Here is a 144179-nt window from a genome sequence, read left to right as displayed (position 1 = left end):
AAGATGGTCACAGTCAGACCCCGTATAGCCCTGCTATCTTTAAAGAACATGCGGCCTGTCTGGCAATCATGGTTCTGGCAATCAGCGGTTTTAATCAGCTGTAGCCCTGATCAGACCTGGACTAGCTTTGGACAACCCACTAGATCTGACTTCAGGGGAAGACGTGTCTCTGTTTCAGAAGGGGCTGGGCCTCGACAAAGGGGTATGTTCTCCAAAAGTCCCTGCCAATGGCTCTGTCTCTTCCTACATGTTCCAGACCCCAGGGACCTATTCCGGGAAGCCTGGATACCAGGTGCTCAGACAGGTACATACACAGTTATCTCCAGTGCACCTGCCCTCAGGCATCCAGGCCAAATAGGCCTACGTGGACATGGGCTGTGTCCACCAGGCAGGCCATCTTCCTGGGGCTCTATGTCCCCCACACTATACTCCTGATACAGAGTCTGGAAAGATGCTTACAGCCGGAACCCATACAGACCTCCTGTCCAATCAGGTCTCAAGAATTCTCTAGTAGTCATGCCACCAGATGTATATTTAAAAAAAAACAGTTAATATTTCTGATCTCAGTGAATGAAGTGATGGTCCATCTGGTGGCCAAGTAACCTGAGCATTAATCTTTATTATCCTTCTTCACTGTGACATGCAATCAATCTGTCATATATTGTTGATATTTTTATCATAATGCATCTGGAATGTATTGTCTACTCTTTATCTAAATTGTATATTTAGTGATATTTAGTTGTAAACAACAGTAATTAATTTTTGTATATCTGGGAAGGAAACTTACTTGAAGAATACTGCATATGTCTCAACTTGGCCAAGGAATCCTAAATCAACCTTGGAAATAGGAGGGAATTAAGGCACCTCTGGGGAGTTGAAAAATAGAAACTTCTCAACAGTCTCCTGGTATATGGCCTCTAGAATGAATAAATTCCTCCATTGTGTATTGGTTCTAATGTAGATAACTTGTGTCTAGACACCTGGCTGACTTCCCTGAGATATGATATTGGGAGCTGAAATGTAATTGTAATACTGGCAAATTACACAGCAGCCTTGATAAGGGGAAAATCCATTTTGTTGATACTATCATAATTTCCATTCCTGCCTCTGTGGACATTGTTTATGATCCCATCCAGCAAACTCTACTGTGGCTAAGGAAAGTGTTCAACTGGCATGCCAGTAAGTGCATTACCCTGACCTCCAGACTATGAAGACATTGTCTCTAAAATTTATACTAGGAAGAACTCTCTCTTATTCTAGGTCTGTCATAGAACATTCAAGCCACTATAATAGAATAGCATGGACTGTGTAGTTTGTAAACAACAGAAATTTACTTATTTATTTTTAATTTTTTTATGTTTTTATTTTATTTTTGAAAGTGAATCAGAGTGTGGGTGGGGGAGGGGCAGAGAGAGAGGGAGACACAGAATCCAAAGCAGGCTCCAGGCTCTGAGCTGTCAGCACAGGGCCCGATGAGGGGCTGGAACCCACAGACTGTGAGATCATGACCTGAGGCGAAAAGTCGGATGCTTAACAGACTGAGCCAGCCATGCTCCCCAATGACAGAAATTTATTCATACTTTTAAAGGCTAGAAAGCCCAAGATCAAGACACCAATAGATTCGGTCTGGTGAGAGCCCACTTCCTGGTTCACAGAAAGCCACCTTCTGGTTGTGTCCTTGCATGGCAGAAGGGGCAAAGGAGTCTCTGATGCCTCTTTATAAAGGCTTTGTTCTCTTGCACTAATCACCTTCCAAAACCTCCCACATCCAAAAGCCCCATATCCAAAGATATGTTTATCTTTATGTTAAAATATAAGAGATTATATTTTAACATATGAATTTTAGGCAAACTCAATCATTCAGTCTATAGCAGGTCCCTTCTTTTCATGTCATTTTACTTACTACTTCTTAAAAACTCCTTGTCACCCCTATACAAAACATACTTCCTTTCATTCCTTGTCTAGTGCCTAAATGTCTGAATAGTTACTAAGCTTGAATAAACTGGCCCCTTTCAAATGTACCCACTGAGAACCTTTCACTTTTCCACTGCCCTTTAGGGCTACATTTATTTAAGACTATGAAGCAAACGGTAGTATCTGACTTTCCTAAAAGGGAAAATTCTTTATTAGTGTTATTATTATTATTATTATTATTATTTATTTTTGAGAGAGACAGAGAGTGTGTGTGTGCAAGCGGGGGAGGGGCATAGAGAGAGGGGCACAGAGGATCCAAAGCCAAGTCTGTGCTGAGAACAGGGGCTTGAACTCATGAACCTCAAGATCATGACATGCGCTCATGACCTGAGCCAAAGTTGGACACTTAACCGACTGAGCCCCCCAGGCGCTGCCCCTAAAAGGGGAAATTCTTTTATGAAGATGGTGCAGGGAGACAATGGCTGTCCATGAAAGGAATTTGTATAGTATATGTACATACACACCACACATGGAACTTAATTATGCTTTCACAACCAACTTTGACCTTATTTCAAAGACAGCATTTTATTTTAATTATGAGCTGCTGTTTTAAACTTTATATAGCTAGTTTAAAATCCAGTTCACAATAAGAAGCTTTTCTCAGAGAATGTCTTTATGTCCCATAGCAAATCTTTCAGTACTATCAGAGCCTAGCAACAAGTCAGGAATCCTGAAATTAAAATATAAACAAAAAGATAACCCCAAAACAAACAAACAAACGAAAACAGGGAGAAGGAAGAAAAAAGAAGAAATTATTTTCTAAACTAAGGATAATTTGTTTCAGTAACATTTATGAAGCTTATGACTTTCAACACATGAATTGCGTTGGTACAGATATAATACCCTCATTTGTTATAGATCTTTCCTGTGCCTTTGCATCTCTTATATCATAAAGGGGAAGAGCTGTTACCAATGCAGTCAGATGGGGTAGAGTAGCCATCTTCTTTTGGTTCCCATTAAATTGGCATTCAGTCAGACCAGGGAATAGTTCAAATAACTGTGTTACCTTCAAAATTGAAAGTAAGTGACCAAGATCACTTTAGCATTTCCCTCAGCGTAACTAAACTTTAGATAGGCCGTCCCTGACTCTAGACCCTGACCTCACTTTTCTTAGAGAATTTACTTGAGAAAATTTGTAATTGTAAATTATTTATTTTCCCCTTTGAGATTTAAATTGTGTTTTAAATTCTTTTTTTTTAATATTTATTTATTTTTGGGAGACCTCTGAGAAATAGAGTGCAAGCAGGGGAGGAGCAGAGAGAAAGGGAGACACAGAATCTGAAGCAGGCTCTGGGCTCTGAGCTGTCAGCACAGAGCCTGATGTGGGGCTCGAACTCACTAACCACAAGATCATGACCTGAGCCGAAGTCGGCTGCCCAACTGACTGAGCCACCCAGGTGCCCCAAGATTTAAATACTTTTAAAAGATTTCACCAGTTTTACAACCCAGGAATGTATTTCTCAAGAACTTGAGAGCTATCCCTTTGAAATGTAATCATCTACAAGCTTCTGTGGTAGGAAAGGAGAATACCTTCAGTAGAGGTCAGTTCAAAACACAGATGGCCTAATCACAGAGAATAGCATTTGCAAACTCTGGAATAAGTCAATGTGCTCAACACATTCCATTGACCATCCTCCCTGCAGTGACCTCCATACTTTTCTGCTAGGTCATCTTGTCTCTTAAAAGTCCTCCTGACTTTTGTTTCAGCAGAGCTGAGATCAGATTGAATTTGACCTCTCATTGCAATCACCCTGAGCAATGTCTTTCTTAACCTTGTCCAATGCTATTGTTACTTTGGCATAAGCCTCTAATAATGGGACTTCTTTCTACATTTTTAGTGTTCTATCAACATATATCCAAGTGGATCATCAGAAATTTAAATAAGATGCATATTGATCCTGGGTGCCTGGGTGGCTCAGTTGGTATAAAGCATCCAACTTTTGATTTTGGCTCAATCATGATCTCATGGTTTGGGGAATGGAGCCCCATATCAGGCTGCAGGCTGACAGCATGAAGACTGCTTGGGATTCTCTCTTTCTTCCTCATTCTGTGCCCTCCCCCACTCGCACACATCCTCTTTCATTCTGTCTCAAAATAAATAAATAAACTAAAACAATATGCATACTGATCCTAGTAATCCCCCATTCTTCATTAAGTTTCTTTCTATGCAAGGCATCCAAGGTAACTGCAGATTTTATAAAAAGGATTTCCTCAATAAAGTGAATCTGTGTGATGTCCTGTGAGATTGGGAACTTCCCAAAGTTGGTGTTATTAAATTGGAGTGCTGAACAAGAGGATTAGTGTTGATATGATATTAATGTTATTTGCATATCAGGGCAATATTATGTTTTCTAGGCAAAAGCACCATTTAAAAATATTTTCTCTGCAAGCAATGGAGCAAAAGCTTCCCCTGATGCGACCACCATACTGATTTATTCCAACAAGAACCACATCTGCAACAACAGCTGCAGTTTGAAGTATGACTTGATTAAAGTCTTTAAAATTCACTACCAACCTTCAAATTTCATCTCTTTCCTGATGGAGATAATTTTTTAAAATAAATGAGGATATGATAAGTATCACAAAAAATGCATATATCAAGTATTTGATGGTGGCACCAACCTGCACACTGAACCCCAAGGATATATGATGCTGAAGAATTTGATATTTCTTATTAGCATTCTCTAAGGGGAAGTAAGGTAACACAGGTGCCAGGAAATACTGTTGAGAGTGCGAACTCCAGGAACAAAGAGCAGAGTATACAAAACTATACCCCTAGAGCTGAACATCTATAGAAAGACAATAGGCACAGAGGAAATGAAAGAAAACTGGTGGCTGTTAATCAGAGAAGGGAAGGGTATGTAGTATTGCCTGTGATTTGGCAGGAGATACAGGTAGGTGGCAGAACTTGAAGTACCTCATAGTGCATGTTATTGTGGTTTGTTTTCATCCTAAGTGCAGCAAGGTAGCAAGGTAAGGTGTTAAGTATGGGAAGGTTTTTTGTTGTTTTTTTTTTTTAATTTATTTATGAGACAGAGAGAGAGAGAGAGAGGGAGAGAGAGCATGAGTTCAAGAGAGAGCATGGGAGGGGCAGAAAGAGGGAAAGAGAGAGAGAATCCCAAGCAGGCTCCACACTGTCAGCATAGAGGTTGATGGGGCAGGGGTGGGGGTGGGGGAGAGATGGAGGCGGCTTGAACTCAGGTACCCTGAGATCATGACCTCAGCTGAAATCAAGAGTGGGACCTTTAACGAAGGGAGCCATCCAGGTCCCTCAAGTATGGAAACATTTTAAAACTAATATGATCCATTTTAATTTTAAATAATTATATGAACAAAGTCATATGAACATATTATTAATATCTTAGTTTAGATGCTGCCTTCTTCTGAAAACCTCCTAAAGCCCATGTTAATGCAAATACTCAAAACATGGTTATATGTGTCTATTCTTTACATTAAAAGCATACTGTAATTAGCGTTTCATAGTATTTGCAAATAAGTGATATACTTTTTTTTTAGTTTTGGTCTCTTCTAGACATAGTTTCCTCGAAAATATAGACTATGTCTTTCACATACGTGTTCCATAGTAAGAACCCAATACATTCTTATCAAATACGTGTTTAAACCCTAAGTACAATATTCATTATAGTCATAGATTCCGTGTCATTACTCCAAATTCATATCAGTTATTGTCTTCTGGTAGTGACACCCTGTATCACAAGATAGGCTCTGATATCTCATCTCTGATATTTCTCTAGTAATCTAATGGTCGCAAACTTCTGCAATTTTACCACATTCCAACCATGTCATTTGGAGGTAAAAATGAAACAAGAAAAATTAGCTCAAATATAATATCCAATTCTCTGTGTCATGATACAGGAAAAAAGAATCAATCAAACACAGATACTCATATGATACTCTCTGTAACACAACTTAATTATAATCTAGTCACTATACGTAATTATTTCCAAGTTTATAAGTGTGTTGTGTAAAGTTCTTATTTTGTTTTCTCACCAAAGTTAATAGAAAAAATAAGCCATTAAAAAGTGAGGTCAAGGATTTCATTATACAAGAAAAAATTATTAGAGCTAAGGAGATAAGTGTCATGCTGTGTCTTTGCTTTGTTTTCACTAATTTGTTTTCCAAAATGGGTCATATGTTCCCTTTAGCTATTTGTAAAATAATCACAATTATACTTTCCCTTTGTTCTAAAACTACCATCAAATTAGGCAAATTAAAAGATAGTCTTCATCATTGCTTACTTTGAGTGATTTATCAATCCCTCTTTCATTTTAACTAGTGAGTTCCATTTATAAAATAATCAATATTAGATAATTTAAGATAATAGGCATATCAATTTTAATTTGTTTTACTTTTATGTTTACTGTTGCTCAATGTCACCCCAAAACCAAATCTACATATGACTTATCTATAGTTGAATAACATATCCTTTATACTCTTTATTGGATAACAAGAACTTGAGGATTATATAATTTAAAAATAAGATGCAGCATAGAAAGTCTACTATAAACCAACAGTAAAATCAATAAGCAAACAATTGACTCTACCTGAGCTCCTGGTCAGAGTCAGATAGTTTACGTTATCTTAATCTGAATTATATGTACTAGTTTGCCTAATGTGTAGCTTTTCTTCCTGACTGCCAGCTACTCTGACCTATGGAAATATTGGTCTCATATTAGTTGCAGATGAAACTTACATGGATTTTTTCCAACAGCTCCTAAAATTGCTAAAGTTCTAATCCTTACAATAAATCACTCAAGTCATGTCAATATCTACATCAATAAATCACTTTTTCTATCATTCATTTTTTTTTCACTTCTTTGATCAAACACTAAGTGATAAAGTATGTGACGTGATTCTTCAATCAATATGCTTTTATTTCTTTTTATGTAAGATACAAATACACGGGAACAACATTACAAAAGTGCTCCTTAGAATTTTAACAATCATCTTACCTAGGTCTTGCCAATGGAAGAGTATTGAATATAGATGCAATTTATAAAATGCTATCATAACCATATTTTGTGTATTAGTTTGTCAATTAAAGTTCAGATGAGGGGCGCCTGGGTGGCGCAGTCGGTTAAGTGTCCGACTTCAGCCAGGTCACGATCTCGCGGTCCGTGAGTTCGAGCCCCGCGTCAGGCTCTGGGCTGATGGCTCGGAGCCTGGAGCCTGTTTCCGATTCTGTGTCTCCCTCTCTCTCTGCCCCTCCCCCGTTCATGCTCTGTCTCTCTCTGTCCCAAAAATAAATAAAAAAACATTGAAAAAAAAAATTTAAAGTTCAGATGAAAAGTGTTCCTCCAAGTTAAGCCATAAGAAGAGCCAATATAATTTAATTGTAATTAAATTTACAGTAGTAAAAATGGCTATAATTGAGTAATGAACACTAAATATATGGTCTTATCTTGTAAAAACATTGTAATTGCAGAGTGATTCATGGATAGCAAATGGTGAACTCTTGGGGTGCCTGTGTGGCTGTCGGTTAAGCATCCAATTTTAGCTCAGGTCATGATCTCGCAGTTTGTTGAGTTCAAGCCTAACATCACGCTCTGTACTGATAATTCAGAGCCTGGAGCCTGCTTTGGATTCTGTGTCTCCCTCTCTCTCTGCCCCTCCCCAATTCACACTGTGTTTCTCTATCTCAAAAATGAATAATCATTAAAAAATTTTTTAATAAAAATGGTGAAAGTCTCAGAGATTCTGATGGTTTACCTTATTAATCCAGAACCCCCCATACGCATGCAAGAAATAACTTCACTTTGTTTATATGATATAGAAAATTTTAATATTGTAAGAGGAAGATATAGAACTGCATGTTCATTACCTGTGGGCAAAGGTCTTAGTAAAAAATTTAAAAGAACAATAAAATGAAAAGTTAAATGGTGATTTATTTGAAAATATTAAAATTAATAAAAATAAGGATGCAAAAAAATGCCACCATAAACAAAGTTACAATATTACTGCCAACAAAATAGAGAAGTCAAAATTTAGAACAAAAAGTTTCAAAGGAGCATTAAGAAATTTCAAAGAAGGAAAAGATTATCTCTTTGAAAATAATAGTTATACTAAAAAGACAAAGAAATGATGGTGAATTATCTAATTAACTTACTTTCAAAGACCAGTGTAACCTTAATACAAAAACTTGTCAAAGTTAGCAAAATTAAAATAAATTAAGTAAAATTACATTAAATTAATTAAATTAAAATTTGAAAATAAATAAAAATTCCTGATATTTGCTAGATATCCTAATTTCCTTGGGAATTTAGAGATATTCAGGTCATTGTGATAATTTTTGGATCAAGCCCTCACCTTGACTATTACTTTTGCTAAGGCAACAATAATTGGCTACGTCCTCCATCTGTCTCCTAATCTAAGATATACATTTTAGCCTTCATTAAATCCAATCCCATGTAATATTTATTTTTTTTTCAGGTCAAGTGTTTTCTGTCAGTATTTTGAATCATGTAGGAAATTCTTGATTTTGCCCTTTCCACATGGGATTCAAGGGCTACTTGGAATAGCTCAACATGTCTGACAATTTGCCATTTGAGATGTAACTCTCCAGGTTATGGTGGCAGCAGTCTATATGGTCATTTTCTCCCAGGGGCCTCAGAAAACACAAAGGTAAACCACGGGCCATAGCATTTCCATTAATTTTTCTAACATACTCCCTTTTCTCCAGAATATTGAGGTGTTAGGGATGACACATTTTGTTCCCACTACTCATATCTCTTTCTTCTTCTTCTTTTTTTTTTTTAATGTGTATTTATTTTTGAGAAAGAGAGACAGGGACAGAGAGAGACAGAGAGACAGAGAGACAAGAGTGTGAGTGGCAGAGGGACAGGGAGAGAGACAGGGAGATACAGAATCCGAAGCAGGCTCCAGGCTCTGAGCTGTCAGCACAGAGCCTGACACAGGGCTCGAACCAAAGAACCGAGAGATCATGACCTGAGCTGAAATTGGATGCTTAACCAACTGAGCAACCCAGGTGCCCTCTTTCTTCATTTTTAAATCCTATCCTTTCCATGATTAGCTCTCCACAAATCTTTACCAACAAGGCATAAAACCAAGCATGCCCTAACACTGAACTAGTCAGTCAATAAATAAACTGCCTGTTTAAATATTAATATACAGTTTTAAATTTAAAGAGTCCTTTAAACAGAAACATAGATTACAAATTAGGATTTATAATCTACAGTAAAAATCACTATCAGATAGCATTAGAAAATGTCTTCAAAGTTCTGAGAGAAAAAAAATCTAATAATGTAAAATTTTACAAGCTAATTTGTTCATGCAACAGTCATATAAAGTAACGGTCATATCTCCTCAAGAATTCCAAAAATTAGGTAATATAGGATCATTTATAATCATAAAATGAATAATCATGTAGAGGAAGAACATTAGCCATCAAAAAGTATACACAGCAGAATTCAAAATACCATGACAGAAACTATGATAAACATACAATTATGGAAATAGAGCAGGTAATATAATTTATAATCTCTCCTTAAAGCACTTAAAAATGTAAGATAATATAGCAAATTGTATTCTTTTAAATTAGCAGTTGAGCTTACAATCAAGTAATAGAAATCCCTGGAGTGTAAAAATATTACAATTTATAAAACTATTAAGTTACATGGCTCCAGTTACATGGCTGATGGTGCGACCATAACCTGACATGGAAAAATGAAGAAAGTGAGAATGGAATAAAATTTGAGATAAATGTAGCTGCAAAGACTATCTTATTAACTACTACTCATAATATCTTCTATTCACTGTAATTATCTATTTTCTGTGTGTGTCCATTATCAATTTATTGTCACAGTACAAATCCTCTGTTCATTTCCCGCTCTGCGATAATGAACATTTCTCCATTGCCAGGAGGATTATATCACAGTTTGTTGATTCAAAGTAGGAAGGGGAATCACTTTTGGCTCCTGAGCGCTGCTGTTTTATTTGTTCTCACTCCTGCTAAACAGCTTTCAGTAGCATATGTGTGAAAACATTCCAGTGATGCTCTGTACCACCAGGCAGGATTGTGCAGTCATTTGAAACATGTGAATGATACATCTGCTGGATCAAAGATAGTGAACTCGTTTGTGTTGTCTGCCTTGTCCTGGCCACCTGGTAATGATCTTCCCAAGGCAACAACCACATGTCCTAGACCTTCGCTGCCCTATTGCAGAGTAGCTCCTAAAGCTCCAAGTCCTTCCAAGTACCTGCCCTCTAGACTCAGCCCATCTACAACCTGGAAGGCTGTCTCCTGTGGTAAGCAGGTGCCCAGTGCCCTGGCTCCCTGTGCATTCCTGTTCAATAGCTTTGGCTTGTGTGTACTCCAGACAACTGTGCTTGGCTGACAACAGTGGATCAGCTGCAGCCATGTAGCCTAGAAAAGTTATATGACACCTAAAGGACTTTAACCCCACCTTCTGCAATGAACTGGATCATTGAGAAGGGGGTGCCCTTTTTATCTTCACTCTAACCTTAAGTACTCCTTCTTATCCCTAAGGCATTTTTAAAAGTTTTCTTTCCACATTTATTATCACTCTCCTGTTATGATTAAAAATTCCTCATAGCAAATATCCTCTGTCCAAATTACTCTGTGTCTCTGTCTCCTGACTAAACCCCAGATGATACAAACTTTTTAGTCGGCAAACCCTGCAAGCACAGATACAGGAGGCACATCATTTCATTGTACCTAGCAACTAAAAACGGTGCCCAGCACAAAGCATTTTCTTCATGAACGCTTGATTGAATTAAATCCAAAAATAGGTTTGCATTGCTTTATCTCGGATTTCCTCTAAATGACAGCAAATATTCTCTATACTAGTACCAACAGCCACATAAGGTTCCCATCTGTATTTCAACAAAAATAGTGTAAAACACGAAACTTTCATTAGTTAGTAGGTAAGGCAAGAGATTGTTTCAAGAATATTTTTCAACTCTGACAAATGCTGTGGAGACTTTGAAGAACCGTGTTTTTTGCTAGTACAGAAATGGTTGTTGATTTAGCAGGAATGATTTCAGTAGAGGCAGAGAAGCAGAAACTGGTCAGATCAGTTCGGAAGCAAAACTAGATCAGACTGGTCGGGATCTAAAGAGTAGATGAAGACATGAAAACAAGTGTGAGAAATTAAAAATAAATAAATATAGTCCTGTGAAATGAAAGTAACATTGCATTTCTTCTTTCTTTGTTTTCTCTCTTCTTACTCTCATTCTCTTTATCTGTCATTAAAAAGTGTAAAATATTTGTATTCAGAGAGGAAAATCTAGTAGAAAAGATGAGATTAATGACATGTAACAGAAATATTATAGCACAAGAGAATGCCTTTGAGCAGGTGAGAGGGGTTGGAATTGAAAGCAAATATCTAAGAAATGCCCTGTTATACACAGGAACACAGACACTTGAGACTTTAAAAAAAAAAGTGAAAGAGCAGATATATGCAGGAGGCTATAGAGTTTGCAGTAGAAATATTAGAGATTTCACATGTAATGGCTTCTTGTTTCTTAATAGAAGAGAGAGATCTAAAGAAAAAGAATAGAATATTTATTCCTGGGGAGGGGGATAGTTAAGTGGGAGAATTTCATGTCGATGATAGTGGATATTTATATTTAAGATCTTAAAATTTAAATGAAGCCAGTTTTTTTCTGTTCTTTGATTTTTTGCTGATAATATCCAATTGCTCAAGTGCATAAAAAGTAAGGGTAAATGGTTGAATGTATGCAGGTGAATAGGAGAAACAGTGGATGGAAATTAAAAAGTTGTGACTGATGCTAAAGATTAGGTAAATTATTAAAAAATTATATATAAAATTATAGTATTATGTATATATAATATATATGTATTCTCTGTGCTGAAACCATGTTATCAATTACTGACATAAAAACATAAAAAACACTGCAGGGAAATAATATAATAAAACACAGGCCTCTATTTTACACCTTACATTGCAATCTAAACCTTGTAAAACCAATCATCCTTCCACTTCTTATGTATTCACCATCAAACTTCATCACTTCTTTTAAAATATATGAATGATACGAGTTGGATCAAGTGTAATGAACAACCTTGTGTCTCCTGCCTCAATAAATCTTTACTTTCTGCGATAACCTCTGAGAATTCCTGCAACAATACAAAGTAGGTAGGATGCCACCTTGTTTATTTTTTTTTAAAATGTTTATTTATTTTTGAGACAGAGCGAGACAGAGCATGAACGGGGGAGGGGCAGAGAGAGAGGGAGACACAGAATCTGAAGCAGGCTCCAAGCCGTCAGCACAGAGCCCAACACGGGGCTCGAACTCACAGACCGTGAGATCATGACCTGAGCCGAAGTCGGACACTTAACCGACGGAGCCACCCAGGCGCCCCGGATGCCACCTTGTTTAATGTCTCATAGATGAGGTACCCAGATCCCCCTCTTCCAGGATTGAGGTACTCATTCCCCAGCTGTTTGGAATATTGATGGCTGATAGTTCTCAACTGAGTCCCTTGATGAGGATTTCCTTTGGTTGAAGAGGCCATCTCCCCTAATTTCATGTGCCCTTCTAGAAATGTCCAATGATTTGTTGATGTGGGTGTCATTGGCATGGCCCCTCACCCAAATTAGAAGGGCTATTGCATCTCCAGAGCTCTCCATCATATAAGCTGAGATCTTTTTGCAACTGCATTGTAGTTCACCTTACTCTGCCAGACTCTATTGTTTTACTCCCTTAATGAATTTGACCCCAAATCTCTCTAGTAAATTTACTGAACAGAAATCTACATCTCAAAGTTTTCTTCAAGAGAAACCAGGTCTGTAACTATCAGTACAAGGTCAAAAGAAAGCAGTTAGAAAACAGTTTCTAAAATGTGATTTGTTGGGGCGCCTGGGTGCTCAGTTGGTTAAGTGTCCAACTTCAGCTCAGGTCATGATCTCGAGGTTCATGAGTTCAAGCCCTAGGTCAGGCTCTGGCTGACAGCTCAGAGCCTGGAGGCTGCTTCAATTCTGTGTCTCCCTGTCTCTCTGCCCCTTCCCCACTCACGCTCTCTCTCTCTCACTCAAAAATAAATAAATGTTAAAAAATTAAAATGTGATTTGTAGCTGGTTTACCCAATGTCTAACTGGTAGTAAGGTCTTCATCAGTGATGATAGGTAGAACACAAAATCATGGTGTGTTTGTTAAACTTGTACTACAGGTGACCTGGAAAATATACCAGTGGGAAAGAATTTCCCTGAAGGTAAAACCTATCAGGCATTTGAAAAATAAGTGAGATATGAGAATTATATGGCATCAGATGCTTAGGAAATCAATACTTTGGGGAAAACATCAAAACTGAAGATAATTGATCATCCATTAAAAGTTAAGTTTGAAAGCCAGAACATATCCTGTAAAATATAGAAAGACTCAAACCTCCTGTATCATAAGGCAGAAAAGATGAGAAGAAGGCAGTGGATTAAATTATAAGAGAAGAAAATAAAGGATGCAGGATTGGCAGTATATACTAGTATATTCTCCATTTAATTCACCAGTCTGTTCCTGAAAACACCTGATCCTGAAGGACTTCAGCAAACTACCACAAAAACAATTGTTTCCCATTGCAGTTTCTGTGCAATTGTACTGTCTTTGCTGACCCACATTACCATGGCCTCAGGTACGTAAGATACATTTATTAATCTGTAAAAGACATTATTATCCATTCTCATCAGGAAAGTGAATCATACAGTTTGCAATGGACACATTGGACAATCGAGTATATTTATAGTCTTGCTCCAGTGCTATGTTAACTTGCCACTGGCCTCCGCTGTAGTATATAATTCAAAGGGAATTGGCATCAGAGACAATCTGTGGCATATCACCTTGTATATCACCTTGTTGCATTATATCAATGTTGTCATCTTAATTAGATGATATAATCACAAAGCAACAATACAATGGAGGCCTTGGTGATGCAAATGCCTTTGAAAGAGTAGAAAGGGCCCACCACATCAGTGGTTTTAGGGGGCTGGTGTTCTCAGATTAGAGAGACATTACTAAAATATAAAAGATGAATTACTCCATCTGATATTTTTCAGCACTAAGGACTAATTATAATACCTATTAGGCTTTTTTGGGTTCTGGAGAGAAGATGTTCCACAGTTAAGGTTATATATTTGACCCATATGCTAGATGACACAAAAGGCTGCTGGTGGCTCAAATTTAAGTTGCAAGGTGGCCTAGAACCCTATCTCATTCTCCTGCAATTGTATTGGCACCTGTCTGTCAGCCAGCTCAGACCTATGATAATATAAATGTCCTCATGACCAGCATATAGAGATACAGAGAAGGAAAAACGTGAACTTTTTTAACAGATAGGTTCACTAAGAATGAGCAAAATTAAAAAAAGAAAAAAGAAAAAAAAAAGGATTGCAGCTGCATTACAGCCCCATTTAGAAATGGCCCATTAAGATAACTGTGAAGGAAAACCCCTCTAACAGGGCAGAAAGTTGGATGGTGCACCCTATCACCCACTTGTGGATGGAAAAACAATTCGAAGTCAAGAGTATGTGCAATTCACTTAAAAAAATACAAGAAATGTCAGATTTTTTTTCCAATCTCAAGGCAAGTTCTGGAATTTGTGCCTGTGCAAAATAAAATGTCTGTAGTTTTTATGTGGTGGAAATTAGGTTGAAACCGAGTCAAATACCTGGGGCGTCAGAATTCACGATTTCACAAAGCGAAGCCTTGTCATCTCAGCTTGCATTTCATTCACATCTCTTCAGAAGTCACTCACGTGAATTCCTTATCTTAATTTCAATATACATAAAACAAGTTCCCCCTCCAAATTTCTATCATTGACCAGGTTGTTAATTTTTCCCCAGAAGTGTTAATATTTTCTAGATGACTAAGATGAAACTCTTGTATAAAATAGCTTCGTTGCGATGTCTGTTAGTTTGTAGTATGTATTATATATGCTCTTTTTTTTTTTCTATCAGTGGTCCCTTAATCTCACTGATTATCAGCAACTCACTTTACTGAAACATGTAAGTTTTGTATAGGGCAATAGATATTAGGGGTTTTGTTTGTTCGTTTCTTTGCCTGAAAATGGGCACAGCTTTTCTTTTGCTATGATTTTCATGTAGGGAATTGGATTGGTCAAGTTAGCAGTTGGACTGAATTTGTAACTTGTTGAATCTACATTTATTCTTACTGCCCCTTAGCTTTCACATTCCTATAGAGATTGTCTGTGTCTAGGGTAGAAGGTAATTCACTACAGCATGCTTCCTTGACTAAGTTATTTAAGTTTTTCTTTGTGCTATTCCTCATAGAGTGCATCTTTGCAAGCTCTTGTTCCCACCCACCCCCCTCCCCGTCCCACTCCCAACACTCGCTATTTGAAGCTTATAGCTTGGCTGAGGGGTTTGGTTGGACCAGGGGTGATGCTGGGGTTTGGTCTGCTGGGGTTATGGTTAAGTCTCAGCCTTTGGATAGCACTGATTCCACAGTCTAGACAGTGTAGTCTTCCTTCTTCTCCTGCCCCTTCCCTGCCTTCAGGATGGTTCTCCCTTCTCAGTCTTGTATTTCCTTCCTACTTGAGTTCAGTCTGCCTTTTCCTGCTGTAATGAGCATTCACCAATATCTTAAGGCTAACAGTGTTGCCAGTTCCCCCACAATTAAAGTTTTTGTTGTATAGTAGAGAAAGAGGGACATTCCTTCACTACAAAACTTCCTGCTAAACAGCATGGGTATAGAGATTCTTGTCAATGTTGCTGGCCCACGTCTGCACCAAAATGGACTCTTATTGAGGCTGCTTGTGATCTTTTATTTGTCTACTTGGTGCATTCATGACAAAGGGTGTTCAGACTCCCTGATTCTGCATCTCCAGGGATATCACACTATCTCAGTGCCCCAGCAGGCTTTTCTAGCTTGTCTGCCTTTGTAGCTGAACTCTTCTTATGGAATCCTGTTGTGGTTACTACCCCAGACAGATGTGGGTTCCAATCTCCTTTCTCCCAGAAGATACTGTGTCTACCTAGATTTTAGATCAGTTTTTTGCTCCCTCCAACCTCAATTCTATGATGAGTTCAGGGGGAAAAGCCAGAAATCTGAAATGAACTGTGGATTTCTTGTTGAAAGGAAGAAGAGAAGCTCCTTCCATCTCTCTACATCCCAGAGTGAAAAGTGAACACTGCCTTCACTTTTGAAGGATAATTTTGTTATACATAGAACTCTAGGGATAGCTTTTCTTCTTTTAGCACTTTAAAATGCTACTTCTTTGTTTATTGGCTTTAAATCTTTTATATACTAGGAATACGTGCTTCTACACAATCACAATAAAATTATCACACTCAAGAAATTTAATCATGATAAAATGTTATTGTGTAATAGAGTCTATATTTAAATATCTCCAATTACCTAAGTAATGCATATTTTATAATATCCTTTATAACAAATTTGTTTTTAGTTGAAGATTCAAGCAAGGATCCAATCATTATTAGTTTGTAATTCTGGAATCATTCCTCTTCATTCATATTTTGACTCTCATGACATTAGTGTTTTACAAAAGGCTCTTAGAGAGTGAAAAATAGCATGACTGAAGGTAGCATGTTGAAATTGAGGTTATCAAAGAGGTATAGAAATTGCAAGGTATAAAACTAAGCTATCCAATATGGTAGTTGGTAGTCACATTTGGCTTATTAAATTTAAATGTAAATTAATTAAAATAATATGAAAATTCAATATCTCAATTGCACTGCCCACATCTGAAATGCTCAATAGCTACAGAAGGCCTAGTAAATGCCATATTGGAACACTGATACAGAACATTTCTTTTACTGCAGAAATTTCTGTGGAATAGCTCTGGTATAGAATAGAACATGGATGGCGGAAGTGAAACAAGTACATAGTACGTATATATCTAGTTAGGGTATAGGCTGTAGTCTGTAATGAGATGACTTAAAGAGCACTTAAGATTTTTTTTTTTATTTTGACTTACTGCTCTGGTAAACAATTCTGATAAAACCCCTTTACAATGTTAGAAGCGTAATAATTTTTAATGTTATTTCTCTGTCACAGCACATGGTGGCTTCATCATTCATCTAGATACAAGATGGTTAATGGCTACTCCATTTCTCACCGTAGTATCTGTGCCTAAATCCAGATTTAAAGTTGAAAGAAAGTAAGTTTGTCTCCACGTCCTTTAAGTTGAGAAATAAAGGTAACACACATGACTTCCACTCATACTCCTTTGGCAAACATTTGTCCATATGGTGACAGGTATCTCCTAGATATGCTGAGAAATCTATTCTTTAGTTATGCAGACATGTACCCACTCAAAACTCAAGGGGTTCTAAAACTCAAGAGGCAAGATGTTGGTGGAGGACAGTGTCTGCTAAAGTATTAGATTAAGAATAATAATCAGAAAAATATTAACCAACTTTTTTATATTTCCTCAGTATAGTGTTGAGTTTAGGACACTACTAAATTTATATTATTAAGAAATAATTATATGAATTATTATATTAACATAATAATAGTCTCTTAAAGGATGTCAAAGTAATTGTTTAATACTTTGTTCCTTTTAGACTGTATTCCCACTTAATCTCATGTATTCCTTTGTCAAGAAAAATCAAGGGCTTAGGGGTGCTGAGTGACTCCATTGGTTAAATGTCCAACTTCCGCTCAGCTCATGATCTCATGGTTTGTGAGTTTGAGACCTGCGTTGGGCTCTGTGCTGACAGCTTAGCGCCTGGAGCCTGCTTTGGATGCTATCTCCCTCTCTCCCTGCCCCTCCTCCACTCACATGTGCTCACTCTCTTTTAAAAATACATAAACATTAAATTTCTTTTAAATAAAAAAAGAAAAATCAAGGTCTTAATGTGTTCTGGAAAGAGTTCAAGGTCTTCAGAATATAGCCATGGACAAAATAGCCAGTAAGTATGTCACTATGAGCATATAAACATATAAACCACTAGGTAAGATACTTTTAGATACAGGTGTGTCTTATGTCCATGAAATGCAGCCAGACCAACACTAAACCATCCTACACACCTAGAAAACTGACTGGAGGATTAACACAACAATCTGCACAACCTGAACCAAAGAATTCAGCAGGTACGGGCGCAGAGAAGTGAATTTGGGAAGCGAGAAGCCGCTGAGGGTAGGGAACCGCTTTTGCGGGCGGAGAGAGGATGGAGACTGGGGAGCGAGGGAGAACACAGGAAAAGCACCCCTCCCCAAAAGCAGCTGAAGAGAAAGTGGAAAATCGGAAACACCCGCAGGGACTAAACGAAAAAGGGAGAAAGGAGAAAGGAGAGGGTTTAAATTCCATTAAGACTGTAAACAAGGGGAGCACAAAGGCTGCAACTCTGCAGCTCCATACCTGGCGGTGCTCTGGTGGGAAGGGCGAATCCCCAGGAACAGAGTGGGTCCGGGAGGTCCTCGGGGCACATGGGGAAAAGCAGTTCCACTGCTGCAAGGACATTTGGTAGAGACTGTTGAAGCCACCTGGTCCCAGCAGACCCCGGAAAACCGCCACATTTGCTGGTGCTGGAACGAGGTCATTAAGAGTGAAGCCTGGTGCCAGATATGTGTTGTGATTTTCCATAATCCCCGAAATGCTGCCGCTACACTATCTTGTGAACTTTTTCTGGGGCGGGCCGGCACCTGGCCGCAGTCTCGGGGCACCGGCAGTAGCAGGGTCCAGCAGGCGTTCCTGGGTGCAGCTGACACTCGGCCATTGCTCATTCGGCCATTGCTCTGTAAGACTCTCCTACAGAGGAGCGGAACAGGTCAAAGCCGCAGTCCTTTGGAAGTAAGGGGCCAGGGAAAACAGCCGCATCTGAGACAAAACTTGGGAGAGAGGTACTGCCTGGGCCTGGTCACGGATAGTGAAAAAGCGGGGAGTGGATGAAACCAGAAGACAGAGACTGATGGGCCATTGTTGATCTGGGAGAACAGACTGAGTGTTCCGTTTTCACGGATCCCGCACATGCGCATATGCACCTATGAACACTGCAACAATCCACCCCAGTAGGCTAGCAGCGCCATCTAGTGGAGAGCAGAGCTGTTACAGTGAGCCCGGCCCAACTGGGCCAACTTCATTCTTCAAGAACACATCTCACCACCAGCTTAGTTTATGGACTATAAAGCACTACATAGACTGACTTCTAGGGGAAAACGAAGTAACTTCAGTCCTACTTCAATCTGCTAGCAGGTTCATCTATTCAATTTTCTTTCTTTTTTTTCTTTTTCTCTTTTACACTTCTTTTCTTTTTCTTGAATACAGAAAGGAAAAGTTCATTTTTATTTTCAGTTTTTATTAAAATATTTTTATTTAATTATTGTTATATTTTTACTTTGGTGTAAATTTTTTCAAATTCTATTTTACTTCCACCATTTTATTTTAGTCTACTTCAGTGTATTCACCTTTTCAAATTTTCAAATAATTTCCTTTTTATTTTTTTCTTTCTTTTTATTTTTTCTCTTTTGTTTCTCTTCTTTTTCTTGAATGCAGAAAGAGAAAAACTTCATTTTTACTTTCAATTTCTATTAAAAATATTTTTATTTAATTTTTTACTCTATTTTTTGTTTTTATGTAAATTTTTTCAAACTCTATTTTACTTCCATCATTTCATTTAGTCCACTACAGTGTATTCACTTTTTCAAATTTTCAAACGATTTCCTTTTTTCTTTTTTTAATCTTTTTTATCTTTTTCATTTCTTTTCTTTTTTCTTGAAAACAGAAAAAGAAAAATTCATATTTATTTTTAATTTTTATTAAAAATATTTTTCTTTAAATTTTTTATACTATTTTCTTTATTTGTGTGTATATTTTTTCAAATTCTATTTTACCCCTGTCATCTCATTTTAGTCTACTTCAGTGTATTGATTTTTTCAAATTCTCAAATGATTTCCTTCCCCCCCCTTTTTTTTCTCTAATCTGTCAAACCACTTTCAACACCCAGACCAAAACACACCTAGGATCTAGCATCATCTATTTGATTTCTGTGTGTGTTTTTAATTTTTAATTTTAATAGTTTTTTAATTTTAATTTTCTTTTTAATTTCAATTTTTCTACCTCATTAATTCCTTTTCTACCTCATTAATTCCAAAATCACAAAATGAAGGAATTCACCCCAAAAGAAAGAGCATGAAGAAATGACAGCCAGGGATTTAACCAACACAAATATAAGCAAGATGTCTGAACCAGAATTTAGAATCACGATAATAAGAATACTAGCTGGAGTCGAAAATAGATTAGAATCCCTTTCTGCAGAGATAAAAGAAGTAAAAAATAGCCAGAACAAAATTAAAAATGCTATAACTGAGCTGCAATCACAGATGGATGCAGCAGCGGCAAGGATCAATGAGGCAGAACAGAGAATCAGCGATATAGAGGACAAACTTATAGAGAATAACGAAGCAGAAAACAAGAGGGAGATTAAGGCAAAAGAGCATGATTTAAGAATTAGAGAAGCCAGTGACTCATTAAAAAGGAACAACATCAGAATCATAGGGGTCCCAGAAGAGGAAAAGAGAGAAATAGGGGTAGAAGGGTTATGTGAGCAAATCATAGCAGAAAACTTGCCTAATCCGGGGAAAGACACAGACACCAAAATCCAGGACCCCCATTAGATTCAACAAAAACCAACCATCAACAAAGCATATCATAGTCAAATTCACAAAATACTCATGCAAGGAGAGAATCATGAAAGCAGCAGGGGAAAAATAGTCCCTAACATACAAGGGAAGACAGATCAGGTTTGCAGCAGACTTATCCACAGAAACTTGACAGGCCAGAAACGAGTGGCGGGATATATTCAGTGTGCTGAATCAGAAAAATATGCAGCCAAGAATTCTTTATACAGCAAGGCTGTCATTCAAAATAGAAGGAGAGATAAAAAGTTTCCAGACAAACAAAAATTAAAGGAGTTTGTGACCACTAAACCAGCCCTGCAAGAAATTATAAGGGGGACTCTCTGAGGGGAGAAAAGATGAAAAATATATATATATATGTATAAATACCAAAAACCACAAAGATTAGAAAGAACCAGAGAACACCGCCAGAAACTCCAACTCTACAAGCATCATAATGGCAATAAATCCATATCTTTCCGTACTCACTGTAAACGTCAATGGACTCAATTCTTCAATCAAAAGACATAGGGTAACAAAATGGATAAGAAAACAAGATCCATCTATATGCTGTTTACAATAGACCCACTTTAGACCTAAAGACACCTTCAGATTGAAAATAAGGGAATGGAGAACCATCTATCATGCTAATGGTCACCAAAAGAAAGCCAGAGTAGCCATACTTATATAAGACAATCTAGACTTTAAAATAAAGACTGTATCAAGAGATGCAGAAGGGCATTATATCATAATCAAGGGGTCTATCCACCAAGAAGAACTAACAATTGTAAACATTTATGCGCCAAATGTGAGAGCATCCCAATATATAGATCAATTAATCACAAATATAAAGAAACTCATTGACAGTAATAGCATAATAGTAGATTTCAACACCCCACTCACAGCAATAGACAGATAATCTAATCAAAAAAATCATCAAGGAAACAATGGCTTTGAATGACACACTGGACCAGATGGACTTAACATATATATTCAAAACATTTCATCCTAAAGCAGCAGAATATACATTCTTCTCCAGTGCACATGGAGCGTTCTCCAGAATACACCATATACTGGGACACAAATCAGCCCTAAGTAAGTACAAAAAGATCAAGATCATACCATGCATGTTTTCAGACCACAATGCTATGAAACTCTAAATCAACCACAAGAGAAAATTTGGAAAGATAACAAATACTTGGAGACTGAAGAACATCTTACTAAAGAATGAATGAGTTAACCTAGCAGTTAAAGAGGAAATTAAAAAGCATATGGAAATCAATGAAAATGAGAACACCACAACCCAAAACCTCTGGGATGCAGCAAAGGAGGTCATAAGAGGAAAGTGTATAGCAATCCAGGCCTTCCTAAAGAAGGAAGAAAAATCTCAAATACACAACCTAGCCTTACATTTTAAGGAGCTGAAAAAAGAACAGCAAATAAAACCCAAAACCAGCAGAAGACCAGAAATAATAAAGATTAGAGCAGAAATTAATGCTATCGAAACCAAAAACCAAAACCAAAACAAAACAAAACAAAAAAACCAGTAGAACAGATATGAAACCAGAAGCTGGTTCTTTGAAAGAATTAACAAAATTGATAAATCACTAGCCAGTCTGATGAAAAAGAAAAAGGAAAGGACCCAAATAAATAAAATCAAGAATGAAAGAGGAGAGATCACAACCAACACAACAGAAATAAAAACAATAAGAGAATACAATGAGCAATTATATGCCAATAAAATGGGCAATCTGGAAGAAATTGACAAATTCCTAGAAACATATACACTACCAAAACTGAAACATGAAGAAATAGAAAATTTGAACAGACCCATAACCAGTAAGGAAATCAACTTAGTAATCAAAGATCTGCCAAAAAACAAGAGTCCAGGGCCAGATGGACTTCCAGGGGAAAGAGGGGATTCCAGGCTTTCCAGGGGAATTCTACCAAACATTTAAGGCAGAGTTAACACCAATTCTCTTGAAGCTGTTCCAAAAAATAGAAATGGAAGGAAAATTTCCAAACTCTTTCTGTGAAGCCAGTATTACCTTGATTCCAAAACAGAGACCCCACTAAAAAGGAGAACTATAGACCAATATCCCTGATGAACATGGATACAAAAATCCTCAAAAAGATATTAGCCAACTGGATCCAACAATACATTAAAGAAATTATTCGCCACAACAGAGTGGGATTTATACCTGGGATGCAGGGCTGGTTCAATATCCACAATACAATTAACGTGATTCATCACATCAATAAGAGAAAGGACAAGAACCATATGATCCTCCCAATAGATGCAGATAAAGCATTTGACAAAATACAGCATCCTTTCTTGATAAAAACCCTCAAGAAAGTAGGGATAGAAGGATCATACCTCAAGATTATAAAAGCCATATATGAATGACCCAACACTAATATCATTCTCAATGGGGAAAAACTGAGAGCTTTCCCCCTAAGGTCAGGAACAAGACAGGGATGTCCACTCTCACCACTGTTATTCCACATAGTATTGGAAGTCTTAGCCTCTGCAATCAGACAACACAAAGAAATAAAAGACATCCAAATTGGCCAGGAGGAGGTCAAACTTTCACTCTTCACAGATGACATGATACTCTATATGGAAAACACAGAAGATTCCACCAAAAACTGCTAGAATTGATTCATGGATTCGGCAAAGTTGCAGGATATAAAATCAATGCACAGAAATCAGTTGCATTCCTATACACCAACAATGAAGTGACAGAAAGAGAAATCAAAGAATCAATCCCATTTACGGTTGAACAAAAAACCATAAAATACCTAGGAATAAATCTAACCAAAGAGGTGAAAAATTATACAATGAAAACGATAGAAAGCTGGTGAAAGAAATTGAAGAAGACACAAAAAAATGGAGAAAGATTCCATGCTCCTGGATAGGAAGAACAAATATTGTCAAAATGTCGATACTACCCAAAGCAATCTACAAATTCAATGCAACCCTATCACCAGCATTCTTCACAGAGCTAGAACAAATAATCCTAAAATTTGTATGGAACCAGAAAAGACCCCAAATAGCCAAAGCGATCTTGAAAAAGGAAACCAAAGCAGGAGGTATCACCATCCCAGACTTCAAGCTGTACTAGAAAGCTGTAATCATCAAGACAGTATGGTACTGGCACAAGAACAGACTCTCAGATCAATGGAACAGAATAGAGAACCCAGAAATGGACCCACAAACGTGTGGCCAACTAATCTTTGACTAAGCAGAAAAGAATATCCAATGGAATAAATACAGTGTCTTCAGCAAGTGGTGCTGGGAAAATTGGACAGCGACATGCAGAAGAATGAACCTGGACCACTTTGTTACACCATACACAAAAATAAACTCAAAATGGATGAAAGACCTAAATGTAGGACAGGAAGCCATCAAAATCCTTAAGGAGAAAGCAAAACCTTGGCCACAGTAACTTCTTACTAAACATGTCTCCAGAGGCAAGGGAAACAAAAACAAAAATGAACTACTGGGACCTCATCAAAATAAAAAGCTTCTTCATGTCAAAGGAAACAATCAGCAAAACTAAAAGACAACCGACAGAATGGGGGAAGATATTTGCAAATGACATATCAGATAAGGGTTAGTATCCAAAATCTATAAAGAACTTATCAAACTCAACACCCAAAAAACAAATAATCCAGTGAAGAAATGGGCAAAATACATGAATAGACACTTCTAGAAGGAAGACATCCAGATGGCCAACTGACCCATGAAAAAATGCTCAACATCATTCATCATCGGGGAAATACAAATCAAAACCACATTGAGATATCACTGCACACCGGCTAACATTAACAACTCAGGCAACAACAGATGTTGGTGAGGATGCAGAGAAAGAGGATCCCTTTTGCATTGTTGGTGGGAAAGCAAACTAAAACTAAAAAAACTAAAAATAGAACTTCAAAAAACTAAAAATAGAACTACCCTATGACCCAGGAATTGCACTACTAGGCATTTATCCAAGGGATACAGGTGTGCTGTTTCAAAGGGACACATGCACCCCCATGTTTATAGAAGTACTATCAACAATAGCCGAAGTATGGAAAGAGCCCAAATGTCCATCAACGGATGGATGGATAAAGAAGTGGTATATAATATACAATGGAGTATTACTCGACAATCAAAAAGAATGAAATCTTGCCACTTGCAACTACGTGGATGGAACTGGAGGGTCAGAAAACTTTTTATGGTAAGGTTCAGATAGTATTATTTTTAGCTGTGTGAATAAATACTGTCTCAACTCTTAATTCTGCCATTTTAGTTTTTCTTATAATTTTCTCTTTTTAAAGATTATTTATTTCTGAGAGATACAGAGAGAGGGAGGGAGAGAGAGAGATCAGGAGAGGAGCACAGAGACAGGGAGAGAAAGAACCTCAAGCAGGCCCAGCACTATCAGCATGGAGCCTGATGTGGGGCTTGAACCCACGAATGTGAGATCATGACCTGGGCTGTAATCAAGAATGGGCACTTAATGGACCAAACCACCCAGGTACCCCTCAACCCTGCCATCTTAGTGTGAAAGCAGCCATAGACAAGGTACAAAGAAATGAGTATGGCCAGGTTCTGCACTGAGAAGAAAAAAATAAAAAAGTGTTTGCTGACGTTATCCTAGATAATATGGAAAATTTCCAAAAAAAAAGTCATTTGTCAGGAATAAGTCTTGTAAAGAAAGGAAGTTTAATTAATTTCCATTAAAGGCAGAAAATATTTTATCAACACTTTTAACAATGAAGTAAACCAATATGATTTCACAGATAAAGTTTAACAAAATGTGAAGGCCAGATCATAATGCCGCATGTACTTTGTCTGGAGCATATAAAAATAAGTCTGATCAGGGGCATCTGGGTGGCTCACCACCCAGTCGGTTGAGGTCTGACTTCAGCTCAGGTCATGATTAGACAGCTCGTGAGTTCCAGCCCCAAGTTGGGCTCTGTGCTGACAGCTAGGAGCCTGCGGCCTGCTTCAGAGTCTATGCCTCCCTCTTTCTTTGCCCCAACCCACTCGCATTCTCTGTCTCTCTCAAAAATAAATAAACATTAAAAATTTTTTTTTAAATAAGTATGATCGAAATACCATTTCAATGGAGCAAGTTGGACACTGAATTGTTGATTCAAATATTAATGTATTAACAAAAAGAATCTAAAAAGCCATTAAAATGGTGTATATTATAATAAAGTGGAGTTTAATTCCAAAATGCCAGAATTATTTAATATAAGGACAGTCAGTAACATGATTCATAATTGAATATAAAGAGAAAAATCATGCGGCAATCTTCAGTATGCTCAACAGGAAGGAATTCCACAAATATTCTTGATTTTGCCACCTCTATCTATATACTTATTATCATCTACTTGTATCTGTTACCTGTTATCCAGCATATTATCCAGCTATTTAGTAAACCATTTTCTTACTCGATGAAGTAACATTGTCATCTCTGCTAAAATCGAACATAAGGCAAAAGTACTGTCCCGATTCAATGCCATTTAAAAATATATATGAAGAGTCTCTGCGTGTCTAAGTCTGTTAAGCATCCGACCTCAGCTCAGGTCATGATCTCGCAGTTCATGATTTCGAGCCCCACATTGGGCTCTGTGCTGACAGCTCAGAGTCTGGAACCTGCTTCGGATTCTGTGTCTCCTTCTTTCTGTCCCTCCCCCACTCGCACTCTCTCTCTCAAAAATAAATGAACATTAAAAAATTATTAAATATATATATATATGTGTGTGTGTATATATATATATATATATATATATATATATATATATATATATATGATATGTCAGTTGGAACAATAGAAAAGCAAAAGATAGAGTCACCAGAAACAAAAGAAGAAATAAAAACATTTTTCTTTTAAAATAATATATTTGAAATATCAAGAAACTTGGTGATATAACTAAAATAAAGAAAAAAGCATTAACGAATCTGGCAAGATATAAAATTGGCACACAAAAATAGTCTTTCATATATACTTGAAATAATCATTTAAAGGGCATAATTGAAGAAAAAAATAGTCACATTAGCAACAATACAGATAAAGTATTTAGAAATAAACTTGGCAAAAGGTATGAAAATCTATGAGAAAAACATTTCAAAATTATAGAAGTTATTAGTATAGATTTGCATAAAATTAAAGACATCTCTTCTAAGATATGGACATTTAATATAGTGGGGATAGTTGAACAAACAAGAATATGATTTTCTTGTTGCAGAAAAAAGGAGTGTAGATTTTACTGGGAAGTGGAACAGCATTAGGCAATGCTGATAAGAGACTGATTTTGTAGGTGGTGACTGAGATGGGCTGAACTTGGTGATGAGAAATGAATTGCTTAGTAAGTGTGATAACAGGGCTAGGGAAGAGTCGTGTGAAGGGACACGAAAGTCACTATGAATGGTATCAGGAATAGGAATGAAGAGAAGTGCGGTGAACCAGGCGTGCAAATCATCAGTGCATGAAGAGGAGTATCACAGAAGATCTCTAGATGAGTGTGACCTTGAGAGGGTGACATTACGCATTATAATTTGTGGTCAGATTAGTTGCTCTTTTTCCAGCGTTTCCATAGTACTTTATTTATTCCCTTAGTAAAGCATACGTTTTAATTACCATTGTTTGCGTTCATTTTCTCCTCGTCGAAGGGAGTATGCTAAAACTTGTAGGGACTGATCTTTTTTATTGGTTGGTATTCCTTAAAGAATGAAATTATATATTCAACCCAGAAAAACAATTTCTATAAGGATAGAAAGGAAGCCTTGTATGTAATTCAAAAATTCAAATAAGAAAATGAAAATTAGATGGTTCATCCCTATCCATTTTATGAAAAGATGAAAAGGGGTATTTTGGCTGCTTTTTAATGAAGGAGCTATTATAATTTTAGGCTGCAGGACTACATGGGCCATCAAATCACAGCAGGATTTGTCTTTGAATTATGTACTTCAAATTTTAAGAGGGACATTGACATCGTAAAGTTTATTTTAAGAAGAGCAATGAAAATCTCATCATGAAAAAAATTAAACAGTTGGAAAAGTTCACTTTAAAAAAGGAGAGTAAGAGGACTCCAGATATTTAGCATGATGCTCTATAAAATAAGATGTCATGATACCAATTCATTCAACATAAATGGAAAAAGATTAAAATGTTTAACCGTGGAGAGTAACTGTTCAAGGGAGAAGTGTCTCATCTTTGGGGATAATCTTCCTTAGAAAAGAATGAGCTGCTCTTGACTGATGTAAGTGAAGACTCAAACTGAATTTCTTAAGGAACAATATAGATGTTCTCTTTAAGAAAACAAATGTATTAGATGGTTTCTAAGAATTCTTATAACCCTAGTATATATTATTTGAAACATTGAAAGTCATGTTAGTAAAGTACTTGAATTAATAAGTAATTTCCATATACCAACACCTACTCAAAGAAGAATTTAATTATGATCCCATTAGTATATTTAAAACCAATAATTTCATTGGTTTTCTTGATGCTAGCAAGAGAAAAAAAAGTATGTACTTTGAGTTTACTATCCAGAAATAATTCCAGCTATTCCTATCTAGCCAAAAATAAATAAATAAATAGTTAAATAAATAAATAAATACACATTATGTCTTAATGTCAAGGTCTAAAAGTAAATTATTCGATGTGTACAAAAAGAATTTCTTTGTCTTCAACTTCTTTGGGAGAAATAAGTTGGTCTTACTTTATAGGTAAACATTTACAACTAGTGAGTTTGAATTTACATGAAGTTAAATGGAACGTTATAAGTAATAACTCTTAAAATAAGATACAGGGAGAGGAAGACATTACTTATACTACATATTTCAAAATCCATAATATTATGTGATATCGTAAAAGAAGGAAAATAATTATGTGATCATCAGCCATCAAATTCAAGGTCACAATCTCCAAGGAGGGATGGATATTTATTAATATTTACACTTCTTTATAATTTTAAAATGAACTATGCATTATAATAAGCTCACTTATAATAAATAGTTTAAGAAAAAATATAGAATGTCAAATCTGTTTTGAATGAATTAGGAGATCATTTACACATAGACATAGATGATGTATTTTTTAAATAAACCACTACCAATATTACTTTGAGGCATTACATACTTAAGAATAATTTCCAAATGAAGTATCAATTTACATTTTCTGAAAAGGAAGGATATGCAATAAATTACTTTACAAATGGATTTTAAAACAAAGAACAAAACTACTTACATTGATGTTTTTCAAATGTTTTGTATATCTATATTGCTTTCCAAAAGTAATTCACATTTATTTATGCATTAATTTAGAATGAGGAAAACTAAGGTCATTCTCAGGAAAGACAGCTGAAACTTGAAATGGAATATCTTCACTCTTTGAAAATTAAAAAAAAAAAGTATATGGAACAACTATTTATAGTGAGAGCAGTCTTATGATGAAAATATCATGAATGCAAGTTGTAGTTTGATAATTTCTTGGCAATTTGTGGACTGAGTGTAGGTTTGTAAGTTGCAAATTAGTACTGTTACTTTTTTTTCTTTAATAAAGTAATTAAATTCTCTGGTTAGATTTGAAAAAGTTTTGTTGTTTTTGGTTTCTCTCACTTTAGATAATCTCTGAGATTGGATGTTGTATTTGATACAACAAGATCTTTTTTTAATTTTGTGTGTTTTAGATAGTTTTTGTTCACCTTATGTAAAGACTTATACAGTGGTTGTGTTAATAGTCACACATTTTGAAAGTAATTCTTTTCACTAGCAAAGAAGCACAAAAAGAGCGATGTGGGAATTAATTTCAAAATTAAGTGAAAGTTACTCTAGTTTATAGCATATTCAGAATATATGTTGTATAAAAATTTTACTTCGTTAATTTAATTCAAAACTTAAATTAAATTCTATATGCTTTGAAAAAGTATCCACATAGAGATGTGCAAAAATTTTCTTTGATCAAAAGGGAAGAAAAAATCAGCTAATATCAATTATTAATTCAAATTAAATTGTGTCAAACTTAAATGTTGAATTTTGGTAAACTAAAATCTTTAGCAAAGATTAATATCATTCATGTTCTGAATATTATCAGTAAGTGATTATTTCTATTTATTTTCTAAATGTCATTTCTGTTATATATGTAATGGAAGTGATATGAATTTCTAAATCTATTCTCAGTATCTCATATAGCTAAAATATATATAAATATCTTACAGTAATATGTATGTAAATGTATATATATTTATATAAGATATTGAGATTATATATAGAATTTTATATAATAGCCAGTAGAGGTGAATGGGAATCAAATTCATTTTTTTAAATCTTACTGTATTAACTGACTTAAAATGTATAAATTATAAACAAATCATCATCAACCAAATAACCAAATGAACAAACCAAATATCTATGAAGAATCTATCTTAAAATTCAAAGATATATCCATACTTTCTTTTAGAGTTTTATATTTTAAGGTGTTATTCTGAGATAATATTTTGTGACCTCACTGTAATGCAAAACCTTTTTATTTTCATTTAAAATCATTTTCATACATATATAGGAAATATTTTAGCTAAGAGTACTCATTGAACTTGGCCTCAAGGTACATTTTGTCTGAGCATTTTTAATGCATTGCCTAAAACAGGTATAAAGTGGATAAGAGATTATACACACTTTAAATTTCAAATTGGAAAACACAGTTATCATATTAATAAAAGAAAGACTGTGTTGGCAAGTGACATTAGCAAAACGGTGGTGGAGGAATTACTACGTGTTAGTCTCCCCACAGAAACAACAGTCTAAACAACTATTTATGCACAATGATACTTTCATAAGAGCCAAATATTCCAGGCCCCTTTTCACCCAGGGGCTTGCTGACTCTAGTGGCCTTGGGCAACCTCCGTGTCATCAGGGTCTCAAAGGGCTCTCAGGAACCCAAGCCCCCATTACCCCTTTCCAAGTCTGTACAACCCCGCCCTTAGACATGATCACGTTGGGAGGACAGTACAGTGAGCCCCCAACTTTACTGTAGACCCCAGAGCTTCCCTGCCTCAGCACCAAGTTAAGTTGCACAGCTCTAGGTGGATCCCATTAACCCAGGCCCTCCCCAATATGTTCACCCCAGCACCAGCAACTGAAGTGGCCCTAGGTGACTCCAGTGGCTTCAAGTGACATTCTTGGTTCCATGTTCCTTGTGGGTTCTTGTGAATCCAGACCCTGGTTAATCCCTGTGCCCACCTGTTAGAGTGACCCTGGGTGACTTTCATGGCAAAACTCCCTGAGGGCTTCTGGGTATTCAGGACCCACCTCAGCCTGGAATCTGCCTACTCCAGTGACCCAAGCAATTCCCACAGGCCTGGGCAGCTTCCTTAGCAGAGCTCCCTGCAGCTCTAGGATCCAGGCCCCCTGTTTCATGCCAGCACCTGCCTACACTAGCAGCTCCAAGCATCCCCCACAGCTCCAGGCAGCTTGCACAGCAGAAACCCAGGACTCACCCTGATGCCTGCCAGGCTCAGACACATCCTGTGACACTAGGCTCTCAGCAGGTCCCAGTAACGCAGGCCCTAGTTGCACTCAGGTGCCTGCCAGCTCCAGCAACCTCAGACAGCTTCCATAGCTAGGGATGGCTTTATCAGCTTCAGGCTCCCAGAAGGCCCCTGCAAACCCAGGTTTCTGACCCATCTGGGGGGTCAGTCAGCTCCATAACCCCAGGTAGCCCCAATAGTTCCAGACAGCTTCTTCAGCTCCAGTCTCCCTGGGGATTCCCATTGACTTAGGCCCCCAATCCATTCCAGTGTCTGCCAGCACTGGCCACTACCACAGCCCCAGGCATCTCTGATGACTCCATGCTTTTGTCTTCTCAACCTAGCATTGGCCATCTACCCTGGAACCTGTTTCTTTGCGGGTTCCCATGAACCCATGTTCCAGACTCACTCAAAACTTTCCAACTCCCATTGGCCTACTTGGCTCCCAGACAGCTCTAGCAAATCCAGGCTCCAGGCACATCCCAGCATCAACTGGTCTTTGCAGTCCTGTGTGACTCTTGTGGCTTCAGGCTCTCAATGAGTGGCCATAAACCATGGCTCCAAAGGAGCATCTCTAAATCCAGGTCTCAGTGGAGCTTAATTTCAGGTTGAGTACCACTGTCCCAGGCTTTTGATCCACTTCAGTACTAGGCCACCGAAGGATTCCAACACATCCACAGACACACCCAGACTGCCCATCCACCAATATCTGAACAGCTGACTGGTGAGGGGTTGGCCTGCTAAAGTCAGTCTGTAAAGATTGGAAGAAGTACCAACATCTTTAAATGTGCAGACACCAACATAAGGCAACAAGAATTATATTTAATCAAGGAAATATGGCACCACCAAAGGAAACTAAAATTATGACTGACACTAAAGAAATGGAGATCTATGAATTGTCTGACAAAGAATTCAGAATGATCCTCTAAAAGAAATTCAGTGAACTACAAGAACAACAAGGTTGGCAAACTGGAGAAAAAGGAATACTTGTGCTATGGGATATGTCAATTCATAAAGCCATGGTGGAAAATATTAAAAATTGAAATTCTATATGACCTAGCAATCTCATTTCTAGGTACATATCTGAAGGAGATGAAAATACTGTCTTGAAGAAATATCTGCACCCCCATGTTCATTATGTGCCTGTGAATAGATGAATGGATAAAAAAGATATGGTACACACACAATTGAATATTATTCAGCTATAAAAAAGAAGGAAATCCTGCCCTTTGCAACAACATGGATGGACTTTGAAGGCCTTATGCTGAGATAAATATGACAGACAGAGAAAGAGAAATACTGTATGTTCTCTCTTATATGTGGTATCTAAAAAAGCCAAACTCATAGAGAGTAGAAAGGTGGTTGCCAGGGACTGGTGGGGATGTGGGTACAGGGCAGAAAAGAGAAGTTGTTTGTCAAAAAGTACAAACTCCAAGGTATCAAGTAAGTAAGATCTGGGCTATAATGTACTGCATGGTGATTATTATTAACAATATTATATACTTGAAAGTTTTAGATCTCAAATTTAAATATTAAATATCACCACCACTAGAGAAAGAGAGAGAATCCCAAGCAGGCTCTGTGCCATCCGCAAAGAGCCAGGTGTGGGGCTCAACCCATGAACCATGAGATCATGACCTGAGATGGAATAGAGAGTCAAACACTCAACCAAATGAGCCACCCAGGCACCCCAGAACCACATTAAATTAAAAAAAAAACTTAGTCTAATGTATAATAATATTGTTTTATGACATATTGTTAGCGTATATTATGTATATGTATCAATAATATTAATAGACTTTAAATGTCTGCATTTCTTTCACTTTAGTATGAAATCATAATAATTAAGACTATGAAAAGCTAAATTTTATTATATGATTATAGTTAGTAATGTTATAAGGCTTTGCATATATATTAGTTCATTTATTTGTACAACATTCCTATGAGTTAGACAGTATTATTACTCATATTTTACAAATGAGGAAACTGAGGCACAGAAAGGATTCATAACTTCCCTGTCATATAAGTAGTTAGTGACAGAGCCCATGCTTAAAACTAGGCATTCTGTCTCCAAATCATACACTTATAACCCCTGGGGTATAGTGTTTCTTTGCTCATAGAAGCTATGCTACTATTTATAGGGATACAATAGTATGTTTTACGTGTTAATTTAACATTTTAATTTAATTAAAAAGTTTTTCTTTACTTGTCTTCCAAAAATGGGAGTAGCATATACAATAAATAGTGCTTAAGTTTTAGCGCATTACTTTAAAGAATAAAATTACTTCAGATATTCTATTTTATAGCTGGTATCACCAGGAGCAAAGAAATTTAATTTCATAGTCATCATATTTTGCAAAGTTCCTTTTTATTTTAAGAAAAAGTGAAAGTCAAATTGAATTCAAAGTCATATGATATTACTCATATTAAACTTTAAATATGTGTCAAGATGTATTAAAAGTATACAATGAAATCAAGTATATATAGAGAGAATTTCCATATTAATATTGCAGTGGATGACTTAAAGGAGATAAGAATTACTGACAATTAAGAATTAAACACATAATATAAAGGGTAAAGCATAAATAGGTGGTGAGTTAATAACGGGAAATGTATCAAATGTTCTGAGAAAGATGGAGGAGGAAGAAAGTAGCAAATGTAGGATATCATTTATAGAATTAATCAGGTGTCTGATAATCAAATAATTAAAAGCCTTTTCAGTTGTATAGGTTGTTAGAGGCAATTCAGAGCATGTATATTTTGAATTATATATTTCTTCCAAATCCATAGCATCCAAAATATTCATAACAAGTGGTGATTCCAAAAAAGCTTTTACCAGCTGTGTTTATGGGACATTCAGTGTATTTGAAGGCAGCCTATTTCATCTTTGTTATTTCTAACTGCTAGATATTCTTCCTTAAATTGATGTCTAAATAACTCTTTTTAGTGATCGTATGTTTGCCCCAGGGATAAAAGTATTCGATACTAATGCTTCTTTTAAAGGACACTCTTAAACTGTCATAATAGATGTAGCCAAGAACAACATTGGGTACATTATAAAACATGTCTCCAAATATCCTTGCCAGCTAACATCAAGGAGCAAACAGGGAAAACTAATTTCAACATGAAGCTGTGCACTTAAAGACAGATCATGCCAAATTGAAAAATGGCAGTGAATAAAAAGTGAATATTACCAAATTGCTGTGTGTGGTATCTTTGGCTTCCACACCACCTCAGCCCAACTGCAAGGTTTCTAGAAGAGCAAATACAGGCAGAAAATCTATAAGACAGAAGAGAGAGACTAGAGAAAGGCCATGAGAATGATTTGGAAAAACCACCAAGAAGATTATATCCAGCGTAAGCCAAAAACACTGGGAAAGTGTCTAGACAGATTTAGTTCTATGGGGAAAGGATTCAAAAGATCAGAGACTCGAACAGGCACAATTTAAACCTGTAGGTGATATTTAAAAGTCTCTTTTTTTGGATGTTTATTTTTGAGAGAGAGGGAGCATGAGCAGGGGAGGGGCAGAGAGAGAGAGGGAGACAAGAATCTGAAGCAGGCTCCAGGCTCTGAGCTGTCAGCACAGAGCCGGATGTGGGGTTTGAAGTCACAAACCATTAACTGACCTTCAGCTCATGACCTGAGCTGAAGTTGGACACTCAACAAAATGAGCCACCCAGGCTCTCCTAAAGCTATAGGTGTTATTTAAAGAGGCCAGTCAAATTTTAAAGGATTGCATGATTTAAAGGCAGTTATTGAAACACAGGTTCAGTGAGAGAAAAATAAGAAGCATAAGAAAGAGAAAAGCATCCTCTAGCAACTTGGGGGGAAGGAAAGGGGAAATTTTAAGGTACTAAAGACAAAAGTAAACCATCAATTTGAAGTTCTCACAACTTCTCACATTCCTGTAACAAACTGAAAAGAAAAAAAAATGCTAAAATAACTGGACTTTGCTATCCTGACAGAAGAGGGCACCATTCAACTAATAATCTTATGGCACACTTCATTATTAGGAAAATCAGTTAAGAGGAAAGTAAAGCTCTTAAAGAGCTATTGTAGAAAATCTAGAAACAAAAGTCTAAATATATCCAATAAAGTGCAGTACCTACTGAAAAACAGCAGTGAACCAGAAGATAATGTAATTCAATACTCCAAATGGAATTAAATATATTCAAACAAGCATTGAGTATATAGAAGTATGTTGAATCAAAAATTCAAAAGCTGAAAACAAAAAAAATCACAAAAAGGAGTAACTAATGAAGAAAATAGATTGAAATCAGAAAGAAATGTAAGAAAAACACAAAATCTCAGAAATGAAAAAAATAAATTTTAAAAGTCTCCAAGAGGATTAGAGTCATATGAATATTTAATAAAGCAAGTTGAAGAAAATAAGAAAAACAACCAAGGGAAGGAATATGACAGAATGAAAAGAAGTAAAGAAAAAAAAAGTAGTAGAAATGAAAATATTTAGGAAAAAAATGTTTACATCAGAGTTCCTGAAGATAAAAATTAAACATCGGAGAAATAAATCAAATAACAAATGAAACTACAATTCAAGAGTCTTTTCAGAAATAGAAATAAAAACAACACAAAACAAAACATGAATCTAGCATGCATGAAAATAGCATTTAAAAGTGGCTATTAGATATCTGGAAAATTAACAAAGAACTATCAACTCTGAGTCATATCCTAGTAAAAGTATTAGATTTCAAAAACAAACAAAAACTTATGAAGACCTCCAGGAAAAAGGTATCAAATAACTTACAAAGCAACAGTTTCAGCCTCTCATCAGACTTTTCAAAGCACTCATAAAAAAAGGAAGTAATAATATGAACAGTAATAATAATAATCATAATCATGAATGAAAGAAAATGGGACCCTCCAATGTTATATCCAGCTTATTTTCCATTTATATATCAAAACTTTAGAAACAACAAAAAAAATAGTTTTCAGCAAACAGGAACATAAGGAATTCTTCATCTTCAGACCATCCTAAAGAATTTGCTACAGAATGCATATCATTCAACCAAGTATGACTGGGAAAACTGATGAGTATTTTATGACATATACAAGTGATGAGAATGGAAAAAAATGGAAAAACTTATTTTTATATAGGAAAAGGTAGGTATTAAGGGATATTCCAATAAACCAATGAACTAAGCAGTTAAAGGTCTGAAGACATTAAAAATCACATAAATAAAAAGGTAAAAGCTAGAAAAAATATAAACTTTCTTAAATAAAGCAAATAAATAAGCAAATTGATAAATAGAGGAGACAAGAGTATACATCTTATAGAGAAATAAATGTAGCAAATAAAAATATACAAAATAATAAATTATTACAGAGTTAGAAAAATCTTGTGAGTCATAACAGTATGAGACAATGGACTTATCTGTTTAAAATAAAACATTTTTCTAATTCTTAATATACCTAAAAGATAACAATTTAATCAATCATTTTAACTATGCATCGGGTGATTATAACATATGGATAAATGAAGTCAATGATAGTGATAACAAAAGGAATTGGATACTCTCATAGGGCACCTGTACTACAAGTGAAATGGTGTAGTGTTACTTGAAAGCATACTTAGAGTAGATGAATGTATATTGAAAACTCTAAGTAATCGCTAGACATTTTTAAAAGGAAATATAATCAGTATGCTAAGAATATAGATAAAATTTAATCATGCAAAATGCTCAATTATAACAAGGCAGATAATGGAGGGACAAAAAATAAGTGCTATGAACAGAAAACACCTACAAACATGATACGTATTAATGCAACAATCGCTTGCAAATAATGTCATTTGTAATAATGTCACTTGTAATAATGTCAATGATCACTTGAAAATCCCACTCAGTTGGAGTATACAATTCTTGCAATACATTATTAAATTCTATTTGCCAAGATTTTGTTAAGGATTCTTGCAGGAATATTCCCCAGAGATATGGTTCTATAGTTTTTCTTCCTTATAATATTTTTATCAGGTTTTATTATTAGGTGAATCCTAGCCTCATAGAATGAGTTCAGATGTGTTCCTTCTGCTTCTATTTTCTGGGCTTGGCTGTGGAGAATTGGTATCATTTTTCCCTTAAATGTTTGGTAGAATTCACCAGTAAAGCCAACTAAGCCTGGTATTTTCTGATTTGGAGGGTATTTATTTATTTGTTTGTTTATTTATTTATTTATTTAATAGATATGGGCTATTCAGATTATCTATTTCTTCTTTGTGAATTTTTTAGTATGACTCTTTCAGTTAATTGGTTTACTACATTTAAGTTATCAAATTTCTGGACATAGAGTTGTTCATAGTATTCCTCTGTTAACTTTTTAATGTCCATGGCAATAGTAGTCATAATACCTTTTTGATTTCTAATTTGATAATTTCTGTATTCCTTTTTTGTTTGTTTGTTTAGTCTGGCTATGGGTTTATCAATTTTATTGACTTTTTCAAAGAATAAACTTTGGTTTTGTTGTTTATCTGTTTTCCTGTTTTTAATTTCTTTGATTTATGCTCTCATTTTTTTTCTAATTACTTTAGGCTTAAATTGTAAATTGTTCTTTTTGTACTTGCTTCCAACAATGTTAAGACTGTAATGTAGATTTTAGATTTTTATTTTCCATAGAAATATTTTACTCTATAAATCTCTCTCTCCACACTATTATGTATATGCATCTCACAAATTTTGATAAGTTGTATTTCCTATTTTCATTTAGTTCAAAACATTTTAAAATTAGTTCAAAACAGATCATGGACTTAAATGAAAAATACAAGCTATCAAACTTCTAGAAGAAAATATAGGAGGAAATCTAGGTGACCCTGGACTTGGTGATGACATTTTAGAGACAACACCAAAAGCAAAACTCATGGGGGGAAAAATGATAACCTAAAAATTTATTACAATTAAAAATTTCTCAACCAAGGACATTAATTATGAAGAGAATGAAAATAGAAGCCACAGACCAGGAAAAATTTTGCAAAATGTATACCTGATAAAATATTTGTATCCAAAATATATAAAGAACTCTTAAAACTTAGCAATAAGAAAACAAACCTAATTAAATGTGACAATATCTGAACAGGCGCTTCACCAAAGAAGATAAGAAGATGAGAACTAAGCATATGAAAAGAGGATCAACTTTATTTATCATTAAGGAATTTCAACTTAAAAAAACAATGAGATATTACTATAAAATATAAATCAATCATTAATGGTGGGAGTGAAAAATAGTGCAGACACTTTGGAAGACAGTTAAATGTATTTTCTTTTCACATAATCTAACAATTGGATATCCATATATCTGACCAATTTGACTTGAAGATTAATGTCTGCACAAAAATCTACATGTGAATGTTTGTAGCCCCTTCATTAACATTCATCAAAAGCTGAAAGTAAAAAAAATGTTGTTCAGTAAATATTAAAGTTAGTATGTGAAAGTTTGAAATATGGTATATGCATAGGTTCAAAGTTTTGTCCCCAAGATATTAATTATTATAAAGATAAGAAAAAAAAGTAACATGACAGTGGAGAAATCCAATAGACACAACTAAGTGGTTGAGGCTAACTTTATCTGTAATAAATAATAAGATATTTAACATCATGATATCACGCACTGAGAAGGACATAGCACTTCAAAGGTAGGCAGGTAAAAATTATGTAGCTTTATTCTAAACATGAGAAAATATCAGACCATCCCAAATTGAGGGACCTTCTAAAAACACTGACCAGTGATCATCAAAAGTATCAAGGTTATGAAAGATAAGGAAAGAATGCATAAATATTGTGAGTATAACGTGAAATCTCTGAATCGTGATACAGGAATTAAAAGGTCATTATTGGGAAAATACTAATGAAGGTCAAGGGTGTAGTACAGTATTGTGCCAATGTTAATTTAGGTTTTTGATAATCGCATTGTGGTTATGTACAATGATGACAATAGAGGAGTCTAGGTTAAGGTGTATGGAAACTCTGCAATATTTTTGTAGCTTTTTGTAAGCCTAACATTAGTTGAAAATTAAAAGTTGAAAAAATACGATAGTTCTGTCTCTTGGTTTTTCACTTCCACTAGGCTAAATAAATATCATCCATCTACACAAACATTTCCCATATTATATGGGTTTATATTTCTTTCCTCTCCTGCTCAATATCATATTAAAGTGACCCATTTGTTCCTATTTCTTCCAAACTGTGTTAAGAGAAACATTTAAAAAGACCAACTAACAGCAAAGGAATATTGTGTCAAAAACATCTCCCAATTCCCTTTCCTATAGAAATAAAAAGGTCATATAAATGAGCTTATAAAAACAACATCTGTATACTAATCAATAAAAGCTAGATAACAAGGTATTCTCATAAGCAACAAACTAGAAGTAGTCATCAAGAGGAACAATATCTATAGAATTAAAACCCGCTTAGAAAGAAGCAAGGGTATAATAAAGAAATATTAAATGATTTTGAGAACCACAGAAACCAGAAATTTCTAACAAATCATTACATAAGTGAGTCTTAATATAGAATGGAAATTTGCTAACGCTATCTGAGAAAAATAGTAAAAAGTTAAAAGAGTTTTGAGTTCTGATTTGTGCTAAGTAAAACATGTTGAGTTGTAGCAAGTAGGAAAATATCTGGGTATTGATGTATATCAGGCCCTAAAAAAACCTCAACCAGCTGGCCAAATATCCTGCCAGAACAAAACTTACTTAGTAAGTAGACATTACTAAGAATATCAATGAATTTGAGTAGAACACGTTCAGTAGGTGGTAAAAACAAGGGAATTTTCAGTTTTCAGACAGTAGTGGGAGAGGGGAACAGAGTAAAAACAAAAAAGCAACAACAACAACAACAACACCACACTGAGGGCTTGCTCTAAAACAAGCCCACAATCAGATGAGATGTGTAACCCATATAGCAAAACAACTAAAAAATTGAAAATAATAGTAAACAACAAAAGAACAAAATAAATCAGGATTAGCTTAAATGAGAAAAAAATGATTGAACACAAAAATTAAGAAAGAATGATATCTGAACTCAGGAAAAAGAAAATGAAAAGAAAAGTCACTTCATAAATAAGTCTTAAAATTAAAATTGACACCAATATGCAAATAGATAAATATACTACAGAAAGTGTTGCACAGAAAACAAAATTGATCATAGGGAAGAAGAAAAGAAATTCAATAGAAATGAGGGAGGCATGATGGATTGAGAAGTTTGGCAAAATCACACAGCGAAAGATAACTATAAAATGAGCAAAATTGTGCAAACTAGCCGTTTGGGGAATCTGGAACTTGATCAAAGGGATACAACAAATGTGAAGCTTCTTTTCTTGAAAAATTAAGCTTTGGTTAAGAGGAGTACAAGTCTGTGACACTCCTGCTTGAGGCTTCTTTCATATGCCCTTCTTGGCTTACTTCCAGTAGAAATTCTGTCGGGGTGGAACAGGTCACGAAGATTATCAGCTTCCCTGGCAAAGGAGGCTTATTTCATTTGAAGCAGAAGGCAATAAAAAAAAAAAAATGCCCAACAGCTTCTTAAATTGCCATCGTGGTTGGGAAAGCAACTTGTAGACTAGTTACAGATTTAACATGTATAACACTTGATAAATGTGATTGTGTTTCTCCGCATCAATACAGAAAATATAATGAATAATGTGTGTTACACTTGAAAAGGTAGACTCAGAGGGTTTGTTTTTAAAGTCTATTTATTTATTTATTTATTTATTTATATGTAATTTATTGTCAAATTGGTTTCCATACAACACCCAGTCCTCATCCCAACAGGTGCCTTCCTCAATGCCCATCACCCACCTTCCCCTCTCCCCCACCCCCCATCAACTCTCAGTTTGTTCTCAGTATTTAAGATTCTCTTATGCTTTGCCTCCTTCCCTCTCTGTAACTTTTTTTTTCCCCTTTCCCTCCCCCCCTGGTCTTCTGTTAAGTTTCTCAGGATCCAAATATGAGTCAGACTCAGAGGTCTTAATATCACTCAGTCTCAATACTCCATGGCTGTACCTCAGTCATGTAGCTATCCTGGACTGCTTTGCACTTTGAGATATGTAGGGCAGCAGTATGCTCAGGAATAAAAAGTGCTAGGTAACATCAGCATGCAGCAATTTCTGAGCCATTAAGATTCTAATAATAAGTTGGAATCCCTTTTTGGTGTTGGACTGCATACAACCTTCAAGGCCCACTACTGCCTCCTCCCCTCTGCCCCCCATCTGAGCAAACTAATTAGAGAGCCTAGGTGCTCCCTATTTTTGCATTGGTAGAGACATCAAGCCCTCACCAGAGCAAAACACTCATCCCAGCTCTACCTCTTAATCATCACAAAGTCAAGCAAATGTCCTTTCCCTTTCTTACAAGCCAATCTTGGGCCAGCCTGAGATCTCTCTTGGTCTTCCCCCAAATCCTCATAAAGTGAGCAACAAACTTTTTCACACCCTCTCATTGCACGTATGGCACTATCAGTCTCAACAAACAAATTTTGGGTGTGTGTGGGGTCCATCCCATCTTTGAGGGGTGACCACACAGATGTGTAACCTCCTACTATAGAGAATGTAATGGGAAGTTGAAATTAACTGTGAAAGAGGCAATAAGGGTACATTTGAAGTTTTATAAATAGTCTTATTTTCCATTTAATTACTATTAGGTGTTTGGAACTATTTTATATCTTCAAATGTACTTTTCCTGGAGGGAAACTTATTAATATAAAGTATATCAATTAAAAACAGTTGAATCTCTGTCAGAGTGATCACTTTCACCTAGCAGATAGTGGGTCAATTGTAAGTAATATATGTAAAATATCTTCTTGTGAACCTTTCACACATTATTCTCAAGTATATTCTTAGTATATTTGGGTTTATCATTTGAAAAACAAATTAGCCTCAATTCTCAGCATTTGTATAAAATATGAGTGCAAAATTTTAAGAAGGAAAGCAGGTATCCAATGATGCAAAGTGAAACGCTAATAAATGTTGTAGCTGATGACATTGTTGAAGGAATCAAATTTTCTGTCCTTCAGTTGTTTGAATCTGTTAGCTTAGGTAGAAAAATAGCCAGTGTTGTTGTGCATATTGAAGTGATTACTTCTCTTGAATCAAAAGCTTTTTAAACAATTCTCCTAATCTTCCTTCTTAAGTCACTCCTCAATGTGTTTTGCTTATTTTTACAGCTTCTGAGCACATAATATAATTAATTCAAATGAGCCTCCAAACCAACAAGAATTTTTTTAATATGAAATTAAAGTCTGGAAATGATTGTTGCTGTGTGAATAATTGAGTTCCAGTTATTTTATGAAAGCAGTATGCAGACTTCAAGGTATATTAAAATATCCTTTCCTTTCTTTTTTCTTTTATTCCTCGCTACTTTTTCTATATCTTATTTCTTCTCCAAATATGATTTGGTATTTACCCTGTATTTAAAAATGTGCATAACGTTTTATAATTGGACTTGCTATAGTGTCTTCTAATAATAAAAATGCATGTACTAAGGAAAGTTAAAGACCATTACTTTTAATCATTATGTTTATCTTACCAATGGTAGCTGTCTTTCCCAGTTGACTGAAGACAAAGTTATAAATAACTCTGAATATGGTTTTATGATTAAGAATCATAAAAATAACTATACAAACAAAAATTTATTGAATTAATACTGTATATTAATTATGTGCTAATTACTGAGAGTAGAAGATTTTAGGTTAAAACGTGAAAATTGTCCCAAATCTATATGTATTTGCTTGCATGTCCCAGTATAACGAAAGAAATGAACTGAATTCAAATCCTAGAATGTGTGAAATGCATGAAACATACAAAGACTATAAAGATATAATAAAATATATGTACAGTTCAAGTAGTAATGCAGAGCCAGTAGGTGTCCAGCCCTGTGTTCTTCTCACATAGGATCACGTTCCTCTCTCTCTCTCTCAATTCCTTTGCACCCAGAGGTCACCACTACCTTAAATTAAAAATGTATCATTTCCATGCATGACTTCATATTTTTATTACATATGCACACACAATTACAAACAACGTGGTGATTAATGGCCTAGTTTAAACTAGACACCTTATACGGCATTATTTTACAGAGTTTAAAATAGTTTTCTCTTGCTTAGAGTAGGCTCCTTTTCAAATATTGATTCAAGGGCACAAATTTCTTTCATCATGTAGTTGTGCTATCATCAGTATGCGGCTTTAAAGATAGCTGTGTTAGTATGAGTCAGGTTAAACGGGAAGAGGAGAGATTAAAGGAAAGAGTTCGTACACATTAAGATTTCATTACACCGAAACAATGGAATATAACCAGAGCTGTTAAAACAGGTAAGATAAGGGGCACCTGGGTGGCTCAGTCGGTTAAACATCCAACTCTTGGTTCCGGCTCAGGTCAAACTGAAAACAACAACAGAAACAAGTAAGATGGATCGGTAAGGTGACTTGGATTTTTCAGATACCGTATTATATGAGAAAAGCAAGAACACTGAACATTCAGTATAGTATGTCAACATGTGCAGAAGTGCCGCTTTATACTCAAAACGTGTATGTATACATGCCCAACAGCATATAGAATGCATTGTCTATTTTGAAGTTTATACAAATGGTATCAAAACCATATTTGTTTCATGAAAATTATGTGTGTTACATTTACCAATGTAGGTCTTCGAATGACGCGAAATTTCTGTGTGTGTGCATCTTAAACTGTTTTAGATATATTCAAACTACTGTCCATGGTAGATGTATAAATGTTCACATAAGAAGAGCTCACCTACATCACATTGTTAACATTATATCTCATTGAAATTTTACTTTTTTAAATTTAATTCATTGCTAGTCAGATTGAATAACATTTCATATCTTTATGGTACAACAGGATTTCCTGTTCTGTTGACTGGCTTTAGGAGCTTTAACTCTTAATTACAAGGTTTCGGTAGTTGGTAGAAAGAGAAATACTATTTTCTAATATTATGATACATATAATTTAAAGGCCAAATGGAGGAGACTCATGGTAAAGTCAGCCATTTGTATTTACTCTTCCAAAAAGCTAATGGACATTTTTTAAAATTAATGAGATATCTGGTAGTACTAATGTGTTATTTAAAGAAATGGAATTAGCCATCAGAAATGGAAACTTGTAGGTTAAAAGAATTTGCCTCTTGAGAGTAGGACTGGTGATTGGTAAGGGAAGTTTTTTTCAATGATTACACTACACATACAAAATATATATGTACATACACACACTAACATACACATTCAATATTTTTCAGTGTTTTTGTAAGAATGCACAAAAGATGGGTAATGGCAACCACCACTGGATCTAGAAAGAGGAGAGCTGAGAGAGTGGGTAAGAAAGGTTTATTTTTCACATCATAGCATGTTTTTCCTTTTCATTTTTTTCCTTGTGAATATATTACCTATTAAAAATAAATAAAATATGATTTTAAAAAGCGGGTGTACCAAGCTGTAATCAAATATGTTTTAAGTATTTCTGGAGGATAGTAGCTGTTAAAAGAGATTTAACAAAATCTTTAGAGCTGAGGGAGAAAAAAGGAAGTAATGCATAATATCTATATTTAATGAGTTATGAATTCCTCTGTATTGAGAATGCATGGAAGTGGTAACTTATCTGTCATAAAGAAAACCCGTACTGATAATAGCTTTACAAAGACTCTCACATTTTCTGGAGAATATTCTTTATATTTGTTGCATTGGCAATAACGTCTTAAGGGAAACAGCCCATTTATTAACTTCAAAATCCTATTTTACAGGTTATAAAGTGTGAGGTCAGCGATCTTTCTTAACATAGACTCCCCACTTCCCACATTATAGAACATGGTGACATTGGCAATTGAGGAATTACTACTAGTCTTTTTTATGTGTATTTTACATTTCATATTCATATCAGGAAAATCTAATTGTAGGATTTCATCTCCTTTCTTTCTTCCCTTCTGTCACCCTGTGATTTCCAGCCCTTCCTCAAATTTGCATACATTGACATTTTCAACATTTCAAAAATTAGACAGTTTTATTTTGCTAAGCTGGAATATGAAAGCATCTAGCAATTATGTCTCATTGATATTCAATCCTAGTAAGTGTACTTCTCAAATAAGGGCTAGCATTTGTTATTTTCAGAACTGTCTCCTGGTGTGCTTTGTTGTGATACAGCCTTAATTTCCATATCTATATCTAATATCTATATCTTTTACAAAGTTGTGAAGTATTATGATATTGTGGGAACCATTTTTATGGCTTCCACACAATAGATGTAAAACCTAAATTACCAGATTTTTCTGACTTTCATATTGAATTCATTTAAGAAGGAAGGCAATGATACATATGTTTTAAATGCTGTTTAATAATAAACTAAACATATTTGCATGACTTTTGATATGTGCCTTATTACTTACTGGTTGATGCTTTAAAAACTGTCCAAATGTAGCAGCTTCAAATAACAAATTTCTTAACTCACAGTTTCTGTAGATCAAGTTTCCTATCTCACAGTGCTAAAATCAGATTGCCTGCCAGGTGGTCATCTCATCCAGAAACTTCAGTAGAGACGATTCTGCTTCAAGGCTCACTCAAGATCTTGGAGGAATTAATTTTTTTGAGGTTGTATGAATGAAATCGCCATTTTTATGCTGTCACCTGATGACCTCTCTCAGCCACTAGAAACCATCTATAGGTCCTCACCCCGTGGCCCTCTCCTCTCAAAATATGGCAGATGGCTGGGGTGCCTGGGTGGCTCAGTTGGTTAAGTTTCCAATTCTTGATTTCGACTCAGGTCATGATCTCACTATTGGTGGAGTCGAGCCCTGCATGGGGCTCTATGCTGAGTGTGGAGCCTGTTTGGGATTCTCTCTCTCCCTCTCTCTCTGCCCATCCCCTGCTCACACTTTCTCTGTCTCTCAAATAAATAAATAAACATTTAAAAAACTGTTTAGAAATGTTTAGAAAAAACCATGTAAAGAAATGGCTTTTACAAAGCCATCAAAATATTACATATCATTGGATTAAATATTTTATTTAAACTGAACTGGTTAGTGAAGTGATTTAAAGTGGATTTGTAATGGAATGTTAGACAAGAGCAGGGGTTGCACATATTGAAATATTTTCATCACAGTAAAATGACACGTATGTCGTGGATATGGCAATATTTATATTTTTAAGCATCCCACTGAGGGAAGGAATCACAAGGTTTAAAAGTTAAATCAAACTTAGATCTGAAAAACTCAGAGAAGATTGCGAACCTCCGCGAAAGATGGGTGGATACCAAGTGCTCACAATTGCCCATTTGTAACCCTTTGCTTTGTGTTGACCAAACTTTACACAGGCTTCTCTCCTTCCTATTGGCCCCTGAACTCCATTTGCCTCCAAGTCTGTGCAAGCACTTAAAAGCACTTCAAGTCTGTCCAAGCATTTCTCCACCTGCAAAACCCCGAATCCATTCACTGAAGTGTTTTGTTTTTCCTTCCTTCATGCCTTTGGGCTTCCTTTCCTGGAACCCTCCTCTGATCCTCAGAAGGGGAGGATCCACCCCTGCCCCCGGGAGAGGGGCGGGGCGGGGGGGTGGGGTGGGGGGTGGGGCTGGCTTGTCCTGAGATTAGGCTGATCATAGGAAGACACTTTTCTTACCAGAACCTGATGATTATTTCAACTAATTTACTCAATTTTCCCTTACTTACTACCTATCCCTTGATAAAAATGAAATGCCTCTTTCTGTTTGATTTTGAGGCATTTTGCTGATTTAACTTTGGATCATTTTCCCTATTGCAGTAGTCTTTCTAATTAACATCTCCCTGTCTGATTTCAAATTTGTTTTCATTTGGAAGTGGATATTTTATTAAACATCGTCAGGGTAAAATATATTCTGAAAAAGTAGTGATGATAACTCTGTTAAACAATTTTAGACCAAAAGAAAACAGAGGCCATATACTCAACATTTTCCTTTTGGAATCTAAGAATCTCATTGTAGAGAAACCAAGAGAGTTTAGCTATTTGCTTAAACTGACCAAATTAGATAGGATCAGAACTCAATGAGACTCGTAATAATCTGGTGTACCTATTATCAATAGAAGCAAAACTCAAATTTGCCTAGAATTAACATCACTAATTATTAATTTTCTTAGTTATTTCTAAAATAGGGACATTTGTCATTTTATTTTCTTTTGTCCATATTTTCTATGTATTGTATTAATAATTCAAGGATAACTTAAGTGTGAATGGTAAAAGAAGCAAAAAATCTTATGTATGTGTGTGTATCTTAATATGTATGTATGTGTATGTGTGTGTGTATGTGTATGCCTACCTGACTATCTATCTATATTGAGAGAGAAGTAGAGACAGAATACAGCCTACATTTAGACCCAAATTCTCTCACCTAAAAATCTGACAACAAAAGACTTCTGACAAAATATTTGGAATTTATTACTGATTAGTTAGAAAGTCTTATTTGACTTAATGTATTTATGTCCCACGTATGAATATTCACACACTTCTTGAAGAAACAGTTGATGGAAGGGAGAAATCCTAAATTCTGAAATGCTATCAGACAATGTAAAATACATATAATTATTACTTTAATTCTAAAATCCAAAAACATTCTGAATTACAAATTGCATGTACCCTTAACATTTTAGGATGAGGCTTTGTAGACACACATATATACTGTACAAGCACATATAAAACTGTATTTTTTTAAAGTTTCTTAAATATTTATTTATTTTTAAGAGACAGAGTGTGAGTGGGGGAGGGGCAGAGAGAGAGAGGAAGACACAGAATCCAAAGCAGGCTCCAGGTTCTGAACTGTCAGCACAGAGCCCAACATGTGGCTTGAACCCACATACTGTGAGATCATGACCAGAGCCGAAGTCAGATGCCCAACAGACTGAGCCACCCAGGTGCCCCAAAACAGTATTTATTAAGTTTTTTTTTAAGGAGATAAAATACAGTGAAAATACCTGTTTATTATGACCAGTTATGACATTCCTTCACTAACTAGTAGGAACATTTTGTAGTTTAAAACAATACTTACATTTTTTAAAACTCTTAGAATAAAATACCCTTACAAGAACTGTTTGTGAAAAACTATGGTAGATTTTCATAGTAGTTAAAGTGCTCTCAAAATATGAAGATTAAGTAAAAGAAGCAATTCACCATAAATTTGTTTGAAATTTTCAGTTTTTCCTTTTAATTTATATAAGCATTAAAAATATGTTCATGTTCCACATTTTAGTGTTTTTTTTAAACTGTTGTTACTTGACTTAATTTTTCTTTTTCTTTTTTTTTTTTTTTGACTTAATTGTTCTAAACATTATTCCTTGGTGTTTCCTTTCTCTTGTTTTGAAAAATGGAACATTTCTACAGATACATGTTTCTTAACATTCCTCTTATATTTTCTTTATTTACTAATATAATAATACTGATAAAACAATTTCAAAAATGTTCTTCTAGATCTGTTCTCTTGTGACAACTGTGGTCTCATAAAATCTCTAATGCTTCATTCTTTAGTTATATGTACTTACTCATCTAATCACAGACACAGATAAGTGAATAAACACAGGCCTGTCTCATCAGGAACTTCCTTTCTTCTCCAACTGTATTAGAGAACAGAATTAAACACAAATTTCCCAGAAAAATGATCCCCAAAACAGAACTTCTTCATTTCTATTTTGCACCCAACATGTTCTTTTGCAATGTAAACTTGGCTTGTAAGTAAGTTTATTCCATCAAGAAGTGCCTATCTATGTCTCTTTCTCTTGAATATGGGCATACTTCTGACTATAGTATAGTGAAAGTAACACTTTATGTTTTTCAAGATTAAGAAGCAAAAGACCATGTGGCTTCAACCGGGTTTTCTTTGGACATTCACGCTGGGAAAATCCATGAATCCTGTGACCCTCATCCTGGAAATGCCATGTAGTAGTGCTGTAGTCGATGGCATGAGCTGAATTTCCAGCCGACAGAAAGCCATGTGAGCAACCCATTATGATTATCCAGTCTACTTTAGGTTATTGTAGTCCCAGATGACATCTAACTGAAACAATATCATTCATTCCAAGTAACAGTTGTTCAGCAGTATCCTGTCCAAACTCCCAAACCACAGAGTCCAAGAGCATAAGAGAATGGTCACTGCTTTATACCACTAAATCGGAATAATGCAGTAGTCATAGCAATTTGGAAAAAAAATATTTTAATACGAACAGTATTTATAGTGATACTAGTTGTTAATAAGATTCATTAAGCTCTTCAAGGAAAATCAGAAATATGCATGTTAATGAAAATATATGTGTGCGGTGTGGTGAGTAACTTATTTTTATGTATCAAAGTTTTCAGTGTATTTAATTTTACAAGACTTATATTTTCAATAGTTAACACTTATTGAAGTATCCCAAGTACTTAATTAATCAGTTTTTATTAATTTTCTTATTTGATATTTGCAAGAAACTTGAAATAAGCATTATTTTACTGATGCAGAAATGCATATTTGAGAGGGTAAATATCTTAAAATATAGCACACCTGGCAAAAGACAGATCTAGCAAATCTTCAAAACCTTTAGTTGTCAAACTAGAGTGTATTCAGAAAAGAAAATTATCATAATGGTTTAATGTTGCAGTGGATATACCATACGGTATGTTTTACAAAATCACATCGCTTTCCCTTCTAGTGCATTCTTTCATTCTTTGTCCTATTTCTCAATAGAGTATATATTTTATATTTTCTACAAAAAGCATGCTTTCTTTATGTGCTTGTTTATTTTATACAAATGAATGGCATTTGAATTTGTGCTGAACAGGTGGCATTAGCCAATCAGTTATGGTTTGGGATATTAAAGAGGTCCAGCTGTCAGACAGTGGGAGAAGTATGAAAATGTTGCCTGTGGTAAGATAACTTATTTATCTTTACTGCATATTTTGAAACCAAGGGTTATTTAAATAATTTGTGTTCTGTGAACCTTGACAAATGTGGCAATATATTGTGGCTCACATACTCAAGGGTACATTTAAAGACAGTTGCAAAGTGAAATTTATATCTTATTTTGAATACAATTTTCTTAGTATATATAATTTTGAAAAAAAAATGAAAGATATCATGGTGACATGAACAGAATAAACATCCCAGACTTACACTGTGTTAAATGCGAAAGGATGTTACTTGTTATAAACATCTTAAAGAACACTTTAGTAAGAATATTTCAATTTTAGATCCATCTGTGTAGTTGCAACCATGTTAATATTGTCTTTGCTGACTAGTTTAAAAAAAATGAGCGCCTTAGAAAGTGAGTTGATTGTTTTGAAATGTGCCATAGAATCAGTTTTGTTTTGAGGTAGACTGTGATTTTACAATTTTCATTGTACTTGCCTTCTAGACAAAGCAAAAATCAGCATGCTTTATGCTAAAGATTTTCTAAGAACAGGTTCTCTTCTAGACACAATAGTGAAGTGCAATAGGGAACACTTTAATGCATATTCTAAAAAGATGAAAATTTGCAGTCAACAATTGCCCTATCTCCATTTTGTCTGATGTTGCATAAAATTCTGAGAGGCTGATGCATTGACAAACCAAAAGGTGATTTTTAATTGTATTCCATCCACCTATCATTTCTTTTGGTAATAGCTCCTTGATTCCTCATTGCTGCAAAGATCACTGTTTTTAAGAAGCTTTTTTCCCCTTATTTCCATGGTGCCCTTGTCCGCATGAGAAAGCATTATGCTATTCCAATGCCACACGAGACGGAGTAAAAATCTGTATCCATCTTATGGTTTATATGGATGTGTCATATACTTACACTGGGGGAGGGGAACGGTGATATTATTATCTAGAATTTTATTAGAGGAATAAAGCACACATTTTCATTTGCTTTTTTATTTTTATTTTTTTCTGCTGTCTGTGTCCTCACATGGTGAAAGGGGCAAGCAAGCTCTCTGGAGCCTCTTGTAAAAGGGCACTAATCCATTTCATAGGGGCTCTGTTCTGGAAACCTCATCACCATACGCAGGCCCTGCTTCCTAATACCGACACACCAATATATGAATTTGGGGGGATACATACATTTAGACGATAGCAATGAAGATTGTCTATGCTCTCATTGGAATGTCTCGCTTGATTTTAAATATCATAAAATGGGAATTTGGTAACCCATCAGTAGACCTCTGATGTCCAAGCTCTCAATCTCCTCAAACTCTACTCAACTCATAAGTCTGGATGCTTTTTTTTTTTTTTTTTCTATTATTGGCTAAGTTTGTTGTTGTTTTTTTCTATATATTAGAAATCAGCAATTAGCTACTAGGGTTTTAAATTACACACACAGGGGCACCTGAGTGGCTCGGTAGGAGAGCGTCAGACTTTGGCTCAGGTCATGATCTCATGAGGAAGGAAGGAAGGAAGGAAGGAAGGAAGGAAGGAAGGAGATCAGGTCATGATCTCATGAGGAAGGAAGGAAGGAAGGAAGGAAGGAAGGAAGGAAGGAAGGAAGAAGGAAGGAAAGAAGGAAGGAAGGAAGGAAGGAAGGAAGGAAGGAAGGAAGAAAGGAAGGAAGGAAGAAAGAAAGAAAGAAAGGAAAAGAAAGAGGAAGAGAATTCATGGTTCATAAGTTCAAGCCCCACATCAGGCTTGCTGATATCAGTGCTTTGGATCCTCTGTCTCCCTCTTGCTCTGCCCCTCCCCTGTTCATGTTTTCTCTCTAAAAAATTAATAAACTTAAAAAATCAAACATATAACACTATTTACAGTAGTACTACAAATGAAATTTCTAGGTATAAATCTAACAAAACATATACAGATTCTATGTGTAGAAAAGTATAAAACTCTGACAACAAGAAACACAACAACATCCAAAAATATGAGTAGTTATTCATGATTATGGATTATAAACCTCAATATTGTGAAAATACAAATTCTTCCCAACTTGATCTGTAGATTAAACACAACCTCAGAGAAAATCCCAGGAAGGTATCTTGTGTTTATTGAAAAAGTGATTTCAGTTTTACATTCAAGAGAAAAGATCCAAAGGAATCAATACAACACTAAAGAAGAACACAGAGAATTGACACTACTGAAATTCACCACTTACTAATTAAAAAATCGGCAACATATCTTAACAGATTTCTCACCGAAGAACATAGGCAGGTGGTAAATAAACATGAATGATGCTTATTGTCATTTGTCATCATGGCATTGCAAATTCAAACAACAATGAGGCATCGCTGCACAGTAATTAGAATGGCGAACATGCCAAATGCTGGTGAGAATGTAGAGCAACAGGAACTCTCATTTATTGCTTGTGGAGATGCAAAATGATGTATGCGTTTGGAAGACAGTTTGTCAGTCCCTTGCAAGCTGAACAGTTCTACTATTGGATCCATCAGTTGTAGTCTTAGATATTAATCCAACTGATTGAAAACTTGCAGTCACACAGAAACCTGCATGGTATTATTTATAGTAGCTTTATTTATGATCAGCCAAACTAAAAGCCACCAAGATATTGCTCAAAAAGCAAATGGATAAACAGACTGTAGTACATCTGTACCATGGAATATTATTCAAAAATAAAAATAAATGAGCTATAAAGCAATAAAAAGGCATGAAGGAAACTTAAATGCATATTTATAAGTGAAAGAAGCCAGTGAAGGGGTGTATACTGCACAATCCCAACTTGTAACATTTCAAACCAGACACAATTATTGAGACACTTAAAATGGTTAGTGGTTGGTAGAATTTGTGGTGAGGGTTGAATAAGTGAAATGCAGGAGTTTTTTAGTGCAGCAAATTTATTTTATAGAATACCGTAATAGTGGATAAAAGACAGTATGCACTTGTCAAAAACCCATAGAAATTTAAACAATGTATCTTAATACATGCAACATACAAAATGTCATCCTGGAATCCCTGAGGCAAGATACGAGAGAATCTAGTAGTATTGTAAATGCATGAAAAAAATCTCACTGAGGGTCACAGAGGGAGAGGTAGGGACCAAAGTAACTTTGGAGATGAGTGGAGTCTGTAAGGAACTGCATATAAGCACTACATACTAGTTGATAAAATAGTTAAGAGAGTATGAATTAACAATGCTTACAGTGCTAAATATTTATATGAAAATGAACCAATTAAGTAAAAAGATGGCAGATAGCTGAAGCCTCAGTTGTCACTATGGGATTAAGAATGTAGAGATAAGCAAGTTGAGGAAATTTAGAATGATCCATGTGGTAATGAATGAGAATTGGAGACATCCATAGGAACTCATGTTTAGATAATAAGGATATAGATGTTTCTGTGCAGGAATATTTATGGATATTTGTATATACATGGTTAGTAAAAACACATATATTTTTTTGTTTTCTCAGTAGAGAGGGCCTAAAAGAAATGACACCCCAGAAACAATATACAATAAAGGGAATATGTGTGTGTGTGTGTGTGTGTGTGTGTGTGTGTGTGTGTGTATAATACACATATTATATATACATATATAATACTTTATATTTCCTTTATAGCATTATATATGAAGGCAGTACACTATATATATAAAAACAATATGCTCTATATATAAAGGCAATATACTATAAAGGGAAACAGGGCTCCTTAGAGAAATGGCTGACTGGAGGATTACAGCAGGAAATACAGAAGATGAGCATGGAACACTTTGCAGTATTAAGAAGAAATAAGCTTATAATCTGGGTACCTCAAATTCTAACCAAATTTACTCTGTGAATTCAAAGACAATTGTAACTAAAGTATATTTCTAGAAGTCTTAAGAAAGACAACAACTAATCATACCCACCCATCAGTATCTTTGTACATTCAGATGTTAATGATGATTATTTGTTGCTTTGGCAGGAAAAGAAAGAAAAGAAGAAGGGAAGAACAAAGGCAGGTAGGGAGGAAGGGAGGAAAGAGAAAAGGAAGAAAAAAAGAAAGAAGGAAAGAAAGAAAGAAAGAAAGAAAGAAAGAAAGAAAGAAAAAGAAAGAAAGAAAGGAGCCTGAGTGACTCAGTGGATTAAGCGTCAAGACTCTTGGTTTCCACTCAGGTCATGATCTCACAGTTTCGTGAGTTCAAGCCCCAGGTTGCTGTTAGCTCAGAGCCTGCTTGGGATTCCCTCTCTTTCCCTCTCTCTCACTGCCCCTCCCCTGCCCACTTTCTGTCTCTGTCTCTCTCAAAATAAATAAATCTAAAAAAAAAAAAATAGAAAGAAAGAAAAAAGGAAAGGAAAGAAGGAAGGAGGGAAGGAAGGAAGGAAGGAAGGAAGGAAAGAAGGAAGGAAGGAAAGAAGGAAGGAAGGAAGGAAAGAAGGAAGGAAAGAAGGAAACAGAGAAAGGGAGAGAGAAAAAAAGAGGAAAGAAGAAAGAAAGGAAGAAAGAGAAAAGAAAGAAGGAGGGAAGGAAGGAAGGAAACAGAGAAAGGGAGAGAGAGGAAAAAAAAGAGAGGAAAGAAGAAAGAAAGGAAGAAAAGAGAGAAAGAAAGAAAGAAAGGAAGGAAGGAAGAAAGGAAGAAAGAAAGGAGCCTAAGTGGCTCAGTGGGTTAAGCGTCAACTCTTGGTTTCCACTCAGGTCATGGTCTCACAGTTTCGTGAGTTCAAGCCCCAGGTTGCTGTCAGATCAGCCTGCTTGGGATTTCCTCTCTTTCCCTCTCTCTCACTGCCCCTCCCCTGTTCACTTGCTGTCTCTGTCTCTCTCAAAATAAATAAACCTAAAAAAAAAAAATAGAAAGAAAGAAAAAAGGAAAGGAAAGAAGGAGGGAAGGAAGGAAGGAAGGAAGGAAAGAAGGAAGGAAAGAAGGAAACAGAAAGGGAGAGAGAAAAAAAGAGGAAAGAAGAAAGAAAGAAAGAAAGAAAGAAAGAAGAAAGAGAAAAGAAAGAAGGAGGGAAGGAAGGAAGAAACAGAGAAAGGGAGAGAGAGAAAAAAAAGAGAGGAAAGAAGAAAGAAAGGAAGAAAAGAAAGAAAGAAAGGAAGGAAGGAAGGAAGGAAGAAAGAAAGGAGCCTAAGTGGCTCAGTGGGTTAAGCATCAACTCTTGGTTTCCACTCAGGTCATGGTCTCACAGTTTCGTGAGTTCAAGCCCCAGGTTGCTGTCAGATCAGCCTGCTTGGGATTTCCTCTCTTTCCCTCTCTCTCACTGCCCCTCCCCTGTTCACTTGCTGTCTCTGTCTCTCTCAAAATAAATAAACCTAAAAAAAAAAATAGAAAGAAAGAAAAAAGGAAAGGAAAGAAGGAAGGAAGGAAGGAAGGAAGGAAGGAAAGAAGGAAGGAAAGAAGGAAACAGAAAGGGAGAGAGAAAAAAAGAGGAAAGAAGAAAGAAAGAAAGAGAAAAGAAAGAAGGAGGGAAGGAAGGAAGGAAACAGAGAAAGGGAGAGAGAGAAAAAAAAGAGAGGAAAGAAGAAAGAAAGGAAGAAAAGAAAGAAAGAAAGGAAGGAAGGAAGAAAGGAAGAAAGAAAGGAGCCTAAGTGGCTCAGTGGGTTAAGCGTCAACTCTTGGTTTCCACTCAGGTCATGGTCTCACAGTTTCGTGAGTTCAAGCCCCAGGTTGCTGTCAGATCAGCCTGCTTGGGATTTCCTCTCTTTCCCTCTCTCTCACTGCCCCTCCCCTGTTCACTTGCTGTCTCTGTCTCTCTCAAAATAAATAAACCTAAAAAAAAAAATAGAAAGAAAGAAAAAAGGAAAGGAAAGAAGGAGGGAACGAAGGAAGGAAGGAAGGAAGGAAGGAAGGAAGGAAGGAAAGAAGGAAGGAAAGAAGGAAACAGAAAGGGAGAGAGAAAAAAAGAGGAAAGAAGAAAGAAAGAAAGAAAGAAAGAAAGAAAGAAAGAAAGACAAAAGAAGGAAGGAGGGAAGGAAGGAAGGAAGGAAACAGAAAGGGAGAGAGAGAAAAAAAAGAGAGGAAAGAAGAAAGAAAGAAAGAAAGAAAGAAAGAAAGAAAGAAAGAAAGAAAGAAAGAAAGGAGCCTAAGTGGCTCAGTGGGTTAAGCGTCAACTCTTGGTTTCCACTCAGGTCATGATCTCACAGTTTTGTGAGTTCAAGCCCCAGGTTGCTGTCAGATCAGCCTGCTTGGGATTTCCTCTCTTTCCCTCTCTCTCACTGCCCCTCCCTTGCTCACTTGCTGTCTCTGTCTCTCTCAAAATAAATAAACCTAAAGAAAAGAAAGAAAGAAAAAAGGAAAGGAAAGGAAAGAAGGAAGGAAGAAAGGAAGGAAGGAAGGAAACAGAGAATGGGAGAGAGAGAAAAAAAGAGAGGAGAAAGAAAGAAAGAAAGAAAAAAAGAAAGAAAGAAAGAAAGAAACAGAGAAAGGCAGAGAGAAAGAGAAAAAAAAGACAAGAAAGAAAGAAAGAGAAAGAAAGACAAAAAGAGAAAGAAAGAAGCAGATAAAGGGAGAGAGAAAAAAAGAGGAAGGAAGGAAGGAAGGGAGGAAGGGAGGGAGGGAGAAAGAGGTACCAGATATTTGAGTTAAATATCGTTTGTGGGTATGTCTGTGAGGATATCTCTGGATGAGATTTGCATTTGGATTGGTAGACTGAGGAAAACAGATGGCTTGTCCTAATGTGTGTGGGCATCATTCAACCTTAGAGGACCTGAGAAGAACAAGAAGGTGATGAAAGGGAGAAGTTATCTCTGTCTGACTGTTTGAGCTGGATATTGGTCTTCTCCTGAACTTATACCATCATTCTCCTGGTTCTCAGGCCTTTGGACTCAGTCTAGAATTATACCACCAGGCATCCCAATTCCTTATAATATATCTGCTGGTTCTGTTTTTCTGGAGAACTCTAATACAATGGTTTGTCATCAAAAGTATAACTTCTTGCAGAATGTGATATACTTACATAGCATGTTCAGATCAAAGAGGGAAACAGAAGTGCTGTTTTACAAATCACCTCTTTCGTTCATTTTTTTCTTTTTTGATATTAGACATTTCTAAGGGATTCATGAGGAGTTAAGTAATGTACTGTCAAGCTCCCTCCAGTTAGTTTTATTTATTTGCTCCTTTTTAAATTTTCACTTACTTAGTATCACAGCAATGAGCTAAGAAATATGCAAAGAGGATGTAGTCATTAAGATGTACCAGTTTATTCTTATTTGTTCTTTAAAAATATGAGCATCAATATCCAAGTTTACAAAATAAAATATATGGAATGTAATTTAGAACAGGATTTTGACATTTTTATTCAAAATATGTGATCTTTTTGTATCAATAAAATAATTCACATATTTAAAATTTTTTATGATATTATCCTGTAAAAATCTAAGTGAAATGTGTTATAAAAATAAATAGGAGTTATAATATTGTTCTGTCTGGCAGTGTGGAACTTATACCATTTAATTTAGATCAGGAGATTTACCACTAGCCTGAGAGGTTTTGAAATTGGCTTATTCATCAGCTTTATTCTCTGTCAAATTGCAATCATTACCTTTTTTTTTCCCCTGATGGTAACTCCAAAAGAGTATTGACTGTCCTAGCTATTGAGCATGCAGAAAATTTCCCACTCTTCACTGCCTGAAAGATTTTTAAAGAATATGGATTCCTTGGGAAATATTGTATTACACATAGGACTTTACACAATTTCTTTATACACTCTCAGGCTTTGAGAACTTTTTATTTGTCATTTTATAGGCAGGTGAGTACTTTGCCCATTTTTTCTCACTTATATGGTGGTACTTTGCCCATTTTTTCTCATTTATATTTTTCTCATTTGTATATTATTTGGTGCTGTATACCACATTTGTGGGTAAGATGGTCTTAACTAGAAAGCAGAGGGTATTAATATTTACATTTCTTAAAAGAAGCTCTGATACTTGCATATCAGGACTCTAATTTAATCAAAAATGAATATTTGGTAAATTAAACTTGGGGGTACCCACTAGGCCAGAAGCAAAGAAAAAAAGTTGCAGCCCAAAATTTGATACATAAACAGTCTGGTTAGCATAGGGTAGCTATTGCTGTAGCTACAGAGCATAGTCCCTTTCTGGCACTGAGTCCTAGATCCTTAACTATAGCACTTCCAGGCTCTGTGACTCCAGAATGCTCACATACATCACACTGTGACAGAGTCATTTTGCTAATACTTAATGTTACAATTTACAACTATTTACTTAAAAAAAATCTTGACTGGGAAAAAAAGACAATAGGGATAATCCTTGTTCTGGGTCCTATTCAAAGCTTAGCGGGATTTGGAATTACTTTAAAAATGTATAAAAGCAAAATATCTCATTATTGCATAGAGTGCTTCTGGAATCCAGAGAGGATTGTTAAAACAAGTGTAAAAACTTAATTGGTAAGACTATATAGGACTTCATGTCATATTTATTTGACATCTAACATTTAATTCAACACACTAAGTGTACTATATGATGAAATGAAAAATAGAACCAGTGGACGTGGAAAAGGGATTGTATTAAATTGTTCCATTTCCCTTTATTTTCGATACCTTATTGCCGTATGAGAATCTATCTAAAGGTAACACAGTGTGATGTTTCTGTGGAGAACCCTGATACACAAAGGTAATTTTATCTTTTTTTTGTTTTCCTTGGTTACTTTCTTTTGTAGTAGATAGTTTGAAATTTGTTGATAACAAAAATGAGGAATGTGAAATTCTTCAATTCAGAAATATTATTGACTTTTTAAATAAATTTTCAGATCTTACACATCTGTTATTATAGATATATAATTACAAATGTCTGTGAAATTAAGAATTTCTTCTAACTGATAAAAATATATCCACAATTTTATGGTTGTCTCAATAGAAGCCCCATCTTCCTCGGCCATGATTATTAATTCAAAAACTTCTTCTTGTGGTTCTCTGCTGAAAAAGTTTCATTTTTCTCTAATCTGTTATATCTAGCAACCCCCTTAAGAATGTGCCACTTCCTGAAAGTCAAGGCATATTAGTCTAGGACCCTGCAAGTTACGTTATTTTTACACAAGTAAGGGAAGTATGCTGTGATGTTTATGAGCAATTTTTCCAGAGTTAGAGCAAACTCAGTGCTCAGGTTATTACCTACCCATCTTAGGTTTCTGAGAAATTTAATTAAGCTATAACTAAGCATTGATTACCTCAAATGTAACAGTGATAATAAGAGTGTTTACCACCCAGGCTAAATAGGTGCCCTAAGTGCTGGACAGGGTAAATTTCCTGCCAGCTCATGTTGCTAAACTTTTAGATTCGTTCACACAATACATTAGTTGGAGGTATCTCAAAATAAATGTCCAAATAAATACTTTCAGAAAATCTTCCAATGCCATCATATGACTCATTTATCTCCCAAATGTGAGAACAGATGAGGCCAAGGAATTGGGGGCACTGAGGTACATTTTCAGAACAAGGCTGTTTGCTGGCCATTTCTGAAAAGCTCATCTGTTTGCAGTTTCTCTGAATAGTCTGTAAACTAAGCTTTAACCTCATCGTAAGGGAGATGGGTAACGAGCCTACAAATAAGCCCCGTGTATTTCATGTGCGTATTAGTTTGTTTTCGTTGTATTTACCATTCTTCATAGACCATGTGATCTCAGTTTATGGACATAAATATGATTCCTGTATTTCAGGGCAAAATCAAAGGCCACAGTTTTCAACTGGATAGAAAAAACAACTCTGAAACTGCTTCAATTATAATGTGCATAAAATGAAGTGGTCGTGGCCCACTTTTGCATTTTCTATCTTCTGCCACCAAAATAATTAAAATTTATGAAAATGCAAAGGGACAAAAATAGTTTTATAAGCCGTTTAACTTAGTAAATGCTAATTATGAGAGAAAAAAATCAAATTATTTGAAGTTATGCTTAAAAACAACAGAAAAACTAACATCTATAAATTGGAATGTGAAAAAGAGTCAATCCTGCTTATCTGGGCTAGTTGCTTAGGGAAATGTTGACATTATTCTCTGTCAGAATCTTTTATTTTAGTTTCTTACATGAACATCTTCCCTCAAAAATAACTTTTGGTAACATCTGGTGATCCCATGTAATTTGCTTATCTGCCTTGTATCATAAACAAATTTTCAGTTTTCTAGTCAATTACTAAGACAGAGACTTCTTTTTTTGATGGAAATGCAGGGGATCTAGAATACTCAGAGTTCTCTTAAAATAAGTATCTTTTAAAAAGCACTTACAATACCTACTATAAAGTTACTGTAATTAAGTAGTGTGGCACTAATCCATGGTTCCATAGCTTAATGGAACACTCCAGAATAGAGCCACAATTTTACTCTTTTGACTTTTTTTAAGTGTCCCTTTTTTTATATATATATTGAGAGGGAGAGAGCATGCACATGAACAAGGAAGGGGCAGAGAGAGAGAGGGAAACAGAGGATCTGAAGCAGGCTGCACACGGTCACGACAGAGCCCGAGATGGAGCTTGAACTCAGGAACCATGAGGTCATGACTTGAATCGAAATCAAGAGTCAGACACAACTGACTGAGCCACCCAGGTGACCCACTCATCTACCTTTTTTATTGTGATAACATTTAATAAGATCTACCTTTGTAATGAAATCTTAAGTGTACAATATAGAATTGCTAACCATAGGTATAGTGCTGTATAGCAGATCTCTAGAACTCATTTATCTTACAAAACTGAAACTTTATACCTATTGAATAGAAATTCCCCACTTCCTTCTTTCCCCCAATACTCATTGGATTTTTGATAAAGGTGCTAAAAGTAAACCCAATTTGAAAGAGAAGATATTTTAAACAAATACTTTTGGGGCCACTGGTTATCTATCAACGGTAAAATGATCCTAGGATCTTTCTCACATTATACACAGAAGTTAATTTGAGGTGCAGAGACAGCTCCATCTCTATCTCCTAAAAAGATAGCTAAAAATATGAACCTCTTTAGGAGAATGTACTGGGAGAATATCTTTTTGAATTAGTAGTAGACAAACTTTCTTAGAAATAATGCAGAAATTATAGCTCACTGGCAGTGAAATTTGGGATAGGCAAAGGGTAAGGGAGTTTCCTGCTTCAGGTGGCTTCCAATTTCCCTGGAACTGAAGGGTTTTTTGGTTTTTTGTTTGTTTGTTTTTTGTTTTCCTTCTAGTCCTTCAGTTGCCTATTGGTTTTTCCTAGGACAGGAATTTTCCTTTTTTCTTGTTTGTCTATTAACTTCTTTCTCCATAGGATATAGCTTCTTTCTCTATCATAGCAATGGATCTTTGCCTCGTCATTGGTGGTGGTAGAGTATGCTGCTTTTCCCACAGTGTCTTGAAGTGTTTATTTCTCTTAAAAGAGGTATTTGGGGAGCAGACAGTGCTCTGTGTCCATGTGCCACACTGATCTCTAGACCTACCTGCTATCTTTATCAAGAGTATCCATGGAGGCCTATGGAAGGAAGCTTGTCAGTGACCTCAGATTTTTCCTGTTTGAAGTTCCCATGGAAACTAAACAAATTGACAGTTACTTTCAGCATCTAAAATATCTTAAATTTTTAAGCTGTCCCTACCTGCTTCTATGATTACCGTGTTTTCCTTCAACAATCTGCCAAAAATGAAAGAAACAGTTCAAGTCCTGTCTCACCTCTGCGGGGACTATCATCCTTTGGAATTCAATTGACTAGGTTAATTAACAACTCACAACTGACTCACTCAAGGAAAGCTATGGATTTGTAGATTATGGAGCTTTCTCACATTGCTAGGGTTAGGGCAACAGTCCTTTGTACATTTTTACATCATAATTGGAATTGAAATTCTAATATTATTTAAAAGCATTATTTTACAAAGGTTTTGTTTGATTTTAGTAAGTGACTTTTGAAAATTTCATGGCAGAATATACATTATAAAACTCATATTTTTCTGTTGGAAAGTTCTGTAAGTTTTAATTATTTTTGGTGTTTATTTATTTTTGAGAGAGAGAGAGAGAGAGAGAGAGAGAGAGAGAGAGAATCCAAAGCAGGCTCCAGACTCTGAGCTGTCAACACAGAGCCAAACGTGGGGCTCAAACTTATGCACAGTGAGATCATGACCCAAGCTGAAGTCAGATGCTTAACTGACTGAGCCATCTAGGTGCCCCAGAAAATTCTGTAAGTTTTAAAAATATATAAAGTTGCACAACTAGCTACATGAACAAAATATAGAACAGTTCAATTACCCCCTCAAAATCTCCCTCATGCCCATTTGTGACAAATCCTTCCATTTACTCTCAACCCTTAGCAAGTATTTATCCAACTATTATCTTTAGATTTTTGTTTTTTACAAAATGCTCTATGATGATATCATATAGAATGTGGCCTTTTGAATCCATTTTCACTTAACATAATGCTCTGAAAAGTAATCCATCATATTTCTAGGTGCTAATTAATCATTCATATGAACCTATTGTAAATTGTATCATTTGTCTTCCTACTCATGAAAGGTAAGCATTCTTTATATGATCTGAGATAAGCTCTTTAACAAATGTTGCTGGAAAATATTTAAAAAGTTAAAAATAGAACTAGCCTATGACCCAGCTATTGCACTACTAGGTATTTACCCAAAGGAAACAAAACACTGATTTGAAGGGTTACATGCACCACAATGTTTATAGCAGCACTGTATATACTGGAATATTACTCAACCATAAAAAAGAACAAACACTTGCCATTTGCAATGACATGGATGGAGCTAGACTGTATTATGCCAAGTGAACTAAGTCAGTCAGAGAAAGACAAATACCATATGATTTCACTCATATGTGGAATTTAAGAAATGAAACAGAGGTTTCCTACTATTCTTACTTTCTAATCTTATACTCTAATAAACTTTTGCCTGCTGCTGAAAGAAAGAAAGAAAGAAAGAAAGAAAGAAAGAAAGAAAGAAAGAAAGAAAGAAAACAGGTAAACATTGGAGAAAAAAAAAAAGAAAGAGAGAGAGGGAAGCAAACCATAGAAGACTCTTCACTATAGAAAACAGAAGTTGCTGGAGGGAAGGTGGGTGGGGGATGAGCTTAAGGAATGCCCTTGTGATGAGCCCTGGATGTTATATGTAAGTGACGAATCACTAAATTCTACTCCTGAAACCAACATTACACTATATGTTAACTAATTAGAATTTAAATGAAAACTTGAAACAAAAAGAAAAGAAAAGAAAACTAAAATATTTTTGCCTGGTCTATGGCTTATCTTTTCATTATTTTAATGATACTTTATAAATTTTTATTATCTTATTACCATTGCAAATGAAATAATTTCTTTAATTTCAAGTTCTGATTGGTTGTTGCTAGTGTATAAAAATACAACTATTATTTGTATGACGGACTTGTGTTTTGTGACTTTGCTAAATTTGTTTATTATGGTAATTTGTGTGTATTCCTTGTATTTCTTACATTCACTATATATTCTGTTAGTAAATACAGTTTTACTTTTTTCTTTCCAAACTACATGCCTTTAAATTATTTTGTTGTTCTGGGGCACCTGGGTGGCTCAGTCGGTTGAGCATCTGACTTCAGCTTAGGTCATGATCTCACAGTTTGTGGGTTCGAGCCCCGCCTTGGGCTCTGTGCTGTCAGCTCAGAGCCTGCAGCATGCTTCGGATTCTGTGTCTCCTTCTCTCTCTGCCCCTCCCCTGCTTGTGCTCTGTCTCTCAAAAATGAATAAATGTAAAAAAATTAAAAAAATTATTTTGTTGTTCTTATTCTTATTGCCTTAATGTGCTAGCTAGAATAATATGCAGTACAATGTTGAATAGAGATGAAAAAAGTAAACATCCTTGCCTTGTTCATTACATTTGGAGAAAGGCTTCAGTCTTTCACCATTAAGTATGATGTTAGCAGTAGGATTTGCATAGACACACTTTGGCAAGTGGATAAAAATCCCTTTATTCCTAGCTCATTGAGGGTTTCTACAGCAAATAGATGTATTATTTTTCAAATGATTGTTCACCATCTCTTTATTTGATCATGGGGTTATTGTTCTTTATTCTGTTAATGTAGTATATTCCATTATTTTCAGATGTTAAACCAACTGTTTGAGATGAATCTTAGCTGCTCAGAGTGTATAATACCATTGTCATAAATGTTATTTGCCATAAGTCACATTGTTAGTATAAACTATCTCAAGTAGCTAAGTCTTCAGTTATACAAAGACTTTCTTTTCTTTCTTTTTTATTTGAGTATAGTTGACACACAATATTAGATTAACTTTGTGTGTACAACATAGTGATTTAACAAGTTTATACTTCTTACTGTGCTTACCGTAAGCATAGCTAACACCTTTCACCATACAACACTATTACAATACCATTGACTATATTCTTTATGCTGTAACTTTATTCCAATGGCTTATTTATTCCATAACTAGAAGCCCATGTTACCCTCTCCCCTTCTTCCATTTTGCCCACCCTGATCTCTTTCCTTCCTGGCAGCCATCAATATTTATAGATCTGATTCTGCTTTTTGGTTTTTATTCATTTGGTTTTTTTTATTCTACACTATGTGAAATTGTATGGTATTTGTCTTCCACAAATATATATATATATATATATATATATATATATATATATATATCAGTTACACATATATCACATATATCACATATATATTTATATATCACATTTTCTTTATCCATTTACCTATACATGAATATTTGGGTTGCTTCTATATCTTGGCTATTATAAATAGTATAGCAAAAAACATAGGGGTGCATATATCTCTTTGAATAGTGTTTTCATTTTCTTTAGGTAAATAGCCAGCAGTGTGACTATTAGATCATATTGTATTTCTATTTTTAATTTAATTTTTGAGAAACCTCCATCTACTTTCCACTGTGGCTGTACCATAAAAGATATTCTTATCAACCAAGGCATCCCATGGGTTCAGAGATTATCTCTCAGGAGCTGGTCAAAGCCATTCCTGTGCCCGCCTGGGTGGCTCGTTTGGTTAAGTGCCCAACTCTTGATTTCGGTTCAGGTCATGATATTAGGGTCATGAGATTGAGCCTGGCATCAGGCTCCATCCTGAGAGTAGAGCCTGCTTAAGATTCTCTCTCTCTCTCTCTCTCTCTCTCTCTCTCTCCCTCTGCCCCTTTCTCAACTTGTGCTTTCTCTCTCTAAAAAATAAAAAAATAAATTAATTAAACGAAATTTAAAAAGCCATTCCTACCACTTGGCAATGAGAAAAATGAAATCTTGCCAGTTGCAACAACATAGATGGAACTGGAGGGTATTATGCTAAGTGAAATAAGTCAGAGAAAGACAGATATCATGTTTTCACTCAAGTGTGGAATTTGAGAAACTTAACAGAAGACCATGGGAGAAGTGAAGGGGAAAAAATAGTTTCAGACAGGGAAGAAAACCATAAGAGACTCTTTTTTTTTCAGTCTTCCATACAATTTTATTTTCTCCCTTTAACCATAATAATATGATATCCAAATTTTGTCTTAACTGGAAGGTCTATAAACACAGGCTTATCCAGCCCACTTACAGGCTAGGCAAATGCTGCTTCTTGAAATGGTCCCACCTTGGTACCTCTGGTCATCCAACCCAAGTCACCCCCTTGCCTGGCTTTATCTCTACTATACTGTGCAGCCAGTTCATTGAATCTCATTCCAGACTTCAACTTTTCCATGGATTTTCCATGGAATTGCATGATTTTCCCATGTTGAAAATCCATTGAATTGAAAATTGAATCCATTTTCCATGGATTGCATGATTTTCCCATGTTTTTCACACAGAATGTGTCTGACCTTTATCGCATTGCCACCACCTTTGGGACCCTGAGCCTTCTTGTCAGAACTGTCACTCCCAGAGGCTGCTCCCCCTTCCCCCCCTTTCCTGGAACTGCTTTTTCCCTTGGGCGGCATCTTCAAATCTTGCAGCTGTACTGTCAAAGGCTTCAGTTGCCTCTAAGAGACTCTTAAATACAGAGAACAAACTGAGGGTTGATGGAGGGGATGGGTGGGGAGGGCAGGCTGGGGAGGGGAAAATGGGTGATGGGTATTGAGGAGGGCACTTGTTGGGATGAGCACTGGGTGTCATATGTAACCAATGAATCATGGGAATCTACTCCCAAAGCCAAGAGCACACTGTATATACTGTATGTTGGCTAACTTGACAATAAATTATATTTAAAAAAAGAATTTAAAAAGCCATTCTTGAAGAAGTTTAGAATGTGCAGTGTTTAGGCAAACCAGAACTACTGATCTAACCCTTTGCTGTACAATTTCCAAGTAGTTCAGTGATAAAGTATTTTTAAATAAAAAGAAGTTACAACTCATGAGATTTAACTTAAAGCTCTGAGGGGATATTAAATCAATTTTTATAGAGCCAGTTTCCTACAAAATGTCAACTGTAGTTGCACCGTAATATAATAAAAGACCTAGTCATAAAAATCACATTTAGTGGTAGGAGAGGATACTCTATAAATGATTTGAGTGATTTTGTTAATATTTGACATACCTAAGCATTTGTTTTTGTATTTATATATGGAAGCAGTTCTTATATTCTTCTAAAAAATTCAATTTAGTGCATTATTATCAAGCTTTATCATCATATTATTTTCATTATAAAAAGCAGTAGCAAAAACAAAATTATATTCTTTGAAATTTACATACAATATACTAAATTGACTGGCATATTGTAATTAGGAATGGGATCAAATATACATATAATAAAGTGGTAAAAGAGTAACCATTCTTATGTAAAGTTTTATAATGATATATTTATGATTTATAGTACATCTAGTTCATAATATTCATAGTATATTAAAGATTCATCACTTTTATCATATATTTCTTATGATATACACATTTATATGTCTTCTAATGGTAACCAAAAATTGGCATTTTTGCTTATATTGGATACTTAAAGTGAGGTTCACATTTACGTCCTATAATAATTTTTTTGTAAACTTCTCATTTTTATAGTTTGATGAAATTCGTTTATTGAGAAAAATGTTTTTAATTTTATACATTCAAAATAATAAGCAAGTTGAAATGCCATGAATTAATAGTATAAGATCAAACACTGTGACAAAGTTATTTTCAATATATATTCGTGTGTTTTAGGCTTTGTCCACAATAAAATTATGCATGCTTTCCTTTTAGCTGTTCATGCTACTTTCAATAGCTTTAATGCATAATAATTTATCTGCAATCTAAATGCCATCTACTTCAAAGTAGGATTTAAGCTGACAATATGTAATTATTTAGAGAACTCTATTGAAGTACTAATATGTTTGAAGATTTCTAGGTGCACAGAAAAAATTTGCCTGTTTTATTATGCCAACTTTACTAGCCTTCAATGTTCTAGGATGATAAAAAAGAAAAATAATCCGTTTTTAGGTTACTCTTACCCATGAAAACTATATGGATACTCTCAAACACGTTTCATGGTGGTGATTTTATTAACTACCATCTAGGAACGTGGAATGTGACATGCTGATGGGAAAAGTGGAAGAAAATGAGGCAGGAGAGATAAGTAATATATTTATGGAAGTCCTTTAAACTCTGTGATCCACTATGCTCTTTTTCTCCTGAGGGCATTGGGAACTCATAGAATGTTCCGAGTGGCAGATAATATTACTTAGGTATTGGTGGAAAGGGCTAATGTACTTTAAGTTTGGGGGAAACATATTTGACTTTGATGAAAATGGTGAAAATATAGTATTTGATCTGAAATAAGAGATCTAAAAATAAGAGTGGGTAACCAGAAAATGACTTAATATTTTTTCCAACTATAAAACCATGTAAACCAAACCCATTTGACCCATCACATGCAATGTAAACTCCATGAGAACTGAAATTTCATTTTCTATTGTTAAAGTGATTAAACAAAGAGGCCATTAGACTGAGGTAGATTTAATGCATGCACAGTCTATGCAAGCAAACTGAAACGTAAGCCAGAGTAAACTCCTATAAATGCCTCAAGGCTAAGAAATTAAAACCTAAGAACAACTGGGCACCTGGGTGGCTCAGTAGGTTAAGCATCCCACTTCGGCTCAGGTCATGATCTCACAGCTTGTGAGTTCGAGCCTGGCGTCCGGCTCTATGCTGATGGCTCAGAGCCTGGAGCCTGCTTCCGATTCTGTGTCTCCCTCCCTCTCTGCCCCTCCCCTACTCTCTCTCTGTCTCTCAAAAATAAATAAATGTTAAAAACATTTTAAAAAACGACAAAATCAACTGATCACAGTCAACTAATCTTTCCCAAATTAAGCAACCACTTGAGCTTTACTTCCATGGCAAATCTAGAAGAGTCTTTTTCTTACGTTCTGTTGGCTCCTAACCATTTTCATTTTGGCACTGACAGATTCAAATCCATTTTGTTCAAATATATTCTTCAAACATTTTTAAAAAAAAATTTTAGTGTTTATTTTTGAGAGAGAGACAGAGCATGGGCGGGGGAGGGCCAGAGAGAGGGAGACACAGAATCGCAAGCAGGCTCCAGGCTCCGAGCTGTCAGCACAGAGCCCTACGGTGAGAACATGACCCGAGTGGAAGTCAGACTCCCAACAGACTGAGCCACCAGGCGCCCCTCTTCAAAAATCGCAATGTACAATTTATCTTGTAACACTATCCTCTTTATTATTGATCTCCATGACACCTGGAACATAGGTGCACAATAAAATTTTGAATAAAGTATGAAAATGGTGATTGTTCAAAGCTGCATAATACTATAATATCTAAGGCTTAGTTCTTAAGGAGTAACCAATGAAAGAAAGAGGTTGAAAGGATGGTGGTTGATATTAAAGCACCGATTTGAATGTTAAATACCTTTTGAAGAACACAAAGTAGAATATGCCAGATAAAGGAGAATGGTGTTATGAATATAAATATCATTGTATCTTGAATATAGTGATTCTGGTTTGCGAATGAACACATTACAAGTAATTTAAGAGCATAAAAAATAAGGCCTGGGAAGCCATAGTCAGGTTGGGTAAATGAATTATGCTCAGAACACTCAAAATAGAGAGTTGAATTTGGTTATGAACATTTTTCAGTTTACAGTTTCTTTTTCCTTTAATGTTTATTTATTAAATAATAATAAATTTATTATTTTTATTTTTATTATTTATTTTATTTATTATTTTTCTTTCCTTTTTCTTTTTCTTTAATATTTATTTATTAAATAATAATACATTTATTATTTTTATATTTGAGACAGAGTGCAAATAAGGAAGGGGGGGATACAGAATCTGAAGCAGGCTCCAGGTTCTGAGCTGTCAGCACAGAGTGCGACATGGGGCTCGAACCATGAGATATGAGATCATGACATGAGCCGAAGTTGGATGCCCAACCTACTGAGCCACCCAGGTGCCCCACTAGTTCACAATTTCTGATATACTTCAGTTAGCACAGAAAATCCTCAGGAATCGTTTTATGCATTTGTATCTTCTCTATTTCCATAGTTTATTTTTATTTGTTTTCATTTTCAGTTACTTTTACAGCTAGTGCAGTAAATGTAGCATTTTTAGAAATTTAAAAGTATTAGAAAAAACTGAACATTTTGATTTGACCTAGAAAGAGTCACAATTTTAATCCTTAACATTTCTTTCACACCCTGAAGGAATTATGCTACAGTATATAGAACTTAATTTTTTTCTATAAAAATGTTTAAAATATGACAATTAATAAGATACTAATAGAAATTATATTTAAGGGTATTAACGTTCAAAAAGAGTAAGACAGGCTATGTTTTTGACATAACTGGGCCATTTGGATGGATAGTATATATCAAAATTGGTCATACCTTTACAGTAAATTTTTTTTATTTGTTCTCATTGACAATTTTCCTCCAGATTTAAATCTCATGGTCATGTTTATGTAAACTATTTGTTGATAGTCACATTTTTGTTTGTTTGTTTTCTTTTCAATTATAGGTGGTTTTTTTTAAATTATTTATTTGAGAGAGGGAGAACTCAAGTGTGAGAGAAAGTGAAGGAGGGGCAGAGAGAGGGAGAGAGAGAAGCCCAAGCAGGCTCCATACTATTAGTGTATAGCCCCAAGCAGGGCTTGATCTCGCAAACTATGCAATCATGACCTGAGCCCAAATCAAGAGTCGGATGCTTAACAGACTGAGCCACCCAGGTGCCCCAGTGATAATCACATTTCTATGTCCTGGATATGTTTTTTTCCCCAATAAATTCATTTTTTTAAAAAAATTTACATCCAAGTTAGATAGCATACAGTGCAACAATGATTTCAGGAGTAGATTCCTTAATGCCCCTTACCCATTTAGCCCATGCCCCTTCCCACAACCCTCTATGTCCTGGGTATCTTTAACTAAAGTTACCATGTGCCAGTTGGTCTAGCACAATCTTGGTTTATGCCTCTCATCTAAAATTAATGATTAACAGTGTCCCACTTTCACTTCCAAATCTCCCAATTTCTACAGTAAGTTTATAAAATATGTTGTCACCCAATCTTCAATCTAATACAAAGAAGTTTCTTAAGATGCTCCAATTTTCAGGTGGTGGTGAGAGAGAGGGAGAAGGGAATATGTATATGAGGAAATTAATTTAAAATTGAGTAAATCAGTAATGAAACAGTACTTTACTGCAGTTACTGAGTCAGAAATAATATTGCACCACTAAATTATAAATTAAAATACTGAGAGGATCTTCATTAGTGTAGAATCAAGATAATGCTGCATAGTGATTGAGGTCGATCAACAAATCAGATGTATGATGGTGAATCCAATAGTCTGTACACTGTCTCATGAAGGAATCTAAGTTCCATTGCAATTTAGATAATTGAAGATTTGATATATTTTTATTCTATGTTTTTCTGTATTTATAAATGAGTTCCTGAGCCACATGATTCCCGGTACCCTGATGCACCTTTTAATCAGAAAACACACACATACATACACACACACAAATTGTAGTATATGCAGTTCATTTTCGTTCATTATTGCATAAGCTGTTTCTTTAATTCTTTTCCTCTGCCTTATTTATTGATCTTATTTATTACATTTGGTTTAACAAAGAATAAATAATTACTGTTAATTGCTATTTCATATTCCACTGGATATTTCTTTAGAAATGTATGATATGCCTTGTGTATTATACATGCTTTCATTTCCCCAGCTAGGTTATGACTTTCTGGAATTTGAGGTAATGTGTGTTATTCAGATTTCTATCCTCTGATGCCTATAAAAACATACACTCTTTAATAGGAATGCAAAAAATATCTATTATCTTAGAAGCCATAATCATAGAAATAACAATTATTTGATAAAGTCAACTACGTGGACTTTTTTGTTTAAAAATCCTCTTTGTTCTTTGAGAATTAATTACTTAGGATTTTTATAGCCTTCTTGTCTAATTTGCTTACAGGTGGTTCTAATACCTGTAATCCTTTATTTTTATTTTCCTGTAAAAACAGGGTCAGTTTTTATGAAGGGTTCTATAATTTTGTGTTTAAGGAGAAGGGTGTCTTATTTTGGATATATTAAAATTCAATCACACACAAATATTTTAGCACATCATGTTTTCACATGAGGTGTGAATATTTTAAAACCTGCCACAAAGTAACATGTAACATTTGTAAGTAAGCTGGTATAGATTTAAGCTCTTTCATCTGTCAGATTTTTTATTCTTGTTAATTCTGGCAGAGCTAAAGCAAAATTAATAGGTTTATAATTCAGCCAAATAGAATCTAATGAACCAGATTTTATAATCAATAGCTTTATAAAAGTAATTCAATCAAATTCATATGTAATAAAACAGAAATGGTTTAGAGTTATTCAACTGAGTTCAAATGAATTATTTCTACATTTATATTCTTGTTACCTATTTAGACTTAGTGTTGCTTCTTGATTACTTCTGATCCTAATGTATCATGTTATTAGTTATGCTGAAGGTCATTTATATTTTCCCACTGAGAGGAAGAAGTTGGAAGGAAAGGGAAGAAAAGAAAAATTAAATAGGAGAAAAAAAAAAGGAGTCTTGAAATTGGTAGTTCTAGTCATCAGTGAGCTGGAAAGAGGAAACAACAAAAGCCTTTGTTGTAATGACTGAAGAGGAGTAAAAGTAACTTAATAAAACCAGTGTGCTTCAAATGCCGGAACTGAGGTATAAATATTAAATGTATACTCTGTACCGCTCAAAGTCAGAGGAAAATCAGTCCTTATTTCTCCTCCTCCTCCTCCTCCTCCTCCTCCTCCTCCTCCTCCTCCTCCTCTTCCTCCACCTCCTTTTTGTAGTTCCTGACACTCAGAAACTATTTATTACTGAAGTGATCATTTTCATTTCCTTTAATTCCAAAAATAATCTTATGAATTTTCAGTTGCCATCTCTCTATCAAAAATGAATAAAATGGGGCTTAAAGAGAAAAATAATAAAACAACTAACATGTGTGATGTCCACAAACTGAAGAGATAAAGAGCCAGACTATTTGTCTCTAAACATTGCACTTTTGTTTGGTTTTTCTTTTCAAAGGCTATGCTCCTTTTTTGAGGCAGAAAATTTGGAGTGGTAGAGAATCAAAACCCTCCATAGGTCTTCTAGATTTTCCTGTACATCTGATTTGGCCCATATGAAAGGATGAGAGTTTGTGTAAGAGGATATTTCTCAAGGAACACTCATCAGAAAATGTGGATGTTTCAGGACAGCTCTTATTAAACTAGCCCAAAGAGATGCTAACCATGGAAAGACTGTTCTCTCTAACTATGATATATCTTAGTTACTATTCAAAGATTTTTCTATTTGCCTCATGTATCAGAGTGATTTGAGGTTACCTTTAAAAATTTAGATTATTCTAGAGCTATGCTGGAGAAGCAGTTTTTCCAGGGATATTTCAGCAACACCATACGCCACATCTTCATACTAGATAGTTGCCCAAAACAACCCATGACTTGCCTCCCCCTGAAAAGATCCATGAAGTTATCACAGCCTGTGCACTTATTTTTAAGCCATTGTGTATTTAAAATGTGCTTATGCTTGGATTGGTACAGTCCCTTTGCCATTTAGGCTAGTTTTAAATCAATTACACTGCAATTTGCTTTTAGACTCTATTGCTCTGACAATAATTTGTATTATTTTACCTAACTCTTAAGAGTTTTAGCAGTGTCAGGGCGCCTGGGTGGCTCAGTCGGTTGAACATCCGACTTCGGCTCAGGTCATGATCTCACAGCTCTTGAGTTTGAGCCCCGCGTCAGGCTCTGTGCTGACAGCTAGGAGCCTGTAGCCTGCTTCAGATTCTGTGCCTCCCTCTCTCTCTGCCCCAACTTACTCGCATTCTGTCTCTGCCTCTCTCAAAAATAAATAAACATCAAAAGAAATTTAAAAAAAGTTTTAGCAGTGTCATTCTCTAATTAACCTTCAGTTTTCCCTGACATCACCGGTTTCAAAATATAAATTTCACATTTTTTTTCTGTTTCTCATTAGGGCTTATATAACCAAGCCACAATATATAATGCCCATTTATTACTATTAATATTATTTTTTTAAATGTCAACATTAATATAATAGTCAAGAAGGGTAAAAGGCTATTTCAAAGAGTTGGAAAATATCGGCAGCATATTTAACAAATAATTACTTCAAATATATAAAATATGTGGGGCGCCTGGGTGGCTCAGTCGGTTAAGCGTCCGACTTCAGCTCAGGTCATGATCTCACAGTCCATGAGTTCGAGTCCCGTGTCGGGCTCTGTGCTGACAGCTCAGAGCCTGGAGCCTGCTTCAGATTCTGTGTCTCCCTCTCTCTAACCCTCCTCCGTTCATGTTCTGTCTCTCTCTGTCTCAAAAATTAAAAAAAACATATATCAAAAAAATAAAAAAAAACCAAATATATAAAAAATGTGAAAAACCAAAAAGGAAAGACAAATGAATGGCACTATGTATTGAAATGCAAATATACATATAATTTGATCAAGCAAATTTATTTCTAGATTGATATTCTCTAGAAATAATTGGAAGTAATGCCGGTAAGGGATTAGAGTATTGTTTGTAACAGCTAAATCTTTGAAAATGACCTAAGAGATTTACAAGCAGTAGGGAATTGCATTTGTGTCTTATAGTATATCTATGCCATAGAATAACATGCAATTTCAAAAAGAATGAAGCAGAGAAAAATGTAGTGGTAAGGGAAAATTCCCAAGATATTGCTAATTGAAAAATATATTCATATGTGTGTGGATATATGTATGTGAATGATAGATGACAGATGGATAGTGTGTATGTGAGTGTGTGTGTGTTTATCACGTAATTAGTGATTGCTAACAGTTTTATACATGGTTATTCAGGGTATTAGAATAAATTTTAATATATTTTTTCCTAATTTGAAACTTTTATAATAAAACATAATGTGTAACCTAAGTATTACAATATTTAAATAATAATGAACAGTAATCTTGAAAATTAGGAAATACAGATGCATATAAAGGCAAAATAATAATCATTCATAATCCCATCATCCAGAGATAAGGCCTTGGAACATTTTGGCATAATTCTTTATAGTATTCACTCGATAGATAGATGATAGATACATATTTGCATGTCTGCATATGAATTTTACTATACTGACAGTCCCTGACTTAGGATGGTTCGACCATACAGTGGTGCAAAAAGTGGCAAACATTCAGTAGAAAGCATACTTTGAGTTTTGAATTTTGATCTCTTCCCAGGCTAGCAATATGTAGCAGGATACTCTTGTGATTCTGAACAGCAGTAAGCCAGAACTCCAAGCAGTCATTTGATCACCTAGCCAACTGCCACCATACTTGCAACAACTCTGTAGCCATACTGCCTTTCTGTTTTTCACTTTCAGTACAGTATTCACTAAACAACATGATGTACTCAACACTGTGTTATAAAATAGGTTTTGTATCAGATAATTTTGACCAGCTGTAGGCTAACATAAGTGTTCTGGGCAAGTTTAAGGTAGGCAAAGTTAAACTACGATGTTTGGCATGTTGGATTTTTTTTTCAATATATGAAGTTTATTGTCAAATTTGTTTCCATACAACACCCAGTGCTTATCCCAAAAGGTGCCCTCCTCAATACCCATCACCCACTCTCCCCTCCGTCCCACCCCCCATCAACCCTCAGTTTGTTCTCAGTTTTTAAGAGTCTCTTATGCTTTGGCTCTCTCCCACTCTAACCTCTTTTTTTTTTTGTCCTTCCCCTCCCCCATGGGTTTCTGTTAAGTTTCTCAGGATCCACATAAGAGTGAAACCATATGGTATCTGTCTTTCTCTGTATGGCTTATTTCACTTAGCATAGCCAAAGTAATTTTGAAGAAGACCAAAGCAGGAGGCATCACAATCCCAGACTTTAGCCTCTACTACAAAGCTGTCATCATCAAGACAGCATGGTATTGGCACAAAAACAGACACATAGACCAATGGAATAGAATAGAAACCCCAGAACTAGACCCACAAACGTATGGCCAACTCATCTTTGACAAAGCAGGAAAGAACATCCAATGGAAAAAAGACAGTCTCTTTAACAAATGGTGCTGGGAGAACTGGACAGCAACATGCAGAAGATTGAAACTAGACCACTTTCTTACACCATTCACAAAAATAAACTCAAAATGGATAAAGGACCTGAATGTGAGACAGGAAACCATCAAAACCCTAGAGGAGAAAGCAGGAAAAGACCTCTCTGACCTCAGCCGTAGCAATTTCTTACTTGACACATCCCCAAAGGCAAGGGAATTAAAAGCAAAAATGAACTACTGGGACCTTATGAAGATAAAAAGCTTCTGCACAGCAAAGGAAACGACCAACAATACTAAAAGTCAACCAACGGAATGGGAAAAGATATTTGCAAATGACATATCGGACAAAGGGCTAGTACCCAAAATCTATAAAGAGCTCACCAAACTCCACACCCGAAAAACAAATAACCCAGTGAAGAAATGGGCAGAAAACATGAAGAGACACTTCTCTAAAGAAGACATCCGGATGGCCAACAGGCACATGAAAACATGCTCAACGTCGCTCCTCATCAGGGAAATACAAATGAAAACCACACTCAGATGTTGGATGTTTTAAATGCATTTTTTACATATAATATTTTCAGCTTACAACAGGTTTATCGGATGTAACCTCAGCATAAGTCAAGGAAGATCTGTATTCAGAGTTTGTTTTGTTGTTAGTTTGAATGCTACATTTTTGTATATTTCTGTATTCACATTTTTTTCCTTAGGAGTGATGCCAGGACGATAATCTTTTAATATTTCTTTTGCAAGTTTGAATTCTAAAATTGTGACCTGATTTCAGACCTGATCTACTGCAGAGTATGGGTGCTCAGTTCAAAGCCTATTTACTAACATTATATGCATTTTAATTTGTTTCAATTTGGTAATTTGGTGAAATTTAGCATGTCATTTTAACTCTGAGTCATGTCTCTGAATAATTGCTTTTCAGGACATAATTTCTCCATCATACTTTCCTCCTAATAACTGGCTTCTTTATTATTGAAATTATTTCTACTCTTATTTGGTTAGTTTTCAACTATTTTTCAACTGATATTGTTACTCCATGATTTATTTTTATTCTGACAGAAAAGAGGAGAATCAAACTACTCTTAGGAAACACAGTTGTAACTTATAAAGCAAAACCTTGAGTTTGGGTTTTATAAAGTAATGAAATTCAGAGATAAATAGACATCAGGATTCCTACACTCAAATCTTCAGGATAGAAAGGAGTCCTATGTAAAACTGATGGTTAATGAATAATATTTTTGATAGAAAAAACATTAGGAAATTTTGGTTAAAAATATACTGAAATTGTGCAGAAATACAGGAGATAGAAATGGGAATAAAGAAAGATAAAAATGGTGTCCTTGGTATATTTTAATTCAATGAAAACCTTTTTATTTTTCATTTTACCTTTTTTCTCAGGGAAAACTAGAGAATCAGAAGAAATGTAGATGGAAGAAATTATTTAGAATACTCTTGAAGTTAAGTGAAACATGCCGAGATCTATCTGTTCATGTTTTTGATCTGCTTAAACTTCATCAGTTGGTTAAAATATTGAAACAACTTTTTGTTGTTTCATTGAATGGATTCTTAAAGGGTGCCATGTAAAGAGAAAAAAATGAAAATAAAATGACACCATTATTTTATTAAAGTGTGTTCTTTACCTCACATTACCTTTCTGAAATTATCACCTTCTTTAAAAGAACATCATGCTTTTTTCAGTGATAAAGGGACAATGACTTAATTACTCAAGAATACCAGGTCACTCAGGGTGCTTGGGTGGCTCAGTCAGTTAAGCATCTGACTTCGGCTCAGGTCATGATCTCGCGGTTTGTGAGTTCGAGCCCCACATTGGGCTCTGTGCTGACAGCTTGGAGCCTGAAGCCTGCTTCGGATTCAGATTCTGTGTCTCCTTCTCTCTCTGCCCCTCCCCCACTTGTGTTCTGTTTCTCTGTGTCTATCAAAAATAAATAAACTAAAAAAAAAAAAAAAAAAAAGAATACCAGGTCACTCTCTGTGGCTCCCGTTAAGCACTAAACACCTATTTAACAGGGATTTCATTATGGTCCTTATTAGAATATCAGTGCAATTTTACATAGCAAATTTGTTCCCTTTTAAATTACTTGTTAACTGCTGAAACTTGGTTTCCTCTTTGTAGGCTTTATTTTTTTTTCCACTTAGTACCCCTGAAAGTGAATTTGAAAAATGCCTTTATACCTATAACCCAACATGTCAATATGTAACAAGGCAATAATTAACAGTACCGAATTTCTAAATTACACATACTCTAAGTTGTATCAAGCCACTCATTTTCAAGGAATATGTCAGATTCAACAATGTTTCAAAAATATAGAGTACTTAGCTAAGAAACTTACATCATTAGTCTTAAACAATCTGAAGATTTAAGCCTAAATAAAACAAGAAAATATGTTTCTTCCATTGTCTATTAATATGTGAATTCTAATTTTTGTTGTGTGAGCCATTATCATAAATTATACATATACATTCAATATTATACATATGGGCAACTATGGCAAAAAAGTTGTGTTCTCTTTTAAATAATCCGAATACATATAATGCTTATATTAATGTTATGTTTTCTATAATATAGATTATATTTTCTTTGGATTATTTAAAATAGGACACAACACTTTCTTTCCGTAGTTGCCCAAGTAACTCCTTAAATCTTTATTTGAGAAGCTATAACCTGGCTAGACAAGAGTGACTCACTGTATAGGCGGTGAGAAAACATTAGCTCAGCTGTACCCTGCAATAACATGGGAAATAGAAAGTGCACTTAAAAGATCTTTGGATTTGGTTAAAACAGTTTCAAAACACAATGCTGATTATTGACATTTGTTACTACTAGAAAAAAGAGGAGCTTACAAAAAATACATATACATATACATATACATATACATATGCACACATACATACACATACACACACACAACCAAGAATTTCTAGGTTAGGTAGATTTGGAAAATGAATTTTATTCTCAAAAATCCAGAGATATGGTCATTAAAAACCCACTTTTAGGCTACAGATAAATCAAGGGTTTATTAAGAGTTAAGAAAGAATTGGGTGACTATCATTAATTCCCTTCAGCTAGAGGAAATGCACCTAGAAAAAGAGACCAATGTTGTGGTCGTATGACCACACGATGAGTTCAAAATGGCTGTAATGAAGTCTAGCTATAGGAGCATGGGTCGTAAAGCATTATTTCGTTATAAATTGGAGATAAAAAGGAACTATATCTTGCATACTGAAGATATGTATTATCTGAATAGTAGATGGGCATCAGTATAATTCTTCCTTGTACTTGATTTGTCTTATTTTCTAACGCATGATAGTCATTTCTTTCTTAGATAAACTAAAGGTTCACTAAAAGACTCAGGTGTGTAAATTATGCTATTGGGATATTAACATCCCACTTTTAAATCATGGTCTGCATTTCTCATCTCTTTTTATCTGAGATTTTTTAGTTGAACATATTTAAGCTTTTTTCCCCAAACATTTTTGTTCATCTTTTTCTCTCTAGGTCCTCCTTGATGCTCTATTTACAATGGATTTGGAAAATACTGGATCTTTTTTTTTTTTTTTTCTTCCATTCCTCTTCTTTGTTTATTCTATATTCTTTGAGAATTACTCAACTGGACTTTCCATTTCACTAATATTGCTTCAGCTTTGGGCAGATTATTATTAGAGACTGCTGTAAGCATTTTATTTTAATAATTTCATCACATTTTCCAAGCCTGTATTTTGTAATATAAATGTGTGTAAATATTGCTTCATAACAAATCACATGTGAACAATAAAATTGAGGATTTAAAACCTGGGAAAAATCATTTAACATATTAATACTTTATTTTATTTTGCACATATAAATTCAAGAATCATTGACACATTTAGTTCTAAGCTAATTATTTGATATTAATAATATTTGGTTCTGATAATTTTAATGACTAACACATTTAACTAGATCATTCATCTTATTAGTGCTTCATTCTAAAAAGGGACAATTAAGTTTTCCATTTTTGTCAGCCTTCAGCAATTTAAATATCAGATTCATGTTAACTGTTAAACCTCACTAGATTTTTATATAATTTCTTTCTATGATATTATTATTTATAATAGAATTAAAACAACAATGACAACAATACACAAATACACACAACTTAAGGTATTCAAGAAGTTATTGGTCAAGATTTGGTAGAGCCCTGGTTCTCAGTTTCTATAAAGCTAAAATGGGAAAGTAGGTATCCTAGAATTTCGTTATAGACAGCCTCTGGGAGTATGTTAGAAAAGTGTATTTTTAGGCCTCAACTCATATTTAGTGTATCTGAATCAAAAAAGTTTGAGAGGCTTTGTTAGAGAACTTCTAAAAGTTTTACACTTTTGATCAAAGTAGTCCTGAGAGGGGTGCCTGGGTGGCTCAGTTGGTTAAGCGTCCGACTTTGGTTCAGGTCACGATCTCGCGGTATGTGAGTTCTAGCCCCGCGTCGGGCTCTGGGCTGATGGCTCAGAGCCTGGAGCCTGCTTCCGATTCTGTGTCTCCCTCTCTCTCTGACCCTCCCCCGTTCATGCTCTGTCTCTCTCTGTCTCAAAAATAAATAAACGTTAAAAAAAAAAAAATTCAAAGTGGTCCTGAGATGGATACTTGGTGTATGGGCATTATTTCTTCTTCAGAAATATATCAGTTTTCTAATGTCACATAGCAAACCACTCCAAAATTCAATGGCTTGAAACATTTATCACCTATAAATTTATATAACTTATACATTTATATTTTATCATTTATAAATAAAGCTTTTATGGTAATTTTATTTAATCCTTATCATTTAATTATCATATAAATTTAAATTTAAGTAATTTATTTAATCATCATCTCACAATGATGGGCAGTTCTGATCTGGCTGGACTCACTCATGCTTTCCAGTTAGCTGGTGGGTTGACTGGACTTGGCTGCTTTGCATAGGCCTTGTCTGATATAGCCAAGATGACTAGGGATTTCTTCATATAGTCTATCATCCACTAGCATACTACCAAGGCTTCTGCACATGTTGATAGTTACAGTGTTCCCGAGTGCAGCAGGACAGGGAAAGCCTCAATACGCAAAAGTTATCCAAGTCTCCACTTGTACCCCATGTACTATTATTCCATTGGCCCAGCTTAGATTCACTGTGGGAGGTGATGTAGACAGGTATGAATGGGTACAGGGAGGCACAAAAAAACTAGGGCTAGATTCTATAATAATCTACTTCAATAGTATTATTGAAGATAATAAACAGATAAAAATAGAATTCAAATAAGGTAATAATGGGAAGAAAACAGAATTTAGATAAAAACAGAATTCAAATAAGGTAACAGTGGGAAGAAAATGTCTCATAACCAATCCTCCCTTATAATGTCTGTTATTTCCCTTGTAGTCTTTTTGTTTAGAAAATTAAGGGAAAGCTAAGTTACCTCATTATATTTACAAGACCTAAAGCTGCTGTTTATCTTACCTTTATGCTGCAGAATTCATGGGATGCTATGACTCTGAGAGTAGAATCCAATACAAGTGTGTGTAATACTTTCCCATTAACTTCACACCTATTTACAGTCTGTTAGCAGCAGCCTGTGTTGCTCTCTGAATACAGATTCCATTGTACACACTGGGTCCTATCATAGACTCAGAAGAACTGCTTGTTATCAACCTTAATATGTGAAGAAAATATGAAAATGATACATATCACAGTTTTCTGTTTTGTAAGTTAACCGCATAGCTGGTGGTCAACAAACACAAATACAGCCCATGTCTTAATGGGAAGAAATATCAGACACAGCAAGTTCAAAATCTATAGGCACAAAGTGAACCATTGTTACTTATAAATGGCCAAATTCTATTTTTTTACTCTGGTTGCTATGTAATCCTTTAGGTTTCTCTCTCTTTCTCTCTCTCTCTCTCTCACACACACATACACACACACACCACTGTTCTCTATGACCATATTAGCAACCACATCAAAGGCAAAGAAAAGAATAATAGAGAAAAATATAGATCCATTTAGTTCCAGCTTTAAGGTACACACAAGTGGTCCCCTAGGCCTACCAGGTCATAATTATGTGCTGGCACAATGCCTGCCCTTGCCATCTGCTGTTTTCCAAAGTCAGTGCCTTTATTTACTGCAGAGCATCCCATAAGCAGACTAGACTCAGCATTGTCTCCTTTGCATACAAAAGTCTTCTCAGTCTAGGAACAGGTCAAAGAGACACCCACTAGTAGTCAGCTAAAAGTCACCTGCTATAGAGACAGCTGAGGCACATAATCAAAAAAAGAAAGAGAGAGAGAAAGTGAGAAGATAATGACTACTCTCACATTATTAGTGTTTTTCAAGGTCTTTTATGACATCTGATATCATAGCAGTCATTTTGTCATGCTGCCGGTCTGTCTCTCATTTTAAATGAAGTCATTAAACTTTGGAGCATCAGTTGTAACACTCACTGTCCCTCTATGGAAAAGGGAAAACTACATTTGATAAGATTTTATGATGTTATTAAATTAGCACAACAAAACTAATTTATCTAATCGGGATTGTAAAGAAATACATTGTAATTTTATCAAAGCCTCCATGATTTTTTTCTTTCTTTAATCTTTCTGTACTGCATTAATTGATTTCTGAAATAGAAATTTTTCCCTCAATCAATATTTGATTATTTGTATGTGTCGTTGTGTATGTTTGTTTTTATTTCCCTTTAACTGTAGGGATTTGGAAAGTAATCTTATGGAAACAGGCTAAAGTAAATCAGAAGTAGCCTATTAAGCTTTGTTTAGTCTTGGTCCAAATGTCCTCTCTCCAAATGCTTAAATATGAAGATTCAAAGTAAATTAGTTAGGACATAATAAAATATCAGCATGTAGACTACATTATTATTAGTATTTAATTTTATATTCCATTCTTTGAATGTTTAGGTAAGTAGTTCTCAGCTATGAGCTAGATAAAATGGCATGGACTATTGTAGATGTTTGGGATGTCCCAGAGACAAAGTTTTTCCTGTCATGAGGGCTTATGCTAATGAGCCACACAACCATATTCTTAACCAAAGAGGTAAAGTATCTGTATTCTGAAACTATAAAACATTGATGAAAAAAAATGAAGGTGACACAAAGAATTGAAAAATATCCCATGTTGATGGATTGGAAAAACAAATATTGTTAATTGTTATGTCTGTATTACCCAAACTATTTACACATTTAATGCAATCCCTATCAAAATACCACCAGCATTTTCCACAGACCTAGAACAAGCAATCCTAAAATTTGTATGGAACCACAAAAGATCCTGAATAGTCAAAACAATCTTGAAAAAGAAAAGCTAAGCTGGAGGCATCATAATTCCGGACTTCAGGCTATATTACAAAACGGTAGACATCAAGATAGTAGAGTAGTGGCACAAAAATAGACACAGAGATCAATGGAACAGGATACAAAACCTAGAAATGAACCCACAACTATATGGTCAGTTAATCTTTGACAGAGCAGGAAAGAATATCCAATTGGAAAAAGACAGGCTCTTCAACAAATGGTGTTTGGGAAAACTGGACAGCAACATGCAAAAGAATGAAATTAGACCACCCCTTCCTTACACCAAACACAAAATAAGTTCAAAGTGGATTAAAGACTAAATGTGAGATAGGAACCATTAAAATCCTAGAGCAGAACACGGGCAGTAACCTCCATGATATTGGTCACAACTTGACTAGATATGTTCCCTGAGGCAAGAGAAACAAAAGCCAAAATAAACTAAAAGAATTCATCAAAATAAAAAGTTTCTGCACGGCAAACAATCAATAAAACTAAAAGGTAACCTATGGAATGGGAGAAGAATTTGTAAATGACGTATCTGATAAAGGGTTAGTATCCAAAAATCTATAAATACTTACCAAACTCAACACTGTAAAAAAAAATAATACAGTTTAAAAATGGGCAGAAGACATAAATAGACATATTTTCCAAAGAAGACATCAACATGGCCAACAGACACATGAAAAGATGTTCAATACCACTCATCATTAAGGAAATACAAATAAAAACCACAATGAGAAACCACGTCACACCTATTAGAATGGCTAAAATTAACAACACAGGAACCAACAGTTGGTGGTGAGGATGCAGAGAAAGGAGGACCCTCCTATACCTTTGGTGGGAATGAAAACTGATGTGGTCACTCTGGAAAGCAGTATGGAAGTTCCTCAAAAAGTTAAAATTAGAACTACCCAGTGGCGCCTGGGTGGCTCAGTTGGTTAAGCATCTGACTTCGGCTCAGGTCATGATCTCATTTGTGGGTTTGAGACCGTTGTTAGGCTCTGTGCTGATAGGTTGGAGCCTGGAGCCTGCTTCGAATTCTGTGTCTCCTTCTCTCTCTGCCCCTTCCCCTGCTTGTACTTTGTCTCTGTCTCTGTCTCTCTCAGAAATAAAAATAAACACTTAAAAATTTTAAAAAATGTATAGAACTACCCTATGACCCATCAATTGCATACTAGGTATTTACTCAAAGGACACAAAAGTACTGATTCGAAGGGGCACATACACCCTGATGTTTATAGCAGCATTATCAACAATAGCCAAATATGGAAGCAGCCCAAATGTCCCTGGACTGATGAATGGATAAAGAAGTGGTATATTTATAGACTGGAATATTATTAAGTCATAAAAAAGAATGAAATCTTACCATTTGCAATGACGTGGATGGAGCTAGAATGCATTATGCTAAGAAAAATAAGTCAGAGAAAGAAAAATACTCATATGTAGAATTTAAGAAACAAAACAAATGAACATAGAAGAAGTGGGAAAAAAAGGGAGGGAAGTAAACCATAAGAGACTCTTTAACTGTAGAGAAAAAACTGAGGGTTGATGGAGGTCCATCGATGGGGAGAGGGGTCAAAAAAGTGATGTGGATTAAGGAGTGCACTTGTTTTTTTGAGCACCAGGCATTGTATGTAAGTATTGAGTCACTAAATTGTACACCTGGAACTAATATTACACTGTATGTTAACTAACTAGAATTTAAATAAAAACTAAAAAAAAAAAAACTTTAAATTTTGGTTAAAAAACATATTTCTAATTCAGTGGTTTAAGAAAGGCACTATGAGAAATTCACTTTATATAATATTGTTCATTCAATATCATTAAAGGAAATGGTTTTGTTGAAATTCAGACTACATATAATTATTTAGAATAGATTATTGACCATAAATTTAATGATAGAAAATGTAGATAGCAAAAAATAGACAAACCACTCAAATCCAAAGATTTTGAAAGAACCAAATAGTACTGGATAAAGAACAGAGTGTTCCAAAATTAACTAGAAAAAAATTATATTATATTATAGTTTCATCAATCCTTTGCCAGTAAGAGCTTTCTTATGGGGATTTTCCTTCTCTGAATCAATTTTTTATTAATATTAATAAAATATAAATTCATCTCTTTTAAATTCAGTATATATCTTTTACTTTTAATCCTATTTAAAGAAAATTTTGACTGCCATAATCCCACATCATCTAGAGTTATTTTTATTTAGATGTTGCTTGAAAATTAAAAATAAAAAATGGCAAAGGATAATGAAAATCATTTCCTGGGTTTGCTTCTTCCCTTATTCCTTATTGGCATACGACTTTTTAGAAGAACAAAATACCAGTGCTAAATTTAGTTCCTATGGCTTTTGAGTTACTGAATAAAGAATGAAGTAGAAAAAATATTAGCATAAAAGAAAATGTATACAACAACATGGTTCAGGTAATTTAATTCTTGTAATTTAATTTTTATTAGATTTGGTTATTTATAACTAATGAAAACTAAATCCTAAATCTGTAACTATTTATACAGGACAATCTCTTATTAAAGTAATTTGCTTATTAGGAAACTAGTTTTTAAAACATTTCTTATGTTCATAAGGTCAAGGGAATAATTCTTGTTGAGTTGCATAAACCTCAAGGGAATAATTCTTGTCTAGTTGAATACAACGAAGATTGTTACTTTTCTTGCAAAAATGAGCGTGTCTTAAAAAAAAAACTAAGGATGATAGGGGAAAAAAAGAAAGAGGAAAACCAAGAAGCCGACCCTTAACTACAGAGAACAAAATAATGGCTACCAGAATTGGGGGGCGGGAGGGTTGGTGATGGAGATGGGTGGGAGGGGATTTAGATTAAGGAGGGCACTTGTTATGATGAGTACCAGGTGCTGTATGTAAGTGTTAAGCCGTTAAATTGTACACCTGAAACTAACATTACACTGTACGTTAACAAACTAAAATTTAAATAAAAACTAAGAAAAAAAGGCATAGTGAAAGAAACGAAGAAAAAATGGAAATATAAATAAAAAGTTAATAGAATAAAAAAAAAATGAATCTGCCTTGGCACCAGAGACGTTAAGAATGTTTTTATTAACCAAGTTTTCCCTTTTTATTTTATGACCTCATTTTAAGTGTTCCAATGTTAGGTGGAACACTCGATGTAAGCTTAAGGAGGCAAATTTCAATAAAATGTTAAACTCTTAATTTTGAAGCTGACTTGTAGGAATTATAGAATCTAATGCCAATCACAAAGATCGCAACAATACGTATTTTTAATTAATTAATTTTTTGTTTATTAAAATTTTTTTTTCATGTTTATTTTTATTTTTGAGAGAGACAGAGAGAGAGAGAGAGAGAGCGCAGAGGGGCAGAGGAAGAGGGAGACAAAATCTGAAGCAGGTCCAGACTCTGAGCTGTCAGCACAGAGCCCTACACCTGCTCGAATTCAGGAACTGTGAGATCATGACCTGAGCAGAAGTTGGGCACTTAACCGACTGAGCCACTCGGGTACCCCATTTTTAATGTTTTAAAAGAATATTCCTGGATATATTTTTCCTGACATTTTATCTTTATTTTTCCTTCTAAATTTAAAGTATACATTTATGCATTCTAGTAACTGACTTTAACCTCTTTTTGTCATTGTTTAGCATGTTATTTAATCAGATAAGATGACAATGTAAACATAATAACAACCAAAAAACAAAAAAACAAAAACAAAATAGCAGTTTTTTGAGAAGATAGTGGTTTATATTTCTCTTATACAAACATTCAGGTGGGTTCTCCAGACTAATATAGACCTTTATATTCCAGTGTCCCATAAAAATAACAGGACAATTCATATTTTCCCAACACACTCAGTATAGAATGTTGCAATAGAAAATACAATCAGAACAAATAAGACTCATTTCAAAGGAAGATAGGATAACAAAATAGTCTTCTGGGAAACACTTGTAATGATTTTCTTTACTAGAAAATGCCTCGGTTAATGCATTTGGTTGTCCTCACAAGGAGGTGCACACTGGTCAAGTTTCCACTGTGAACATGAGTGCTGTTTTCCTTGTTCTGTATCCTCCTTGGCCACATGTGGAAACTCAATAGGGGAAACTTCTCATCAAGCTGGTACGGCTTTGGTTGCCCACATGTTGCTTGATAAAGGTTTGTAGTCTTAGGAATTTGCTTCAAGGATAGAAAAAATTACAGATATTTGTAGGCTTACACTGTGTTTCTTTGCCAACATCATTCTTTCAAAAACACTTAATAAATTCATGGTCAATTTCCTTCTTGTAAGTCCATGTGCAAGTAAACCACAAGATTTCATTTCATCATTTTGATCTTTTACTTTTTTGGCCACTGTGCCCCACCTATATCTCCTCCTCCAAATTGATAATGAGTTCTTGGGTACTGTGAAAGATAGAACGCTTGAATTGAACAGGGGAGAAAATATCTTAATTCTCAACTTTACCACTGAGTTACTCTGATTACTTCAGGAGAAAGCCACTGCTTCAGTGCTACCCTCATGCCAGTGTCGGGGGGGGGGGGGGGGATACTGAAGCTGTTGATATTTCAATCCAATAATGCACCAAGTCTCTTACCGTTCATCAAATTAGGTCCAACCACAGGCAAACCACATCCCTGATCAGATATTCTTTCCTTTCCATATCTTCTAAGTCACTAACAAATTATAGCATGAGTTCATTTCTTTTATACGATTTTTGTCAAAAGTGGCTAGAAGCAGTCTACAGAAAACAAAACTCTGAATGATGAATAATTTCACCTAATCTATAGTGTTGGATGAACAGTCTTCAAAAGAAAGAAGGGGAGTTTAACCAACTGTTATATCACCATATAATAAAGGTCATCAGTTTCCAGCATATAATTTCTATGTGCTCAACAATTACTGTCAATAAGCCAATGCTTCATGTTTAATCTTTTTTCTATATCTCAATTCCAGATATCAAACCCCATATAAATTGTTAGTCTTAAAAGTGAGTGACCAGGAGCCACGTTTGCTATTTCCAGAAGTACTTTTATCATTATTTCTTTAGCAATAATCAGATGATTCTCTAAACATTCAATTTAGACCAGGGGTGATAACTGGTGATCATTTTGTTTCCCCAACCCCAGGACTTATTTACCAATGTCTTGAGACATTTTTGATTGTCATAATATTTGGGAAGTGCTCCGGGCATCCAGTGGGTAGAGGTCAAGGGGGATGCTAAATATCCTATAGTGAAAGGAGAGCCCCATCTTTTACCTAACAAATAATTATCTGGCCCCAAATATCAATAGTGCTGAAGTTTAAAAATGCTGATATGGAGCAATTTTCACATTTTACTCTTTCTAGTAACAATCATTTCTTCTTCTCCTTCTTTGTCGACTTCTTCTTCTTCTTCTTCTTCTTCTTCTTCTTCTTCTTCTTCATCATCTCATGTGACCCCAATTTCCCTCTCTCTTTCCTTTCTCCTTTAACCTTTCTTTATTAATTAATATTAATATAGACATCCTGGAAATTACAGAATTTTAAGATGGAACAAAGGTAAATACATTCAATTAGAAATTCAGAGGTAAATGGAGAATAAGAAAGATAAGCAAAAAAAGAGATTACTAATTGAAAAATTGTATTTTGGGTATTTTCTAAGTTAGCATATATAAATAGCTTGGGAGCCAGTATGACTGGAACATAGAGGAAAAATAGCAGGACATGAGGTTAGAGATGGCCAGACAAAAGGTTTTATGAGTCTTTGTAGAATATGAGTTCAGTTGTGACATAAATCAGGACCATAATTTACTTATTGATTACAGTTGAGCTGACAATTTTCATAGTCAACTTTATATTTTAAAGTCATCACTCTGGTTATGTAATGATAGCAGACTTAAGGGAAACAAAGGTGGGAGCAGGCACAAGGGAAGTGATGACCTATGAAATGACTGAAGAGATAAAAAGTTTTATCTTGCCATTTCAATGTATGCTGTGAAACACATCAATCCAGATTCCTGTACAGATCACTCACTTAACTTGTTTTCATATTCCCTTCAGTGATATATAACTAATTTATTTCCCCAGAATTTAGAAATGTTTTGAGCTTTTAAAAAAACATATGTGTTTTTTTTTCTAAAGGCCATTTATTTGAGGACTTTCAGTGAGTTTAAATCCATTTAAGGCTTAGTCAAATCTTCCTTAAAATCAACAACCCTGGCTATATCATTTCAAATCTTAGACAAAGTAATGTATTTTTATTTTTTTATTTTTACAATTTAATAACCATCTCAGTATGAGTCCTACTTCATTTATTCAAGAATATGTAATTCACTAAAAATAATGTTTGTAAGGATCGCTTAATTTTAATTATCATAGATAATATTTACTTACTGCATAATTATTATTATCAAATGCCTAAAATCATCAATGACCACATTTTTGGAAAGCAATTGAAATTAAGTTCCAACTTGTATTCATATGTGCCTTTTAGGAAATTTCACTCCTACAACCTAAGGAATTAGCGTTGTTTACAGTTAGCACACATAGAATTACTAAATGTGAATCGCTAACATTACAAAAAGGTCAATTATTTAGAATATAATATAGAAAATACTTTTATCATTGAGGATGACTCTCAGAGTTGTTGTTCACATACATGTGCAAATTACATGTCATATTTACATTTATAAAATCTAGTCTGTTCAGACGGTTGAGCGTCTGACTTCAGCTCAGGTCATGATCTTGCGTTTAGAGCCCCGCATGGGACTCTGTGCTAACAGTTCAGAGCCTGGAGCCTGCTCTGGATTCTGTGTCTCCCTCTCTCTCTCTGCCTCTCTCCTGCTTGCTTTCTGTCTTTCTCTCTCAAAAAAAAAATAAACATTAAAAAATAATCTTTAAAATCCAGTCTCTTTAGAGAGAAAATAGTGATTATTTTTTAAAAATTTGAGTACAGATTTCAATATGGTGCAAGTAAGCTAATGGATCTTTAGAAATCACTCATTCAACCTCTTCATTTTACATAAGGGAAAATAAAGCTTCACCCTTGAATATAGATTAAACATGAAAATTTTATTGACTTTACTGACAGCCATTTTACAGAGACCATTTGTGTGGGCCTTAGTTCTTTTTCCTTTATACTAAGATATGGTGTTATATGATAGATTCTTTGTCTGCCACCTAATTATTCAACCCTGTTATACAATTAATTTGGGGGGGGATGTTACATTTTTTGTTAATACATGCTCAAAGCAACATGCTTTATAATATGGGTAATGTCATTAAACTTCAAAATAATAAAGTATATGGCAATTAAACATAAAATGAGAAGAAAGGAGGTAATAAAATGAGGGGTAAAGAAACTAGAGGGGTTAACTTAGTTAAGGAGTGGTTTTTCATTTAAATGTTTAACACACACATATAAAAGAACCAGTTGTGAATATCTCTAACATCTCTAAGAGTTTGGGTAGGGTGTGTGAGTGTGTGCGTGTTGAGTGTGTGTGTGTGTATGTGTGCATGTCTCAGTATAAGTGTGCAATGACACTGTCTTGGTTGAGCTAGGAAGCAGATCTTAACATGAAAAGGAGGATGAATTAATAAAAACCTGATGCATTTCCCTCAGGGAAGAAATTAATTGGGCCAAGAAAATCCATCTCTCAGTTGAACAGAACAGAATCGAAGGGCAAAAATAGATATTAATAAATAAAACAATCTTAAAGGTAAAAAGAGTAACTTCAAGATAATCAAAGATTTATTTTTTATTTTTATTTTATTTCTTTGTTTATTTAAATTTAAATCCAAGTGGTTAACATGTAGTCTAGTTATAATTTCAGGAATAGAATCCAGTGAAACATCATGTACATATAGCACCCAGTGCTCATCCCAACAAGTGTCCTCCTTAATGCTCCTCACCCATTTAGCCCATACTCCCATTTAACACAATGCCAACAACACTTAGTTTGCTTTCTGTATTTAAGAGTCTCTTACGGTTTCTCTCCCTGTTTTTATATTATTTTTGCTTCCCTTCCCTTATGTTCATCTGTGTTATATCTTAAATTCCACATATGAGTGAAATCATATGATATTTGTCTTTCTCTGACTTATTTTGCTTAGCATAATATATTCTAGTTCCATCCATGTTGTTGCATATGGCACTATTTCATTATTTTTGATCACTGAGAAATATTCCATTATATATATATGCCATGTCTTCATCCATTCATCAGTTGATGGATATCTGGGATTTTTCCATACTTTGGCTATTGTTGATAGTGCTGCTATAAACATTGGGATGCAGTTGCCCCTTCGAATCAGCACACCTGTATCTTGGATAAATACCTAGTAGTGCAATTGCTGGGTCATAGGATGGTTCTATTTTTATTTGTTTGAGGAACTTCCATACTGCTTTCCAGATTGGCTGCACTAGTTTGCATTCCTGCCAGCAGTGCAAAAGTGTTCCTCTTTCTCCTCATCCTTGCCAACATCTGTTGTTTTCTGAGTTATTAATTTAACCATTCTGTCAGGTGTGAGGTGGTATCTCAGTGTGTTTTTTTTTTTAATTAAAAAATTTAATGTTTATTTATTTTTGAGAGAGAGAGAGAGAGAGAGAGGGAGAGAGCTAGATAGCAGGGGAGGGGCAGAGAGAGAGGGAGACACAGAATCCAAAGCAGGCTCCAGGCTCTGACCTGTCAGCACAGAACCCAACACAGGGCTCAAACACACAAGCAGTGAGATCACGACCTAAACTGAAGTTGGACTCTTAATTGACTGAGCCACCTAGGCACCCCTCAGTGTGATTTTGATTTGTGTTTCCCTGATGTTGAGCATTTTTCATGTGTCTGTTAGCCATCTGGATGTTTTCTTTGGAAGACATTTTAGATATTAACCCTTTATCTGATATGTCATTTGCAAATATATTCTCCCATTCAGTGGTTGACTTTTAGTTTTGCTGATTGTTTCTTTTGCTGTCCAGAAGCCTTTTATCTTAATGAGGTCCCATTATTTCATTTTTGCTTTTGTTTCCCTTGCCTCTGAAGACATGTCAAGTGAAGTTGCTATGGCCGAGGTCAACGAGCTTGTTGCCTGTTTTCTCTAGGATTCTGATGGCTTCCTGTCTTACGTTTAAGTATTTCATCCATTTTGCATTTATTTTTGTGTATGGTATAAGAAAGTGGTCCAGGTTCATTCTTCTGCATGTCGCTGTCCGGTTTTCCCAACATCATTTCCTGAAGAGACTGTCTTTTTTCCATTAGATATTCTTTCCTTCTTTGTCAAAGATTAGTTGGCCAATACTGGGTTCTCTATTCTGTTCCACTGATCTATGTGTCTGTTCTTGTGCCAGTACCATATTGTCTTGATGATTACAGCTTTGTAATACAGCTTGAGGTCCGGAATTTTGATGCCTCCTGCTTTGCTTTTCTTTTTCAGGATTTCTTTGCTATTCAGGGTCTTTTCTGGTTCCATACAAATTTCAGGATTATTTTTTCTCACTCTGTGAAGAATGCTAGTGTTATTTTGATAGGGATTGCTCAAAGATTTAATTCAAAGGGAATTTTATAGCAAATATTTCCAAGCAAATACTTCCATGGACTAAGATATACAATTTGTTTTGCCTATGTAATGTTTATATAGTGTGTAACACAAATATGTGTTATATACTTGTACATGTAATTTGTATAAAGCATATAAACATACACATATGCATATGTATATAGAATACATCTTCTGTTTAGTAAAATTAAAGGGGTAATTTGATAAATTCACAGGAAGTGTATGAAATTTCATCAATTCTTCCTTAAAGGGCTAATAAGACAAACATAAAAATGAGTGAGTTTTGGAAGAGTTGAAGAACACAATGGACAATTTTGAATTTATGGGCATAAAGAAACATAGGAGTTTGTGGGATTTGGGGACTGATCAAGGAAAAAGATATGACCACTAGAAGCGGTAACATGCATAAGTTTTGGTAGGTGGCATTTTGAGGGGTTTCATGAGAGGGGAAATTACTCACAGCATGAGACTGTCCAGAGACTTATAGCATGGGGCCACCACCTGGAAAGGAAGAAGAGTAAGGGAACTGTCAGGAAAGAAGAATGTTTAAGATCAAGATGACATGTCTAGGCAGCATGGTGGGGAGTTTCTGGGTTAGAGAATTTGAGGGGACATATAATTTGGGGCTTGTAATGACAAGTCTATCTTATCAATGGCTAATAGCTTTGGATATAGTTTTGTAGGGTATGCAAAGCAGGTAGGTTCTAATTGGCTAAAAATCTTCGAGCTATTTTTAAAATAATTGATTTGTAAAAATTTAAACTTGGTTTCTGTGGCCTTTTGAACTAATGAAATTCAGCCTGTAGTGAAGAGATATGGGTCAATGTACAGAGATAATCTTTGGGACATTTATTTAACAACAACAACAACAAAAATTGCTTCCAACATTAAAGAAAAGATATTCTTCTCTAACATATACAGAGAATTTTCACCAATCGATCTCATTTTCAAATTGCAAAAGATCAGTAGTAGCAAGTAGAACATATTTCTCAACAAAATAATACAATTTGAAATCAGCAATAAAAGTATCACTATCCCCACACATTTTACAATTTGGAAACATCTTTTAAAATAAATTTAGGGCCAGGGGGCCTGGGTGACTCAGATGGTTAAGCATCCAACTTCAGCTCAGGTCATGATTTCACTGTCTGTGGGTTCAAGCCCCGCATTGGGCTCTGTGCTGACAGTTCTGAGCCTGTTTCAGATTTTGTGTCTCCTTCTCTCTCTGCCCCTCCCCCACTTGCTCTCTCTCTCTCTCTCAAAAATAAAAATAAACATTTAAAAAATTGAAAAAATAAATAAATTTAAGGTAAAAAAGAAAACTATAAAATAATTGGAATTGAATGATATAATTCTATATTTTAAAACACATGGCGGGGAGGCACCTGGTTGGTTCAGTCGGTTGAGCATCCTACTCTTGATTTTGGCTCAGGTCATGATCCCAGGGTTGGGCTCAGCCTTGAGTGTGCAGCCTGCTTGGAATTCTCTCCCTCTCCCTCTGACCTCTTCCCAACGCTCTCTCTTTCTTTCTTAAAACTAAATAAAAATAAATAAACATGGAACATTTCAGTTGGTCGCAAATTTCTAGGCTCAAAAACAGAAAATATGGCTAATTGGAAACAAATTATGAAAGTGAAGAATGTTACATCACCAGAATTGGCACATATAAAGATGAGACATCATGAGGGTAAAAGCAGAAATTAATGAAATTTTAAAAAAGAGATAAAAGGAAAATAATATGTGGGTCCTAAGAAACTTAACAGAAGACCATTGGGGAGCGGAAGGGGGAAAAAGTTACAGAGAGGGGGGCACCTGGGTGGCTCAGTCAGTCGAGCCTCCGACTTCAGCTCAGGTCATGATCTCACGGTTTGTGGGTTTGAGCCCCGCGTCGGGCTCTGTGCTGACAGCTCAGAGCCGGGAGCCTGCTTCAGATTCTGTGTCTCCCTCTCTCTCTGCCCCTCCCCCATTCATGCTCTGTCTGTCTCTGTCTTAAAAATAAATAAACATTAAAAAAATTAAAAAAAAGTTACAGAGAGGGAGGCAAACCATAAGAGAGTCTTAAATACTGAGAACAAACTGAGGGTTGATGGGGGGGTGGGGAGAGGAGAAAGTGAGTGATGCGCATTGAGGAGGGCACCTGTTGGGATGGGCACTGGGTGTTGTATGGAAACAATTTGACAATAAATTATATTTAATATAAAAAAGTAACAAATTAACTACAGCAAAAAAATAAAGCTGAAAGATATTACGGTAAAAAAAAAAAAAGAAAACAATATAGAAAAGTAGGTGACCTCTCTGGGCAACTGCACATGAATATCTGTGCATCTCTGAGAGATGGTATAGAATATGCATTAGAATTGAGTTTCAATAAGTAAGAAAGCTGGAATATTTATCTTCCAATTCCCATCAATTGTTTCAGGGCTGTTTCCAGGGCCATTAACTCTCTGACATTTCTGGACTACACTTAGTGGGCTGGGAGAATACATTCATGGAAATAAATCATAGAGAATAGCACTTAGATAGCATAGGCAAGTATTGAAAAGGTGTGTGCTGAGATGTGGATTTGACTCTTCAAGGATCTTTTATTGAAGCAAAGACCAAAAAGGTAGAGAGACACAGAGATACCCAGAGTACTCCAACTGGGCTAAAAAGTTTTTTGTTTTTGTTTTTTAATGAATTTATCTATAATCTGAAATTATATGTTGACTAATATTCTCTCTCTAAACTGAGTGTTCTTCCTAATGGCATATTTGACCCCGGCTTTGTTCTCTCTCTCTCGTGGTCTAAAAAGGAGATCCCTCATTGCTTAGTACCATGCAAGTTCAAACAAGGATATTAAACACCTACTAAGTAACACTGATTGAGAAAATGTTACTGTTTAACCGTATAGTCTTATATAAAATATGACTTAAAGTAAATATTCAGAGATATTTTCACTCTCATCCACCACCCTAACGTTCTCAAGTCCTAGCTTTTAACTTAGCATTTTCGCATTGCCTCTTTTACTTACCTATTGCCCCTGTGAAAGAGTAAACTCATTGTCTTTAACCTAGGAAATTAATCCCATTGATTCGATTTTTTTCCCCTTGGTAATCCATTATTTAATTATAGCCTGCAAGACCTACATAAAAAAATAGGTGGCAAAAAATTCATAATTTTGCATGCAAGGAATATTAATCCAAATTCCTTAATAACTATTCAAACATTTCAGAAACTTCTGGGAACTATATTTGCCTCACATCTATATATAATTTATTAGACTACTTTATATTATTATGTGCCAGTCCTGTCTGGTACACTACCACAATTTCCTCATATATATATATATGTATATATATAAATGATAAATATGGTACCTGTTTCCTGGAGTTATAGTGAGATTTAAATATGATAATCTGTAAGTACTGACATATACCAATTACTAAATATTTTTGATATCATCAATATTATAGCTTTTTAAAAGTATAGAATTATTCTTTTTTATATTAAATACTTTGCATAATGTTCAATACATAGTTCAGTTGATATTACTGAATCAAGTAATTTTACATTAAAGATTGAACAACTTTCAAGTTATCCGAGAGGGGAAAATATACAATATAAAATACATTAGCGGCACCAAATCGGAGGGGAAAAATTACTTTCATTTGAAATATCCATCCTGTGTTTTCATCATTTTAAAGCTTATGGCACCATTTTAGTAATGATAATATTGAATCTGCAACTGAAATCTGGCAAACTGATTTCTGCCAGCACCAAATTTGCTAATATTTTTATCATGTTGTCATATAAACCTTTCTTCACACTACTCTGCCTACATTGAGTGACATGTGTTAAGCATCAATGACAGGAGCATGAAAGCACTTTTCTTGATTCTTGCAATGCCCAACCATAAATCACATCCTGTTGAGCTATCTTACTGTTGTCCATATGTTCTAGCTCATTATATACCATCCTCATATTTATATTAAGGAACTCCAGTTTATTTTGAAATTAATGGTTCATGCTTATGTATAGCCAGTTACATCACTTCATCATTGAGAAGTCACATTACAATATATGTACAAGATATACACGTGCAAAGAGGTAAATATATATAATTACAAAAGGAAATAACTCAAGTTATTAAATAACTAATAATTAAATACAAAGACAAATACATATAGGCAATCAATAGAGGTGGTTTTTTGGATAAAATGAATACATTCTATGAGTGTTATGTTTTGTTCAATATTATTCTTTACATATATATTGATTATTTATAATGCTGTGTAGTATTAATTTAAAAAGTATAATTTTGCTTTCATTGTATGATAATCTAGTGTGATGTACATATGTGTGTGTATTGCAATTAACTTACATTATCCTTTCTTTTGATCCGCTCGGTTTGGTTTTGTTTTTTACTGCCTCTCCTAAACTCTAAGGTCTGCAATCCTAAAATACTCAAAGCCTGTTATATAGGAACTTCACTTCCCACAGTCTCTTGCTAAAAGGGTTCTGATTTAATGAGTATTCCTTCAAAGATTGGGAATTTTGATTTTATTCTCATTTCATTTTATTCTCAGTGAAATGAGAACCCATTGTATAGTTTTAATAAAAGATGATATAATTGAATTTAAATTTAAAAGATATTTCTGGCTATGAAAAAGAGAAAACATTTTGAATTAAGTGTAGAAGTGGGGGGTGGTTACTAGGAAGCTTGTGGTATTACAGGTAAGATATAATGTTGGCTTGGACTACAGCAAAGAAAGTGAATATAGAAAGAAAAGAGGGGCTTTTGTACACATGTCAGGCTAATTCAACTAGTGTGCACCCCCTGATATCATTGCCTTTAATACAAGAAACTTCTGTTTTTCAAATCACAGTCCAATACATATAAGTGTAAGCTAACATAGTCACTAAGGGACTGATGTTCTGTTTTGAATGGGACTCTAGTCTTTCAAGATCTTGTCCTCTATTTAATTAAACAGAACATGAGAAAGAAAACATGAAGAATCTCATTGTAAGTTTTCTTTTCTTTTTTTTAATGGATCTTTCAGGGAAGTAGTTTATTTTCATTTATGCTTGCTTTCCATTGCTTAGAACTTAGTCACTTTGTCTCATATACTTGCAAAGAAAACTGGAAGATATAATTAATCTGAATTCCCAGGAGTAAATGGAAATTGTTTCATAAACATTATATAATCTCTGCCATAAAAAGAGAATAAATACATTCAGCTTTGAAAATATTAAATTATTGGTGTCAAGAAAGCCAGTAGTCTGCAGATACATGGCTAGAGAGTCATTTTTAAACCACAGAGAAACTTGAATTAGAATTAGAGTTTGGGAAGTTTAGAAAAGAGTTCATGAGGGAGATAAAAATCAGAGTGGATTTATTTAAAGCTAGGAAGACATTAAAGACATATTTTTGAAGGTCAAGATATTCCACATTATATGAACATTATAAAAAACAAATATAAGATGGCAGGAGAATGTAAGATGTATTTAAGGAATAATGACATTTTATAATTTGGTTAAACAATAAAATATGAGCTGAGTTTGGAAGGTCAGACTTTAAAAATATGTACATCATATTATAGAGTTCCTTGAATGCCAAATTGAGGTGTATGCACTTTATCTCATCAATAATTGGGATATATCAAAAGCTTTATTAAAGTAGTATGACAAGATGACAGTGATGTTTGGGGTAGGTTACTATGGAAACATATGGTAAAATCATTGAAAAGTCTGCTTTCAGGGAGTCATTCAAATATAATGGAAGTAAATAACAATGTATATCTTAAGATAGTTAGGAACACTTAACAAGTAACATGAAGGAAATATTAAGGGAAAAAATGGTGGAAGGAAATGACCCAAAGTAGAACTAGGATTTTAAAAAAAGGAAAAACAAATAAAATAAAATCATATTAATAATAATAATAATTTAATTACCTAAGTAATTGATACCAATGTTAGATAATGGAAAGTTATAAGGTAAAATCATATGCACATATCAAAGTTAAAATAATAATAGATACACAAAATAACTTATTTTCAAAAATTGTAGTAGGCAGAATAAACGTGTACAAATATGATTTCCAAATTTACCAGAAATTAGACTGAAAAGAATATATCTTTCGGTTATTATAAATAGTATATAAATGTTATGGTACCTTATTATGCAAAAATTACCCTCAAGTCTTTTCAAAATATCTCCCTAGTTTTTTTTTTCTTTTTTAATTTAAAATTTTTTCATGTTTCATTTATTTTTGAGAGAAAGTGAGAGAGACAGCGCGATCAGGGGAGGGGAAGAGAGAGACAGAGACACAGAATCCGAAGACAGGCTCCAGGCTCTGAACTGGCAACACACAGCCCTACACAGGACTCGAACTCTAATAGCAGTGCTCAAACTCACTAACCAGGAGATCATGAACTGGGAGGAAGTTGGACGCTTAACCAACCGAGCCACCCAGGCACCCCTCCCTAGTTTCTTAATGCAGTGTCTGTGTAGGATGTGGTGCACACTTTTCCTCATCATCAGACCCTGCCATTACCACCTCCCAGGTGATGGAGATTTTCCACATTCCATAAAGTAATGAATGGGCTTATTTGGCTGAAAAAAAGAGAACAATGGGTAATTTTTTTTAATAGTTTTTTTTTTAATGTTTATTTATTTTTGAGACAGAGAGAGAGACAGAGCACGAATGGGGGAGGGTCAGAGAGAGGGAGACACAGAATCTGAAACAGGCTCCAGGCTCCGAGCTGTCAGCACAGAGCCCGATGCGGGGCTCGAACTCACGGACTGCGAGATCGTGACCTGAGCCGAAGTCAGCCGCTTAACCGACTGAGCCACCCAGGCACCCCTAATTTTTTAAAATAATATATATTTTTAGTTTATTTATTTATTTTGAGAGAGAAAGAGAGTGAATGGGAGAGGAGCAGAGAGAGAGGGAGAGAAAGAATCCTAAGCAGGCTCCACACTGTCAACGCAGAGCCTGACATGGGGCTTGATCTCACTAACCATGAGATCATGACCTGAGCCAAGGTCGAGAGTCAAATGCTTAACTGACTGAGCTACCCAGGTGTCCCACTACTATTTTTTTAAGCTAATCCAACTCTGAATCCAATATCGGAAAAGTAGAAAAAAAGAAATTATTTTCTTTTTGCCAAATATGATAAATGTTAGTTGAAACATTAGTATATTGGTTTCATTTTTTTAACCATTCCCCCTGATCCAGTAGCATTTAAGGTAGGTAAACTGGTAATTGTATTTTATCACATTAATAAATTAAGGCAGAAATTCAGTATGATCACTTCAATAGCTACTCTAAAGTAGCTACTCTAAAGTCATTTGAATAAATTCAACAAATTTTCATAAGTGAATAGAAAGGATTTACTTACCCAATTATTAATAAAACAATATTTCCTTAACAATCTATATATAACCAAAACGTTGAAACACTATTAAACATAGACATTGAAATTACATTTAGAAATATGACTCCAAAAATTTGTCTTCCACAAAGCCTTTTCTATATGTGGAGGCAATCAGGTAAAATGAGTGAGAAGTACAAGAAGATAAAATAATATTTATTGAAACAGTGGATCTAAGTGGATCTAACCAAGAAATGCAATAAAAGAAAGTTCATAGAAAATATAGCTATAAAAGAGGACAAAGTGAAGTTCAGAAGAGTAGGTATATTTGAAGACTCTCATCATAATGCCCAAGGTATTTTTAAGAGTCTTATCTATTTAAGTGATGGTGTGACTGCCAAGATTGAGTATATCTGATTTGTGTATCTGATCTGTATTCTTCTTTTATTATTAAAACGAACAAAATTTCAAAATCTGGAAGAAAAAACAAAAAAAGGACACAAAGTTATTTAAGAAAAACATAAGGTCTCAATACAAAACCCAATGAAATGGTGAGTTTTGTATTCAATGCAGCATAGGAAGAAATAAGCGAGCTTACCTGAATGGGAACTAATCCATCAAGTGAACTTTGCATTTTATCATTGGGGATTTTAGTGAAGACACATTATTCAAAGCACTTTCCTTAGTACTTCAGTGAAAAATAATTATGTGGTTTTAATATTATAAATATAACTACTTTCCAAATTTTTAAATCAAATTATAGATAAAATATGAACAATCTAAATAAAATTAGAAGTCAGGTAAATGTATATTTATATTTCATAGATGGTGGAAATGGTAGATTCAGAAAGGGAAAGAGATAAATATTAGTATCTTCTTCTTAGAGGGATTTATCTCTTAAGAAAAATTGAGGTTTTGTGGGGGGCGGGGTTGGAAGATGGCAGCATAGGAGGACGCTGGGCTCACCGCGAGTACTGCTGATCACTTAGATTCCACCTACACCTGCCTAAATAACCCAGAAAACCGCCAGAGGATTAGCAGAACGGAGTCTCCAGAGCCAAGCGCAGACTAGAGGCCCACGGAAGAGGGTAGGATGTGGTGCGTGCTCCACAGACTGGCGGGAGGGAGCCGGGGCAGAGGGGCGGCTCGCCGGCCAAGCAGAGCCCCCGAGTCTGGCTGGCAAAAGCGGGGGGGCCGGACGGACTGTGTTCCCACAGCAAGTGCGACTTAGCGTGTGGGAGGTCATAAGTTAACAGCTCTGCTCAGAAAGCAGGAAGGCTGGAGGACAAAGGGAGGGAGAGCTGCTGAGCCCCCGGACTACAGAACTCAGTTTGGGGGGGAACAAAGGCGCTCGCCAGCGTCATCTCCCTCGCCCATCCCCCAGCCAAAATCCCAAAGGGAACCAGTTCCTGCCAGGGAACTTGCTTGCTCAGCACAAACACCCAACTCTGTGCTTCTGAGGAGCCAAACCTCCGGCAGCGGATCTGACTCCCTCCCGCTGCCACAGGGCCCCTCCTGAAGTGGATCACCTAAGGAGAAGTGAGGTAAGCCCGCCCCTCCTGCCCCCTGTGCACCTTGCCTACCCACCCCACCTAATACACCAGATCCCCAGCACCACAAGCCTGGCAGTGTGCAAGTAGCCCAGACGGACCACGCCACCCCACAGTGAATCCCGCCCTAGGAGAGGGGAAGAGAAGGCACACACCAGTCTGACTGTGGCCCCATAGGTGGTCTGGGGGCAGACATCAGGTCTGACTGCGGCCCCGCCCACCAACTCCAGTTATACACCACAGCACAGGGGAAGTGCCCTGCAGGCCCGCACCACTCCAGGGACTATCCAAAATGACCAAACGGAAGAATTCCCCTCAGAAGAATCTCCAGGAAATAACAACAGCTAATGAACTGATCAAAAAGGATTTAAATAATATAACAGAAAGTGAATTTAGAATAATAGTTATAAAATTAATCGCTGGGCTTGAAAACAGTATAGAGGACAGCAGAGAATCTCTTGCTACAGAGATCAAGGGACTAAGGTACAGTCACGAGGGGCTGAAAAGTGCTTTAAACGAAATGCAAAACAAAATGGAAATGGCGACGGCTCGGATTGAAGAGGCAGAGGAGAGAATAGGTGAACTAGAAGATAAAGTTATGGAAAAAGAGGAAGCTGAGAAAAAGAGAGATAAAAAAAATCCAGGAGTATGAGGGGAAAATTAGAGAACTAAGTGATACACTAAAAAGAAATAATATACGCATAATTGGTATCCCAGAGGAGGAAGAGAGGGAAAGGTGCTGAAGGGGTACTTGAAGAAATTATAGCTGAGAACTTCCCTGAACTGGGGAAGGAAAAAGGCATTGAAATCCAAGAGGCACAGAGAACTCCCTTCAGACGTAACTTGAATCGATCTTCTGCACGACATATCATAGTGAAACTAGCAAAATACAAGGATAAAGAGAAAATTCTGAAAGCAGCAAGGGATAAACGTGCCCTCACATATAAAGGGAGACCTATAAGACTTGTGACTATCTCTCTTTTGAAACTTGGCAGGCCAGAAAGGATTGGCACGAGATCTTCAGTGTGCTAAACAGAAAAAATATGCAGCCGAGAATCCTTTATCCAGCAAGTCTGTCATTTAGAATAGAAGGAGACATAAAGGTCTTCCCAAACAAACAAAAACTGAAGGAATCTGTCACCACTAAACCAGCCCTACAAGAGATCCTAAGGGGGATCCTGTGAGACAAAGTACCAGAGACATCACTACAAGCATAAATCATACAGACATCACAATGACTCTAAACCTGTATCTTTCTATAATAACACTGAATGTAAATGGATTAAATGCGCCAAACAAAAGACATAGGGTATCAGAATGGATAAAAAAAACAAGAGCCATCTATTTGGTGTCAACAAGAGACTCATTTTAGATCTGAGGACACCTTTAGATTGAGAGTGAGGGGATGGAGAACTATTTATCATGCTACTGGAAGCCAAAAGAAAGCTGGAGTAGCCATACTTATATCAGACAAAATAGACTTTAAATTAAAGGCTGTAACAAGAGATGAAGAAGGGCATTATATAATAATTACAGGGTCTATCCATCAGGAAGAGCTAACAATTATAAATGTCTATGCGCCGAATACAGGAGCCCCCAAATATATAAAACAATTACTCATAAACATAAGTAACCTTATTGATAAGAATGTGGTAATTTCAGGGGACTTTAACACCCCACTTACAGAAATGGATAGATCTAGACACACGGTCAATAAAGAAACAAGGGCCCTGAATGATACATTGGATCAGATGGACTTGACAGATATATTTAGAACTCTGCATCCCAAAGCAACAGAATATACTTTCTTCTCGAGTGCACATGGAACATTCTCCAAGATAGATCATATACTGGGTCACAAAACAGCCCTTTATAAGTTTACAAGAATTGAAATTGTACCATGCATACTTTCAGACCACCATGCTATGAAGCTTGAAATCAACCACAGGAAAAAGTCTGGAAAACCTCCAAAAGCATGGAGGTTAAACAACACCCTACTAAAGAATGAGTGGGTCAACTAGGCAATTAGAGAAGAAATTAAAACATATATGGAAACAAACGAAAATGAAAATACAACAATCCAAACCCTTTGGGATGCAGCGAAGGCAGTCCTGAGAGGAAAATACATTGCAATCCAGGCCTATCTCAAGAAACAAGAAAAATCCCAAATACAAAATCCAACAGCACACCTAAAGGAACTAGAAGCAGAACAGCAAAGGCAGCCTAAACCCAGCAGAAGAAGAGAAATCATAAAGATCAGAGCAGAAATAAACAATATAGAATCTAAAAAATCTGTAGAGCAGATCAACGAAACCAAGAGTTGGTTTTTTGAAAAAATAAACAAAATTGACAAACCTCTAGCCAGGCTTCTCAAAAAGAAAAGGGAGATGACCCAAATAGATAAAATCATGAATGAAAATGGAATGATTACAACCAATCCCTCAGAGATTCAAACAATTACCAGGGAATACTGTGAAACATTATATGCTAACAAATTGGACAACCTGGAAGAAATGGACAAATTCCTAAACACCCACACTCTTCCAAAACTCAATCAGGAGGAAATAGAAAGCTTGAACAGACCCATAACCAGCGAAGAAATTGAATTGGTTATCAAAAATCTCCCAACAAATAAGAGTCCAGGACCAGATGGCTTCCCAGGGGAGTTCTACCAGACGTTTAAAGCAGAGATAATACCTATCCTTCTCAAGCTATTCCAAGAAATAGAAAGGGAAGGAAAACTTCCAGACTCATTCTCTGAAGCCAGTATTACTTTGATTCTTAAACCAGACAGAGACCCAGTAAAAAAAGAGAACTACAGGCCAATATCCCTGATGAATATGGATGCAAAAATTCTCAATAACATACTAGCAAATCGAATTCAATGGCATATAAAAAGAACTATTCACCATGATCAAGTGGGATTCATTCCTGGGATGCAGGGCTGGTTCAACATTCGCAAATCAATCAACGTGATACATCACATTAATAAAAAAAAAAGAGAAGAACCATAATATCCTGTTAATCGATGCAGAAAAGGCCTTTGACAAAATCCAGCACCCTTTCTTAATAAAAACTCTTGAGAAAGTCAGGATAGAAGGAACATACTTAAAGATCATAAAAGCCATTTATGAAAAGCCCACAGCTAACATCATCCTCAATGGGGAAAAACTGAGAGCTTTTTCCCTGAGATCAGGAACACGACAGGGATGCCCACTCTCACAGCTGTTGTTTAACATAGTGTTGGAATTTCTAGCATCAGCAATCAGACAACAAAAGGAAATCAAAGGCATCCAAATTGGCAAAGATGAAGTCAAGCTTTCGCTTGTTGCAGATTACATGATATTATACATGGAAAATCCGGTAGACTCCACCAAAAGTCTGCTAGAGCTGATACATGAATTCAGCAAAGTTGCAGGGTACAAAATCAATGTACAGAAATCAGTTGCATTCTTATATACTAACAATGAAGCAACAGAAAGGCAAATAAAGAAACTGATCCCATTCACAATTGCACCAAGAAGCATAAAATAACTAGGAATAAATCTAACCAAAGATGTAAAAGATCTGTATGCTGAAAACTATAGAAAGTTTATGAAGGTAATTGAAGAAGATATAACGAAATGGAAAGACATTCCCTGCTCATGGATTGGAAGAATAAATATTGTCAAAATGTCAATACTACCCAAAGCTATCTACACATTCAATGCAATCCCAATCAAAATTGCACCAGCATTCTTCTCAAACCTAGAACAAGCAATCCTAAAATTCATATGGAACCACAAAAGGCCCCGAATAGCCAAAGTAATTTTGAAGAAGAAGACCAAAGCAGGAGGCATCACAATCCCAGACTTTAGCCTCTACTACAAAGCTGTAATCATCAAGACAGCATGGTATTGGCACAAAAACAGACACATAGACCAATGGAATAGAATAGAAACCCCAGAATTAGACCCACACACGTATGGCCAACTCATCTTTGACAAAGCAGGACAGAACATCCAATGGAAAAAAGACAGTCTCTTTAACAAATGGTGCTGGGAGAACTGGACAGCAACATGCAGAAGGTTGAAACTAGACCACTTTCTCACACCATTCACAAAAATAAACTCAAAATGGATAAAGGACCTGAATGTGAGACAGGAAACCATCAAAACCGTAGAGGAGAAAGCAGGAAAAGACCTCTCTGACCTCAGCCGTAGCAATCTCTTACTCGACACATCCCCAAAGGCAAGGGAATTAAAAGCAAAAATGAACTACTGGGACCTTATGAAGATAAAAAGCTTCTGCACAGCAAAGGAAACAACCAACAAAACTAAAAGGCAACCAACGGAATGGGAAAAGATATTTGCAAATGACATATCGGACAAAGGGCTAGTATCCAAAATCTATAAAGAGCTCACCAAACTCCACACCCGAAAAACAAATAACCCAGTGAAGAAATGGGCAGAAAACATGAATAGACACTTCTCTAAAGAAGACATCCGGATGGCAAACAGGCACATGAAAAGATGTTCAACGTCGCTCCTTATCAGGGAAATACAAATCAAAACCACACTCAGATATCACCTCACGCCAGTCAGAGTGGCCAAAATGAACAAATCAGGAGACTATGATGCTGGAGAGGATGTGGAGAAACGGGAACCCTCTTGCACTGTTGGTGGGAATGCAAATTGGTGCAGCCACTCTGGAAAGCAGTGTGGAGGTTCCTCAGAAAATTAAAAATAGACCTACCCTATGACCCAGCAATAGCACTGCTACGAATTTACCCGAGGGATACAGGAGTACTGATGCATAGGGGCACTTGTACCCCAATGTTTATAGCAGCACTCTCAACAATAGCCAAATTATGGAAAGAGCCTAAATGTCCATCAACTGATGAATGGATAAAGAAATTGTGGTTTATATACACAATGGAATACTACGTGGCAATGAGAAAGAATGAAATATGGCCTTTTATAGCAACGTGGATGGAACTGGAGAGTGTGATGCTAAGTGAAATAAGCCATACAGAGAAAGACAGATACCATATGGTTTCACTCTTATGTGGATCCTGAGAAACTTAACAGAAACCCATGGGGGAGGGGAAGAAAAAAAAAAACAAACACGTTAGAGTGGGAGAGAGCCAAAGCATAAGAGACTGTTAAAAACTGAGAACAAACTGAGGGTTGATGGGGGTTGGGGGGAGGGGATGGTGGGTGATGGGTATTGAGGAGGGCACCTTTTGGGATGAGCACTGGGTGTTGTATGGAAACCAATTTGACAATAAATTTCATATATTGAAAAAAAAAAAGAAAAATTGATAAAAATAGGTTTATAAACATTTAAAATACATTGAAAAGTCCAATAATAAAATTCAGATTCATACTAAAATTACCAAATATTTTCAGAAGGGGAAGGGTAATTAAAACTGGTGGGGTTGTCTAAATTCTCATTTTTCATAGAAAAGACCCTTAAATATAGTGAAGAGCTGATAAATCAATAAATGGAGACAAGTATATATTGTTTAGCATAATACGATGTACTATTAGAACCCCAAAAGGAAAAGGTTAAAAGAGTCTGCTTTGAAATGTAATTAAGGGTATATTACACTGGGATTTTTAAATCTTGTATTTTATTTATTATATCATGGAATAAATATAAAGTGAACTAAAAGAAAACATTGAAGTATACAATAAGTCAGATTGTGTGTGTGTGTGTGTGTGTGTGTGTGTGTGTGTGTATGTGTGCATTCTAATCTATCCCATAATGCCTCCCATAAAGACATTCTAATCCATCCCATAAACGTAGTTAATGCATGGGAATTGTTGTTTTTTTCCCACTGGAGCTCAATAAGTTAAACCAATGTAGAATATTATGTTTACTTATTACTAATACTTTGAAATAGTTATATAGGGGAAGAAAAATAATTTTCCCATCACTGGTATGTAACATGGTCTGAACATGGACTTTTTCTCTCTGTGGGTCACACACACACACACACACACACACACACACACAGACACACACATACCAGTTATTTCCACAGGATAAAATTGCTTATCCAATTATCCAAGATTATCTCTTGTATGGCCTAAAAATTCACTATTTTTCTTTTTATTTGAGACAATATATGCCTGAAGTTTTCCTACCACAATGCATTAATTGTGATTTTCCCTTTGACAACATTGCCTTTACTGTAATTTCCATATATCAAAATTTTACAAATACTTTAACATATCCTACACAGATACCACCTCACTCATGAAAACTCTCATATCACTTAACTATAAGTAATATTTTTCCACTGACCTTCTTTTATTTCAGTGATTTTGTGAAGTCCGCTTCCTTCTATTTGTACATGTAATGGAGAATGTAATATGTGTTCATGAACTCTTAATAAAGCAGTGACTTCTTTGAATTGCACACGGTGCTATTCTTTCTGCAGTAGTAGTTGATTGACATTTGCTCAAAATTTGATTGATTGTTTTCTGTATAAATATTTAAAAACCCATAAAATGATAATGGAAATGTACCTACTGGCATATTTCAATAATTGGAATACACTGAATTTTGATTTAGAATAAAAATATTTATTTCTTTTACAAAAAAAATCTTTAAGTCAGTGGAGCAAGTAATTGCAAAATAGTTTTTTAAAATATTTTTTGTTTTACTATTTGAGGGAGTATGCAGTGTCTCTAGATAGTCAGCAATATAAGAACATAGCTGCACAAAACATGCTTATCCTCTATTAAAAGTTTATACATGAATAACATATTTTAGTTAGATTAGTTCTATAATGAACTAAAATATATTAAAATTTTATATTTTTTTATCAGAGTTGCATTATAAGATACTCTTCAGATCAAATATCTTGATATAAACATCTAGTACTTGACTTTCATAATTTTACTCAGAAAATATTTCTGTAGCATGTTTTATATTTGATTTTCATAGGTGTTTCTCTCAGAAAGAATTTGTAATTTGACTTCACCTTTTTTGGATAAAAGTGGAAAAATTATCCCTGTTATGAACTTAATATTTGTGTTCTTTCAAAATTCATATGTTGAAGCTATAACCCTCAATATAATGATATTCTTAGGGGGTCTTTTGGGAGGTGATTAGGATTAGATGAGGTCATGAGGGTGAAGTTCCCACGATGGGCTTAGTGACGTTGTAAGAAAGAGAAGAGACACCAGAACTTAATCTCTACACCATATGAGCAAACATGGACAAGACAATCCTCTGCAAGCTAGGGAAAGGGTTCTTTTTTTTTAATATAATGTATTGTCAAATTCGTTTTCATACAACACCCAGTGCTCATCTCAACAAGTTCCCTCCTCAATGCCCATCACCCACTTTCCCCTCTCCTCCATCCCCCATCAACCCTCACTTTATTCTTGGTATATAAGAGTCTCTTATGGTTTGCCTCCTTCCTATCTGTAACTTTTTTCCCCCTTCTCTTCCCCCCTCGTCTTCTGTTGAGTTTATTAGGATCCACATATGAGTGAAAACATATGTTATCTGTCTTTCTTTGCCTGACTTATTTAACTTAGCATAACACTCTCCAGTTCCATCTACATTGCTACAAAAAGCCAGATATCATTCTTTCTCATTGCCAAGTAGTAGGAAAAGGGTTCTAACCAGGAATGGAATCAGCTGGCACTCTGATCTTGGACTTCCCAGCCTCCAGAACTCTTAGAAATAACAGGAGACTGAGAAAATGGCATAATTCTGGAGCTTGATTTGCCAAAATTGTCAAAGAATATTTTAAAAATTATGTTTACTTATGTTGGTTCCTTCTTTAAAAAACTTTTCATTGAAGGTTGTCTTTTAGTTTCCTTCTGATTGTATCCGTCACTGTGCAGAAGTTTTTTATCTTGATGAAGTCCCAATAGTTCATTTTTGCTTTTGTTTCCCTTGCCTCCTGTATTTGTGTCTAGTAAGAAGTTGCTATGGCCAAGGTCAAAGACATTGCTGCCCATGTTCTCCTCTAGGATTTTGATGGTTTCCTGTCTCTTTCACTTTAGGTCTTTCACTCATTTTGAATTTATTTTTGTGTATGGTGTAAAAAAGTGGTCAAGTTTCATTCTTCTGCATGATGCCGTCCAGTTTTCCTAACACCATTTGTTGAAGAGATGGCCTTTTTATTCCAATTGGATTTTCTTTCCTGATTTGTTGCAGATTAGTTGACCATATAGTTGTGGGTCCATTTCTGGCATTTCTATTCTATTCCATTTATCTTTGTGTTTGCTTTTGAGCCAGTTCCGTACTGTCTTGATGACTACAGCTTTGTAATATAACTTGAAGTCCAGAATCATGGACTTTGCTTTCCTTTTCCTTTTCAAGGTGGCTTTGGCTATTCAGGGACGTTTGTGTTCCATACAAATTTTAAGATTATTTGTTTTGGCCCTGTGAAAAATGCTGGTGGTGTTTTGATAAGGATTACATTAAATATATGGATTGTTTTGGATAGCATAGACATTTCAACAATATTTTTTTCCAATCAATGTACACAGTTTTCAGTGTACAGATCTTTTATAATTTTTGGTTAGGTTTATTCCTAGGTATCTTTTGGCTTTTAGTACAGTTGTAAATGGGATCAAATCCTTGATTTCTATTTCTGCTGCTTCATTACTGGTGTATAGAAATGCCACAGATTTCTGTACATTGATTTTTTATCCTGCAACTTTACTGAACTTATGTATCAGTTGTAACAATCTTTTGGTGTAGTCTTTTGGGTTTTCTATACAGAATATCATGTTGTGTGCGAGTGTGAAAGTTTGACAGCAAATGACATATCTGATAAAGTGTTAGTATCCAAAATATATAAAGAACTTTTCAAACTCAACAGCCCTAAAACAAATAATCCAGTTAAGAAATGGGCAGAAGACATGAATAGACAGTTTTCCAAAGAAGACATACAGATGGCTAACAGACGCATGGAAAGATGCTCAACATCACTCATGATCAGGGAAATACAAATCAAAACTACAATGAGATATCACCTCACATCTCTCAAAATGGCTAAAATTAACAAGGCAGGGAACAACATGTGCTGCTGAGGATGTGGAGAAAGGGGAATTCTCTTACACTGTTGATGGGAATGCAAAGTGGTGCAGCCACTCTGGAAAATAGTATGGAGATTCCTCAAAAGTTAAAAATAGATCCAGCAATTGCACTACTAGATATTTACCCAAAAGATACAAAAATACTGATTCAAATAGATATATGCACTCCAATGTTTATAGCAGTATTATCAATGATAGCCAAATTAAAGGGGCCAAATTTCCATAGACTGATGAATGGATAAAGAAGTGGTATGTATATATATATATATGCATATATATATATATATGCATATATATATATCTGTATATATCTACATCTATCTATCTATATCTATATATATGTATACTATTACTCAGCCATAAAAATAATGAAATCTTGCCATTTGCAATGACGTGGATGGAGCTCGAGTGTATTATGCTAGCAAAATAAGTCGGTCAGAGAAAGACAAATACCATAAGATGTCACTCATATGTGGAATTTAAGGACCAAACAGATGTGTATAGATAAAAAAAAAGACACAGGCAAACCAAAAAACAGACTCTTAACTATAGAGAATGAACTGAGGGTTACTGGAGCGGGGGTGGGCAAGGGGATGGGTTAAATGGGTGATGGGTATTAAGCATTTGTTATGAGCACTGGGTGTTGTACGTAAGTGATGAATCACAAAATTCTACTACTTAAACTAATATTATATTATATGGTAATAACTGTAATTTAAATAAAAACCTTTAAAAAAAGAAATAGCGACATAATTTCTTCATTGAGAACTTCTTTCACTCCCCAAATCTTCAGTGAGGTATAACTAAAGAAAATATTGTTTTTACGCTTTTGTTTGCTTTTGTTTAGTGTATGAATGTGTGTGCATGTGTAATATTGATGAGGTTTTTTTTTTAGTTGTTGAGTGTTTAGTTGCTTCAATGTGAGGAGTGTAAGTGATGTTATGTTATGAACATCAAGACATTCCATAGACCAAACTATCAACGAGAAGCAGAAATCATCAGCTGGAGGAGACTTAAGAAAATTTCAAGTCATCACTTGCCATCTTTTTTCTTAGAATCTTCAGAAAGATTGGTGTTCACATGCAATTTCCAACACACATGCCAGGAGTAGAAATAAATCCTTAGCAATCTCAAAGGACAGAGTGAATCTAGGTTTCATATTCTATCACACTATCTTATTTAAAATAATAATAAATTATTAAAATTAATAAATAATAATTAAATACATATGATAATTTTCTAGTTTCCTTGGTAAGCAATGTAAATTAACAAGTAGGAGTGTCACAGAGTAATAGTAGCTGGGTTGACTTGCTGGTTCCAACTCCATGTTCTGGTACATATATTTTACGAAAATGAAAGTGAGTGATATTGATAGTTATTCTCAGACAATAGGGTTTGCTGGAATTTTCACAAGCAACTCAGGACATATTTTGATGCTACCATTATAGGGTGAGTATAAATACCCATTCTTGTTTCTGTCTTGCATTTGATGCAAGGCTAGCTCTATAACCTGAGTTAGCCTTCACATCACTTTAAAAAAAGTTATCAATTTCCAAACAAAAAATTTCCCATTATTATAGATAAGTGGGAGCAATGTGGACTACTAGAATCATTTTTATCATTTCTAATAGAAAAATGCTAGGATGCTTATTTTGCAATCTAAATTTGTATGAAATTGTGTCAATCACATATGGTTTCTGAAGTGATTACCAATTGATTTTATCTGTCTTAAATATTTCAACTGTTTCCTGTAATCTATTCATATTTAAGTAGATGATGATGTAAGACTTAAGTTTAGTTTTGCTTGACATTTAGAAATCCATTTTAATATCCAAACTCTTAGATAACTAAACCATTTGTCACTTATCAAAGAGACAAAATTTTTGCCACCAACACCCGTGATTCCTAAAGAATTGTTTGTCACCCTTTAAACTCTTTAAACTGTATTCATGTTAGGAACATATGGGTTTTATAAAAGTAATTTCTAAATTTTTGTAAAAAATTGCCAATTACTTTGTGATTACAGAATGTTAAAAAGGAATTGCCACAAAGGAATATCCAGATGGCTATAAGAAGTAACTAGTGATACATGAAGTTTAAAAATTATGGTTCTTCATCTGTTCTTAATGGAGGTGTGACTCCAAATTATTTTCATGATGTAATTTTCTGATTTTCATGCAGAAATACAGTGTGGTACAAATGGGTTACAAATTTTGTTATGCATAAAATGGGACTTTATTTTTCTATAACATAATTTTTACATTTAAATCACAAATTCTCTGCATGACTGAAAATAAATCTCAATCACTAAGGATTCCTTTTGGTCATAGAAACTATTAGATGTGCTATAATTAGTTGTCCCTTTCCTTTTTGTATAATATTATAACCTAGTAACATATCTACACAGACAAAGGTAACATTTTCTTTGTGCCTTTTTTAGTCAGGTGTGGCCACAGAACCTAATTCTGCCAAGTAGATGTAAGAAGCAGTGGTGTGGCCAGAATTTGAGAAGGCTTTTATATTTATATAGAGAGACTCCCACATCTCTCTTGCTTTTCTTCTTCTCTATAGTTTTAAGGAAAGACATGAAGACATGATGATTAGATCTAAAGTTGCTGAGATGGACCATTAGATGACTCCAAGACCATGGCCATGGGTGTAGAGCAACAAGAGAAAGGAAGTCTGACATTCCAACACTATGCACCAGAGAATCATATAGTCCTGGTCAACATTTCTTTGGATGCTGTTAACATGAAAGAGATGCATCTTCCATCATGATGAATCTAACATCATTTGGAGTTGAACTTCACTAGCAGCTAATCAAATCTTAACTAATTAAAGCCTAGCTATTTTATTTTTCCCTGTCCTGGCACTTCCATCATGTCTGTACTTGGAGGTTACAGCGAGTTGTTGCTCATGGCTTCTACACTCAGTCTTCTACTGAAAGTCATTTCTTCTTCTTTGGTCCCCATTTGTTTCAGGAGGTAGGCTGTCAGCTTTGCATATATATATATATATATATATATATATATATACACACACACACACACATATGTATGTATATATTTATATACATATTTATATATATTTATTTATTTATATATTTATATATATTTATATATGTATTATGTATGTATGTATATATATGTATTTATATATATATACATATGTATGTATATACATATATACATATGTGTGTGTATGTATATATATAATATATAAGCTGTTTTCAAAAATTTATATATATATAAAAACTTTTCTCAAAGATTGGTTTTTCTCTTTCTTACCAACCAGTGAATAATTATTTTTCTCTAGGGCAGGAAAAAAATACCACTTAAAAAATTCAGGCTTCCAAACCCACGGTCCTACATATTTCAGAGCTTAAGATATTGCAGTCCAAAACCACAGTATTATAAGCCTAAAGGTTTAACTTCTAAATGCAAAATATTTTTTTCTGCTATTCTATACCATAAGAGCTTCTCTCTGAAGGAGAAATGACAATGGCATACAAGGTGTGGAAAGAGGAAAAACAAACTTGCATTTTTATCTCAAAATATTATTCTACCACAAATATAATGAGTGTTCTGTAAATGTGGTGCTTGTAGGTTGATGCATTTGTATGCTGTCTGTTTCTAAGTACTTTTTATCCTCTCCTCCCTGAAATTCGTTATAAGGATTTCACTTTTTAAGAAAACTCTATAGTTTTACTTTAGCTTTAAAAGATTAGTATTTCAAAAACATTCTTCCATAGCATGCAGGTATTCAGTCTGGATGAGTAGTAGTTTTATTAATTGCTAATCTAATTGAATCTTGTAGAGTGCACATTTTTTGTTAAGTAAAAAGTGTTATAGCTTAGTATATACCACTAATGGTCAATTTAGTTTCTCTACACACTGAAGTCTTGTAAAGAAAGGAGCTTTTGGACTTAGAAAAACTTAATTTAAAATTTTAAATTGCCCATTTCTACATATTAATAGTATGCCCTTGGCAAAACTGTTTAGCTTGTTAGTACCATGTTTTCATCATGTATATAATAAGAACACTTAATATAAAGTAATTATTATGTGACTAAGGTCAAGGCTTTATATAATTTAAATAGAAATGTTGGCATGAATTGACCTCCCAATAAATGCTATATTATTTCTCTCTTCACTTTTATTATAGTCCCAAAATACCATTATATGGATAAAACTGCATATGACTTATTCAAAACTACTGGGGCTTAATTGAAGATTAAAGGAAAGTATACTTGTCAATGAGGCTTCGTTTGGAATGGGGGAAGCATGTTTTTAATATAAGTTAATTCTATTATTTATGGGGAGTTAAGTGTTTAGAAATTTAACAAGTTAAAGAAAATGCAGGCATTTAATGCAAGAGTAGAGGTGAGTTAGATGTCTAGTTTTCAGAAATAGATTGTGGATAGCCATAAATTCATGAGGAAAAATAGACACAATATGAGGGGTATTTGATAGGAATCCAGCGGTACTTACTTAGAATTTATCCTTACAGTACAAATGAGATAAATACAGCACGATAATGCCATTAAGAAAATAGTAATCTAATAGGAAATATGGATATGTAAGTAATAATTTAATAAAATATGAAAAGTATAATGGATTTTGTATGGAAAAGATATACATGTTATACAGAGCAAAGAGGTTATGACTGGCTTTGGTTTATCAAAAGGGATGACATAATCTCTAAAAATAAATCAGCAGGATAATGTACAGATTTTAAGACTTACTGGCCAAACATTACATTCAAAAATACTGAGAATAGAAAGAAAATGTGAAGTTAGGGGCACCTGGGTGGTTCTGTCGGTTGAGCATCCGACTTTGGCTCATGATCTAGTGGTCCATCAGTTCGAACCCTGTGTTGGGGCTCTATGCTCTCAGCTCAGACCCTAGAGCCTGCTTCAGATTTCTATGTCTCTCTCTTTCTCTGCCCCACCCTCGGTCGCACTGTCTCTCAAAAATAAATAAGCATTAAAAAAAGACACAAAGTGTGAAGTTCACAGAACCAGTATTTCAGTACTATTAAAGAACAAATTTTAAGAATGAGTGACTAGCAAATAAGAATTACTAAATAAATTTTAATAAAGAGTTGTATCATATAAATTGTCTTTTAGGGTTATTTCACTTGATAAAATGGATGTACTTAACAAGTTGTAAAGAAAAAAGTACTTGACTATGAGGTTTGTTATACTGCTTCTTTAAATAAGTGGTTCAAATGCCAAATTTACAAGTACATTAATTAGAGAATAAAAGTTGAAACTCCAATATCCATCTTGTTTGTTGATTTCTGTGCCATCCACTGTGACTGGGAATTATGAGATTGCTCATTTTCTATTTTGCATATAAGAAAGATTATTATACTACTAATAATTTCTTTATAAGAGCTAAGATTGACCTATAGACCAGACACTGTGGGGATTATATGCCTTACTCTCTTTCATGTAATTTGGACTCATGTTTTTAATGCAGATGTTGCTGGGCCAACAAGATGTGCTCCAGTTACAGTATGAGGGGGGCTAACCCAGAAGTGTAAGGAAGTTGATACTCTGAGATATTGTGATTTATAATTTAAAAAAATCCTGACACAGAGCTCCCAAAACCCTTGGCATTTCCTAAGTGATCTCCTAAGAGCAATGAAGGTATTTTTTTCTAAAGTTAATGAGGTGACTTTAAGAAAGTTTCTAGATTACGGGCTAGTTGCCAGGAAACCAACCAAAATTGGAGGGTCAGAACTTCTATGCTTGAGGAGGAGGGGCACTGGGGGTCAAATCAATTACCAATGGCTAATGGACGTAATCAACCACACCTAAGTAATGGAACCTCCATAAACACCCAAAAAGGAGAGGATTCAGAAAGCTTCCAGATTGGTGAACCCATGGAGATTGTGGGAAAGCAGCCCACCCAGAGAGAACAAGGAAGCTACTCATCCTTTCCCAATAACTTGCCCTGTGCATCCTTCCCACCTGGCTGTTCCTGAAGTCTATTCTTTCTAATAACCAGGTAAATAAAGTAAATGTTTCTCTGAGTTCTTCAAGTTGTTTTAGCAAATTAATCAAACCCTAGGAAGGGTCCCTGGGAACCTCTGATTTATGGCCAGCTGTTCAGAAACACAGGTAACAACCTGTACTGTGATTGGCATCTGAAGTAAGGAGGGGGGAATCTTAACCTGTGGGATCTGATACTATTTCCTGGTAGATGGTGTCAGAATTGAGTTAAACTGTGGGGATACCTAGTTAGAGTTCAATGAGAAATGGAGAACTCCTTGGTAATCTGGAAAATTAAACATACATTGAACACTCGACAGAGAAACAGAAAATCATGGATTAGTGCACCACTCTTTCATTTCTCAGAAAGACAATTCTAAAACTCACCCCACAAGGCTTGTTGGAGTGGCCTTAGAGAACTAAACCCATAGCTATAGCAAATTCAGTCACACATCTTTAGACTGACTTTACCATATGCCTTATTTACCCATTCCTTATTTCCACTTCTTTTCCTTTGCTTCACTTCCCATATTGAACTACCTGCACTCAAGCCCTTGAGCCAAGCTTTGTGGGGAAACTAGGTTCCCATCCAATGATGGGATCTAAGAGAAGTTAATTTATGGATGAAATTCTGAGACATTGCCACTCTGCAGACAGAGGCAAAGACCCTCACCCCATCAATGCATGGTGAGAACCTTAGGCATACAGTAGGATCACAGTTAGCCAGGGCCTCATAGGTGGACTGGAATGAGTTTCGGGTGTATGGTGAAGCATTTGCTTATGGCAGCCATGGATTGCAAATGGTAGAACACAATCACTGTTTGTTTTAAAGATTATAGCAATCATTGGCTTGTGGCAATGGTTTTAGAAGCCCAGAAAAAAGTAGCAGTCTTAACTTAGCCAACATCAAGTCGAGGCCTGTTGTCAAAGTAAAAATACTTTCATGACCCTGTGTAAGAGCCCTGTAGCTTCTATAAGCATAGGGAAGACTCTCCTGGAAATCAGGCACAGGATGTAATCATAAAGATAACAAAAAGATACAAAGGGGCCAGAATACATAGTCTCAAGAGTTCTCTTTAACAAATTCTCTGATAGGGAAAGCTGGAAACTTGGGAGCTAGACTCACCAGTGATATTTAAGTGGTAGAGCTTGAGAATCCTGAACACACACATTACCCTTAACCCTTTGGGCAAGTAAAAACACCTCCTTTACCCTTGAGGGAGGAAATCAGCCACTCTTCATGTGGAAAACTTGCAAAGTTCTCGGTCAAAGCAGGTAGGGTAAAATGTAGAGCTTCATTGGGGATACTTTATTGAAATGAAGGTGTTTACTCATTACTCATGTTTAATATCTCAGGAAAGAACCCTGGAAAAAAATCTTAAAATGCTTCCATGATTAGCTGCATGAAACTTGAAATAAGATGGCTTATAGTTAATGTGGTAGGAAATGCCGGGACTTCCTTAGCAGAGTATGGAGTGAGGGATCAGATAGCTCCTGACTAAGGTTAGAGCATTTATTAGGGACACCACAGAATTTAACATTTGAATATGTTCCCTAGGGGAACTTAGAGGACACCCTTCAATAAAGGAAGAATAAATAGGGGAAAACATTTTCTTCAAAAGAAAACAAAAGGTGATGGGCACTGGCATGTTTGAAAAGCTCAGCGGTGTTTGCCTTTGTAAACCAAAGTTAATAATAGTAGATGTGACTATGGAAATGTGCTCCCTACTCTCACTGCCTTGACCTACAAGGATTACTAATAAAGTTAAAAGATCATAGTCATTCTGGGGTGAAGATACTTCTGCAGCTAACCAGGCTAGTTCTTGGCTTATCTATGGAGAAATAAAAAAAAAATTGAAAGCTGAAAGCAAAATGCTGATATCAACTGATAAAAACATATTCCTTACTAGTTTCTAAATCTAACCCAAATCTTAAACCCAGAGCCATTGAGAAAATATATTCTTTTGAGCCAAAACCCTGAAATGGTATAGTAAATATATAAGACAAATATATGACAAGAAATTTTCTAATCTTTCCCTAAAGGGATTTATTCCCATTAATCAAAGGAATAGGGGAAAATGAGTACCTACGTCCTCCAGGGATATTACTATTAGGTAGGTTCTGAGCTCAAGATAGTACCAGGGGACCCCACACACCATAACAGTCTTCCACATAGAGGAAAAATTTGTGGAATTCAACTCAGAAATGGAACCATGGTCCATGTCCATCTCAGATGGTTTCCAATGGTCTCTAGATCCATCTTCTGTTAATGTCCTCATCCCAACATCTCACTTTAGTTGCAATATATTGTACATACTTCTCACTTTCTGCCCTGAGTCTCTACAGTGGTCACTAAATGATTTTCCTGCAGGAAGTTATTCTGATGCATACCTAAACGTGGAAGTTATAGTTATTTGTTATACTGTATTGACTGATTAGTATACAGTCCCAGCATAAACAAAATATTCTCCCCTCATAGTGGAAATTACATATCAAAAGATGTGGATATATTTCTCTATTACACAGTAGTGAATAATTTAGAAAATATCTCATTTGTACCAAATCTTTATTCTTCTTTTAGAATGCCTACTTAACATTTTTTATCAGAAATTGTGATTCAAAGTAAATGCCTTTTCTTAAAAGATTATCCTGAGCATTGAATACCATGCTAAATAATATTTTTGTAAGATAAAATTCCTTAAATTTAAGTATGATGGAAACAAAAAGCTTTGCACAGTGAAGAAAACAATCAACACAATAAAAGGCAAACTATGGAATGAGAGAAGATATTTGCAAATGACATAGCTGATAAAGAAATAGTGTCCAAAATATATAAAGAACTTATAAAATGCAACAACTAAAAAATGAACGATCCAATTAAAAGTGGGCAGAAGACATGAATAGACATTTTTCTAAAGAAGACATCCAGATGGCTAATAGACACATGAAAAGATGTTCATCATCCCTGATCATCAGGGAAATACCAATCACATCTACAATGAGATATTACCTCACACCTGTCAGAATGGATAAAACCAACGACACAAGATAAATTATTTTGATCTATAAAGTGTGTTTTTTCATTAATACCTCTTTTATCTTAGTATTATTTAAATTCAAATCATACAATATTTCTAATTTTATAAAGAAATACATTAAAATAGATCTCATTGATACATTCATTTAGGATATATAAATGACATGAATGTATGTGCCAAGCTGTAGTGAGATGATAATATAGGAATAGAATGCACAGAAGCAGAAAGCTTTTTTGTTCTTCAGTGCAGATATTAGGAGTAGTGCAATCAAAGATTATGAAATCCTTTTAACTGCCTGAGTGGACAGAGTTGAACTCCTGAGAGGTGCCCTTGGGTAGAATTATAGATTTTCAGGCTTCATTATGAGCTCTATATTTCGACCTGTGGAGAACTGTATTAATTATCTGTCTAAGGTTCCTTAAACAAATGAAATAATAGTGTTTGGGACTGTTACTCTAACTTACCATGTCATTTTAAAGAGAGTAGATGAGGCAATTAGCCATGAACAGAGAGCAGAGTGATACCAGCCGCAGATGAGTCAATAAGTGTTAGTCTAAGCATGTTAGCCAATGATATGCTAACAACGCTCTGGAAGGCAACACAGGATGTGTTTATGTTGACAAGATATGAATTACATTCTACCTTAAAACTTCAGTTAGTATTTAAAGCTTATTTTATTTTTCTTTGTATTAAAATTTAGGATGAGAATTACTAATTATTTTTATTGTTTTCTTTAAAACAAAAAAATAAATAAAAAATTAGGACAGTAAAAAAATAGACTATTTAAAAAAATTTTAATGTCTATTTATTTTTGTGTGAGAGAGAGAGTGTAAGCAGGCGAGGGGCAGAGAGAGAGGGAGACACAGAATCTAAAGCAGGCTCCAGGCTCTGAGCTGTCAGCATGCTTAACCTATTCAGCCACCCACGTGCCCCCAAAATAGACTATTTTAAAGATGATGGAAGTAAAGTTAAAATGGTTGTTACTCTTGCAACTATTACTTTTTTTTAAGTGCTATTCCCAGTGGTTTTCATGGTGAGACAAAGCTCAATGGTTGTTGTAATGAATGGTTGATATTATATACTTGGTTACAGTAGGAGTCGTTAAACTCAGTTCCCTTTGATTTTAAATCCAGTGATCAGTCCACTAAATTGCACTGCATTTCATGAGGCACAGAAAACTGAAAAATATCACAAATGAAATATCTACCAAAGGTATCAGTCTCTCTCTCTCTGTTTTGAGTAAATCGTTTTTTTTCTTTTTACTTATATTTCATGTTCTTGTTAGTGTAAAATGATAGAATTGTGATTATGCCACAAGGAGTGGAGAGATATTTATAAAAATGAAGGAGAATAAACCTTGAGATAAAAACTGATGATTTCAATGTTAGATGCTACCAAGTAACATTTATAAGTATATCATATGTGCCTTTATTCTTAACCTATAAAATAGTAGTTTAATTCTCTTGAATTCTCCTGATAATTTAAACAGGCTGGGAAAACAGTAATTCTCCTCATTGCCACAGTTACACTATGTTAATACTATATATATTTAAAACATACACACACACACTCATTTATAGTGCATTCTTAACATAGAGATTTTATGATGAAAATTACACTATGAAATTGTTACCTGTGATCATATTTCTGCTAAATAATTCACACAATTACAGCAAGGTAGTCTGAGAGAGAAAAAGTCCTGTGGCTGTAGAACCAGTAGTTGGTTGTATATGGGGGGTAGGTGTGTAGGTGTGAGTGTCTGTCTGCCTGTATTACAGAGATGTAAATATGCATGTGTTTCATAGTATTTAAGATAAGGGGAATATATTAAGAACATAACCAAATTATTTAGTGAAAAACATAATAAGCCTTTGTGGAAATAACTGCAGTTTGGTGACTCTCACTTATGGATCTTCCTTCATTTGGTAGTGTAAACAGCCATAACAGTGAGTTTTTTTCCCTCAGTTGACTCTTCCTTGTGTCCTATCAATTTTTCTGACCATTATTTTAGAAGACCTGCTTTTGGCTGCCTTGTACATCATTCTCTTTCCTCATTCTTGAACATTTATAGCATGAAGACGTAACCCACATTTGATAAGTCTGACTTGACCAATAGTTAAAGGACAGCATGGAGGAAGCACTAGCCCTCTTCCTACCAACGGATGTCTAAATTAAATCTTTGTTGACACAGTGAATATGTTATCAACTTCATTCAGCAAGAAAGTAACAAGTGATTGGTTTATTTCAGGATGCCATGAATGAATGGAGCGCAAAAATAGTTGCTTAAACTGGGTGCTTGATTAGACCTGATTTATTCTGCTTTCTCTTGTCACTAGTGAGTGATAGGAGGAACATGGGAGGGGTTGTGTATGATGGCAATTCACATTCTAAAGCAAAACTCACTAGAGCTTTATTATTGTTTCTATTCAAAGCAGATTTTCTCTGCCCTCCATCCTCCACACAACTTGACTCTGCTTTTACAGTCTGTTTTGTGTCATAGACTTCAGCATTTGAAATAGACTTTTAAGCTTCTTCATTATAGTTTTTCCATTTTCTTACATATCATCTTAGTAGGATATGTGTTATTGGTTATGAATGGTTGGCTTTCGAGATCTAGCTATAAGTTCCAACTCAATAAAAGTGAATTTATTGAAGTTCAAAAAGAGAAACAATGTTAATACTGTCTGTCCTATATATTATCCAGAAACAAAGAAAAATTCATTGTATTTACCCAATTTAGAAATCATATTTACTTTTTCTAGTAATAAAAAGCACTTATTGTAAGATGAAACAATAGTTCCCTAAAGTTTTAAATAAGCAATTACATGCAGTTTATTTTAATCAGATTACTCTAGAACAATTTAGTTTATTTTGTTGAAAAAAATTTAATGTCAAGATAACCTTTATACTTGATTTTATAACCAAACCAGGTAGTGATTGCTAGCATATTCTAAAATTGTAGCCATTATGAAGTCCCCCAGAAGGAGAATGAAAGGAGTGTACTAATTTTGATATTTTTGCAAATTTAACTTTACAAATATTGAATATTATTTCTTAAAAAAAACTTGAGTTTTTCATACACATTTCCTACTTGAATTTGACATTAAATTTCCATAATATTTCTAAAGTATTATGAAAGGCTATTGATGGCATAAGCAAGACCTCTGCATCTGAGAACTGTTTAAGATATGTATAGATATAAATATATATGGACCACTTCAGATTTTGGGCGGATGGATGTAATTTTCCTAAATGAAAAATATTTATTAGACACTTTTTTGGGTAAAAAAGGATTTATACAAAAGCATTTAAAACTAAACAGACCAATACCCTAAATGTACCAAATAAATTTCTTATAAAAATAAATGTTAGATGGAAACTCAGTGGCATTTTCTTTTGTACAAAAGATCAAACCATGTATATTACACTGACACGACATTTTAGATCCTGACCTGATATGCTTTTCTATTTACATAAGTTCAATTCAGTGAAAGTGATTCCTCTTTGTAGCTTTGTCATGAATTATAATGCAGTTGAGTATGTCCTTAGAAGAAGTATTAGATTGATTACCAGAACTGGTTAGAACCATTCATGTATGGGAGACCTTTAGTCTTCTGGATACCTAGGAATTTCTAGTCAAAAAAAAAATTATGGTTCTTTCCTTGAAAAACATTTTAAAGCTTTTGGCCTAGAATGGAGGTGAGTAAACCTTTAAATTACCATCTTCATTTACTTCAGTGATCAAAATTTCTAAACTTTCAAAGGTCAGATGCTTTCCAATGTGTGGATTCCATCTAAAACATCCCTGGAATATATTCCTATCATCCAGTGAACAAGCACATGTAAGTAAATATGGTCATATTATGCAAAAGATTAACTTTATCTATATACAAAATATTAATGTTGACCATTTAATTCATAAATTGAAAAATATTCAGAAACTGGACAAGCACTCTGTTGATAGGTCTTGAGAAAACAGACCCCGTCTTGCATTTAAAAGACTTGTTGCCTTTAGGAGAATAAAAATAATAAAATGATACAATACCTGTGGGATACTGAACTTGGCAATATCTGGCATATGCAACTGTATTTATATAATGTATATAAATTGTGTATGTACAATTATATGTATATTGTATATATGTCTTAGATTGTGTGTATACATAGTATATATGATATAGTGTGTATAATATGCAGATACATAGATATTACAATTACTATTTGACTTATCCATCCCACTTCAGGGAATGTATTATAAATAAAACGACTATTTGCATTGGTAAAAGAGTGGAGACAACTAAATAACTATTAATAGGAAACTGGTTTAATAAACTACAGAATGAAGAACGATACAACTAAAAATAAGAGACGTGTTAATTCTATAGTTATGAACTGTTCACTTAGAAATTAGACTTCAGATTTAAATTATTATTTCCCATGCCCAATAACAAGACCCAAGTCTTCTTGGATAAATTGTCTATTCAAGTTCTGATGTCAGGAAAATACAAGGTAGAGCATACTGTTTCAAGAAGTGCCTTGAGACAGCCTCTTTGCAAAAAGATAGAGAAACTAACAATAAGGGGGCTCTCAGTGGACAAATTTGGAATGTAAGCAACACAAATAAGGATCACAACTGATTATGAAACAATTAATTAAAAAAACTCCTTGAGAAGAATTTTTAAAAATCCTTGAGAAAATTAATAAAACTCTTCTTTACACAATAACATCAAGTAATGAATCAGAAAAAATTAATTAGAAAAGTAATTATTTTGTAATCCCCAATGCAAAAATGATTTACACAAGGAATATCAGTGTGGGATGAAACCACTGAGTGGTTGACTTAGAAATTAAGATATTACTGACGTTTAAAAGCATCTCCCCCCAGGTTATTTAACGACTCACGAAAGGAAAAATAAACCTGTATACTGGAAAGATCTGGCAGCTACCACCTTGATCAACTGTTCCAAGATATTTTTCTTAATGCCAGCATAAAAATCATCATCTACCTCCTGGTAGAAAGGATTCATAATATGCTATGATTACTCTGAGTCCATTCATCTTCTGACATTTTTATATAGAATACAGGTAGTATTATAATAAATTAAATGACAGCATGAGGAAACAAAAAGATATTCTGTGGATAAACATTTTGAAAGTCAATGTCAAGAAAAAGAATAATAGGATTATTGTCTCTGATTTTCAATGACCAAAAAAAAATCTAACAAATAAATACAACTCAGAAATCTTCATTAAATCTTTCAAAAAGCATTTTAGGCAAGAAGGAGAAGTCTGTATTTGTACAGGAAAGTAGATGATAAGATGTAATGATTGTTAGTTTTTTTAGGTAAATAATGTGCATACAGAAGCCAACGTCTTTACTCTTACAAATATCATTATAATTATTCAAATGTGAAGTGTCATTAATTCCTGCAAATATCTTTCAAGTCACTCATTTTTATATATAAATATATATATTTAAATATGAATATATAAATACAAATATATTTAAATATGAATATAAATATTTTAAAATATATGAGTGAAATATATATATGTATATATATACACATATAATAGATATAATATATATTATATATATACACACACATATATCAGTGAAATATATAATATATATAATATATGTATTGAAATATATAATATTGTATATATATATATACACACATATATCACTGAGAGAGACAGCAAAAGACATTAAGAGATATGCAAAAATGGCAAATATTAAAAAGTAATGAATCTAATAAGAATTAGATAAAGAATTAGATAAAGAAAGATAAGCAATTGAAATTACATATTAAATTAGCATACAATATCTCTCTATTGGACTTTAAAATTATGTTTCATTTATGATCAACATCACATCTTTGGTCGAATAAAGAGATCCATTCTTTTCAATAGAGTTCTCATCTGTGTATAGCAGAATCAGTTTTATCTCCTCTATTTTAATCAGTTTGTCATACTATTTAAAGCTTTTTTTCAAGGTAATAAGACTGTTAGTCAATATTATGCTTATATAAATGATGACATATTTTACATAGCATTTCTTTTATCTCATTGAATTTTCTAGGAGTTATTCTATTTCATTATTATAGTTTAGAAAAACTTAAACTGTATAAAAATATTTATCTATTTCTCTTTATTTACATGTCTCTTTCCTATGTTTTAACTTTTACATTTCTGTTGAATGGTGTAGACTCTTGGTTCAGCTCTGTGGCGTGTGTGTGTGTGTGTTTGACATATATACATAACAGTTAGAAATATATTAAGTTTATGAATTAATTATTTGCTTTGTTTTTGGTATTTGTAAAACATTCAAAATGAGACACCAGTGTGTATTTGGTTACAGGTTGCTGAGCTAAAATGCCCTTGAATCCTATGCTTGATAGCTAAATTTAAATTTGGATATAGTACCCAATATATACAGCCTCTGCTATCTGATATGTAATTAATGGTAATGCCAACACTATAAATAAAATACATATAAGAATGTCTGACACATACATGTAATCAAAAAAAGTATAAGTAATATCATAATTACTTATGATAAGTAATAAGTAATAAGCATAAGTAATATCACTATTACTACTGTCTTCTGGAGCTTAAATGTGAGTGCATTGATTTAAGATTTAATTGATTTAAGATTTGAGAGACAAAAGCATTTGAAGCAGTTAAAATATGTAGTGTTCTCAAGGGGGAACAGTTGGAATGAGAAGAGAGGAGGAAAAAAGGCTAAAAATCAGAATTAACAAAATTATCTAAGGTGTCAACACAATGAATTCAGAAGTATGCAGAGTAAAACAAAATGAATTAAAATAAAAGAAATCAATGATTCAGCATTCTGAAATCATTTAATATAATCAAACATATCAACAGACTGAAGAATAAAAAAGGACTAAAAAAAAAAAGGACTGAAAAAAAGTAGGAAAAATGCAGAAAAAGAAAAAAACTTTTAGTAAACTAGGAATAGAGGGGGAGTTTCTCAACCTGATGAAGACTATCTACAATACTTAATGGTGAGAAACTAGTCACTAAGCTGGCATAATATTTAACGGTGAGAACTTTCCTAGTAAGGTCAGGAAGAAGTTACAGATATCTGCTCTCGCTCTTTTTGAACATTGTGCTGAAAATCCAGGCTGATGTAATAAGACAAGGAAAAGAAATTAAAGATATACAGATAGAGGTGAAGAAATGTAACTGTCCTTTGTCCACAGATTAAATGATTATGTAGAAAATACACAAGAATTGGCAAAAGCATAACAAAACAAAATAAACTCCTATAACTAATAAGCAATCATGTTAAAGTTATAGGATACAAGGTTGATTTATAAAAGTCAATCAATTTCCTATATATCTACAATAAACAAGTGGAATTTGAAATTAAAAACACAACAAAATTTACATTAGCACCCCAAAAAGCAATGTTTGGGTATAAATCTACGAAAAATGTGTGAAAAATAAACTATATGAGGAAAACAATATTTTGATGAAATAATGCAAAGAAAAATTAAATAAATGGAGAGGTATTCTATGTCCATAGATAGGAAGACCAACTATCATCAAGGTGTTAGTTCTTCCCATCTGATTTCTTTTTCTTTTTAATATGAAATTTATTATCAAATTGGTTTCCATACAACACCCAGTGCTCATCCCAACAGGTGCCCTCCTCAATGCCCATCAACCACTTTACCCTCCCCCCATCCCCCATCAACCCTCAGTTTATTCTCAGTATTTAAGAGTCTCTTATGGTTTACCTCCTTCCTGTATGTAACTTTTTGTCCCCCTTCTCTTCCCCCCGGTCTTCTGTTGAATTTATAAGGATCCACATATAAGTGAAAACATATGTTATCTGTCTTTCTTTGCCTGACTTATTTAACTTAGCATAACACTCTCCAGTTCCATCCATGTTGCTACAAAAGTCTAGATTTCATTCTTTCTCATTACCAAGTAGTATTCCATTGTATATATAAACCACAACTTCTTTATCCATTCATCAGTTGCCCATCTTGATTTCTAGATGCAGCTGCCCTGCTTCAAAATTTACTATAGAGCTACAATAATCAAAAACATGTGATATTGGAAAAAAGAATAGACAAATAGATCAATGGAATAGAAAACAGATCTCAGAAATAGACCCACATAAATAAAGTCAACTGATTTTGGACAAAGGAGTGAATACAATACAATGGAGCAAAAATAGTCTTTTTGACAAATGGTGCTGGGATATTGGGACATCCACAGGTACACACACACAAAAATTAAGAAAAGATTTATACCCGTCACAAAAATTATTTCTTATATCTAAATGTAAGACAAAAAAATATAAAACTTCTAGAAAATAACATAGGAGAAAATTTTGGTGACCATAGTATGTTGATAATTTTTAAAATATAACACTGTATGCACAATTTATGAAAGAAATAATGGATAAGATGGACTTTGTTAAAGTTAAAAACTTATGCTCTGAAAAAAACACTCAAGAGAATGGGAAGATAAGCCATAGACTGGGAGAACATATTTGCAAAGATATGTGATAAAAGACTGTTATCCAAAATATACAAATAACTATTAAAATTCAACAATAAGAAAATGAAAAACTTGATCAAAAATGACTAATGGCCTAGAAAGATAACTTACCAAAGAAGATATACAGATAACAAATAAGCACGTGTAAAGATACTCCATATCATATGTCATCAAGGAAATGCAAATTAAAGCAACAATGGAATTCCACTATATATCTATTAGAATGGTCAAAATCTAGAACAATGACAACACCAAACGTTGGCAAGAATGTGGAGTAGTGTAAGTCTCATTGCTAGTAGCAATGCAAAATGGTACAGCCACTTTAGGAGACGATTTGTCAGTTTCTTACAAAGCTAAACATACTCAGGGCACCTGGGTGGCTCAGTCAGTTAAGTGTCCAACTCCTGATTTTGGCTTAGGTCATGATGTAATGATTTTTGAGCTCGAGCTCCACATCGAGCTCTGCGCTGGCAGTGCAGAGTTTACTTGGTATTCTCCCTCTCTTCCTCTATCTCTGCCCCTCCCCTACTCACTCTGTCTCAAGATAGAGAGAGAAAGAGAGAGAGAGAGAGAGATAAATAGCAAAACTAAACAAACTGTTACCACACAATTCAGCAATTGCATTCCTTGATAATTACTTAAATGAACTGAAAACTCATGTACATACAAAACCTTCATATGGATGTTTATAGCAGCTTTATTCATAACTGCCAAAACTGTGAAGCAACCAAGATGTTCTTCAGTAGGTGAATGGATAAATAAACTGGTATATCCAGAAAATGGAATATTATTCAATTCTTAAAATAAATGAGCTATCAAGGCCTGAAAAAGCGTAGAGAAAACTGAATATCATTAAGTGAAAAAGCCAATCTGAAAAGGGTGTATCCTATGTGATTGCAACTAAATGTCATATTAGGAAAGGAGAAACAATGGCAACAGTAGAAATACAAAAGGTTTCCAGAATTTAGGGAGAAGAGTGGGATGAATAGGTGAAACACAGAGAGTTTTAGGGCAGTGAGAGTATTTTGCATGATACTATATTGGTGATACATGTCATTACAAGTTTTTCTAATCCCATAGAATGTACAAAATCAAGAGTAAAGCCTAATGTAAACTCTAGACTTTACCTGAGAATGACTTGTCATACAGATTGATCAGTTGTAACAAATAGACCTCTTTAGTGCCAAATGTTACCAATGGGGAAGGCTATATAAGGTCAGGATATAGGATATATGGGAACTCTATCCTTTTTCTTTAACTTTGGTATAACCTAAAAGTGCTCTTAAGAAATTAAAAATATTTAGAAAAAATAAATAAAGACAAATAAAGAAGTTATGTTCTAAAAATTATGCAAGAAAGAAAATTTTAAAACAGCTAACTTTATTTTTGAGATGCTACATTATAACAGGCTCTGTTTTCAACATTTAATGAATATTGTCTCATTATTCCTTTCATGGTCAAGAGATTCAAAGGACTCTTCAAAAGGACTGCAATTATTTTACATTAATTACTAAGATATTTTCCACCACATGGTGATTTAGCATCTCACTTTCCTCCTATATTTTGATTACAACATACATAAGATCTTGTTAATTTTGCAGGTAAGGGAATATGACAAAAAGGCTCATTTATTGTTTAAATGCTTTGGCCCAGAAAGTGACATTCTCTACTACTGGTTATAGTTCATTGGCAAGTACTAGTCACATGGCAACACCTAGAATCAAGGGCGACTGAGAAATATAGTATTTGGCTTTTTAGTGTTTTCCTAGTCACAACTATATATTAAGTAATGGGACGTACATTTTTGTGGATGGTTACTGTAACTACCTCATAGATTCTGGAAAGCTGTCATTCAACCTATATTGCTTTCTTTGCCAGTGTTAGTCTATTCTATCCAAATTGTGGAAGGATGGATCCCACTGTGAGTAGTCCACAGAATACCTGCTAATAGCTCTATCTTTCAAGAAACTTTTGCAGAGCCTAAATTGGGATGAGTCCTCATTAACCCTGAGAGTATTCATAAAGTCCATACAACTCAGAGGGTTCTTCCTTAAGAAAAAAAAAAAAAAAAAAAAAAAAAATATATATATATATATATATATATATATATATATATATATACACAAATTAGTCTTTAAAATGTGAACATGTATATAAAATAGGGAATTATAATTCAATGTCAATTTAAAAAAAAAGCAACCACCACAAACACTATTTTAAATAAGTCAGAGAGAGACGAATATCATATGATTTCTCTCATATGTGGAATTTAAGAAACAAAGCAAATGAACCAAAGGAAAAAAAAGCTGAGACAGAGGCAAACCAAGAAAAAGACGCTTATATAGAGAGAACAAACTGATGGATACCAGAGTGGAAGTGGGTGAGGCAATGGGTGAAATGGGTGATGGGGATTAAGGGGGCACTTGTGATGAGCACAGGGTGTTGTATGGAAGTATCGAATCACTTCATCACACGCTTGAAACTAATATTACATTGTATGTTAACTAACTGGAATTTAAGTGAAAACTTTAAAAAGAAATATTTGACAATATACAGTGCATAGGTATATCAAATCATTACAACGAATAAATAAATAATAGTGTAACATATATCTGTAAGTCTTTCTACCTATAGTTGTTGTTTTCATTCTTATGGTACGTAGGTGGAAATGGAGTGAGAAATAGCTCAAATATAGATGTATTTGGAAGTACAGTTCCTTGATGATAGATTAATTAGAATTGAGAATGACCACTGACAGGGAAGATCAAGGCCAATGGAAAGCACATTGAATTGTCATGCTATTTATGGAGAAGGGAGCCATGGAGAAATACCACAGTTGGTAGTGCTAGTGAAATTAGAATGTAATGAAAATTTTAGTTTGGGAAATTTTAATGTTGAATTGCTTGAAAGATTTCCAGTTGGCACTTAAATATAAGAATCGAGAGCTTTGCAAAGAGGCTAAAGCTAGGGAGAAAATATCACAATTTATTTAAATGTACTCAGTATCCCCATCAACCATTTTTACAAAAAAATGTGTGTAGATCCAATATTTGTTTTCAATTTTGAATGATAGTATTTGGAACATGTCACAGTAACTTATTCTTGTCAAATCAGTTTAGAGTACAATGATGACAATATTGTAATTTTCACCTTTCAGATTCTCAGTCATCTATTATATATACATTCTGGTACCCAAAACCTACATATGCTATAGGATATAATAGAAAGAACTGAAAAATTACTTTTCTTTGCTTTCATTTCCATCATAGAAGAAAAAAATATATACTGGAGCGTCTCGAGCATCTACTTTGAAAACAGATGGCAATTATCCTGTTTAACACTTCATGGAGGATTTAACAATGTTTACAAGATTTTCTAATGTATATATTGCAGTGGATGATATATTATGGAGGGATGCTCTCCATTATTCAAGACTCTTTAAATTCTATTTAAACATATGAACCATAGCCATTTTGTCTTTTTATCAATCCATCCTTCTTAAAATCTTCCTTTCATTACAACAATTATAAACTATAATTAACAGGTTCTCTCTGAGTAAAATTCAGCTGTCCTCTAAAAGATCGGATCATATATTATTTACAATATAAACCACTGGTCATGGAAGCATAATGCATGGTTTTCTATATTCAGGAGATTAGGTAAATATTTGGCATTTCATTAATCAAACCTCTTTATTCCTCTATTCCTTCATAGAAAAACATAACCCATCCAAATTTGAAATTTCTAAGATATTAAAATTGGATATACTATTTACTTTGCTTCTGCAAATCATTCCCAGATATTAAAACCAAATGAATGCAAAGCATGTATACCATCAATCATGATTAAAATCCTTTTGGAAAGTCACCTAAAAAGTCGCCTATTTTAATTGTGTACGGTGAAAATCTCCAGGGCTAACTTATTTGCTTTGGCTCACTTCGGTGACCTTGTAAAGTCACAACTTGGCCAATTTAAACTATTTTTTCAAGAGTTCCCATTCTTACATGTCTCTGGTTTGGGTGGGTCATGAAAACGTTTCTTGTGAAAGACCTGAAAGGTGGTAGTGAAGTTGGAACCATTTAATGGCTCGTCCCCATTGTCACTGATCTAGGGGCTCACTGGGTGGGAATCACACAGTAGCTATGCCTCTATGGCTCTTCCTTTCGTGAGACCATTCTTTGATTTTTCTGACTGTTGGGGCATGTTTGTGTGTGTTTAGTCCCAGAACTAACGACCTTAGCTTCTGAAGGATATCTACACCACAAAGGCCAGAAGCAAAAAACACATGTATTTCACTCTGTCCTGTGGCTTGTGTTGGTATTTATGGGTCCCAGCTTGTTCTTGCTCTCCTCAACTTTGCTGCGTACCTTCCCTATTCAGCTCTGGCACCAAATACGAAAACAACAGCCACACAGAACCTACTTAACAATCCCTGTGCATGGTCAAATTCCTGTAACAAATAACTTTATCATCTATAGAAGAGAACATAATTAACAGCTCTGATTTTAATAAAAACTAGACATCATTCCTAAAATTTAACACTGTTTCTAATTAGTGAGATGATAGAAAATATTTCAATTAATCTAAAAAATCAATTAAATAAGATTCACAAGGACATCTCTTTTATAATGAAATGTTAATCAATAAATCTTGATCTAAGGAGAAGCTCCAACACCAATTTACACACACAGGATGGAGGACAACTTATTACTCAATAAGGGGAGAGGGGATGGAGTCAAAACAATGAGGGAGTGAATGCTACATAAGAATTGGAGCAGAATGTTCTAGGTGAATATAGATGTCATTTCCAGAGCACAGAAAGGAAAGATAATTTCACATGAACCATCCTGTACCACAGAAGAGAATGAGAAAATAGAGTGAAGGGAAATGTAATAATACCTGGAATTCAAAGTCTGATTCATTTTAGCAAAATCCAGGAAATGGATAGGGATGCCAATAAGAAAATAGATCAACTTTGCATCTCATCTCTGAGGTGGTGGGGGAAGAGGGGAAGTAAATATTACTCGGAAATAATGTATTAATGTAAAAAGGTGTAAACATTATTTTTACATACAAAAAATTATAATCAGTAAAACACTATTAGGTCTTCTAAACTACAAGGGGGATAAAATTAATTGAAAATGCAAATATAAAGCAATGAATTTAGCATTTGGAAAGTAAGAAATACAAGGAAATATTAATACAAATTTAGATAATTGTAATAAAGCAAAACGTACATGTTCAAAATTGAAGCAGGTTGATTGAATTTTTCTAAGAAAAGCAAAAGACAATTCAATTGCAGTTGGCAAACAACAAATCCCACCTAGATACATACTGTAAAGAAAATTTACTTCTAAAATTCAATGTCTATTAAGGTCAAAGGTAATAGTATTTTTTTTATTTGAGAGACAGAGCATGAAGGGGGGAGAGGTGCAGAGGGATAGAGAGAGAGAATCTTAAGCAGGCTCTATGCTCAGTGCAGAGCCTGATGCGGGGCTCCATCCCACATCACTGGGATCATGATCTGAACTGAAATCAAGAGTCAGATGTTCAACCAGCTGAGTCACCCAGGTATTTGTAAAAACACATGACAAATGCAAGACAGAAAGGAAGTTGTGGCAATATCAATATTGGTTAAAGAATACTTTAGGGTAAAGAGCATTACATGAAACATGATATTTAATCATGATAAAATAATAATCATAGGGAAATAACAAACTTTTAGGCATTTCCTGAGATATTTAGCGAACAAGATAGTTAACTCAGAAAGTACTTTATACCCCATAAATCTGACTGAAATCTCCCACTCTGCTAACAAATGGTTGTTGGTATATGTCTCCTGGAAAGAGCCTATTTAACTCACAACATTCAGCAGTGTGACCAGCAACAAAGACAGAATGGCAGGGATACAAATGTACAGTAATAGGACGAGCACATTGTAGAAAGAGAAAAAAATTCAAGAATAAGAGGAAAGGAAGACAAAAGCATATTTAAAAAGTATATTTACAAATGTTTACTCTAATATAATTGCTATACTTTAAAGCATACCTCGGGGTACCTGGGTGGCTCAGTTAAACATCTGACTTCAGCTCAGGTCATGATCTTGCAGTTCTTGAGTTCGAGCCTCACATCGGGCTCTGTGCTGACAGCTCGGAACCTGGAGCCTGCTTTAGATTCTGTGTCTCCCTCTCTCTCTGCCCCTCCCCCGCTTGCACTCTGTCTCTCTTTCAAAAGTAAACATTAAGGGGCACCTGGGTGGCTCAGTCGGTTAAGCGTCCGACTTCAGCTCAGGTCACGATCTCGCGGTCCGTGAGTTCGAGCCCCGCGTCAGGCTCTGGGCTGATGGCTCAGAGCCTGGAGCCTGCTTCCGATTCTGTGTCTCCCTCTCTCTCTGCCCCTCCCCTGTTCATGCTCTGTCTCTCTCTGTCCCAAAAATAAATAAACGTTAAAAAAAATTTAAAAAAAAAAGTAAACATTAAATATTAAAAAAAATAATAAAGCACACATTATTTAAATAATCCAGCACTGTTCATTTTTGGTCCTAAACCTCTATTACATGTCTCAGAATTAGGCCATTTAGTCATTAGAAACATCATAAAGCACAGTTTGTCTATTTAATATCCAACCTCTTGTTGACAAGAATCATACCATAAACATATGAGGAAATAAAACCAGTGTCAGTCATATTTAAAGTTGGGTTTAGGGGTGTCTGAGTGGCCCAGTGGTTTAAGTGTCCAATTCTTGATATCTGCTCAGGTCATGATCTCACGGTTTGTTAGTTTGAGCCCTGTATTGGGCTTTGTGTGGACATTGCAGAGTCTTCTTGTGATTCTGTTTCCCTCTCTCTCTCTCCCCCTTCGTTTGCTCTCTATTTCTTTCTCAAAATAAAGAAAAATAAACTTTTAAAAGATTTAAAAAATAAAGTTGGGTTTTAATTTCAACTGATCAGATATGTGCCTTTATATTATATTACATTTTACTGTACTATTTCAGTGCCTTTGTGTTAATATTTTACTTTTTAAAAGTTTTATTTTTTTGTGTCTGATTTTACTACAAGGGTAATAGGTTCTATGTAAGATCTATACTTCTTACATGGTAAACATCTCATTCTTGGAAATCAGTTGTTATGAATTCCACAGATGTTTACTAAAATATTACAACTCTTCTGAATATAATGCATTTTATAGTTATAATAATATTTAACAATGGTATTGGTGGGCCTTATATACATATTTTCCTCAGCTACTTGAAATTATTGATTTCATATAATTTTCAGTGTACATATGTATCAGTGTGTATAAATTCTTTTATGAAATTTAATATGAAATACTACAGCCAAATGAGGTGCTCAGTGAAAAATGTGGAACATAAATTGTGGAGCAGAGAGAGTAAGTTATAAATAGCAACTATGGTCACATGACCATTAGGAAAAACAAGAAATATGGAAACCAAGCACATTTTCTTCTGTACTTTTATGTCCATATTTGTATGGACTAGCCAGTTTCCCCCTTCCCTCTTCCTGGATATGTTAAACCTATTATTCAAGATTAATATAATAGTGCATTGAAATGTGATAGGAACTTAGCTAGGGTAACATTAATTATGGCAGACAAATGGATGAAGTTTTATGAGATTTATATACTCTCTTTAAAGGGAGAGCATAACTTGTTTTCTATCGTCGAAGAGACAGTTGAACTGTGTGCAGTGGGTGTTCTGTAGTGCTGTTGCTTCAGAGGCTTACACACAGCATCAAGGGTTTGTAGAGACTCGGCATGGACTGGGTTGCATAGTATAACCACTATGCAGTTGCATACATCACAAATGGAAACCTGGAGATTTGCTCAGGAGTCTTGTTTGGGACACTTGCTCCATTTCTCCATATGGATTACACTCAAAAAGTTCTCAATAGAATTGAAAGAAGAGGAGAAAACTTTTTCCATAGGAGGAAGTTGCATGAGCGAAAGAAATCTTTTGAAATCCACAGCATTGCTATACTAGACAGCTAAAACACAATTCAATCGCTGACATTTACTTTAGATTCTAAGAAACTTGCTGAAAAAATCTCTTGGGTAGCAGCTTCTAATAACATTGCTGAGATTCACCATGGCTTCCAAACAATCTCCTGTGAATCACCCATTTCTGACAAGTTTTTATGATTTTAAGTTCTGCTTGACTTGCCAACAGTTTTGTTACCTTTAATTCCTCATGATAAATCTCTTTCTAGGTTATACCAAGAGCATCTTCTGTTTTTCTGACCATATCCTCACCGATTAAATGACTTATCCAGATTATATTTTAAAGCATTATCTTTAAATGAATTTAGTTTATTTTTTTGAAATATATATCAAAGAAATACGAATTGAAGCACAACAAGATAGCATTACAGCTTGAGTTTGGCATGACTAAGTGTTGGGGAGTATTCTAAAGAAAGAAAATCTCATAGATTGATTATTAGAGCACAAGCTGATAAAAATACATTGGAAAACTTGTAGTCATTATCTAGGAAATTTGAAAAGATGCACAATTATGACCTAGCAGCTTTATTCCTGATTGACTACACTAGAAAAATGCCTACACCTATTCACTTCAGACATGTGCAAGACAGTTCATAGTAGCATTTTCCATTGTATTGAACAACTACATGCAATCAAAATATCTACCAGAAAAAGGATGATATGCAAATAACTGTGGTATATTAAAACATAAACCATACAATAATGAAAATAATGAACTATAGATACCAGTAAAAAGAAGGGTGAAAAATATACCTAATATTAAGCAAAATATGCAAGACACAAAGAAACACTGACATCATGAGTATATTTATATAAATTTTTATAATACAAAAAGAAATGCTCTGCTTTTATAGGGGTCAAAAGTGTAAAATACATAAAAGAAATGACAATCATAAATCTTTAATAATAGTTGCTTTAAGGATGGAGGGATAGGGGCACCTGGGGCGCTTAGTCAGTTAAGACTTCGGTTGAGGTAATGATCTCACAGTTCATGAGTTCGAGCCCCGCGTCAGGTTCTGTGCTGACAGGTCAGAGCCTGTTTCAGATTCTGTGTCTCCCTCTCTCTCTATCCCTCCTCTGCTCAAGCTCTGTCTCTCTCCCTCTCTCTCTCTTTGTCTCAAAAGTAAATAAACATCAAAAAAATTTTTTTAAAGAATGGAGGGAGAAAGTTTTAATCAGTAAAGGTAAAAGTAGCTTTTGAGTTTATGTAAATATGCTGTCCCTTGGCATACGTGCAATTACATTGGTTTGTGATTTGTGTTTGTGTGTGTTTGTTGTGTTATTTGTGTTACATGTGCATGCATGTATGTTTCTGGCAGTCTTCTGTCCATACAAAATATTATACTATTAAGAAAAATTCCCGGGGCGCCTGGGTGGCTCAGTTAAGTGTCCGACTTCGGCTCAGGTCATGATCTCACTGTCTGGGAGTTCGAGCCCCGCGTCAGGCTCTGTGCTCAGAGCCTGGAGCCTGCTTTACAGTCTGTGTCTCCCTCTCTCTCTGACCCTCCCCCATTCATGCTCTGTCTCTCTCTGTCTCAAAAATAAATAAACGTTAAAAAAAAATTAAGAAAAATTCCCTATTAAAACATCAGACATGTACAAGACAGTTCAAAGTACTATTTTCCATTGTATTGAAAAACTACAGGCAATCAAAATATCTACCAGAAAAACTCAGAACAAAGAAATGGACAAAACAAACAATTAAAAAAAAAAAAAACATCTGAATGAAAAACTATGTATATAACCACAAAACAGCCGCATCCAAGATTAGCAAAATAGCTCAGCCAGCTGGAGGTTACTTTCTATAACCTTAAAGCCATGATAAGTTTTCACTGATTATGATTCCATGACTCAATTCTCAGAATATATTTATTCTCAAAATGTGATAATGTAAAAATTTTACGAAATGACTTAATCAGATATACAATAATATCACTTACTCATTTTGAAAATTGTTTGTGATTTTTTAAAGCTAAAATTACACTTGCGATTCTTACCATTTTAATATATTTACATATGGAAGGTATAAAATAATCATATCAAATCTCAATTTGTGGAATTCTGCATTCAGAGAATATTCATTCTTGTGTAACAGGCTTGCTAGGTTATGTATAGGCAGGGAGCTACACGATTTGATCGGGCTAAGAAAAATATTTTCTTAAATCATAGAAGCTCATCATACTCATATTAGGAAAACTTGATTTCAATCTATAGTCATCAAAAGTGTATTTATTTTGTAACTTGCATTATAATGAAATGCTGCTGTCTTTAGTGAGAATGAGATTTTAATTACAAACTTACTCTCTCTCCCTCTCTTAATCTTTCTCACTCTCTCCCTAAATATAGTTGGAATGCTGGCTAATAAAACTCTCATAAGATCACTTCAAAAAAATAAAAAAGAAAATGCAAAGGAACATATCAGTGTCATACCTATACTCTGTTTTGTAATGGAGACTGAATTGCTTTAAGGTTTAAATGTATTGTTTTATCTTAGTCGAATCATCTACAAAAATAATCTTTAATGTTCTTCTGGATTTAAAAAAAAAAAAACTAAATATAATTGATTTACTTTTGCTCTAAATAAAATCAAAAGTAATTGAAGGCTTTTGAGCAGAGCAGTGACAAAATCTAACTTACGCATTGTGATGTGTTAAAACTGGAACACACAAAATCCATATATATTGGATCTATCTATTCTTAGTTCAACTAAAACTTCACCCTATGGAGGATATAATTAAAAGACAATAGAAATCAATAGCAAGAATTACTTACATTTTCCTATAGAAATGCAAATTACCAAAATGCAAAATTAACAAAAATATTAGGAAATTGAGCTGGCAGTTTTAAGTAGTTATAACAGAAACATGTTTACCAACCTTCAGCTAGATAACCAACAAAGTAATGAATCAACACTGAATGACAGTATTTGCCAATTACATTGTGTAAATACTAACATATAGACATCACTCTAACACAGAGTTAGGAAGAAATATGCACATGATTATATAGCCTTTCTACTCTATATGTGCAATAGATACAAATAACCTCAAGGACATAATAAGAGTAAAATTTAGTAAAATAGGAGAGTTTATGTTTTGAGTATTTGTTATTATATTTGTCTTGATGTTTATTTATTTTTGAGAGAGAGAGCATAAGCAGGGAAGGGGCAGAGAGAAAGGGAGACACAGAATCTGAAGCAGGTTCCAGGCTCTGAGCTGTCAGCACAGAGCCCGATGTGGGGCTCCAACTCATGAACTATAAGATCATGATCTGAGCTGAAGTCAGAGGCTTAACCGACTGAGACACCCAGGCACCCCTCATTACATTTGTTTTCACATATTTTATATATTTTTATATAATTCAGTTCATATAATTTTACTTCGAAAAACATTTGTATTTAACAGCCAGTACAAAAAATTACTGAGTATATAACAGTAGGCTCTTGTAAGACAACACAAGTCAGCTCCTGTATACTGCTACGTTCATTCATGTTATCTATGCACACATTTTTCTATCCATTCATGTATGTCTTTGTTCAAGCAAACACCTAACAGCAGGGGAGGCCCTACTTTATACCCAGCCTTTAAAGACATCCCTGTACCTTTTGTAGAGAATCCCAAATTTGTATTGCATCATGCAGAGAAGCATGTTCATGTTATGTGGGTTTTTTTGAATGGAGTCAGAGAAATTCTTTATAAAACACTGTCTACAAAGAAGTGTTACTATATCATATATTGATGCTTAAAACATACAATTGGAGTTTATATTGTAAATGAGCTTTTAATGTCCCATCATACATTCAACCACCACCTAAAAAATAAAAATATAATAAATATTACAAAAATAAATATTCCTCTAAAAAGGAAATGAAATCCTCTTCTAACTTGGCATAAAAGACTAATTGGTTGAGAATCTAACAATAGGTTTCCTTTTTTAAAATTCTTTCATGTTTCTTTATTTTTGAAGGAGACAGATACAGAGCGTGAGCAGGGAGGGACGGACAGAGAGAGAGACACACACACACACAGAATCTGAAGCAGGGGGCTGGAACCCATGAATCACGAGATCATGACCTGAGCCAAGTTGGCCACTTAACCGACTGAGCCACCCAGGCACCCCTAAAATTGGGTTTCCTTTTATATTGCTTTGGGTAATTCTTTAAAAAATAACCATTAGGGAAGAATTCATCTCTGAGAAAGTTGAGAGTTCTGCTCTCAAATGGGAGGGGAAAAAAGTGCATATTTTCACTGACCTCAGAAAGTGAGATAGTACGTTTCTCGCTGCTATTACATGAAGATATTTTTAAGTCAGTATGAATGAGTAAATCCACAAAATAAAACCTGGTTTTCCCAGTATGAATACCACCAACTCCCTCATCTGTTTTGATTTTGTGAAGTAAGTTTGAAACAGTTAAAAAGCAGTAGAGGAGGGGAGTTCACTTGCATTTACTTTAGTAAAATGCCCCCTGATTAAGCTAGTCATTTTAGTGTGTCTTCTTTGGTAGAAGTATGACCTCGGGCAATAGAGTCTACATTGGTAGTAGAAAAACTATTACAGATAAAGTTTTTAGTTTTTTGCATGATAATAAGAATGTTTTAATGAAAAGACATATGGAACACTGTGTGATTTAGTATTTTAGAAAATATTTTGAAGGTTTTAGAAATTATATATCTTCTTGCCATGTGTCCTTTTGTTATCATTAAGAGAACTAATTTATTTTAATAAAACTAAGCTAAGCCTCCTCAGATATGATGGTATTTTAGCCCCAAGTGTATCTTCCATATTTGATTTGTTAAATTCTTATTACAGTGAGAACAAGACTTATTACTGAAGCTAAATTGTTGTTTATAAAAAACTGTAGGGCTGGAATTGGAAAACAAATAACTCAGAATTGCAAGACGTTTTATAAGGTACATTGCCATTTAACCTGATATTTATGAAATAAAAAATGGACTTCTGTAGGAAATACAAAATGTCTATACAATGGTATTTACATGTCCTGCAAAAAGTGTGCCACAGTTTTCAAAACACAGGTCAAACTTCTTAGAGTGACAAATAAAAGCCTGTGATACAGTCACCTCAAAGCCTTCTCTGTCATTTTCTCTGTTTTTACTCCTGTTATACTGAATCACTGGAAGAATACTTTATCGAAATCATCAGTTAATTTGTAAACATTGTTCCCAGTTTTTGGAACACTGTTATTCTTCTAAATTTGGCTTCCCAACTCCCAATGTTACTTCAAGAGCATTTTTAATTCAATTTATCCTGGGAGAATTCACTTATTTATCTTCCCAGGATGAAATTTGTAACAATTTCTGTGCTCCTATAGATCCCTCTGTATAGTGCTACTGGATTACTAACATATTTTACTGTGACAATTATTTTATTGTATCTAATTCTCACTATACTCCTTTTCAGCAGGGACAGGTTTTTTGTCTGTTTGGTTGTTTTCCCCTGCAGCCCCTCAATGATAGTATGTAGTAAATTTCCTATAAATCTTTATTGGGTGAACAAATATATTTTCTTCCATAATAATAATTCAATAGAAAGAACATAGCATGAATTTTATAACTATTCTTTACCAGTCAAGGAAAAATGGGGCACCTGGGTGGCTCAGTCTGTTTTGCGTCCTACTTTGACTCAGGTCATGATCTCACAGTTCATGAGTTTGAGCACCATGTTGGGTTTGTGCTGACAACCCAGAGCCTGGAGCCTGCTTCCGATTCTGCGTGTCCCTCTTTCTCTGCCTCTCCCCCACTCTCTCTCTCTCTCTCTCTTTCTCTCTCAAAATTAAACAAACATTAAAAAAAGAAAAAAATCTTCACATATTTATCTACTTTTATCCACCTGCCAGTGATATCTCTAGCATTTTAATTTATAACAGATACTGCAGATATTATTTTAATGTCTCATAGCCATGCCACTCAATATATAACATAATTCTTTATTTTATTTTATTTTTTATTTTAAAATTTTTTTAAATGTTTATTTATTTTTGAGAGAGAGAGAGAGAGACAGAGAGACAGAGTGTGAGCGGGGGACGGGCAGAGAGGGAGGGAGACACAGAGTCCAAAGCAGGCTCCAGGCTCTGAGCTGTCAGCACAGAGCCCTATGTGGGGCTCAAACCCACAGACTATGAGATCATGACCTCAGCCGAAGTCGAACGCTCAACCGACTGAGCCACCCAGGTGCCCCTTTATTTTATTTTGTTTGTTTGTTTATTTGTTTATTTTGAGAGGGAGAGAGAAAGTGTTTACGATCAGGGCAGAGAGAAAGGTAGAGAGAGAATCCCAAGCACTGGCAGCGTGGAGCCCGGAATGGAGCTCAATCTCACCAACCCTGAGATCATGACCTGAGCTGAAATCAAGGGATATGACATTCAACCAACTGAGTCACCCAGGGGCCCCAATATATGACTTAAGTCTTGACTGACATTTCCAAAAGAAATTTTCTAGTTATTTTTTACAAGTTTCAACTCCATTGTTTTAAGTCACCTAAAAATGAATTAATGCAAGTAACACAGAGTCAAAATAAATTGTCATTTATTTTGTTTCTTTCTCTTATCGTAAAACATTTTTCTTTTTCATATTAGAAATAAAAAAAAGTTGTATATACTCTCATTTAAATTAAAATTTATTTTCCTATTTGAGAATATGTAGTGATAATAGTTAGATATGTACCTAAAGATGAAGTAATTGCCTGAAGATGTTCTTGACTTGTTTCTTTGATTATATGAGAGAACCCATGCATATATACATTCCAAGTTCTTTGGAAGCAGATGTAGTCACTTTGGGAGTTAGTTATAATCCTTTGTTTCTCCAGCCCTTTAATTTTGTGAGATTAATCAACAGCTGAGATTATATATATATTATCTATACACACACACACACACACACACACACACACACACACATATATATGTATATAATCTGTTCTTCTCTTCACATAGACATTCTTTCTATATATATGCATCATTTTGTTTATCATGATAGGAAAACAGGAAATACATACATAACTGCCAAGCAAAGCCCCCATTCCTAACAAAGTATCTTATATATGGTAGGCAATCCGGACTTATTTGATGAATGAATATTTGAATGAAGCCATGCTCAGTCTTTTCTACTTAGTATCACTGACTTTTATTTTTGAAACAACAAATAAAACATTATGTGTTAAATATGTGCATAGAATATATAATTCCACTAATTTACATAATTGCAGCTGAATAAAGATTTCTTATCGAGCAGTTTACCAATTAAGATGTAATTCCATTTCATATTCAGAATATTTGAAGAAAACATTAAGGGTATACATATGTATTATTTAATATATTTAAATTTTACAATAATATATATTCACCTTTTTAAAAACTATTATTACTAAGTTTAGTAATGACATCAAAGTGTTAATGCATTTTAAAATCCTTCAGAAAATGGGGGTGCCTGGATGGCTCAGTAGGTTAAGCATCTGACTTCAGCTCAGGTCATGATCTCACAGTTTGTGGGTTCAAGCCCCGTGTTGGGCTCTGTGATGATAGCTAAGACCCTGGAGCCTGCTTCAGATTCTGTCTCTCCCTCTCTCTGCCCCTTCCTCACTCATGCTCTGTCTCTATCTCTCAAAAATAAACAAACTTTAAAAATTTAAAAATAAATAAAAAATTTAAAAAATAAATACATAAGATCCTTCAGAAAATGCAAAATTGTTCCAAATGACAAGCTTAATAGATAAGAATGTGAAGAAAATTTCCCCAAAATTTTCAAATAAGATAGATAAATAAATAAATAAATAAAACAAAAGTGAAATCTTCAAAAGTCCATTAAAATGATAAACATTTTAGAAACAAGATTAGTTTAAAATGTAGAAAGTCAAAAATGTACTTTAAAAGGAAAATAGCATCAGTTTGAAAGCACTAGGTACAGATTTAAAAAAGCAGTGCAAAAATGCAATTCCCACTTTGTCTCTGGTTCCTTTTCCTGTGTCTCTTAGTCAGAAAAAAATAATAAATGAATGAATGAATAAATAAATAAATAAATAGTAGAATGGCTTTTCACATGAATGCAAAACTATAATTTTCATAAATGGAGATCATAGAGGTAGAATGTTGACTAGAGGTTAAATTTCAGGAACTCATAAGAATGTCAACGGTTAGAATTATATTATTATCTTACCACTTTCATCTAAGGAACAGAATATTTTATGTAATTATTGCATTTGTGTCTTAAGAAATACCTTGCTCCAGTCAAGATCCCAAATTAATTTATCTTACCCAATTGATTTCTAAAAATAATATTTTATTTGAAGCATACCAAATTTTAAAAAGCTTAATAAACACGTCTATTATTTATGGTCTAGCTCTTCTGTTAACACAG

At 34.8% G+C, this 144179-nt stretch overlaps 1 pseudogene; it reads right to left on the bottom strand.

Annotated features, from left to right (window-relative positions):
• Positions 1–65360: 65360 nt before the first annotated feature.
• On the bottom strand, positions 65361–65842 carry LOC122217131 (annotated as a pseudogene).
• Positions 65843–144179: the final 78337 nt, after the last annotated feature.

The sequence above is a fragment of the Panthera leo genome, chromosome B1 (assembly GCF_018350215.1).
Source record: "Panthera leo isolate Ple1 chromosome B1, P.leo_Ple1_pat1.1, whole genome shotgun sequence".
Classification (NCBI taxonomy): domain Eukaryota; kingdom Metazoa; phylum Chordata; class Mammalia; order Carnivora; family Felidae; genus Panthera; species Panthera leo.
Note: the sequence above shows the minus strand (reverse complement) of the source record. Positions and strands in the feature narration are given on the sequence as shown.